This window comes from Lissotriton helveticus, chromosome 12, assembly GCF_964261635.1.
Source record: "Lissotriton helveticus chromosome 12, aLisHel1.1, whole genome shotgun sequence".
Classification (NCBI taxonomy): domain Eukaryota; kingdom Metazoa; phylum Chordata; class Amphibia; order Caudata; family Salamandridae; genus Lissotriton; species Lissotriton helveticus.
In genome coordinates, this window is record NC_136073.1 from 34159224 (window position 1) to 34303402 (window position 144179).

At 46.1% G+C, this 144179-nt stretch overlaps 1 protein-coding gene across 1 annotated transcript; it reads right to left on the reverse strand.

Moving 5' to 3' along the window:
• Positions 1 to 23714: 23714 nt before the first annotated feature.
• On the reverse strand, positions 23715 to 100555 carry LOC144799325 (beta-1,3-galactosyltransferase 5-like). Its single transcript, XM_078670573.1, has 2 exons — positions 99991 to 100555; positions 23715 to 24184 (listed from the first exon to the last, which is right to left on the reverse strand). The coding sequence occupies exons 1-2, from the start codon at positions 100553 to 100555 to the stop codon at positions 23715 to 23717; spliced, it is 1035 nt and encodes a 344-aa protein (XP_078526699.1).
• Between the last annotated feature and the right edge of the window lie 43624 nt (positions 100556 to 144179).

Genomic DNA, 144179 nt, shown 5'->3' on the forward strand with positions numbered 1-144179 from the left:
ACTGTCCCAGCAAGGCCTGCCTGGAATGTCAGAGAAAAGATTGCGGACAAGAAGGAATTTGGGCCTTCTTACAGACAACCAGTACCTGTCCTAGCAATCCACGGATGAAGAACAGTGTTACTGCCGCCCCTTGCTGGAAGAAAGGAGAACAGGTTCGTATCCATCGACCTGGTCAAACCACATCATGTGGCCAATCATAAGTAGTAGGCCAAGTGGACTCCAAAGATGTAGCAGACGCCCGAATCTGGCTACTATCCAAGAGGTTCAAACTGAGAGACTCATCACCTTTGAAGAATCTGCAGTGCAAAAAGAAGGACTATGCAATAAGGCCGTGGAAGTTGTGTTTTTTGTGACCCAAATAACAGTTCGTCAAGAAATGCCTGTCTAAAATGCAATAGCATCTGACTATACTAATATGACAAGTGATCAAGTGGTTCCAGTGATTTCATTGAATCCTGAAGCACTCCCTACAATTGATAGAACTGCCTCTGGCTATTTCATTAAGTTTGATACATTTTCGGAGGATCCCAGCGAACCTAAAACGACGCCAGCTAAAATAACTTTTAAAGAACATGCAACAGAACTTTTTCATCAACTGGAAAAGACATATCTGGTTTCACCATGGATTGAAATATGGATTGTAATGGGTGTACTTTTTCTTCTACTTTGGTTGACTCTGGTATTTATCTTGGGAATGCTGATCAAAGGGAGATATAGTGCAAAGGACACAGTAAGTAAGAACATCAACTCCTCCTCAAGCCACACAAATCATCCCATTGTGAACAAAGAGACTTGTCCTCAGTGAACATCACAGCCGTTCCTATACCGGGGCATAGCTTGGGACAGAATTGATTATGACATCTTTGGTCCTGCAGAGCTGTTGAAGATTCTACACCAATTCAAGGTTTCCTTGAGTGACTTTGTTTCACCCAGCATCTTTTCTGGTGATTGGGACTTTGAGACTGTTAATAATATGATGTCAGACTTAGAAATGTCTGCAAAATTTGCAAATAATAATCATGAATACTTAGAAGGTTCATCAGATTATGAACAAATGTACTGTTATAATCACTATGGTCATCAATTCTTGCATAAATCTGCAAACACTAGAAATGTACTAAAATTTAACCAATAGGAACATTGTCCAACGCCACCGAAAGGTAGATCAAAAACATTTTATGACAAATTTCCATACTTTTCAGGTTTTAATGTTTCAAACCCAAAAACATTTTACATTAAAAATGTTAATAGGACTGGAATGAAATTGACAAATACCAAGCAAATGTATTCTGCGGCCTTTTATGCTCAACTGTCTACTTTAGGCTTTGACTTTTGGAAAAACACCATTGAGACAAAAACGGTCTGGGGTACAAAGGCCTGGCAGGTGCAGGGATTGGAAGCCTTATTTAGAGCCTGCATTATCCCAGAACAAATATTGTTTTTGAATGACACAGTTCAACAGACATCTTGTCTTGGGTTAGCCAAGATAAAAGATTTAAACAAACCATCCATACCTACACCTAAACCGGATAGTGAAAACACTACTGAAGGGGTGGTTGATGTAAATATTATTTTACTTCACAATATAACAGATCAGGATTGGAAAAAATAGTTAATCTAGCCCACAGACACAAACAACTGTCAAGATAGATTCCTAAATAAGACACACGGGTTCACATTCACGAGGCCAGATCCACGATATGTCCAGAGACAACATCCAGGGATAGTAACATCATACAGTATGGAAAAACTGTGCCTTGAGTAGCTACATGAATCTACATTGAACGAAGATAAACAACACTTATCTTTACTTAAAGATGGCATTGATTTGAGGGACTTCTTACAAGGACCTACTAAACTGCATCATAAATGTTCTATATACGCCGGTATCTTTGCCCTATATAATGAAGCATGGAAAACAACGCAAGCCGAGACTGCAGAACGAATACGAGAAGTTGATCGTATTAATTTAGGGAAATCTCTCTCCGTAGTGGACAATAGGTTAACGACTCTGTCATCCAGAATATATTCTTTGGACAGCATAGTATCCTCTGCCATAGACATAATGGAACAGTACTTGTTCATGTTACAAAATGGTCAGTCACAATTGCGTTCTATAATGCTTTTGGGCTGGACATTACAAAACCTTTGTTCAGGCTATGTGCCTTGGCGTCTAATCAACACCAAGTCATTGTTTTCTGAATTTAACCTTACAGATAAACAAATCACATTGGCACTAAGGGGAGCAGACTATACGGTGCTGAGCATTGAAAAACTGGAAAGATTACCATTGACTGTTTCTGAGAAACTAGCAACAGAATGGATAATACATGGTACAATCACTCTGCCTGTTACGATTTTCCATTTTCAGTATTGTTTGAAACATATACCATTAGGCGTATATAGAAGGTTGGGTAAAGAATACATCAAGACATCCTGGGATTTACCTTATGCACACAAATGTTGGAGTGGGGGAAAAGAAGTGTTTCTTAGTGGTACGAATTGTGAAAATGAACTAAGCGGTTCACTCTTAAGTCAGAGTATTTATTTATATGGGGTCTGCGATGGTTCCTCGAACAACTTATCCTGCCACCTGCAAGGTGCTCCAGCTGCAGTGATTAATCCAATTTTTAGACAACTTTCTAATGGAAGTTACATTATGTTGAATGATCACAGCTGCTGTGGCATGTTGCCAGGAACCCCCTATCTCATAACTGTGTCAGCCAGGGTCACTTGCTGTACGCAAGTATTGTTTCCTAAAACTAAGACAGACGGGGAGTCGCCATTATGGCCTTCACTGAACATCTATTCTATACGAATTGATACTTTAAGCAGAATGAAAGCCATTCTTTTACAAAAAACTGTGCCACTGACCTCGACAAAAGAGACGTATGATCTGCAAGTTGCAAGGACTTCTGCAGAGATACATGCACTTTTATCAACAAACTGCCCTATACATTTCTCAGAAATGGTAGGTCGTATTTTAAACATGACTGATACGAGTGGTATTGTACATGTATTTAAGACAGTTTTTTCGGGACTGTTAGCACCCTTTGAAGCAGACCTAGGCATATTTCCAAACTTCGTGCACTCTTTGTTTGGCGGCCTGCCTCTCGTTTTGGGACTCATAGCAGGGATACTATTATTGCTCATTCTGCTCTGATATGGCAAGCCAAGTCACCATCAACACCCAGATCACGTTGGAGAACACTCTCCTGGCAATGAAGTGTCGTGAGTGCATGATACAAATACTGGGTTTGACTCATTTAAGAGATTTGAATACCACGTGGCTTCTATCATTCCGACCAATCTGGCAAGATTGCATCTTACCTGTTCTATGATGCCTGCTATGTGGAGAAGAATGTGTGCTAGACATCTGTCTGACACTCCCATCAGTCATGCCAACGGATGTTGATACTTTGCTTGGAACGGTACCGTCTCATGCACTGTGTTGTCCCCAGCGGCTACCAATCCTGATGACGACATTCGCTGAGATCTCACACACGCAAAATGCAGACGGTGAGATACGTGGAGCAACAGGCACACAGGTACCATCTACTTCGAACATTGCTAATATATCTGACGCTGACGGTGATGCTTCTCATCTATGTGCGGTTGATCTTCTTAATGAGGTAGTCCAACTTTCACATACAATAGTAGACGAATACTTTACAAGCTTGGATGATTTGATGTTTTCTCCAGACAATGACACTGACTTTTGAAGTTAGCACACAGTGTTCTGAGAGACTCTGAATTCGACCTTCACTTTTGAAAACAAGCTTCTAACTTTGGAACTCTATTTTTCTATGATCAGATTTTTTTTTCTCTTTTCCAAATGTGTACTTTTTTTGGGGCACAAAGTAATCTGCTTTAAGTAGAACTATTCCTAGAGAACTAGAACTCTTTGAAAACTTCTAAGAGGCAATATTTTACCTTGTCAGCACGCAAACAGTTTATATATTCTGCCATGGAATGGTCTCGACATTTTCTTCTGTATTTAAGAGCCATTTCATAAATGTATTTTCATGATTCATTCGAATAGTGTTTTTCAAATATCATCTATATGCTTTGAATGGAACATTGCTTTTAAATGCGTGCAGCACAAATGCTCTTTTCATGTACTACCAATTCCAATGTATTTTTATGTGTTTTGGATGGGGTTGTAACACGTCATGTTTGGATATGTTTTATGTGTTTAGAACTTAGTAATGTCGTACATAATAAAGTGGAGTGGGTGTTGGGTCGCGTTTTAGGCTCCAAGTGAATTTTCCCGATTCATGCCCTTATATAGGTACAATTCATATTGCCCCTATTTAGGCATAAAAATCAAGCCCTTATTTAGGCATAGCCCATGCTACCCAAATACAGGCATGGCTACTTCCACCCGTACCAAACGTCACAACGATTTCTTGGGAAAATGGCTTAAGCAGTCAGGGACCTTCCTTTGCTTGAATATTGATTTGTCCAAGAACTCATGTACTTTGCAAAGAATGACTATTCGATAGGGGTTAATTCCTGACGTTATTATGCCCGACTTTATGTCAAACCATGGCATTTCTAGACACCTTCAAGGTATAAATATACCTTCACTTGCTCTAGCAAGACACGGTGGTTCAGAGCAGTTCGATTATCTACTTGCCCAACGCAGCTCGCTACAGCAAGTGCCGAAGCTGACGCACTGATCCAGAGACTGCTTTCTCTCGCTGAGAATCCAGCTCCAGTGTTTCCAAGCTCCCCTTGCAGGGTGTTGGGAAATCGAGTCCCGAGACAGAGATACCAGGCCTTCTTCATTCTAAACTAAGGTATGGAGCTGATTAGAACCTAGAGAAACCTTTGGTAGATTCTTGGCAAAAACAACTAAACCTATGCTACACTATACTTACTTCTTCCCGCGTACTAGACTTAGGTTAGGTACATTGGGGTAGGCGTATTTAGGAGCACCAGTTGAGTATTTTTAGTCATTGTCATTTATGTATGTATTTTTATATGGCTTAGAAACCATACAATGCTTTTACAGTATTATTTTATAATACTATTCTCGCTGTATGCATTATACTTTGCAGTCTGCTTAACAATTGTATCAGTTCACTTCTATTTCATGAGAAAGAAGACTGTTCAATAAACCTTTTATTGAAAACGCCTGTCTCTCTATTTCTCTGCAACTCTGTTGAAACGAAGCATGCATGATTGACTGAGTGAAATACTTATCTATTGTTTCCACGACTCTAGAGATACATTTCTTATTCTTGGGAAACAAAGTTGTCATGTTTATGCGGTTGTGAGAAACTAATCCCTTCTTGAGAATTCGAGAAAGTTTCTAGTGACCTCTGAGCTAGTTGGCACTCACTATTAAGTTTAATATATTCGATAGAGACCTAGTCGACCTCAGTCCTACGTTTAATCTATAGGATATATTATTCGAATGCGCAGAGCCTATTGGGAATATAGGAACTATACTACAGCTGGAATACCGGTAGTAGGTGGTCCTGGAAGGTTAGGAGGAGGGAATGAATGCACAACAGCCGGGCCCCACTGTAGCCGGTCCCCCTCAGCCTCCAGCCTCTCATCCATCCCATCACCGGTGCTGCCGCCAGCCAAGTGCTGCCACCCCCCACTCCACTGACAGCGGGCTATTGCTGCACCGCATCCTGCAGTGGCTGAATATGATCGAGGGATGCTCACCACGATGGTGCAGAGTCTGGGCCAGCTCCGGACCAATATCCAAAATGCCCTCTACTAGCCCTTTTTTAAGTTTTTTGTTTTGGTGGGAGGAACTTGTTGTTTGTCAGTCTGGGTGGAGAGGGTGGGGAGGGTATTGGGACTGGAGAGACAATGTCCTTGCACATTATGAGTTTTGGGGCTTGGGTCACTTTATTGGGGGGAGAGGGCATGTTGTTTGGATAGAGAGGGTGGGTTTCTTTGTAAGTAAATTATGGGGAAAACTATTTTATTTAATTTAAGTTTATGCTTGAAGTTATTTCTTTTAATTTTACTTTTCACTGCTGCCTTCAAGTAGTTTTACACAGCCTGTTTATGTGCTTGTAACTTAAGAGAGAGTGTAGCACTCACTTATAGATAAAAAATCTACTCAAAGTCTGGACTGGACAAGCTTGGGTTAGGCGTTTATGGTTACACAGCACAATGCCTGAATGATGATGTTGACGACTGATATTCTTCATTATATATCTAACATGTGGATTATTTTTAATGTGCGGGTGAGTAATGGGCTGGTATGGGCTATTGCTTATGTGATCCTGCAGTTAATTGGTGTTGCTTTCACCACATCTATATCACTAACTGTGTGATCCATTGATGGTGTAAATTAAGCCACACCTCAGTAAATCACAGGATTTATTGGAACATTTCATGCCGAATGTTCATTGACAAAGTATGCTGGTACTAGCGCGCCTCCTGCCACTAGATACTGATTTTTAAAATGAAACTCGCCGACGGACGCTCACTTATGCTGGGCTCCTAGCGGTTTTTAAATGTTTGTATTATATTTTTGCACTATTCCTTTATGCACAATTTAATTTGACTACGAAATTACCTTGTGTGTTTGCTGGTACAGGCGCGATCCCCGTTCCACCACCGATGATTCGGATTGTTGCGGAGGGATAGACCGCCATAGTGGAAAGTGTTATACTTGACTTCCGGTCACTAGAGGTTGGCAGTCTAGCTGCTCGCCTCCTCAGCTACTTAAATCCCTGACTTAGCCAGCTCCCTGGATTTCTTGGGACATTTCATGCCGAATGTTCATTGACAATGTATGCTGGTACTTGCGCGCCTCCTGCCACTAGATACTGATTTTTAAAACGAAAATCGCCGACGGACGCTCACTTATGCTGTGCTCCTAGCGGTTTTTAATTGTTTGTACTATATTTTTGCACTATTCCTTTATGTACAATTTAATTTGACTACAAAATTACCTTGTGTGTTTGCTGATACAGGCGCGATCCCCGTTCCACCACCGATGCTTCGGATTGTTGTGGAGGGATAGACCGCCATAGTGGGAAGTGTTATACTTATTTTCCGGTCCCTAGAGGTTAGCAGTCTAGCTGCTCGCCTCCTCAGCTATTTAAACCCCTGACTTAGCCAGCTCCCTGGATTTCTTGGGACATTTCATGCCGAATGTTCATTGACAATGTATGCTGGTACTAGCGTGCCTCCTACCACTAGATACTGATTTTTAAAACGAAACTCGCCGACGGACGCTCACTTATGCTGGGCTCCTAGCGTTTTTTAATTGTTTGTATTATATTTTTGTACTATTCCTTTATGCACAATTTAATTTGACTACGAAATTACCTTGTGTGTTTGCTGGTACAGGCGCGATCCCTGTTCCACCACCGATTATTCGGATTCCTGTGGAGGGATAGACCGCCATAGTGGGAAGTGTTATACTTGACTTCCAGTCCCTAGAGGTTAGCAGTCTAGCTGCTCGCCTCCTCAGCTACTTACACCTTATGCCCTCACGGAAACGCAGCGGACGAGCGCAGCGGGCGCACCGAGAGCGCGCCGAAGGCGCGCCTTAGGCAAGCCCGTCTGTGCCTCCGCGCCGGGACCGGGTCCAGGGCATCTCCCCCTGTGCGAAACACTTCTTCACGTCAAGTCCCGCACATCTGTTACACCGCTGACCAGTTAAAGGAGATAAAATTAAGTGTTCCCCCATCTTGTTGTTCCCCTCTGTCCCTTGTGTCGTTTTGCACATCCTCACTCACTCCTTGTTCCACATGCCCTTTCACTCTCCCTGTTCCTCGTCCGCTTATTCAGCCTCCCCTTCCTAAGCTACGGTCCCCTTATCGTGCCGCTCTGATAAATGCACGCTCCCTACCCAAGCATAACTTGGAAATCTTGGAGCTAACCACAAGCCTAGAGCTGGATATTCTGTTTTTTACGGAAACCTGGGGTGATGCGGCTTCAGGACCAGACTTCTGCTCAGCCATCCCTGAGGGTTTCTGTGTGTCCAAACTAGATAGGCCCTCAGGTAAGGGCGGGGGACTCGCTATACTTCATAAAGCTAGATATCCTATAAAAACTGAACCTATTTCTAGTCTGGATTGTGAGGCCCTTAAATTTTCCATCTTACTGAATAATAATCAAGCATTCAAGGGTACTTGCCTTTACCGACCCCCTGGTTCACGTAAACGTTTTCTTTCAAATCTTGGCGAGATAATAGAACCTTTGACAGGATCATCGGATTACACAGTCCTGGGAGATTTTAATTTCTATCTCGAATCCCCCTTGGACAAAGATAGGATCCAACTCACCACTGACCTGGCAGCGATAGGACTATATCAGTTAGTCTCAGTCCCGACTCATCAAGCAGGTCACACCCTTGATGGGTTGTTTACTAATAGCTCGGCTATATCCTTGATTAACGTGCTGCCCCTGACCTGGTCAGACCATGAAGTAGTCATCTTTAGCATAAAAGCGCATAACCCCAATCCAGCACAGTCTAAATCGCAAATTGCGCAAAGTATTTGAGACTGGAAAAATCTAGATCCTTCTCTTCTCACTCAAATACTCACCACCTCCCCTTATGAGGCTTCCCCAAACCCCACTCAGGCCTCCTTCAGGTACCAGGACTGGCTCCTGGATGCCCTTAGCATGGCAGTCCCCACCAAATTAATTTTTCCAAATCGATCCACTCCGTCCGCGAGATGGTTTTCGGAGGTACTCAGACTGCAGAGGCAGCACTGTAGGAACCTTAAGAGGCATTGGCGTAAACATTAAAGCCCTCAGGACAAACAATGCTATAAAGTAGCCATAGCCATATATAAACGTTCCATAATCTCTCATAAAAGTGCCTATTACCTATCTCAAATCGAGCTTGCATAAAATTTGTCCCAAAAATTGTTTCAAATAGTCAACATTCTATCTACTCCTCCATCAGTTTCTGCTATTGAGCCATCCCAAGACCTTTGTAACTCCTTAGCGGATTACTTTGCCACCAAGGTTATCAATATATACTCAGCATTTTCTTCATTAACCCACCCACAAGGTCCGGACTCTCGACCCGTGCCTATATCGGCTGGCCCGACCTTTTCTCTTTTTCACCCCGTTTCGGCTGACACTATTAGCAAATATGCAGCCACCATCACTTCAGGCTCCCCTCTAGACCCCTGCCACCTCCGGTATTTAATCTGCTCTTTGAGACTATTACTCCCCAATTTACGGACATCTGTAATTCCATGTTTCTCGCGGGTAAGTATCCAGAGATATGGAAAAAAGCAGTAATTAAACCCCTGCTAAAAAAACATCCTCAGACCCTTTAGAACTAGCCAATTACAGACCCATAGCCTGCCTCCCTTTCCCAGCAAAGATCTTTGAATCCCTTATGAACCACCAGCTCTCAGATTATATCAATCAACACCATCTGCTGGATGATACCCAGTTTGGGTTTAGGCAAGGCCATGGGACAGAAACTGCATTGATAAAGGCGGCTGACAAGATCAGGACAATCTTAGATCATGGCGGGGCGGCGGCCCTCATAATGTTAGATCTTTCCGCCGCATTTGACACGGTCGATCATTCCACCTTGATCGACCGTGTCTCAACATTGGGGGTTAACCATCTAGCCAGAGATCTTGTAGCCTCGTTCCTGGCTAACCGCACTCAATCGTTGAAATTGGGCACATTCTACTCGCCCACTTCCACCTTGCCGTGCGGAGTGCCCCAGGGATCATCGCTAAGTCCGACACTATTTAATATCTATGTGTCGGACTTGGCGAGGGTCATAAAATCACATGGGCTGAGTTTAACCACCTACGCAGACGACACCCAATTGGTGTTGGCTGTCCACAAGGATGGTGTGGCAGTTGCGTCGAGATTCCAGGAGGGTATGCTAGCCATAGGCTCCTGGATGTCGATGAACTGCTTAAAATTAAACTCAGACAAGACTGAGGTGATGAATTTTAGCAACTTGTCTCCGGTATGGCCGGACAATTGGTGGCCAATTGACCTGGGCCCCCAGCCAGTACCGGTTGCCAAGGTCAGAAATCTTGGGGTCATATTTGACACCAAACTAACATTTCACCATCATGTTAATACAGTGATCTCGTCCTCCTTTTTTATTCTCAGAAAAATCAAAAAAATACTTCCTTACCTACCTCCTGTGGCAGGAAAAACTGTGATAACCACTTTAATATTTTCCAAATTGGATTACTGTAACGCCCTCTTGCTGAATGCTCAGGAGCAGGTTCTGGACAAACTGCAGTCTGTCCAAAATGCGGCGGCAAGAATATTACTTTCCATCCCCAAGCACCACTCTGTCTCTGCGGCCATACGTCAACTGCACTGGCTGCGAGTCAGGAGCCATATAAAATTTAAAGCCCTCTGTGTCGCTTACAAGGCCATCCATAATTCCGGACCACGATTTCTAAAAAAGGCTTTTAAGATCTACACTCCGATCAGGCCTCTTCATTCAGCATCTACTTATCTTCTCCCTGTCCCTCGCACCAGAACAGTTGCTTGAGGAGATAGACGTTTCCTAGTAGCCACTGCGAGGCTTTGGAACACTCTCCCTTTTACCATCAAGACTAGTCCGACGCTTTTAATTTTCCGGAAACAACTGAAAACCTGGCTCTTTGACCAATGACCATCTTCAGCATGGTATCTGTCATCTGACAATCCTCTGCGCCGAGACACCTTCGGGTATTTGTGCGCAATACAAATCCAATAAACATAAACATAAACATAGCCCAGGGGAAGAGGGTTAGGGGTTTGATGAATGGATGAGAAAGGGGATTTGGGGAAGGGTTTGACAAAGAAAAACACTACAACACAAGGACAACATTCATATAGGCAATGAGCAGTAACACATCATTTCCCATCAATCTGTTGTTAGAAGGAAACAAAGGAATGAGTATGACAGAGTGCAGATTAATGCATTGCACACAGTCCTTCAGCCCCTGAGACCCAAGTCATTAGATATTTAAATGTTCTGTCTTCTAGGTTGGAAAGTTAACTCAACAACCCAGTTCTCTTAATGTGAGTGTTAAAAGAAAAATTATACTGTATTGCAAAATGAGGTGGTACATCTGCATTCTCCTTAGGAATGTCCACTCTTTCACAAATGCTCCTCTCTCTTGTCCACATAACTGAGTACTAGTCCTCAGACTCCTGGTTTACCTTTGAACTGAAGTCGTTACTCAACAACTTCTTGCATCTATGTGTTGATGAGGTAGTCCTGCAGTTCCAGCCCTTAGTTCTTCCATGATCCTCCTCCTGACTCCAAGTAACTGTGTCCCAGACCAATCATCATGATGATGACACAAGCATGATAAAAGTGGAGTCCACTGCTATTGAAGAACAAGTAGAAAACCAGAATTGCAGTATTTTGTATAGGTTTTTTTTTCTGTTTACTAAAGTGACTGTTCTGTTCCCCGAAGAAGCAGAAAAAGGAGAGCACCCTGCAATAAAATCTGACTAAGTGTGAACGGGCCGATCACCTCACTGAAGCCCCAAACATTGCAAATCAATATTCTTCTCAAGAAATTCCCTCATTTCAGTTTAAAATGCCCTCCTTCACTGTCAGCCTGCACATCAATCATTACTCACAGTCACTCAATAATCTCATCACTTCTTGTTGCAAGGGTACCCTGTTCCACTCCAAGCACGGTGGTAGGTGTACTATCTCCCCTTTAATGCAAGAAACTGATTGGAATTTGGCAGTCTTATAAATCAAACAATTGTCTGGGGCAGCCATCCTAGTTTATGAAATAAACAGAAGGGTCATAGGAGTGGACCATACAGGTGAATTCATTTTTGCTAAGTACGTTTGTGAAGGCCAATCAAGTCCATGGAAAAGCATTTGTGCCCATCACTCAGGCCCCAAACATTGCAAATCAGGCAAGTTTCCACATTACAGTTGAACACCTTCCCTCACTATCTGCCACCACTTGACTCAGCAATCATTAGCATCACTCATGCAATCAGTCACTCACTGTTGCAATAGTTGAAGTTCCCTTTTCCAATTTATGCATGGGTAGTCTAGGTCTTAAGTATTCAATCATCTTTGATGCAGGCAACAGATTGGAATTTGGTATTGGCAGGCAATCTTGTAGATAATATAAACACGAAATGATCAGGGTATGGGGCACTAATGACTGCACCTATCCATTAATTGGGTTATTATTAATCTTTTTCTCAGGATGCCTGGGACCTGAGGCTCAATACCCCTAAGCCTCCTAGTGAAAACCACCCCACAAATTGTTAACAAAACAAAGTGATCCAGCATTCCACTCAATACCAAAACAGGTCAAAATTAACAACATTTCAAATCCATTCAGCCAGTCTTGTATCAATTTTCTTTATTCCTAATCTTCTTTAAAAAGAAATGACCGTAGCCAGCGCGTTTTGTCCCTAAGGACTTCTTCAGGGCCAGTAAACTGTTAAGGAATCTTTTTTTATTTTCGTCAATATAATATTCGAGATAGGTCACTCCCTCCCAGAACAGCCTCCTCAATTGCTTCAAAAGCTGTTTTAGTCCAAATATCGAAGTCCCTATTTGTCAGAGATCCAATTACATCATCTTTTTCTGCTGGAAGTACAGTGTTTAGCCTGGCGCAATTTATAAACGGCATCAGTTTGCGCCCATCGTGTTGCGTCTGTCGTGTAGTACTTCCGTGGTATTATATTGACAGAAATAAAAAAGATTCCTTCACAGTATACTGGCCCTGTAGAAGTACTTAGGGACGAAGTGTGTCGGTTACCGTCATTATTTTTAAAGATTATGAATAAAAAAATTGATACAGGACCTGCTGAATGGATCTGAAATTTTGTTAATCTTGCAGATAATAGATAATCTTCTGGGGCAGACTTTTTAGTGCTAAGTGATGCAAAAAGGGATAGGCAATAGATATGGGAGAGGGTCAGGCATTGTCCCCAATGTCCTGAAAGAATTGTGGAGGCTTCTTCAATGCACACTGTTCCAACTGCAATCTTGCAATATATGTGACTAATAAAAAAGGTGGGAAGCCTAAATCTGATACAAAAATTATTATGTTCCTCAAGCTATTTTTTTGTATTTGTTTTGCAAAGGAAAAATTAAGTTCAATGAGAGAAATGTAAAAGGTTCTATGGGAGCACTTGCATACTTAGTCCTGGATGTACAATGTGTCCTCAAACTCAGGTGGTTCACCCAGAAGTTGGTTAGCAAACACATTTGATTCAATTTTGAACAAAGCACCCACCTCCATTTCCTGTTATACTGTTTCCAGAACAGTGTAATTCTGTGGTATAAAATGTTGGTTCATTTTGTTCATAGTCAATATCTCCACTTTTTGAGGTGAGAGACTAGTCCTTCTCACTGTAACAACTGCACTAGCTGCACTGAACACACGTTCAGCAGGCACCCTCGTAATTGGACAAACCAGACTTTATTTCCAGCCTGCTGAGCTCTGGCTATTGGTGCATCTTCCCATACTAATACTTCAATGAATTTTGATCCACATAGACCTCTTTTGGATCATCCAGATACTTCTGGAACATCCTGTTGATGGTCATTGGTGCTGCCATTTGCTTAACCTGTTTTGCCATCGTCTCTGCACTGGACTTGAGCCTTGCCAACTGAAACCAATGCAATGCAGAGGTTTGGTCCGGTCCTTCGGATGCTGTTGTTGCCAGTGTTCTGGTTGATAGTGCTGTTGACTGCTGTGAGACCAGACTGCCATCTCTGGAAATTGAAGGTGGCACCCCATAACTGCAGGGTCAGATTTGAAGTACCAGCCGTTCTTCTTCCAAGTTTCCAGCTTGCTCTACAATCTACTTCTTGTATTTTAACACATTCCCTGCATAAAAAAGAATAAAAGTGGGCAGAATTTGTTTGTAATGTGGATCAAGTAGTGTACCACAGATGTACTCTGTGCTCTCAATGATGTTATGCTGCTGCCTTGTATTACAAGGCATGCAAGAGACTAAGATCTCAACCAAGGCATGCTCTTCTGTGTTTTCATTCACTCCTGTGTGGGCGAACCTTTCAGATAACTTCTTTTCCTGGTTCTGTAGGAGATGCTGTACATAAATGACCAGACAGTGGCCCCCCTCACACCAAAGGGACAGGGTGCCAAAATGACAATCAGTCAAAATCAAGGTTTCCCTTTATACCCAAAGGGAAACCTTGAATTTTGCTGTCTGTAGGAGATGTAACAATGGTACTGTCCTCCTTGCTAACTTCCTATGTGAAAATCTTAAAAGGGAGTTGCATCTGTGTCAGGCAGTTGACTAGATTCCATTTGTCTGAATCCATGGTTATAGCCTTCTCTACTGCTTCCCCTCCTCTGTGAATAACCTAGTCATTGACCTTCCTGTTAAATTCCTCCATAATGTTAACAGCTGTATGTAATTTCTCCATGGTGAACATGGCCACTGTTGCATGCTGCCGCACTCTCTTAAAACTTTCTTAAGTGCCAATACCTGAAGATATCTTTTGTTTTACCCCCGCTAAAGAGATCCAGTGTGCAGTGATGCAAATGTAATCAGTCACCTGACAACTGGTCCACATGTCTGTCGTCAGGTGGATAATATAAATAAGAATTTGCTACAAAGCTTGTCCAACCAACTGCAACACATCGTGATGCAGATCTGGAACAGCAACTCTGGCAAAATAGGTCCTACTTGATACCTTCCATTTTGGGCAGATGGCTGCAACAAATTCTAAGAATCCCTCTACTTTCACAAAATAAAAAGGGAGGAGGTCCAGCGCTAACATTTTACCAGCTTCCCAATGTACAAATGTGCGACTGGTGGTTCCGCTTGTAGGACCCCTCCTGCCTAATTATGTCCTTTATGGTAGTCTGGATCTTTTTCTTTTCTTGAGACATTGACACAGGCATATTTTGAGAATTCGATGGTAGTGGTAGATCCAATGTGCGTTGCGGTGGGGCAATCACTCTATGCCATGGTGTCTCCATCTCACTCACAGAGTCTTCTTGTGCCGTTGTGAAGATGCTGAGGTAGATGAATCTGCTGGCACACTGCTGGGGACAGGGCTGCTTTGCTTGAAGTTGTCACCCTCTTCTTCCTTAGCCTAACCTCCTACGATGATTGGACTTGTATCAATCAATCAATCAAAGACATTTATAGAGCGCGCTACTCACCCATAGGGTCTCAAGGCGCTGGGGGGGGGGGGGGGTGCCGTTACTGCTCGAACAGCCAGGTCTTGAGCTTCTTCCTGAATCTGATGGTTCTGGGCTCTCCACACCACCACAATCACATTTAGCAATGTTTTAAGGTGCTCCTTCCACTTGATTGCAGGGTGTTTTTTCATATGGGTCGTCTGGCCTCCAGTACCATAATGTGTACCAGGCTTATCCCGACAAATATTTGTATGGCAAATGGTGCATACTGCAATGTGCTCCCCATTTTTGGTAACCGTAAAAAAGTCCCAAACTAAGAGGAGTACTCTTTTACTGTGCCACTGCCAATGCCTGAAGAAGAACTGGAGATTGATGGGCATGTCATTGGTTGCGTCTCCGCTTCTCCTGAGGCAGGGGTTGGTGCAGAAATCAGCTGGGGCTTTGAAAATATGTGAGCTGGTGGCAGTGCTAACTGTGCCACATCCCTTAGAGCAGGTTGAATAGAAATGTCAGACTCATCTGTGTCACCATCCACCATGACTACCTTGTTGTCGTCATCCTCTTCATCATCCCCTTCCATAGTCTAAGTCTTTTGGGAACTTTTCTTTTCCCTTGCCTCTCCTGCTGTCTCCTGATCTCTGATATTTATTGTGAGGTCACATAGGCTTTACATGTTAGAAATGTATTGATGACGTTTTCTCCCTTTCAATGCTTTTCCGTCAGCTATCATAGGTCCATATAACCAATGGGGAAAATCTTTAATGACATGATTTAAGAGATTATGTTGCAAGGCCCAGGGCTCCAGTGTTGTTGTTGCATGATATCAAAAAGGTCAATCAGTTGAACCAGTCAACTGAACCAGTCCTGCCAAATTCCGCCAGCCAAAAAAAGATGTTATTGCATCCCTGCAGTCTTGAAAGGGAAAGGACGACCATCAGGGAGTTTGATTATTTGGGTTAAGATTTCCCTGTGTTGTAAGATCACATTTCTGAATTCAGATAGCCCAGATATTCTTGGACTATGTATTAAGGGCTCTTCCGGCAAACCTATCGAGATATTTAATTTATATGTGAGAGGAACAAAGCGGGGCAGACTATCAGCTACTCTTGCCCACTTGGGGGAACTATTGGATAAGTGCCCAGTTCAGTCAAGACTAATCATAGCAGGTGACCTTAATATCTCATTCGAACCTTTAGACTTAACCAATACAACAGGGACAAGCGAAGAAGATCAGATGTGGGGTGTCCCCTCGCTAGACCTGCCACCAATTAAGAGATGGTCGCAACTAGCTATTCAAGTAACTGCCCTAAACCTAGAGTATGGGCTGAGGGCAGCGAATGGGAGATCAAAATTTGATTCCTTGGGAGCAAACACCTTCAACAGAGCAAATAGTCCATCCCAAATTGACTATATTTTAATAGATTTGAGGCTATGGAGGAGTGTTGTTGACATGATTGTGGGTCACACAACCGACAGTGCCCATAACCCGCTTTGCCTAAGTATGAAGCCAGCGTGGGGTGGCACACTCAATGAGCGCCCACCTCCAAATATTTCAAAGAAGGTCCTCCCAAGAAACAATGGACATAGATTGAAATGGCAAAAGGCCACTGTCTGTGAAGACAAACTTTGGGGCCTACGGCAGGATCTGTCGGTGGGTATTTTTGAATTACAATCTCTACCCAAGAGCCAAGAATGGTTAGCAAATGTAGGTTCAGTCCACTCTTGTTTCTTTGATCAGATAGGCTCCTATTTTATCGAACCAGGGCATAAACCAAGCGCCAGAAAACCAAAAACGGACCAAGCATCCTGGTATGACAATGATTGTAAGACCCAACGGCCAAATCTTGCCTTGGCTATTAAATCTAAAGATACCATCCAAATCAGAGCCTCTGGAAGAAGCTATAAGGCTGCCATCACTCAAGCAAAGAAGGAGTGGGGCGAATCCCGCTGGCAGACACTTAAGGAAGCTTGTGCCAAAAAAGTCTTAAAACTATTCTGGTCCTTATTTGTTTGGGGGCTCCTCGGTCCCTAACTATATTGAAGCCCAAGTCTGGCATGATCACTTCAAAAAGCTTTACACTAATCCCACAGATACTCTCTGTGTGGAGACTATTTGTGCCCTCCCCTTCATATGGACTTAGACTTCTTCTCTCTGAAGTAGATTGAGGGTGCAATTGGGTGAATATTCCAGGCCAAAGCATCAGGGCCAGCCAGAATTCTGGGGGACCTCTTTTTATCTGACACCCGAATTGGGCCCGCTACATACTTTTTCTTTTTTAACACCATTGCAAGTGGCGCCTCTGTCCCAGGTTCTTGGCTGGGGGCGGAAGTGGTCCCAATTTACAAAAAAGGGGATAGAGCCCAGCCATGTAACTATGGGCCTATTAGCCTAATAGGCTTGTTGCAAAAAGTTTTTAGCAGAGCCCTCCTTCAGAAGATTTTGGCTTGGGCAGATTACAATGCTATTTTAACACACTACCAAGCTGGCTTCAGAGAAGTGACAGGGATCATTGAGCAGGTTTTTCGTCTAATATTGCTTTTTTTGGAAAGTCGTAACTATTGGTCAGGGTAGTCTGTATCTGGCTTTTATTGATTTGATGACAGCTTTTGATTTAATCCCTAGATCTAAGCTATGGAAAGTGTTGAATGACATGGGAATTCCTTCTCCTATCCTGAATCTAGTCATCCGACTCCACGAAAATAATTTTGCTCGGATAAGATGAGCGTATGCAGGGGAAGCTTACTGACCGCATTCCTGTTAGCAGGGGTGTTCACCAAGGCTGCTTCCTGGTGCCCACCTTGTTCTCCCTCTATATGATCGAAGTCATAAGCTTTTTATTACAAGAACCGGCTGATGCTCCGACTCTAGGGGGAGAGAAGGTAGTGACCCTCTTTTTTGCAGATGATACCCTACTGGTGTCTAAAACGCCGGCAGGGCTGCAGTTACTATTAAATAGATTCAACCATTTTTGTACTGCCCCGTGCCTCGAAATCAATAAGCATGAGCGCAAAATCCGCTCCGATCGCGGATTTTGCGGATTTTCGGCAAATCCGCGATCCGCGAACTCTCGCGGATTTGCCGAAAATCCGCAATCCGCGATCGGAGCGGATTTTGCGGTCAAAAGTTCAAGCGCGCCTAATTAACGATGGCGCCGGCAAGCTGCCAGCGCCATCCTGCAATAGTTACTTAATTAGCTTCAACAGGAAGCTCTAACAGATAAGATACAGCAGGGGCTCGAGCGCCTGCTTTATTTTAGCAGTTGGAGCTTCCTGTTGAAGCTAATTAAGTAACTTTTGCAGGATGGCGCTGGCAGCTTGCCGGCGCCATCGTAAATTATTTCAACAGTGGTGTCTTCTTGAATAAATATGAAGGGCAGGGTTCATTCGGGCACGACGGTCCTGGCACAAAAAAATAAACCTCAACAGGAAACACTTGCAAATATCAATAAAGCATGTGCCCTAGTTGAAGCTTAAATTCAGTGACTCATTCATCAGCCCAAAAATTAATCTGCTGCTCTGATCGGTCTCTGACCTTTTATACACACAAGAGGCATGCTCGCATGGACGCCCCGTCCGTTTGGCCCCGCCCACACACTCGAGGTGTGCACCGTCTTCCCGCCATTTACCCACTATGATGGACATTTCACTCAAGGGACCCCTGCGCACTTCGGCGCGATTGCATAGTGACACACACTTGGTCGCTGGAACTAGTTGAAGCGCAAATGCAGTGACTCATTCAGCAGCCCAAAAAAAACGTGAGCGTTGGGAGGCTGGGCATCTTTGACTTTTACGAGCGCAACCCCCGTGCTGTTCCTGTGACCAGGGGCTTCTGTCTCTTAATCTGCTGCTCTGATCGGTCTCTGACCTTTTAGACACACAAGAGGCATGTGCGCTCGCGTGGAAGCCCCGTCCGTTTGGCCCCGCCCACACGCTCGAGGAAGCCCCGCCCCCAAATCCGCAAATCCGCTGAATCCGCGGATTTTGCGGATCCACGATCCGTGAATCCGCTGAATCCGCGAATCGTGGATCCGCAAAATCCGCCCATGCTTAGAAATCAACACTTCCAAGACAAAAGTCATGGGTTTCAACCCTCACAGGTCATACAAGGGTAACCCAACTGTAGGAGGGATACCCTTGGAGAGAGTAAGTACATTCGATTATCTAGGGGTTAAACTTTTGGAGAGAATGTCTTGGAACCCCCACAAAACAAAAATGACATTAAACCACAAATGTGTAACGGGGGAATTAGCGAAAAACATCTTACCTTCCACACCAGACCAGTTGCCCTTGCTCTGCAGATCTATGATCTCAAAGCTGTCAGCTCTGCCCTGTACGGATCTGAACTGTGGGGATTTGAAAAGATATTGGAGCTCACTATATCGAAGCATAAATTCATAAGAAATCTAGTATTGCTGCCGCAAGTACCCCAATCTACCCACTTATGCTAGACATGGACCGAAGTCCCATTAGTGATATTGCTAAGCTTCATCCACTACTATTCTGGGCCAGAGTCAGGAAGACCCTGGAGTTATCATCTTATGCCGAAGCTATGGCAGAGGTCACCCGCTTAGATTTTTTTAACAAGGTGGGGTGATTGCGCAACAAAAAGAAGCCTGTATTTGGCATAGGGCTAAAAGAAGCCTGGGAAAATGATGATTCGCCCCAGCTTCGGAAAGCTATATTAAAAAAGCACTATTGGGAATGGATAGCACAAGCTGACATTGGCAGGGTGAAGCGGGGTAAACTAACTACAGAATTTTCACTCCATAAACAAACCAGACTTCTTGAATCCTATTTTGATCTAATACAAGTAACCCAAGACAGAAAGCTCTATGTCCAATTCAGGCTTGGCACGCTCCCTGAAAACAAGGTAAAAGCCAGATGGCACACTAAAGACCCGTGCCTCAGTAACTGTCTAGGATGCAAGGCTCCTGTAGAATCCATAGCCCATGTGCTGTTTGCTTGCCCTGCTTACGCATGTCTAAGACGGAAACGGATTAAGCCCATCTGCTAGCATCTGGGCACACAGAACTTTCGGGAAGCTCTCCGTATTTTAAAATCAGACACAAGAGATGTGTTTATTTGCGCAGTTGCTAAGTTTCTCGGCCACATGTGGGGTATGAGGTCAAAGAGGCAGGGAACATGTAGCAGTGTGGCTACTGGTATCTAAATGGCCTATCTCTTGATGCAATATATAGGGGATAAACCATCACAAACTGTTGGCCACAACCAAGGAGGCTTTTTACTGTACAATTACTACTAAGGCAATTTTGGGCTGTTTTAACATTGTGTACATACATTTATTTTTCTTCTTTTGCTCTTATCTTCTTAATCTTAATGATGTTCTGATATTTAATATTTTACATTTTTATAATTTTTTTGTACGAATGTGTTCTTACTGTGAATGATTTTATCAAGACACACACACATCCCAGGCAATAGTGGAATGATCGGATCTGCTTACCCCATGGTGGCACACTCCTCTCCTTTCCTTTCCCTTTTCTTCTCCTTTTTCTTCTCTTCTTTTCTTATCTTCATTTCTTCTCTATCCTCTTCTCATGTAGGACTAATCTCTCATCCTTTTTCCTCTTCCTATTGAACCCTGTAACAATGAGGCCTTTTAAATTTGTTGAGATACAAGCAAAATGCCCGGGCACATCTGTATGTAATAACGCCCATCATAGTTATGCTTTCTCCTACTTAGTCAACCCTATTCAGCCAAATACTCTTCTTTCTATTCAGATGTAACTCCAACAGCACATATAATGTTTCTCAATGTATAATTTTGTTGTACTGAAATTTTCAATAAAATTATTGAAATAAAAAAAAAAATGATGTTCTGATGTTTAATATTTGAAATTTTCTATAATTTTTTTGTAAAATTTTTTTCTTACTGTGAATGATTTTATCTAGTCTGGTGTATATGACACTTTTGAAGGCATTTTTTGCCAAAATAAAGAAAAATTATTGGATGGACCTGCTCCTACACAGGGATGCACAGCTGCTGCACCTTCTGCCCACATAGCGAAAACAAATGTACAGCGGTATCGTCCCGCAGCATCTCCTCATCCTCTCGAGTAACCAGACTCTTCCCTGGGTGGGCTGCTTCTATCAGGGAATACCATTTTGGGGCTGGCCCCTCTTTAGCTTTCTTAGCAGTACATGCTGGATGGGTGCAGTTAGTTGCTGGCAGCAGCAGCTCTCAAGCATCAGACCTCAGGAAGTAGAAACAGCACACGCAGGGGGCAGGAACCAGGCATGGGCTAGCAGCAGATCATTTGGGCTCTGTCTATTGCCAACCTTCTCCTATCCAGGTCATCTCACTGGTTTTGGACAAGCTTCAGGTTTTATCTGTAGACATGTGTAGTGTAGTGTTCATGAGCGGGGAGAGAGTCACCAAACACCTTGTAAAGTCTGTGCAGCTGAAGTTTATGACTGTCATATTGTTCTTGAAGTACAGGCTGGCCACAAGGGCAAATCCCACTTTATGTTATTACATTTACATCATGAGGATGTCTTAGGTCATAAGACAATCCTTCATTTCTTCTAATCTGGATCCCATTTCATGTCATGTGATTTTTTTGGGGGAAGTCACTGTAGGTCAAAGGTCATGTGATAATTTCTTTTAATGTCATCAGTATGGTAAGTAGTGGTTTTGAAGCATAAAAAACCCTACCTCTTTTTGGTCTAGGAAGGGCAGTCAAGCAACAGCCTTTTAATCAAGGACTACTAAGTGCATAACAATTCCTAACGTGCAGCTTCAAGCTGACCCACAGGCGCCTGGCGGGAACTTTAAATAAAGCACCTAAAAACTCTGGAAGCAAAGCAAAAATAAACCAAACACAAAGTCTTGAAAGGTTGGGGAGTAGACAAAAATCTGTCACAACTAAAACTCTGAATAAGTACTAAACTACTGAGTCTAATGAATGATTGATTGATTTAAGAATGATGTTTTACCAATGTAGGTTTCACGGACGCTCACAAGGTGCTCCCTGGTGATATTGATTTTCACTCTGAAAGACTAAGAGATTTTATGTGCTTTATTTTTCAATCTATTGGAATTTGTTTGTCTACCATGCTTTTGCTACTAAAAGACTTTATTCTGAACATAAACATTAAAAAATTACATCTTTCCAAAAGCCCCAACTATCTGGTCAAGTGGCTCAGGAGAGGATCAAAGTCTTCACTTCGAATCCCAGCGTCACCGCAGACCACTCGTCTTTATTCAGAGAAGTTGAACTGGAGTTACTTAAAACTTGTCCACTGGTTCATCAAGAGTCTTCGCCAGTACAAGTGCCTGTTGGTTAATTAATGAATAGTATCAGCTGAATACATTGCTCACCCCTCACCCTACCACCTTCCCGCATTAAACACTTCCTGCCCATTTCCTTTTGTCAGCTAGCCGGTGCTTCCAGTGCCAGTGCCAGAGATGTATTTTCCACCCTGGGTTTGGCTGTCAGCAAGCTACCTTTAGCTTCTTTATGTTGGGTATGTTGGCCCAACGAACCATGCACTATTCACTTGGTGCTATGCACCTAAACATATAATACTTTTTTACAGCAAAACATGAACCTGTTGTAATTACAGTATCTTGTCTTTTATTTTTAAACTTCTTTTATGTCTTGTTTATCATATATGCACTTCATCATTCTTTGTTATTCACAATCTTTCGATTAACATAAATGGTTCAAATCAAGTACGAGCAATGATTTCGCTAAATCATTGCTCGTACTAACAACAGCGAGTTCGATCAAGGCGACGTGGAAGATATGCACATTAGAGAAAACGGGAGAGTTGAATTGCAGAGATAGATAAAGTTTTGGAGAACCAGGAAGCTGGTGAAATAACGACATTAGCGGCTAGAGCATTGAATACACCATACTCAGGTCTTCCCCTGATGAAGGCACTTTGGTAGTGCCGAAATGCATTGGGCTCTCTTACAAAATGTACAATATTTTGCAAAGTAAATCATAACATGAATATGAAATGTTAAGAATATATTGATTGTTACTTTGAACCATTTATGTTAATCGAAAGATTGTGAATAACAAAGAATGATGAAGTGCATATATGATAAACAAGACATAAAAGAAGTTTAAAAATAAAAGACAAGATACTGTAATTACAACAGGTTCATGTTTTGCTGTAAAAAAGTATTATATGTTTAGGTGCATAGCACCAAGTGAATAGTGCATGGTTCGTTGGGCCAACATACCCAACATAAACAAGCTATAATTACCAGGGACTGACAAACCCAGTAACCATAGCACCAAAGACAAGTGTAAAACTACAGAGTGAACGGAGTGCTCCCTCATCCAATAAAACACTAGCAAGCTACCTTTAGCATGATCCCTGAGTATGCTCCCTGAGTATGCTCCCTGAGTATGTTCCCTGAGTATGTTCTTACATGTCTCCTGAAGTGGATGCACAAGTTTCACCAAACAATTGTTGCTCCTTCCTTAAGTAGCAGGTGGAGGAGTTAATGACTTCACATAAGACTTCTGAGGGCTTGCACATCAACGTAGTGTCCGGCATGCCATTCTTGCTATCCATCCTGTTGACCAATCAGAATCTACCCCCCCCCCCACACACACACCTGTCTGGACAGCTGTCTGCCAAACCTTTTCCACTATTTTAGGTATTTGTTTTGTTCCACTGGAAAAAAGGTTTGCAGTCTGTCTCTTGCATTTCCTTCCAGATTTGTAAAAGATGGTCCGCTTTAATTCCATGGACAACGAGCGCCGCCTTGTAGGGACAGGTCTCATATTTCAAACCAGCAACGAAGAAGAGACGGCTGTGTCGCAGTTTGATGTTGGCGGCCACTGCGAGCATCCCCAAATAGACGTCGTCCAGTGGGAATACTGGCAGCTTGAGAGAGGCATGGTGGAGAGCTGTCACGGCCACCCCTGGCACCAGGAAGCCGCCACCAGACACAAAAGGTGGATACTTGCAGAAAGGGAATAGGGAATCTGTGACCTCATACTTTCCACTGCGCACCACAGGAGATTGGCGCTGCACCCATCCGTGAAGGCAGCAGGAGGCATTGTCGATGGTCTTCACGTACTTAATCAAAACGTCCGGGTTCACCAACATATCATCATCACCTGTAGACAATAGCAAAAAAAGGCAAATGGTGACTGACCAGCAGTACATGAATATGATGGAAGTGACCAAATGGGATGTGTGTGCGTAGTATAACATTTGGTTTGTACCCCTATATCCTAGCTTTCACAAATCAACAATCCATATAAAAGTTAGACCAATTCGATGAAAACATTACTTAAAATTCAATTGATTAATAAGTCAGTTTAACTAAAATGTATTCATTATTATATTTCTTACTATTTAATATCAGTAAGATACTTCATAATATGATGGAGCATGCATGCAGCCAAACCTTAAAATACTTTGGGGCAGATCTACAAGAAAGTGCCCCAGCGCGGCACCACAAGCCCTTTGGCTGCACCACGCTGCAGCACTTTCAGAGCACAGGAATGCGACATATCTACAATGATATGTCGCTCTCCTGTGCTCTCTCCTGCGCTGGTGCAGAAACAGCTGCCATGCGTCGGTGCAGGCACCCTTGCACCATGATGCAAGGATGCCTGCGCCATGGGGAGATTGCTTTTGGGAAGGAAGGGGCCCCTTCCTGCACAAAAGCAATCACTGCAGGCATTTTCCTCTTTCAATGTGTGCTGTAGAATGCAGCACGCATTGAAAGAGGAAAAAGAGGAGACATGAAAACATTTCTCATCGTTTCGCTTGGCTACGCCACCCCTATGGTGGCACAGCAAACTGACGCATTTCCAGGTTTACTATTTCTCGTAAATCTGGAAATGCCTCATTGGACATGGGTGTTGCGTGTGAACACCCAAAGCCAAGGCTGGACTGACTACCGGGCATTTCGAAATTCTGCCGAGCTGGGGGCTGCTTGCACTGCGGTGGGGGCTGATTTCGTTCATGGAGACTTGCGTGGACATCGAAATAATTAAACGAAAACTAATTTTGTTCAGTACACGCAGGTCCCCATCAACAAAATCAGCCCCCAGCTCCGCAGCATTCTATAACGCCCGGTAGCCAGTCCAGCCCTGCCCACAGCAACAACCATGTCCCGCCCCAACACGGAAATGCTGCGTGAACAGGGGAGATATTTACAAGCACAGGTTAAGTCACTGAGGGTGACCTGACCTTACCTTTGCTTGTAAATATCGCTTAACAGGCTGCACCACCGGTGCGTCACACAACGTCATGCACCGGCAGCGCATGGGGCTTGTTTAACTGCTCCCTTATTGTACATTTGTTTAAACAAAGCACCTGATTAGGCTGAAGCGTATTATATTTATTTTCGAACTATAGCCTCATTGCTTTTAATAATGTTCAAATCTCCTATTCACACAGTCTTAAGAAATCATTTCACCGAGCCCTGGAGTAGAGAATGTATCAACTGAAGGTATTGTAAATGATCAAACTAACCAAAAGTTCAAGTGTATATTCCAGTAGGGAAATTTCGAGCCCAGCCCCTCTTGGGAAGAGGTTATAAGATGGTCCTCAGATAGATTCTAAATGTCACCAATTCAGAACACAGATAAAGATACCCAATTAAAATGTCTGCTGTCAAACCTTTGGTGAACTTGCTTTTTCTGTTTTAGGGGATAAGTAGTGGAATTCCTTGCCCTACCATCTTCTGCAGATTCCTACCTGCTTCTCTAGGATGAAAACAACAGTTTACAAAATACCTAAAATAATCTAAAATTTAAGTAAACAAGACACAAGTCCCCTATGCAATTTACCAACATAGGGTGGTATCTTTGCACTGCCCTTAAATTAGGGGAATTCAAAGACTTTTTTTAATCTCCTTTTAAGTCTGCAGAATACGTGGCAACCTGGCTCACTTTGCACATGTTTTCATTGTGGAACATGCACTTGAAAATATTTCGCTTTTGCTACAACGTATGTGGCATTTATCCTTTTTTGAAAACTAGAAAAACTTCCAGCTGACCTGTTTTTCTTCTATTTAGGCCTGTTAAGGCTCCATAGGCTGACCAATACTGAAATCAATCAAACAGAAACCTGTACATACTGTTGTTTGTCTTTTTTTTTATTGTAAACATGTATTTATATGTTTTTCCAAAGGTAATTTCTTTTTCCATTTGATAATACAAAATTATATAATTAAAAACATATTATGAAACAGCATATACACCAAAGACAATATGTCCATATAATCACACATTAAGTGATAATACATCATAAGAATTTCCGTTGCGGTGTTGTGGATTGAGAATTAATAATAAAGGGTCAACGCACATTTCAGTGGGATTTTTAATTTATATCCACTTTCATCAGGACCACCCCTTTAATTGATTTGAGGTGAGTGGGAGAGGTTATCTGAAAAAGAATAAACATTTTGTTTTCTAAGACTTCTGCCCAACAGATCATACATCTTTTACAGAAAAATGTATAAAGAGTCTCTAAGGTTTATCCAAGAAAGAATGAAACCACCACCAATAATCACACTGTCAAAAAAGTAAAGGATATTAGAGACAATAGACCATAAACCACCACCGTCTGAAGAGTGATTAAAAAATTCCTTCCCTTGCATGCGACACCTTCAATGCCAATATTACAACGAAAAAATTATCTCTCGAACAGAACAGCTGTGATACGTGGTAGCATAAGGAGCCCAATACCACCCTAAGTTATATTACCCAGAAGTACAAGCGACTGACCTATGGGTCCCCACAGCTCACTATAGCCAGCCTTATAGGGTTTAAATGCGTTCACCACACAGTCAATAATTCTACCTCTATGTTTCTATACAAATGTGTCCAGTTGTTGGCACTGATATCCAAGATATACAACCTGGGAAGATGCTAACAAAAATCATACTAAGGAGACTAAGAATCAGAAGAGACAGGCACTAAATATACATATTAACAGAGTATTGAATTGCTTAATTTAATGTGTCTAGGTCTTAACTTCGATTTATAAGCCTTCAAGAATGCACAGATCTCCAAATGCTCCAACTGCGAAGTGTTTGCTAAGGAGTGCTATTGAATCACAGATGCCTGTGGAATGGACGGTAAGGTATCTGAGCTATCACACATCCTATATATGCAAGTGTGATTTCTTAATAAAGTATTTATTGGTCTCTGAAGGCTGATATTGCAACGCAGCCGTAATGCATCCCAGTTTTGAAAAAACATAACACTGTAACTATAAGCACCTAGGCCCTATTATCCCAGTCAATGACTCTGACTCTGACCTCCCGACCAAGGAGGGGCATGTACTGAAAGAATGATTATGTTTAGATCCCTGGGATGATGGTGACTCGCTCTCCTGGCAAATTGCACTCATAAGTTGTATCCTAGCTAACGAAAATTCTATCTCAGTATTCTGAGCAGGAATAATGTTAAATGGGCAATTAGCAAGTTAGCTAGACCTATTCCAACGAATTCTGCATTATTCAGTAAAATTAAGCTCAGAAAATATTTGATGCAACACACCAAGGAAGAACTAGACCATAATTTCTCATGATGTAAATCAAAATCAAAATTTAGCTCTCCAACGTGTCACTAAGTATGTTCCCCCAGTTACACCAACTGTTTGCCCTCAAGAGATTGCAAAGCAATGCTGGTATTACGATCAAAGCCAGCGATAAGGGTGGGGATATAGTTGTTATGGATACACATGAGTATACAACTAAAATAAAAACCATGTTAGCAGTCACATAACAAGCGAGTCAATTCAGGAGTATTTTTTTGCCAAATTTAGTAATCAGATTGAGAAAAGCACAAAAAAGCCATGCAAGAAGGATACATTTGTCAAAAAGAATATGAGTTTTTGAATGAAGCTAATCCTCTGACTCCAGCCCTATATGGAGTGCCTAAAACTCATGAGGATTTCAGAGACCCGCCTTTGTGACCAATTGTTTAATCCAATAATGCCAGCACTGAACCATCATTCAAGTATGTGGATACCTTTTTTGTGAATGTGCCCTTTAATTCAGAGTGGGACGTATTAGTCATCCTTGACATAGAAGATTTCTATACTAATATCCCCCAGCAGGAGGCAATAGAGGCAGTGACAGCTTTTCTTGCTAGAACTCCAGGTGACTGTCCAGATCTTTTCATCTTGAAATGTCTAGAATTAGTGCTTCTGAACAACTTCTTTGAATTCAACTGTAATACCTACCAACATGTCAAAGGCACCAGCATGGGAGCATGATTCGCCCCCAGTAAAGCGAACATCTATATGGGGGAGTACGAATGCAAGCATATCTTCAATGAGTTCTTTGAAAATAATAATAATAAGGGGTGTAGTCGGGGCAAGATGGCCGCTACGAGGTTGTAGAGGGCAGTCACACATCACTCCCTCTCCCGAACATAATGATGGGGGTATAGTCGGGGCAAGATGGCCACTACGAGGTTGTAGAGGGCAGTCGCACATCACTCCCTCTCCCGAACATAATGATGATGGATCTTTAAACTGGATATGCTGTGTTTTTTTGGGCTATTTCAGGGTCAGGAAACAGCAGCCAAAGTCCGGGAGCAGTGGCTACACCGAGCGATAAACATTTCTCTGAGATCGCTTAAAATATTGAAAGACTGCTGGAAGAATTGGCACGGCGAGGCAAGAACCTACAAAGCAGCCTGGACAATGTCGCAGCAGTCAAGGCAGGAAAAAGAAAAAGAGAAGCCACTATCGACCCTTTCTAACACATCAAAGGGGTTAGGTCAAAAAGATAACTTAAACATTTCTGGCAATACGAAGTTGCCCCCAACGAGTAAGCGGTCGGCTGCTCTTAACAGCGCGGCAGTAAAGGCGCTACAGAAAAAGGCTGAGAGGGAAAAGAAAGCGGAGATTAAAACAAAGCAGCCGGTGGAAGAAACTCGAGGAGCGTCGTCGTCAGTAGGCACAAAAGTACATTGGAATAACAGCGCGGTTAATAAAGACACCGCTTACCGGCAACCCACTTTAACGGAGTCCTTCGCTGTCAAACCCCCCGGCCCCATCGGCCTCGGAACTACAGCAACATCAGCAGCCAGGAATACGGGTGATCAACCTATCGGCGGGAACGCTGATTCAAGCAACACCGTCCTCGAGGACGTAGGAATCGTCATCGCTAGGCAACAGGACGGAGGAAAGGGCGCTCCACTCATGGTTGATATCCAGCGCCTCTCGAACAACAAGAGGTGAGCGGGGGCATGCCGGCGTGGGCAGAGGCTGTGCAGACGGGGTCTGAGAGGCCCATCAATGTTCAAATGATGGGTGCACTGCTGCAGGTCGAGGCAGGGCTTGGCAGCGCAAAGATTGCAGGACCTGACTGGGGTAGCTTAGAAAGCCTGGCATCACAGAAAGAGAATGGAGAGTATGTTGGAGAAAAGAAAGGAGATAGAGGGGGGGGCTCAACCGAAGGGGACAGGTTCTACTCGGTTAATGAGGAATCGGATTTATCACCCTCTAGTGAAGGTGAGAGCTTCACAGAGGACAGCTCAGACTCAGAAGTAAGCCCTACGGGCTCGGGTGGCAAAAAAAACATGCAAAAGAGAAGGAAATCTGGCGCCAGACGACTAGGGGGTGACTCCCCAGCAAGCATGAACAGGAAACTAATATGGGACTATTCAGCTACCTCCAATATATATCAAGAAAGTAACCACACAGGAGGGGCAACAGCAGGAGGTAGTAGCGAACCCCCCCACAGCATGCCACATTGGACTTGTTGTTCAGCACAATAAAGCAGATGCAGGGGGAAGCGAGAGCAGAAAGTAGGAGGGCTAGGCATGCAACCAAAAAGATACAAGGTTCGCTCCGGAAAATCAACAAGAAGTACGAAGCAGTGGAAGAAAGAGTGGCTCAGGTGGAAGAAAGATCTGGCAGGTTGGAGGATGATGCAACAGAATGGTAGACATTTAAAGTGGATCACGAGAAGGCAGTGGAGGACCTCCAATGGAAGATGGAGGATTTTGAGAACCGCCAGAGGCGCAACAACGTTAGACTGCTAGGTCTGGCGGAGGGGGTGGAAGGGCAGGATCCAAGAGGCTACGTCTTTAAATTACTGAAGGGTGCTTTCCCCGAGGCGCAGTGGCAATGGGAATAAGAGGTCCAAAGAGCACACAGGTTTCCACTCACACTTAAGAAAGGGAGAGATGGTAATCAGGATAACCAACCAAGGGCAATGCTGATTTTTCTGGGGAACTTTTTTGCAAGGCAAGAAATCATGGATAAGGCCAGGCCAGATAAAAAAAAACACATGAGGGGGTCACGTTTTTCGCAAGGCCGGATTTCTGCCATGTGACAGTAGAAAGAAGGTGGAAGCTCAGGCAAATGATAGCACCCTTCCAAGGTCAAGGCTCAAAAGCGTACCTATTGTTTCCGGCAAGACTAAAAGTCATTACTAGAGGGTATACTAGGATGTTTTACTCAGAAATTAAGGCTATCCAGGTCCTAGAGGAGCTAAAAGATCAGGGAAGGGGGCTGAGTAGAGGGAAAGGCCCTTCCACAGGATCATAGGGAGGACACAGCATTCATTAGGCCAGCAAGGGAGAGGGGGAGAAGCGACACTACAATCTATAGCAGCCACACATAGGTCATGCATGACCTATTTGCCAGTAGTAGGGGGGAGGGGAATCAGAAGGAGGGGGAGCTCCAGGGTGGGTGGGAGGGTGGGGAAGGGGTGGGGGCAATGGTGATGACACGGTAGCTACAGCACAGCACACGAGAATACAGGAACACTTGCATTTAGCACTAGTTGAAGCAGAGAAAATGAGGGGGAAATTGGCATACAGAAAGGAAACACCTAACAAATACAGATGGCATTAAGGATTGCTTCAATAAACATACGCGGTCTTAATGATGGAGGGAAAAGGCAAAAAGTGGCCGCAATGTTGAGAAGATTAAAATTTAATATAGTATGTCTCCAAGACACTCTTATTCCCTTGGTAGGCCGTAAATCTGGAGCCGGTAAGGCCAGCCCCTGGTACGACGACTCACTGCGGGCACTGAAGGTCTCTTGTAGGCGTGCAGAGCGGACCTGGCGTGAAGCCTACAATAGCACGAAGAAAGCCCTTTACCTGTCTACTGTGAAAGTGTATCACCGGGCGGTATGTAGAACTCGTGCCGCATTTTATGCCGCACAATTCAGGATTAGCTCGAACCCGGCTAAGGCTATCTTTAAGGTACTGAAAGACCTTACTGCCAAAAAGGTAACAACGACGTACCAGAGCTCTGTTGAGCACTGTGAAAAATTGGCAGAGTTCTTCCTGGAAAAGGTGAATGCCATTTATCGGGCCTTTCCGTCGGCCACTCCCTCGGCTAATCCATCTCCTAAGCCGTTACCATCTGAGGGATTGCATTCATTGCCTACTTTAACAGCTGATAGTCTAGTCACATTGGCTCGTCAAGTGAAGTCCGGGTCCCCAGAGGATCCACTTTGCCCAGATGTGTTCAAGGACCTGGCGGTACATGATATCTCACCGCTATGCTCTTTGATCAACTCGTCATTAACATCGGGCGAGGTTCCACTGAGGTGGAAGCGAGCCATGGTTCGGCCGATCCTTAAGAAACCCAGTCTGGACGGCAGCAAGCCTGAGAGCTATCGGCCGATTTCACTCTTGCCGTGGCCGGCTAAGGTTACGGAGGCGCATGTAAATGCTGTCCTCTCGGAACATCTCCGCAGCGCAGATTTCCTCGACGCTACGCAGAATGGGTTTAGGGCTGGTCATAGCACGGAGACGGCTCTGCTTTACATGGTGGAGCATCTTCGCTCCGTGCTTGACGCGGGACAAACGGCAGCGCTTGTGCTATTAGATCTGAGCGCTGCCTTTGACACCGTCTCGCACCCTATCCTTCTGCGGCGCCTAGAGGAGGCTGGGGTCACCGGTATCGCTCTCCAGTGGTTCCGGTCGTTTTTAGCCAACCGGGCCTTTAGCGTGACCGTCCCACCGTATCAGTCCAAATTCCATCCGTTGAACCTGGGGGTCCCCCAAGGCTCCTCGCTGAGCCCTACGTTATTTAATCTGTACGTAAGGCCGCTAGCTGAGGTTGTCAGGCAATGGGGTATGACGATGGTGTCATACGCCGATGACACCCAGCTAGCGGTTACGATCAGCGGGGATGCCGAAGTAGATGCTCCCAGGTTTCAACAAGGACTGCGGGCGGTCGCCAGCTGGATGACGTCCAACTGTCTCCAGCTGAATGCTAGTAAGACCGAGGTCATGGTTTTTGGCAGACAGCCGGAGCTATGGGGAGAGAGATGGTGGCCTGGGGATTTGGGTCCTGCCCCCATCCCAGTCGCCGAGCTCAAGAACCTCGGGGTCTGGCTGGACCCTTCCCTTACGTTTGTGTGCCATACCAAACGCACAGCAGCATGCTGTTTTGGCATCCTGCGCGGGCTCCGTCCAGTGCTCAAGTTCTTCGATGCCTCCACCAGACAACTCATGATCCAAGCCACTGTCACCTCCAGGCTGGATTATGCGAGTTCCTTACTGGTTGGTCTGAACCAGGCAGAGATCGGGCGCTTACAAAGGATACAGAACGCCGCAGCTAGAGCGGTGGTAGGCCTCCCCAGATTCTGTCCCACTTCTGGTACCCTGCGGTCATTGGCTCCCGGTGGCTCAGCGGATCCAGTTTAAGGTCCTCTGTGTCGCCTATAAAATTCTGAAAGGGTCCCCAGCAACGATTCTCATGGCCCTCCTCGCCCACTACAACCCAGCTCGACCCTTAAGATCTGCGGACCTAGAACTAGCTGTGGTGCCGCGTTTCAAGCGGAGTAGAGCTGGAGGACGCTCCTTTCGAGTGCGAGCGGCGGTCCTGTGGAACTCCCTGCCCCCGGCGATTCGTGCTATGAGGGATCTGATTTCCTTTCGCCGTGCGGTGAAAACCTTTTTATTCCCTTAGCTGTTTATTTTGTCTTTTTTGTTTAGTTGTGTTGTGCAGCTGCCTTGTCGGGCGCCAGGACGCTCCTTAGCTGGAGCATCTGTGCGCCAAATAAAAAACGCATAACATAACATAACAAGAGACCCATACCGAAGGGAATAATAAATATATGTTGGATCAACTAGGTCTTGAGGTACTCGCTTACACAAAGCAAGGTACTAAGACAAGAGGGGTGGCCATTCTAGCTAAGAAAGGAGTTTTTAAAGTTATAAGGAAAAAGAGGATCAGTGGGGGAGGTGGGTATTGGTGGAGGGTGATTCAGGGGTTGGGAGATGCACAATTGTTTCTATTTATGGATCCACGGACGACGAACCAGACATATTTGAGTTTCTTGACTTGGAGCTACCATTGTGGTCAGAACCGGTGATCTGTTGCGGGGATCTCAATATTAATGGGCTGGATGGGCTAGGCACAATACATGGGAGGGCCTATGGGGGACGAAAGAGGAGGATATATCAGGCTATATGTAATCTAGCACGACACAATGCTTTAGTCGATATGTGGGCCCAGAGTAACCCGACACGGACAGGCAGTACATACTACTCTGCACCACATAGGACTGTGGCTAGGCTAGACTACTTCTTTCTTTCAAGCTCACTGGTAGGCAGTAGTCGGTTGGAGAGGCTCCCAAGGCTATTGTCAGACCACAACCCACTCGTCTTAACGATAACATTTAGTGAGGTAAGGAGGAAAGAATACTCCTGGACTTTTGAGAGGGGGCTTCTAAGGGAAGAAGGATACCTTAACCATATGCAGGATTGGATTACATTTTTCTGGGAGACTAACAGGGGAACAGCCACTCCGGGCACCACTTGGGACGCATTTAAGGCTGGAATCAGGGGGGAAACTTTGAGCTATACTTTACAAAGGGACAGGCAGGAGAAGGCTTGGCTGGACTTGAAAATTAAAGAATTGACATACTTAGAAGATCTCCTTGTCGGCGCTATAACAAATCATGAGACTCTGGAGGACATACTACTAAAAATTGAAATATCCAGAGCAGAGGCTAGCGAAAATATAGCTAGAAAGGCGGCAAGTAATTACCTTTCCAAAAAAGAGAAATGTTATGAATATAACGAGAGGGTAGGCCACTTACTAGCAATTCGAGCGAGACAAAATCTGACAGCAGGGGAAATAAAATAAATTAAGGATGGTTTAGGTGGGGTTTTGAATAAGGTGGAAGACGTTAGGGAGGTGTTTAGAAAATGTTATGAAACTCTGTACGATCAGAGCCTCAACAACTCAGACTCAGAAATTAATGATTATTTGGCAGATATACCACATCCAGTATTGAAAGAAGAGGGGAAGGTGGAATTAGATCTCCCACTTACGCTACAGGAAATACAAACAGCAGTGAGCAACCTACCCCCAGGGAAAGCCACAGGCCCGGACCAAATCCCGGCAGAATTTTATAAAACATTCTGGGACACACTAGGGAAAGATATGTACTAGACCCTTAGGCAGGCACAATTAGGGCACTCAGTCCCGCAGTCTTGGGCAGGCGCAGACATTATAGTCCTACTTAAGAAGTATAAGCCCCTTTAGAGCCGGGGTCCTACAGGCCGATTACCCTGATGAACTCAGATGCCAAAATCTTTTCGAAATCATTGGCACAAAGACTAGGTAGGGTGATAGAGAGCCTGGTTAGTGCCACACAGCATGGCTTCATCCCAGGAAAAGGGACAACCCAACATACAAGACAAATGATCACCCTGTCGGATGCCGCAGGAGTTGCAGGAGACCCTGTCACGGCCATATTCCTGGATGCAGAGAAGGCCTTCGACAGGGTCAACTGGAACTACCTGTGGAAGGTTATGAAATGGTTTGGTATTGGCGGGGGATTTACCACGGCAATAAAGGCTCTGTATGTGGCTCCGTCCGCTAGGGTAAGAATTAATAAAGGATACGCAGAGGAAGTCCAGATAAAACGTGGGACAAGGCAGGGGTGTCCAGCCTCACCTCTTTTATTCGCCCTGTACTTGGATCCTATTTTATGAAGGTTCGCTGGCAACAACAACATCATCCCAGTCATAATGCATAATAGGGAATACAAGGTCTTCGCTTACGCGGACGATGTGGCAATCACTACACCAGATCCAGGGGGAGCTATTGTGGAAATTGAACAGGAGGCTACGAAATTCGGGGCGGTCTCAGGGTACTCGATCAACAAAGGGAAAACGCAGATCGTACAAAATAGCTTTACATCATATCAGGATACTAGGGTAATACCCGCGGCACTTTACCTAGGAGTTAAAGTAATTACTGACTAAGATAGGCTGGTGGAGTTAAATATGGAGCCCTTATTAGCAAAGGTAAAGAAAAATACGGAAAGAATGCACAATCTACATCTAACTTTGATGGGCCGGATAAATGTCATAAAAATTATCACATTCCCCAAATTCTTATATATTTTTAGGGCCATACCATTATATGTTTAGCACGTTTGGTTTAATAGGTTGGAATCGATAATCAATGGGTTTATTTGGGCACAGGGCAAGACTAGGAGAGCATATCGACACATGACACTCCCCAGAGAAAAAGGGGGATGGGGGCCCCCCAATTTTAAGCTTTATTACTGGGCAACGGCCCTGCAGTATTTCCGGGGGATGATAGGGGGGGAGGAACAGGCCAAGGGGTTAATAATTTTGCCTTCACAAATGTATATATTGCACTGCTGGGTGGGGAGGCAGAGAACGCTTTCTTAAATGATATTGATTTTAGTTACTTTATGCACACAAGGTTTAAGACACTAAAAGCAGCGTACACTATTTGAAGGCAGTCGCAAAAAAGCTAGGTTTAGGAAGATATAATAGGTACACTTGACTATATACAAACCATTTACTTCCAGGGGATATCTTTAGGGACACAGTTATGAGGGAATGGGAGAACAAGGGTATTAAGAAAGTTGGGGACCTGTGTGACCAAGGGGGCATTTTCCAGTTTCAAGAGCTACAAACAAAATTTAATCTGTGCGGTAGGAGCTTTTTTAAATATCTGCAGGTGAGAAGCTATTTTGCAAATAAGCAGGGAGGTGCACTAGGATTTGGCCACTGTCGGATAATGGATTATATAGAATGCTGTGGACAATCCGACAGTTATATGCAGAATTATGCTTGCTCAAAAGCGATGATAGGGATAAATTTGCCATAAAGTGGGTAGAGAAAGTAGGCGCCCCTCGTGAGGGCTTACAGGGTTCTTTGGATTTGGGACATACCGTCTTATGCTCAGCAACGTTACAAGCACAGCATTATAAGACGATATACTCACTTTACCACACTCCCGCCAGAATAGCACAGTGGGGCGGCACCTCTGGAATAACTTGCCCGCGCTGTGATGCAAGCAATGCAGATATTGTCCAGATGTTTGCAGAATGCCCACAATTGTATTCACTAAGAGTGTCAATTGAGAAATTTATGGAAGGATCATTGGGGGTTAAAGCGGTAATGTCACCTGTATTAATAATGCTTGGGGTGCCGGGTGAGGAAGAGGGACACCCTAGGGAATTCCTATTTCTGGCCATGGCAATCTATCGAATCTGTATCGCGAAGGCGTGGCTCGATAGAGCTCCACCTACCTTTCTTTCAAATCTGGATTGCTAGGCTACTCTCTAGTTATAACCTAGAAAAAGCAATCTATGACAGGAAAGGACGTAGAGGTAGGGCACTTGGTGGGAAAATATGGCATCCGGTAGAACGATGGAGAGAAGGACTGGTCACAGGTGGGGCATCTGCAGGTGTACTTATACAGACAGTATAGTAGTAGGCACAGTGAAGCTATTAGGGGGCATAGTTATCACCGTACATGTCTGAATTGGATCTGCGTGAATGGTAGGGTAAAACAATTCTGTCAATAATTTTGTTTAATTTACATTTGTATATCTCCTTTCTTTCTTATTTTTAGGACCTTAGGAAATAGTAAATGCATATGTTAAAGTAGGAATATGTAGAATGTACAGTGTTAAAGAATATTATGTTATACATGATTTGACTGTGCTGTAACACTCTTGTTGGAACATGTCTAATTTATAAAAATTTAAATTTTACAAAAAATAAAAATAAAAAAATAATAATTAATAATAATACAGAAGCTTATAAAGCGCAACGGCTACCTCAATCAGAGGTGTCCCGGCACTCAAGCAGCAGGCAGTACACACATAGAGGTAAACACACTAAAATTCGGGCCTATTCAGACCTAAAGAGCCAAGTCTTCAGTGCTTTTCTGAAGTAGGACTCTGAATCAGCCTGGCGGAGATACCCAGGCAGTGAGTTCCACAATTTGGCCGTTCTCACTGAAAACGCTCTGCCCCCCCAAACGGGCTTTCACAAAGCGGGGTGTGCAGAGCAAATTTTGTGAATTTGACCTCAGAGATCGGTTTTGCTTGTAGCTGTATAGCCTATGTTTAAGGTAACCGGGGCACTTTCTTCTCAGGGCCCGGTAGGCCAGAGACATGGCCTTGAATTCAATTCTTTTGGCTACTGGGAGCTAATGTAGCGCAAGTAAATGCGGAGAGACATGATGTCAAAAAGGTATGCGTCTGATCAGTCTCGCAGCTGCATTCTGTACTATCTGAAGGCATCTGATCAGATAGTTAGGAAGGCCAAGATAGAAGCCATTTGCGTAGTCCAGCCTAGATGTCACTGTGGCATGGACTACGGATTTGCGGAAGTGTTCAGGTAGGTAGTGCAAAAATTTAAGGAGGTTTCTCAGTTTGCTAAAGCAAGTAGCAGAGACCTGTTGAATTTGAGCTGACAAGGAGAGATCCACTTCACACCTAAGTTTTTAATATTAGTAGCGGGGTGAGGGATGCGCCCATTTCTGATGGCCACCACAGATCTGGTGCCGTCGCTGAGCCTTTTCCAAAAAACATCACTTCTGTTTTTTCCACGTTAAGTTTTAACTTGTTATTGTTCATTCAAAGTGCTATATCTCTCAAACAGCCCTTAAAGTGCTGTCTGCTCCTGAAAAGAGAAAACCAACTGTGTGTCATCAGCGTAAGCAATCGCCTTCACCTCCCAGTTGGCAATCAGAGAGAAAAGCAGAGCCAGATACAAATTAAAAAGCAGAGGTCCCAGCGCTGAGCCATGCGAAACTCCACACCAAAGGGGTTTGGGCTTTGAATCAAATGGTTGTAGGGCGACCTGAGTGCGGTTGCTCAGATATGATGTCAACCAGGCCAGCACCTTTCCCCCAATTCCCATGTCCCGTAATCTCTGAATCGGCATGGAATGATTGACCGTATCAAGTGCCGCAGATAGATCCAGGAGCAACAGCAGCGCTGATGCCCCTGAATTGGCTTAAAAAAGGACTGAACTACCTTAAAGACCTCTTTACTACTGTGGTCTGCCTTATGAATACTAGTAACTATGTAATTTCTCCTGGCTGCTGTTAGCAGCTTGTGAAGTTCCTTCAGTGCATTTTTATGAATTGCTTTCACTAGTTCGCAATACCTCACTCTCCACTGTTGTTCTAAATGTTTGCACCTACTGCTGACTTATCTAAGCGAATCAGAGAACCAAGGTGCTGAGGGAGATTGTCTAAGAGATAAGTATGGGCGGAAAATTCGTTCCGCTCGCGGAATTTGCAGATTTTCTGCAATTTTGCGATCCGCAAATCTCGCGAAATTGCAGAAAAATCAGCGAAATCGCGAGTGGGACGGATTTTGCAAAACTGAAGTACAAGAAGCACTTACAGGGTTACAGCAGGTGCCCAAGTTGAAGCTAATTTCTTTGTAACCATTTACAAAATGGTTACAAAGAAATTAACTTCAACTTGGGCACCTGCTGTAACCCCTGTAAGTGCTTCCTGAGCGGCGCCTCCAGATTTCGTTGCCTACTTGCAACTATTCTCTGACCCTGCTCTGACCCTCGAAGCAGGGTCAGAGAATAGTTACAAGTATGGCACAATGCTCCTGTTACAAAATTTAAACCGCAACAGGAAGCACTTACAGATAAGGAAGCAGGTGCTGGACTTGAAGCTCAAATTCAGTAACACATTAACCAGCCCCAAATTAATTTGTCTCGGTTGAGGCTGGGCAGGTGGGCTTTCTCCCCATAATCTACTGTGGTGACCCAGAGGGTGCGGTGATGAACCAGAGGGTGGCAGTGGCGAACCAGAGGGTGGCAGTGATGAACCAGAGGGTGGCAGTGGTGAACCAGAGGGTGGCAGTGGTGAACCAGAGGGTGGCAGTGATGAACCAGAGGGTGGCAGTGATGAACCAGAGGGTGGCAGTGGTGAACCAGAGGGTGGCAGTGGTGAACCAGAGGGTGGCAGAGGTGAACCAGAGGGTGGCAGTGGTGAACCAGAGGGTGCTGTGATGAACCAGAGGGTGGCAGTGATGAACCAGAGAGTGGCGGTGGTGAACCAGAGGGTGGCACTGATGAACCAGAGGGTGGCAGTGGTGAACCAGAGGGTAGCAGTGGTGAGCCAGAGGGTGGCAGTGATGAACCAGAGGGTGGCAGTGAAGAACCAGAGGGTGGCAGTGGTGAACCAGAGGATGGCAGTGGTGAACCAGAGGGTGACAGTGGTGAACCAGAGGGTGGCAGTGGTGAACCAGAGGGTGGCAGTGATGAACCGGAGGGTGGCAGTGGTGAAGCAGAGAGTGGCGGTGATGAACCAGAGGGTGGCAGTGGTGAACCAGAGGTTGCTGTGATGAACCAGAGGGTGGCAGTGATGAACCAGAGGGTGCTGTGAAGAACCAGAAGGTGCAGTGGTGAACCAGAGGGTGGCAATGATGAACCAGAGGGTGGCAGTGGTGAACCAGAGGGTGGCAGTGGTGAACCAGAGGGAGGCAGTGGTGAACCAGATGGTGCTGTGATGAACCAGAGGGTGCTGTGATGAACCAGAGGGTGGCAGTGATGAACCAGAGGGAGACAGTGGTGAACCAGTGGGTGGTAGTGGTGACCCAGAGGGTGGCAGTGATGAACCAGAGGGTGGCAGTGGTGAACCAGAGGGTGGCAGTGATGAACCAGAGGGTGGCAGTGGTGAACTAGGGGGTGCTGTGATGAACCAGAGGGTGGCAGTGATGAACCAGAGGGTGCTGTGATGAACCAGAAGGTGCAGTGGTGAACCAGAGGGTGGCAGTGATTAACCAGAGGGTGGCAGTGGTGATCCAGAGGGTGGCAGTGATGAACCAGAGGGTGGCAGTGGTGAACCAGTGGGTGACAGTGGTGAACCAGAAGGTGGCAGTGGTGAACCAGAGGGTGCTGTGATGAACCAGAGGATGCTGTGATGAACCAGAGGGTGGCAGTGATGAACCAGAGGGTGATGTGATGAACCAGAAGGTGCAGTGGTGAACCAGAGGATAGCAGTGATGAACCAGAGGGTAGCAGTGGTGAACCAGAGGGTTGCAGTGATGAACCAGAGGGTGGCAGTGGTGAACCAGAGGGTGGCAGTGGTGAACCAGTGGTTGACAGTGGTGAACTAGAGGGTGGCAGTGGTGAACCAGAGAGTGCTGTGATGAGCCAGAGGGTGCTGTGATGAACCAGAGGGTGGCAGTGATGAACCAGAGGGTAGCAGTGGTGAACCAGAGGGTGACAGTGGTGAACCAGAGGGTGGCACTGGTGAACCAGAGGGTGGCAGTGATGAACCAGAGGGTGGCACTGGTGAACCAGAGGGTGGCAGTGATGAACCAGAGGGTGGCAGTGGTGAACCAGTGGGGGCCAGTGGTGAACCAGAGGGTGGCAGTGGTGAACCAGAGGGTGACAGTGGTGAACCAGAGGGTGGCAGTGGTGAACCAGAGGCTGACAGTAGTGAACCAGAGAGTGGCAGTGGTGAACCAGAGGGTTCTGTGATGAACCGGAGGGTGGCAGTGATGAACCAGAGGGTGGCCGTGGTGAACCAGAGGGTGGCAGTGGTGAACCAGAGGGTGGCAGTGGTGAACCAGAGGGTGTCAGTGATGAACCAGAGGGCGAAAGCGGTGATCCAGAGGGTGACAGTGGTGCACCGGAGGGTGTCAGTGATGAACCAGAGGGTGTCAGTGATGAACCAGAGGGTGGCGCTGCTAAACTGCCTGGGAGCCCTGTGGGTGTGAGCCCCCGTGCTGCTGAACTGCCCAGGGGTTGTGAGCCCCTGCGCTACTGAACTGTCCCGCGGCCCAGTGGGTGTGAGCCCCCGTGCTGCTGAACTGCCCCGGAGCCCTCTCAGTGTGAAAATCGTTCATGTTCAATTGCCTGGGAGCACTCTGGGTGTGAGCACACATTGTGCTAAGTGCCCCAATGCCCCAGTACATATATACCCGTACCGCACAGCCCCATTATGCTCTTGCACCATGAAGTCTGGTGCCTGGATGCTCCTGATCCGTGTAGGTGGTACCACCGTCTAGTGCAGTCAAAATGTAAAGTCATAACTTGCTACACAGCACCAATAAACACGTGTCCCCCCTGGCACCGGTATGCGCATGTACCAGGCGTGCAGCACCCGCATGCCACTGCACCCTACTGCCCAGCGCCAGCATATGCCTGTACGGGGCAGTTTAGTATGAGATGGGACATTGTCCAGCAGCAGCAGCTGCATGCACCTGAACCCACTGAGCAGGATCAGAATGGCTTTGTACCAACATGCGTAGCAGAGCTATCTTGGACATCTGAAGGATTCTGGGGTCCTGTGCCAAACGTATTTTTGCATCCATGAGTTTCTCGAGCGCCATCGCCGTGTAGCTCCTGTGACCAGGAGGCTGCTTTCTCCTCATCTGCTGCTCTGCTCGGTCTCTGACCCTTTATAAACAAGATGCATGTGAACTCGCATAGAAGCCCCGCCCATTTGGCCCCGTCCATCACACACTAGCGGTATGAAACGTCTTCCCGCCCGTCCCCACTATAATGACCAGTTCACTCAAGGGAGCTCGGCGCCTTTTGGCGCGCTGGCAAAGTTACAGGCACACGTGGTCACATATTTGTGCATATGGCAAAAAAATCCGCTAGTTCGCGGGATAATTTGCAAACTCACAGATTTTTTTTTGCCATTTTGCGTGAATTCGCGGATCGCGAATTCGCAAATTTCACCCATACTTACTAATAGACTTCACAAATCTGGCTGGAGCAGTGAACTCGACAGCCGCGGAGATCCAATTATTTACAGGAAGTGCATCTGTATTAGGGTCTGACGATGGGGGTGGATAGTTTTCCTGTCGGATTGGGCACAAGGATGCTGTGGTCAGATTTTTCCAATTGCATTTTATAATGGAACTCTTACCCTTAAACTGACCGGGTGTGGCCAGACTGACGACAAAATGAATGAAATAGTGATCCAACCAAACCAGTGGGCAGGGAGTCTCCACACCTATAGATGCAATATTAGTAAAAACTAAATCTAAGGAATGACATGCTTTGTGCGTAGGGGCGGAAACAAATTGCATAAGGTTAGCCCCTGCTAGGGAAGAAACCAGCTGAGCCGCTTGTGCACAGCTTGGATAATTCACATGTAATTAAAAATCGCCAAGGGCCATAAAATTGACATATATTAGCGATAATTGTGCAATATAATTGCAGCGATCCAGGCATACCTTTGCAGAACAATCAAACGGTCTATAGATAAGAATGCCCGCAAACGAGATTGAGGGGTTGATTTGGAGGCAAAAATTATTAACTTTTATGCCCTCCATATATAGTGGAGCGGAGGAAATTAGCTCCCATGAGTCTTTAAAAATTATAGCCACACTGCCACCTCTTTTTTACCCTCCCTGTTAGCATAGCACATTTTAAAGCCTGGCGGGATGCAGAGGGCTACTGCAGCCACAGAGTCCTCATTTAGCCAAGTTTCTGTGAGAAACATGGCATCCCAGGTATTCTCCGCTAAAACTAGCCATACATCAACCACATATTTGGTCAGGGACCTACAGTTACCTAGGCATGTTCAGAGTAACCAGGGAAGCAGCTCTATTTGAGCTCCTGTTCACCTGCACTTCCGCAGCATTATTAAACTACCACCCACATGTGTAGCAGCTCTCTGGCAGTGCACCTGTATCAGGGTTAATCTGGTGTGCCCCATAACAGACAATACCTTTATGTGACAGCAGCTTGTCTCTGGTCCAGCGCATAGCCGTTTTGCCCACCCAACTGGCAGCATGGCTGGCGCTGGCCACGTTCCGGACGCGGACGGGCGCAGACGGGCTTGCTTTTGTCGTACCTTCGGTACTTTGCGCGGCTGCTCCGCAGCCGGGTCCCCATCTGCCCTAAATACACTACTGATTAGGCAGGAAGTGCTGAAGGCTAGGGGAGGAGTCGCTTCCCACCGTTCAACCGGCTCAAAAAGCCGTGACGGACCGGGGACAGCAAAGAAGGGAGCAGGATCAAGTGTAAAATGCACAGGTAGGAGCATACAACAGTCAGAAGTGCAAAAGTGCAAATGTTAAAACACCCTCTACAAATTAAAACATTTGAAAATACAGCCTGGTAGAGTGTAACCTCACACGCGCTACCTACTGCTGCACGGCCGGGCCCCCATCTGCCCTAAATACACTACTGATTATGAGGTGCGCAAGGTTGGGGGAGGAGTCGCTTCCCTCCGTTCAACCGGCACAAAATGTCAAGCATTGGTTTTGTTTCATTGATGATATCTTTTTTTTTATAAGGGTTTAGGAAGCCTTACAAGATTTTATTTCAGGGATTAATCTAAGCGATAAAAACTTAAAATTCACAGCTAAATAGAGCAAAGAGAAAGTTGAATTCTTTGACATCTGGATCTCTGGAATCAACGAGTACTACACGTCAGTCTACAGCAAAGAACACTATATTGCAACATAATAGTTACCATCCTAATTGTAAAAAAGATTCCATTCCCTTTGTGGAATTTTTAAGAATCAGGCAAAATTGCTCTAACATACAGGAGTATGGCATGCATGGCGAACAATTAAAAAAGAGACTCTGAGAGAGAGGATACCTGAATCACCTAGTTACGCAAGCTTTCAAAAGAACTAAATACTACAACCATGATGGTCTTATTCAGAGTAGAAGTTGGTTTGTGTCATCAATCACTCTAATCTCAATTGTAAGATCAAAAAGATATTTGACAAATATTGGAAGATTTTAAACTTAAATAAAGAGGAGGTAAAACTACAACAACCCATGTGGCATACAGGAGGCTAGCCCATTTAAGAGACAAACTGGGTCATACCAGATTGAAACAAGAGAACAGTTCTTTGCAAAGATCCATCATGGGTCTATCTCCTATTAAAGACAATCACAAGTGTAGCACTTGCCATGCATGTGTATCAGCCCTTACTACGGAGCAATGGGAATACAGAGGTCGCTGAGGTATTTTAAAGGACACAAACAGCTGCAAAAGCAAAAACATAGTGTGTCTTATTCTATGCCAATGTCACATAGGGTATATTAGTGAAACGTAGAGACTTTGGAACTTGTTTCAGTGAGCACAATTCAGCTATTAGGACCAAGAACCTTCGGGCTCTTGTGGTCCAGCATAGTCAAGACAAACAACATACAGAATATGATTTTGAGTGGCTAATCTTGGAAAAAGTAAGACCTAAACAAGGTTGACCCACCTGTGAAATACGCAATAAAAGTAAAACCTATTGGATTTTTTCCCTTATTATGGTAAAATATGGCCGTAATGAAGAAATAACTTGTGACATTTCTTGATTGCTTCATAGGAACTTAGGGCAGTGGGAGCGGACTCTACCTCAGGCAGACTTCCTGACTGTTCCGTTGAAAATTCAGATACTGGGATCACTATTCACTCCAGGCTGTTGTTTTGTATGCTGGTAAGAAGCTCCACCTACGTGTTTTCCAACAAAGCATCCCTAATAGGTTGAGAGTGTCTTCTATTTCCAATTTTATTCGTTTTTTTTTTTTTAAGTTCAATAAAAGTTTATTAATCATAATATAAGGTATGAATAAATAATACAGTAAAAGAATTGTGTGGGAAAACGGAAGAGGGAGGAGGGAAGGGGAAGCATAGGAAGAAAAATCTGAATACATTGTATAATTGAAGGAACAGCAATAAACTTATCATGGGCAATAAAAAGTAAAAAGAAGGGGTACAATAATTATACAATAAAAATGAATGCAAATGAGGTTATGCAAGGAAATATGCTAACACAGAAAGGGGAATGAAAAAGGATATCAAGGGGGTTTGGAAACTTCCTGCTGAGCTGGTCGTGGGCAGAAGGAACGGGTTGTACAATTATCCAAATACAGTGTAACAGGAAGCCATAAATCTGCACGTTTAGATGCCATCTGGGCAGGAAAAACGAAAGCAGTACCAAGCATATGATTGTGGCAGACATTATACCACCATGCTTTGAAAGTAATGGTAGAAGAAGACTTCCAATTAATAGTAATTTGTTGAAACGCAACAGCCAATAGTAAATCAACAATACGAACAGAAACATCAGTCTCGGCCCAACAAGGAGAGAGACTTCCCAAAAAGATATGAGTGGGAGAGAAGGGGAGAAAAGTGTGAAAAATAACATTGATTTGTGCCCAAACCTGCAACCAAAAGGCATGTACATGTTTGCAAAGGAACAACATATGAAACATAGTGGCATTGGGAAAGGAGCAAGACCAACATACATCTGGGTTGGCAGGGAAGCGTTTGTGGAGGGTAGAAGGAGTGTGAAGCAATCGGTTATATATGAAAAATATAGATTGCGTCAAGGACGCTGCTCTAGAGGTTTTACGAACTTTTGTCCAAATCTTGTCCCATAGAGATACTGGCCATGATGTAGAAAGATCAGTTTCCCATTGTTCCTCCACCTTAGACTTGGGTCTGGAAAGTGTATGTGCATGAAGGTGCTTGTAAATAACAGAAGCTTTAGGAAGAACTCGTAAAAGAGAATGAAGTTGGAGAGTAAGGTCGGGTGAAAGAGGAGAAGGAGTCGCCCGCAAGAGTTTCGCATAAACAATTTTATTAGTTCTTAATTTCAATGTTCAGTGTTGTTGGTGTCTTTTTAGTGCTTCATAGCATTTGTGACCTGTGTTACTCTTAACATTGATATGTGATAACAGGTCCATTAGGGATAGATTCACCCCTCTCCTATTCCATCTAGAGGGCGGGGTAATAATATACAAATAAATACAACCATTTGGGGCCTACTAAGTTGACATTGCTTCAATGTCTGTTCCGCTTTGTGTAATATGAATTGGTAGCCATTCACTATAAGATGGTGTCCTTGATACCCCTATAGAGAGAGGTCATGTATTGCGGCAATCATGACTAGTTCAGTAACTTTACAAAGATGAGGAAGGGGAGGGGTTAGTTTTTCTCATGTTAAGAACTTATAGGGGAAGCTAGATATGAATAAATCTCGCTTCCCGCAATAGGTGGCCCCGGATAGACTGGCCAGGTGAGGAGCGTTTCTTCCCAATGCAGATAATAACTTTGTTGTCAAATTACATAATTATCAGGAAAGTTTAATTTAGTGTAGGTATTTCATTTGGTAGCCCCGTATATACTGGCCTGGTGAAGAGTGCCTTATTCTTTCTTCTGTTTTATGTAGACAACTTTGTTGGCAGTTCACATAAGAAACACGCTTATTTAGGTCAAGGTAGGCCTTTTGCTCACCCCTTCTTGCACTTCTTTTAAGAGCAGCAGTAAACTTCAATATGGTGCGCATGATATCACTTGCTATTCCCGATGCCTGAAGTAGGAAGGTATGGTATTGCGAGACCCACGGTGCCCTCTTATATCAGATGCTCGAAGCATGCCACCATATGTGAACAGGTACATAGCGGAGCCATTGATTGTTGATCTATGGGGTCATAGAGTGGGTACTGTTACTAAGGACGGAGTACAGGTATTTGCAGGACGTGTCTGTCTGCTGTAGGTAGCACGTGTGTTTGTACACTGCTGCCCCTGAGGTGTGACTTCGATCCTGCAACAGTTCGTTGGTGTAGGTCTAGTTAAGTTGCTATGTGCCCATTTAGCATTATCCCATCTCACATTACTGAGACAGAATTTTCAGTAGCTAGGATTCACCTTATGACTGTAATTTGCCAGGAGTGCGCGTAGTCATCATGCAAGCAGTCTAAACATAATCATTCTTTCAGTAGACGCCCTTCCTTGATCAGGAGTTCAAAGACAGAGTCTGTGACTAGGATACTAAGTCCAAGGTGCCCATAGTTACGTAAATGAGGTTTTTCTTTTTCATTTTTAGAAACTTGGATACATTACGGCTGTGTTGCATTGTATCAGCGTTTCAGAGGCGAATGAATATTTTATTAAGAAATCACTATTTATTATTATTATTTATTTGTTGGTCTTATAAAGCGCACTGTCACCTAACAGGCATCCTGGCGCTAATAACTCAAGAGAGGGAAGAAGAGTGTCGGAAAAGGTCGGTCAGACTACGTTACTTAGGAAACAACCAGGTTTTAACTTTTCTCCTAAAGGGAAGAAGCTCCGCGGTGTGCCTGATCCCGTGCGGGAGCAGATTCCATAATTTGGCCGCCGCTACCTCAAAGGATCTGCCTCCCGAACGGACCTTCTTAAACCGAGGCACGTTCACCAGTCTAGCCAATGAAGATCGAAGCAGTCTGATCGGAGCGTGCCAGGCAAACTTGGATAGCAGGGACAAAGGGCCCATTCCATGAAGAGCTTTAAAAACCAGACATAAAGCCTTGAACTGTACCATTTGTCTCAAAGGGAGCCAATGAAGTTCTGCCAAGGCTGCCGGCGCATGAGCTCTTCTGGGAAGCCCCAACGCCAACCTCGTGGCCGCTGATTGTATTCTCTGGAGCCTGTCCAGCAAGAAGCCAGGAGATTTCAATAGTAAGGCATTACAATAGTCAAGCCTACTAAGAATCGTACACCTGACCACTTGAGCGCGCGCCTGGAATGGAAGTAGAGGCAATATCTTCCGCAGAGACCGCAAAATAGCAAAGCAACAAGATGTCGTCTTCGCTACCTGAGTCTCCATGCTGAGTTCATGATCAAGCATAACTCCTAAGTTGCGGACTGCCTCCACGGGTCGCACTTTGGTCGCGGTCTCAGGAGGCCAAAAATTCTCAGGAAAGGGACGGGAGATCTTATTCCCAGCGCAAAAAAACACCTCCGTCTTTCCGGCGTTAAACTGAAGGGAATTACCCCTCAGCAAACGCGACGTGTCCCGCAGGCAGTTGTGGAAAACCTCCACCGAAGTCGATTTTTCTCCCTCAAAGGAGAGAATCAACTGCGTGTCATCCGCATAATTTATAACCTTGATGTTATAAGATTTGATGAGCGTAATCAGGGGTCTTAAATAAAGATTGAAAAGGATCGGGCTAATAGCTGAGCCCTGAGGCACCCCATGTGGAACAGGAGAGAACACAGACTGGAAAGGAGGCAACGATACCGCCTGCTGTCTCTCCTGCAGGAATGACCGAAACCACGACAGAGCGATGCCTCTTACCCCAGCTTCACTTAAACGGCCCAACAAGATCTCATGGTTAACCGTATCAAAGGCGGCAGACATATCAAGCAGAATAAGCACCGCTGCCTGTCCCTTGTCTGCACGCCTCTGAAGCTCGTCCATGGCAGTAACCAAGGCTGTTTCAGTCCCGTGAGCCGGCCGGAAGCCAAATTGCTCATCCTCAAGTAGGTGGTGTTGTTCCAGATGTTTAGATAGAGCCAAGCTAACTGAGCGCTCAACAAATTTTGCAGGAAAAGGCAGCAAGGAGATCGGCCTGTAGTTCTTAGAACATTCCGGGTCTAAGGAAGGCTTCTTCAGTAGTGGAGATATCAAAGCCTGCTTCCACTGAACTGGAACCACCCCGTACCCAGAGACTGATTACTTTACTTTACTTTACTTTATTTGCATTTGTATAGCGCTTAAATCACCCGAAGGTCTCAGAGCGCTTGCAGAAGAAAAGATAGAGAGCTCCCGGTTGTATAACCATGTAGCAGAGATACAGGGCTAGAACAGCCACGTCTTTAGTAGTCTTCGAAACCTGAGGTAGTCATGCTCAGTCCTAATCTGAAGGGGAAGGTAATTCCAGGTTTCAGGGGCTGCCTTACTGAAAGCCCTGTCACCATTCCTGACTGTGCGCACCCTCGGAATGGCGAGAAGAGATTTGCCGGAAGATCTTAGCATTCTTGCTGGTTTGTGGGCTTTTAGCTTGTGTTCCAGGTATGCTGGACCGTGTCCATTGATCAGGCGGAGGGTGGGAAATAATTCCTCCTCATACTCCTTCCAGATCTTATGCGGGACAGGGTCCAAAGGTGAACCAGATGAAATGCCCCGTGCCAACCCACTAAAGACTTCTTCCGTAAGCAGCGGAAGCTCGAATAAGGGTTCCCCTGATGGCCAAACAGGACCATCAGCTTTGTCAACCAAAACCAAATGCCCGGTGGCTGAGGGACTGCCACTCTCCGGAGAGTCCAGATCCTTAATAATTAACTCAATTTTCTCCCTGAAGAAATTAGCAAGATTCTCACAGAGATCATGCGACGGAACAATAGCATTCTTGGAGCAGGCAGGACTAGTAAGACTGTTTAGTATATTAAAAATGCTCCTAGAGCTATTAGTCGCATTACAAATCAGGGAAGAAAAATAGTCAGCCTTGGTTTTCTTAATTAACTGCTTATATTCCAGAATTTTACTCTTCCATTGCAACCTCTTAGTTTCCTCATATTCACGCCTCCAACTTCTCTCCGCTTGTTTTCAACCCCGCCTTAGGTTCTTTAATGAATCATTGAACCAAGGAGCAGAGGATTTCCCCTCCTGGCTACGTACTTTCAGGGGGGCGTAAGAGTCTAACGATGCAGTGATTTTAACGCAGAGTGAGACATAGTTCTCTTCTACTTGTTTATCCACAGCAAAATAATCACCAGCTTTAAATACCCGATCAGGCGACTTCACGCGAGCAAGAGCCTTCCAGTCTCTACACTGAAACTCCCTTATAACACGCGGAGCCCTAATCTGGGAGCCATTAATTTTAACATAAAATTTGACAAGGGAATGGTCATTCCACTCCATGGGCAGGATTTCCCCCATGACCAACAGATTGGGAACAGTAAACACAAGGTCGAGAAGGTGCCCCGCTCTGTGAGTAGCATCCACAACCTGCTGAAGGAGGCCAACACCTTCACATGAGTGAAGTAGGTTTAATAATCCTGAGTCAAGGGAGCCATTAGGCCAATGATTGAAATCCCCAAGAATTATCAACTTGTGATGGGTAGCGGCCATATTAGTAAGGGTGGCTAAGAGCAAGTGTTGCTGAGAGACGCTAAACGCACCCAGGGGTCTATAGCAAAGAACTATAGTAAAGGTATCCCCGGAGCCGCTCCTTATCGATAGGCCCAGCAGTTCCATTCCGTCAACCGGATCCATATTAATAGCTCCAATCTTCCAAGATGCTTTATAAATAACCCCGACCCCCCCCTCCCCCCCCCCACCCCTCCCATTACACCTAGGAAGATGCAAGAATTTAAAACCGGGAGGGCATGCCCAACCCTGATCGACCATATACAATTGGGGCGTGTCCAGGTCTCTGTCATACACAAGACATCAAGCTCGTGTGACTCAATCATCAGCATGATTTCCGCACTATGCTTAGGTAAAGACCTCACATTCAAAAGCCCACACCTCAGAAGGTCATCTGCCAGGAACTCTGCCAGTGGATGGGCTGAGTTCAACAGCCTTAGTGTCCCCCTGTTAGCATGCTGCTTATCGATCTGTAAAAGAGTCTCTCTAGGGTATCTAAGACCCAACGGTAAAGAGTACTCCTGATCAAGCCCAAAATGGGCAGCACAACTGGCGCTGGGCGCTACCTTGACGCGGACAGGCGCAGACGGGCTTGCCTAATTTGACTCTGAGGGTGGCTGACGTGTCTGGCAGGGCTCTGCTAGCACGGACGTGCACTTTGAAACTGGCTGATAATTTTTAACGCTGCTATTTTAAAATTACGTTTTGTGTGCTAACTCACCTTTTTCTGCTGCTAAATTGTTAATTTGCACTGCCCTTCCTTCGGTAGACCGGAGTGGTCTCCTCGGGCTCTTGTGTTGCTTCACCTGGTCGGGTCCGTCCGTGCTAGCGGACATATATATAGAATGTATGATAGCTCATATACCCTTTACGTCCATTCAACAGGCTTCTGTCATTCAATAGCACTCCTTAGCAAACACTCCTTGGTTAGAGCATTTGGGGTGCTGGGCCTACATTTCTTGAAGGCATACACATCGAAGGTAATACCTAGACACATTACATTAAGCAATTTAATACTCTATATATGTACATTTAGTGCCTATCTCTTCAGATACTCAGTCTCCTTTGTAGGACATTTTTTATCATATTCCCAGGTTGTACATCTTGGAGATGAGTGCCTCAACTGGATACATTTGTATAGAAACATTGGGGTAGAATTCCTGACCATGTGGTGGACGCATTTAATGGGATGAAAACCAGGATGGGAGGTCACTGAGAAATATTATGCACATAGTAGGCCTCCCGAATGAGCTGAAGGCCTAAACGTGGAACTCTACTTGGAAGACTGGTTCGTTCTTACAATCCCCCAGGGAAAATAGTCTATCTTCTTCTCAGTGTAGAGGGCCTACAGGGTCCCCAGGGTCCACCCCATCCAGGTGCCCTGGTGCATCCATTGGTAGCATTCCTATTTAAGTACGGAAATAGAAATCGCCTATACAGTTAACAAGAGCAAAGGGCCCATGGAGAGTTGAGAACACCCCGGTACATATCTACCCGACTACACTGGAGAGGTTCAGAGACGCAGATCCTCCTTCCTAGAGATGAAGAAAAGCCTATGTGAACATAACATGAAATACACCCTGTAGTTCCCAGCTATGCTCCTTGTGCAGCATGAGGGCACAACCACTTTCTGTGTGACTCCGGAGGAGCCCTGGACCTGGCTGGAGCATAAAGGACTCACACCCTCACATGGAGACAAAACTGGCTCCACCCTTCATTGCAAACATAGAGTCATCACAGGACACGCAACAGGCACTGACTACAGGGCCCCACCAAAGAGCAAGCAGCAAAGGAGAGGTCCCAGGTGGTGAGGGACACAGAGACGCATGTCACAACACCTTCTCCTTCAACCTCGTGATAGGAGGCAGAGAACCTAAACGACTATGCACCAGCAATGACAGACTGTGCTGGGCCAGGGCCCCACTGTCACCTTGCCAACATCTGAAGATTTGATTTGATGTACTTCAAATAGGTTTGGAGGGGCTTCAATGGGTGAATAGGTGTGTTGTAGGGTTTTGACTGCACTACTGCCCTAGTACATAGCCCCAACACATAGATCAGACCACACAAGGTGTTATATATTATATGGGCCTACCACGGTCACTAAACTTGTTTTCACCCATCAACTATATTGCCTCACTGACATAGACACTCTTTTCTTTCTTTCTTGGCTGGGTATTATTGCATAAAAGTGCCATTGGCCAGCTGCCCGTTGGCGTACCACCCTGGGAGTGGTAGTTGGGACTGTTACTACTCAGTTTTATTGTTTACAATGCAAAGGAGGACATTTTAATAATCTATTATGGAGGTCCGTGCATGCTGTGTGAGCGGGTGGATTTGAATGGTGGGTGTGGGGTGAGATGTTATTACTAGTGAAGTTGATATCGTCTGCATTCACATGGTTTTGATGACTTGCGAACGGGGCATACCCACACTTTTATTGACTTGGAATGTCCATGGCCTAGCTGGGTACACCAAAAAACATTGTATAAACCAAAACCTTTAGAGAAATAGGATCTCTATAGCACTCCTACAGGAAACTCACCTCATACCACAGACACTGAACTCCATGCGCAGGACATTGGGGAGGGACGCTGGAGGGGACCACATGTTCTGGCTATGCAAGGGTGATCTTATCTGGGTGGCCCTGGAACACCGCTGGAAGTCTTACACACTTGCGTCAACACTGATATCGCCGGTGTCACTGTATGCACCTAACACTGGCCAGCCCTTCTTCCTGCAGCCCGACTTAGGCACTGCATCAAAACCCATTGGCGCCGGCCTACTGGGATGGGGTTTATAACTGCACCCCTGACTTAGATAGGGACCGCTCACACCCCCCTCCCGGGCACCCACTCAATAATGCTTGCATAGGAAACTAACCTCCAAACACAGGAAGCATGGTGTGGTCTACACCAAGACGTATGGGAATACTACTCCAGATTACACGAGTGGCACACCAGGATAGACTTACTGTACTGTTCACAAGACGTTATTACCAAGATGTCCCAAGCGTAATATCTCAGACGCACCCTATCAGATCTCTGTCCCTTACAGTTGCCGCGGGGAGGAATAAATCCCAAATCCCCTTATGGCGATTGCCGCCAAAGGCGCTCCGCGATTCCCCGCTTCGCTCCTCCCTTTTGGAGACCATTATATCCTACTTTCAAGATAATGAAGGCGCCGCATCTGGGGTTTGGACAGAGTGGGATGCACTCTTGGTCTTGCTCTCTGTGTACATGATTAAGGTAGTGTATGGAGGTCGCATGACTTTTCGCAAGGAACTAGGCACCTTGGAATTTGAGATACGTCGGTATGAAGAAACACTTCACATCACCCCCTTGGCTGTAGCCAGATTGGCCAAAGCTAGATTGAAACATAAAACAGCACTGGAGCAACTGGGTGCTCTTGATCACAGGGTATATCTGGCTAGAAGACACGCAGAAGGGGATAAGGCCAGTCAATGACTGGCATGGCTCCTATTGTCTTACGCACCTAGAACTCTGATCACTGCCATTCATAGTAAGGAGGGACACATCGTTAATACTCAGGATAAAATGAATACCGCCTTCTGCTCGTACTACGCGTCCCTATATAAAGCCCCCCTCCAGAGAGTGACCCAACTGAAGTACAACTCTACAACTCTTGCTTGAGGATATTACTCTCCCTTGAATCCCACACACACAGTTCACAGAGCTGGAATCTCATATAACCAAAGCTGAAATAGTAGATGTCATACAGGAGATGGCGAAGGGTAAGCCTCCCGGGGCTGACAAATGGCCCTTAGAGTTCTACACGGCCTCCCATACGCAGCTGGCTCTTCGCCTGCTTCAGGAATATGTTGACATCTATGAGAAAGGAGTACTCCTGGAGGCTCTACTGGTAGTCGTGCCCAAGTCGGGAAGGGACCCATTACTTCTCAGATCCTACCACTCACTGTCACTTCTGAATTCTGAGTACAAGATTCTGGTCAGAGTTCAGGCTAATAGACTGATAGTGGTAACCCAACTTCTTGTGTGAAGTGATCGAAATGGCTTTATACCCGGTAGGAACACCTTCCTCAATTTGGGCAGACATTTCCTGTTGATGGATTGGGGACGCACAACAGGCGACTCCTCCTGGATCGTTTCCCTAGACTTGGAGAAGGCGTTTAATACCATGAACTGGTGGTATATACATGCTGTACTTACTAGCTTGGGATAGGCCCCCGATTATTAAGATGGATCTCCTTGCTGTATAATTTACCAAGGACAAAAGTTAGAACTGGGTCCATGATATCAGATCCATTTCATATTGAACGAGGCACCCAACAAGGATGCCTCATGTTACCAATTATTTTCACATTGGCAATGGAGCCACTAGCTTGTGCACTATGACAACATGCTGTGGAATCAGGTATCAGGGCATATATGGCATGAAGTCTTGTTATATGCAGATAACACGCTGATCTACCTATGCAGGAATGCAGAAGTCCTGCCTGAGTTCATGGCGCTGTTGGACTGATTTGGACGGATATCTGGGTTTGTTGTAGACAAATCTAGGACTCTAGTTAAATATTCCCGATTCATGCCCTTATGTGGTTATATCAAATCACATGCTTATATAGGCAGAAGAATCATACCCATATTAAGACATAGCCAATGCAGTCCAAATATGGCAAGGCTACTCCCATAGACTCCTAGAAAGCAAACAAACCAAGCCTCCAGCAGCCCGGGAATCCCCCCTGCTTCAGTATTGATTTGTCCTAGAACTCCCGGAGTCCTGAAAGAACTGCGAGTTCTTAGTGATGTCTTATGTCCAACCTTACGTCAAACTCAGCACCTTCCAGGTATAAATATACCAGCATCTGCCCTAGCAAAACACACGGTGGTTTGGAGCAGATCGACTATCTACTTGCCCGACGCCCTGCTGTAGCAAGTGCCGAAGGAAGCCGACCCTCCCGCTGACGCACTGAGAGTGACGCTGTCTTTTCTCCTGCCGAGAAATCCAGCTCCAGTGTTTCCCTGTCACCCTTGCGGGTTGCTGGGAGATCAAGTTCTGAGAGAGAGATACAAGACCTCCTTCATTCTTTAACCAAGGTACGGAGCTGATTAGACCCTTAGAGAATTCTTGATTTACATTCTTGGCAGAAACTATCTTACCTCAAACTACATCTCACTTACTCCTTCCCTGTACTAGGCTTAGGTTAGGCACACTGGGGTAGACGTATCTTAGAAGCACCAGTTGAGTACGTTTAGTCATTATTTTATCATTGTATGTATTTTATCCATTTTAAACACCGTATTGCCTAGAAACCATACTATGCTGTTACAGTATTATTTTATAATACTCCTTTTACTGTACGCACTTTACTTTATGACAAGTATTGCGATTGTAGCAATTCACTTCTCTTGCATGAGAAAGAAGACTGTTCAATAAATAACCTCTTTTAGTGAAAACGCCCGTCTCTCTGTTTCTCTGCACTTCTGGTGAAACTAAGCATGCACGATTGACCGAGTAAAATAGCTATCTATTGTTTCCGCGACTCTGGAGATATACTCCTTGTTCTAGGGGAGCAAAGTTATCATGTTTATGCGGTTGTCAGAAACGAATCCCTTCTTGTGAATTCGAGAAAGTTTCTAGTGACCTCTGAGCTAGCTGGCATTCATAATTAAGTCTAACATATTCAATAGGGACCTAGTCGACCTAAGTCCTACGTCTAAACTATCGTTTATGTTATTCCAATGCGCAGAGCCTATTGGGAATATAGGAACTATACTACAGGTTGAGGGTGAAACAGGACAAATTTCTGCAATTACCTATGACTCCTGACCAAAGAAGAAACCTACCACAAACCCCACTACCCCGGTCCTGTGATACGTTTAAATATCTGTGGGTCCAGGTGTACCACTCGACTAAGATTTTGCTAGATGGAAATTTGGACAAGGGGATAGCTAACACCAACACCCAATCTTTATTATTCTGAATGGAGTTACCGCTCTCACCCATAGGGCGTGTAGCCATTTCTAAAATGTTGCGTCTGCTCAGACTGGTGTACTTTTTCACTGCCCTCCCCTTTCTACGGCCCCAGAATATTCTTCCAAGACCTCCAGTTACTGATAATAATTCTCTTATGGGGTAAAAAGAAGAAACAAAGTTCTCTTGTGAAACTGTGCCCTCTACTGTCGAAAGAATACTTATTATGCGGCTGCACCACTACAGTGGTTAATGCGTTGGCTGGCCGGTCACAACTTTATGGAGTTGGGGGGCTGGGTGAACAGGATACGCCAATATACTGTGCAGGAGTGGCTGTTGCAGTCGGTGGCCACAATTCCGAAGAGATCAGGGAACATCCTAATGAACACGACCCACTCCTGTTGGTCTTGTGATCTGCATAGGAAGCAACTCTTTCCTCCTTATGCCCTCGACTTACCACATTGGGTGATGCCAGGCTGTATACCACTGGGATCTTGCCCAGAGGCTATGGACAGGACTAGGGCAGGTACTAACTCATGGGGTGACCTGTTATGTGACTCAATTCTCTGTACGTATGAAAGCCTCTTTGATGACCATGGGATACCTCCTGGATCCTTTTTACTATATGCTTCTCTCACACATCAACTGTACAAGATATGGGGCAGGAAACATGATGAACCTAAGTTATCCATACTCCTTCAAACACTACTCATACTCTGCTCAGGACGACGGGCTATTACAATGCTGTACAATTCTATGAGACTGGAGGGTGCAACCCCTATCACGGTGCTCCGGGCTCAAATGGGATGCCGCACTCTCGTTAACATTGGCTGACCAACAATGGGAGCAATGTTTGGGGATTCCTCAGATAATGTTGATTAATGCTAAGCTCAAATACTCACAATCTAACTACCTCCATCACACATATCTCACCCCCACAGATTGGCATGAATGTACCTCAGCTCCCCAGATATCTGTCCCTGTTGCCATGATTCTGAAGCCACATTCATGCACATGGTGTGATGGTGCAAACGATTGATAAAGTAGTGGGTGGCAATAGCAGACACAATTACAGAGGCCACGGGCAAGATGATTGCAGCGAACAGCCCACTCTTTTGGTTGCGTATCACCTCAAGAATGACAAAACGTAAAACCCTAATTAAATTCTTAGATCTAGCAATGGTACTAGCTAAATGGGGGCTGGCCATGCTGGAAATTAATCTTAGGTCCTGCCACGCCAACATGGCATGCTGATCTGCATTGAGCCCTAGTAGCCGAGTTCGAGATTTCCCTTAGTAACATACCGGGCTGTCCAATTACATCCAACCTCCCTGATTGAAAAGCCTACCTCACGTTAATTAAGACAACATTATCGGGCACTCCTGCATGACTACCGTACTTATAGTACCTTACCACAGACACAGCAATTAGGGGGAGGACACAAGTCACTTGGACAACCTCCACCCTCTGTCTACCACTATCACCACCTACACAAGTTATAATCCCGATTAAGCATGGGCGGATCTAGCGGATCTCGCGTACGCGAAATTGCGGATTTACGGATTCGCAATCCGCGAAAATACGCGAACTCTAGCGGATTTGCGGATTTTCCCGTTTTTTGTGTTTGCGCGCGTTCGCGCCGATTTTGGGACAAGTTCGCAACTTTTCGGCTCGCAACGGCCGCGACTATGTTGTTTCTACGTCTGGTTTATCATCACAGGTTCACAGCACCCTCTGTTTCACCACTGCCACCCTCTGGGACACCCATGCCACACTCTGGTACATCCTCACTGCCACCCATTAGGTTTATTTATCACTGTAGATTATGGTGGTTGAAAAAAGCAAGCACACCTGCCCTTCTTCAACTGCCATCAATTAATTTGTGTTTCATTAATGTGTCAGTAATTTTGAAAGTTCCAGTCTGGCTGGCACCTGCTTCCTTCCTTATCTGTAATTTGCTTTTTGTTGCAGTGAAATTTTTTTTTCACAGGACCTTTATGGTCTACTTGTAGCTATTCTATGAGCCTGCTGTTTGGGTCATAGCAGGGTCATAGAATAGTTGCAAACTCTGGAGGGGCCCATCAGGAAGCACTACCTTGAATGTTACTAATGTTAAGTTTGAACTTTTGCACCTGCTCATTGCTTTCAGTTTAGCTAAAATCGTTTTTTTCTGCAATTTCGCGCGTTTTTTGGGGCGCGAATCCGTGCGAGATCGATTTCGGAAGCCGCGAATACGTGCGAATACAAAATTGTTTTTTTTGCGACGTGTATGTTCGCGTGATCTTGCGCGTGTTCGCGAGGCGCTTCTAGCTATACGTTTGCCAAGTTACCCTATCGGTCGTACACGGGCGCGGCCATCTTGTTTGCGTGACGTATTCCGTTTCCGGCCGCTATGTGTAATCTCGCAAAGTGTGCTGCTCGCTAGTACAATTTCGCGTGTACTCGCAAGGAAAATCTCGCGCGAACTTACCCACGCGGTCGTGAACGGGCGCGGCCATCTTGTTTCTCATTCATTGCTATGGTTCTGGGCATGCTTTCTCTATCCTCTCTCAATCTCTGCCATCCTTTGCTTGTTTGAAGTTTTTTTGATCTAATTTTACTTATTATCTATCCCTCTATTTTTCTAGCTCTATATTTTTGTGTTTTCTGCAGCTTTTAGTTACTTTTAAACTACTTTTTTAAACTCTTTTCTTTTCTTCTTCACTATTCTATTTCTTGTTTATCATTTAACTCTATTTCTGCCCAGACCATGGTAAAGGGAGCCGGGAAGCACCCTGAGAAGGGGAAGGGTCCCGCACCCCGTGCCCGGCTCCCGTGCGGGCGTTTAAGGGGGGAGCAAGTGGTCCCGCGGGAGATCTTCAGCGCGGAGGAAGTGGCGGCACTGATCTTCCACGTCCAGCGCCGCCTCCCCAAGACGATCCTGGGAGGCGGCAAGATCGCGACTGGCTATGGCATCCGGGAGCGTCGCAAGCGGTGGGAGAAGGTGTGCCGGGCCATGTACAAGATCTCTGGGGTCCGGCGCACATATAACCAGGCCACCCACCGCTGGACCGATGTCATGGACCGGGAGCGGGACTTGCTGGACGCGCTCGGCGTAGAGGTCCCCGGGCTTGGTGAGTAGTAGTAGTAGTACATTTACTACTCTGTTTTATCCTGCTCTGTTATTTGCAAATCTTTGTTCTTTACCAAGAGCAATAATGCTGCCGATTACATTGAGGTAAATTATATTTCAAAATCTTCTATGCATTTCAGGTGCACTGCTCTCCTTCTCAGTAGCCTTGCTTGCTACTATGCTTCTTTGTTTTGTATGTTGTGTTCAGAAGCATTTCATTGGCCTGAGAAATTATGTATGAGTGTAGTGTAAAGATAAGAACTGCGTAATGCTAGACAGTAAGGGTCATATTTTCAATTACCGGCGCATCCCTGCAAAGTAGCAGGGATGCGGCAGTAATTGTGTGCCATGCCACCACCACCCATTGGCCCAAAACGTCACAGAAGCCTTACGCATCTGTGCCGTAAAGGCAGCGCATTGCTGGAGTTGCGTGCCAACGATGGCGCAGCTCCAGCAATGCTCTGGGGTACCCTATCTCCCCAATGCTGCATCAAGCCGTACGTCGGCTTCAAGCGCGCAGGGTTTGAGTCATGCATCATTGTCCTAAAAGTGACTGATTGACATCTTGTAGATTTCCCTCAGCCACTTTTAGGATTCGTTCCTGCGCAGGTACGTCCTCCCTTGCGCCGGAACGCCCCCTGATGGCGCAGGGCTTTACAACGTGATGCATCGCCCATATGCCCATATGTGTTTTTTTTTAATATATACGCCGCACCAACACCATGGCGAGTCTTTTGTTCTGCCGCTGCGTCACAAAAGGCACGCAACAATGGAGGAAAATGAGCCGCAACTTCCGCAAGGGACTTCTAAATCAGCCCCAACAGACTGAAGTCCAGTCCTTCCTTTAGACACATGGCTATAAGAAGAAATAGTGGCGGTGGTGGCGGGTGGATTGATAGTTTGAGTATTCACTGATCTGCAAGCAGGATGGACTTTGTCTGTCACTTCGCGTGCTGCGCACTGCTGCCTGCAGTGCCAGGCCTAGGCAAACCTCTTTAGTAGTCTGTTTATTGAGTTACATAGGAACTTTCTAAGTCAACGTTCCGCAAATCAGGCAATACGAATAACGTAGTATACCACATGAGATAGATCCCGTGGAATAGTTGTCTATCTATTTGCTATTTTTCCAAAATATTTTGTTATTGTTCTTTTGAAATGTTTGATTTGGTTGAAAAATCTCATCCATGTTTTCTGGTTTTTCTTTCTTTCATGTTGTACATCAGCTCCCCCCAAGGGCAAGAGGACACAGGAGGAGGGTGCTGAGGATGCAGGCCAGGATCGGGCAGGCGAGGGCTCCTTTGCTGGCCCCAGTAAGTTTACATTTTAATAAACAGTACCTATTTTTTCCTAGCGTTCCTCATTCGATTTTTTCTAAATCGTCTTTGATCTTCTTGTAGACTGGATATAAATTCTTATCCTGCCTCGAATATGACTCCCTGTGGTATTACTAGACTATTCTTATTAGTCTGTCTGTGTAGCTAACTAAGATTGGACATTTGGCAATTCCATTGGACTCCCATTCTATTCAGCAATACCTCTATGCACTGTCTCCTTACTGACTAGATAGTGTGGCAGAGTCATTCAGCTCCCGAAGTCACCGATTATAGATCCCCAATGATCTCTAGATTATCGTACGCAGGACAAGAGAGTAGTACGGAGTCACAGCACAGTCAAGAAGTGTCAGAGGCACTCATGCTTGCAAAAATTCCAAAACCTTTAGCTCATCCCCTCTAGTCTGGAGGAACAAAAACCACAGAGTCTATTTAAGTTTAAAAGCTTTATTAAAAGTAAACACATTTATTAAAATCTACTTTGTCATAAAACTATTTAACTGAAAACGGAAAAGTGGTTAGTGCTGACGATTAATTGGACACATTTCTTGTGGTCGAGCCGAGCTCTCACCTGGTTTGAACTTGATCCTGGTCGTGTTCTTAGGAGTCAAGCTTCTGTCTGTTAGGAGAAAAAGTGGTGCGTGTTAAAAATCAAAAGCAAGCATTCATCAGTTGTGCATAAAAGTGCAGCAAGACAACAGCCTTCCCTGGAAAATGGGACATTTTTACTATGGAGTAGACAGTCACAAATTATTACATTGTATTCTGTTTTTTTAACATTTCTCCTAGACCAAATATTATATAGTAGTGAGTGGTGTATTCTAACATTCTTAAATGTACTTTGTAGGTGTAACATCTGGTGACGGGGCCAGCGCGGGTGTTGGGCGAGGACTCGGAGCACTCTGGGGAGGAGGCGGTGCAAGAGCCGGCGGACGTTCCTGTGGGGGTTCAAACGGTGGTGGCGGAAACAGGTAAGCTATATATTCCTTACTTATTGAGATTGAAGACTGCATAGTGTGCTTTCTGCACGGGTGTATTACAATTACAAATCAACCAGGTAGTAGCCTCCTCGAAATGTACTTCGACTTAGCTGTGAAGTTTTTGGTGAGAAGAATCCCAATAAGTTCTTAGACGAACGTGATGCATGGGATGAACGAAAAGCGAAAGAAGGGTGTAAGTAAGTGGGACGCGAACTTGTATGATGGCTGGCAAAGAAGAACGATATGTGTTTGCTTGGCCCCCGAGGTGGCTGGGAAGGAAAGAATATGGTATGGTGCATGGCTGGGTCAATGATGAAGCAAGGATGGGTGGAAGGACAGCAGCCTGGGTGGGTGAAACAGAAACTGTATGTGTACGTATACTTTGACTGAATGGATGTCTGGAGCATGGTATTCTCTGACTCTTAGATAGCACATGTGTATCTAGAGAGAGTAGATGGTCGCCAGGTGAAGTAAGTGTTACCTTGAAGAGCATGTACCACCGCACCCGCACGTCCGTTCCAGTGCAGGGAAGGCAAGGAAAAGAAATTGTAAATGTGTCCAATACTACCATGAATAGTAGCAGTACTTTGTATTGCGTTTGCAATCACAGCATATATCTGGTTATTACGGTGGACACTCCGTACTTCTCTTAATAACTTTAGTTTACTTGTAGTACGTCATTCATGTGTGGGTGTATCACTGTTCACTCAATATTAAGCAAAGCACCTAAAGTCATCTCATATGTCATCAAATACGTCCCATGTGGAGTGATAGATAATCAAATTAGTTAGCTTCTTCATTTTCCTTTTCTAGTACTCATTTGCACTGTAGGGTGAAAGGTAAATTAATTAAGCAGTAGCCCTTGTAACAGAGTATTCTCAGTGCCACCTGTAATAGAAAAGTAATAGCTTCACCACCTGCATGTACTGGACCGGTACAGTAACGCAAGTCTGTCTCACTCATCATGGTGTGCAACTTTTTTTCTCGGGTGCAAGTTCACTGTGCTGTCCATGTCATTCTGCCGGCTTGCATAAGATAACGTACCAATTTCCCTAAACAAGAGAGAAGAAGAAGAATAAGACTGGTGTACTGTCATAGTCGACTGTAATGGAAGTCCATAGTGGTCGTAGAATTTGTTCATTAAACTACCACTAATGTTAGTGCAAGGATGCAGAAGTGGGAGGTTACATAGATACTGTCCTCAATAGTTATGTAATGTGCTTTCAATTTGCTACTTGTACTCTGTGACCCAACTTTCGGCTCAATCACTTTGTGTTATTAATAAGGAGCATTGGTTACAGACTATGTCTTTCTTTCTTCATATAGTTGCTCCTTCCAAATCAACAACACGGAGGGAGCAGGCTAGATTGGCCCGGCAACGGAGGCTGGAGGCCACTGTCGCCGAATATCGGCGGCTGGTGGCCCTGGAGGAGGAGGAGGACACGCAGTCGAGCGGGGCAACAACGACATCCTCGACTGTGACCACTGCATCCTCCTCCGTGACTAAGCCAGCGGGACCGAGCCGGGCTAAGAAAGACGACCGCCACCGCCAAGCAACCGAAATACCAGCTGCCCCCCACAGGAGCTGCAAGGAACGCCAACGCCGCCTACGAGTCCGCATGTCCAACCTGGAGCAGGAGGTCCTGAAGTATAAGAACTTGGTTAAGGGCCTCCGCTCCGAGCTTGCCACCCTCCGCAAGGAGTATGATGCCCATGCCGCATCATGCACCAGCACCAGCACCCTCCAGTAGTGGAGTGTCCCTTGCCCTTTTTTTATAGACTTTTGGGGGGTGGGATTTGGGAGTTGGGATCGTTTTGGGACGTTTCAAAGACAATCGTTGGGGTTAGGGTGGGTGAGGGAGATTATTTTGTTAGGGCTAAATAAATATATTTTTAAACTTTATCTGACCATACCTGTTTTTTACTGCTTTTCAGTCTGGTGGGTGGGGGGCGGGGGTGTAACAGTAACTTTGTTTTCCTGAACAGTCGTAGGACTTTAGTAGTACAACCGTCAATCTCTTGTCTACTCCGAAATAATACTCCATTATACTACCTCCCACCAAACGCTTATCTTACCTGTAATTTGTGTTAGAAATTAGTGCTAGGCCCAGGGCTGGCTCCAGGTGAAATGGGGATTAACGTTGTCAATCCTGGGCGGGTGACATTTCCTCATTGCGGTGGTACTAGTGGTGTGACACAGTGGCAGTTGCATGCCTATGGAAAAAAAGAAAACGAAACCTTGTTTGTCCTCCTTACTGTAGCATTACAACGGTTACGGTACGATCGAGAAAATAGCAGGTGACAGTACACTAGAACAGTGCCATAATGTAGCCTAACAAATGGTAAAGTATTTGCTTGCAAGTATAACTAGTACTTGCGTTGAATTTATTTGACATTGGCTACTACTACTAGAAGATATAGTACTGAAGCTGAGTAAGTCTAGAAGATATCCTCGTATTCCTTCACCAGCCTGTTGCTATGACCTTATCCTCCCCAGCAAGTGTGTGGAATTATTGATGTCATTTTAGTCAGACATCAAGCAAAACAACACAGAAGAGGAAGAGGGTTAGGGTTTGTAAAATGGATGGGAATGGGGGTTTCTTTTTGGGTAGGTTTTGTTGAGAGAAGAAAAAAAAAGCAGAGCATGGACAAACAATAATTGAAGATACAGACAATCTTTGGTTACACATGCAGTCACACTCATAGAATAAAAGACAACAATGGATACTGTATCTGTATTGCGTATGTTGTTGGAGTTGTCCTGTTGAATTTGGTAAGTAAGTTGCATGCAGCAAACAATTCCTCTTATTGGCGGCACTCCTCCATTCCAGCTGACGCTTCGTCCATCAATGTGGCTGGTGACCACTGACAGAAGACACCCTGTCCACTGCCTGCCTGGCGGATGTTGACTGAAACCTGGCCTGTAATTATTGAACGGAAAACAGGAAGTGCTATTACAATACCACTGATAAATAAATAAAAGATATGTACGCTGTGTGGTTCAAAAAGTGACACTTTGATTTCCCTAATAGACAGTACAATATTTTTGAAATTGCGTGCTCTGTCTGAGTCACCTTTTTAAGGATCAATAAGTATGGCCAAAATATTATAGCGGATCTTTCCCCTCAAGGTAGGTGTACTGTAAACTGTGTTTTAGAACAAAATTTGACCTTCCCAGCAATGCTCCCACCAAGACCCTTACTAAAGCCAGTCGCAAAAATGTAGAAGAACCCCAATCAGATCTCCAAAAACGATGCCTAGCAGAAAAATGGTTACAAAACGTACTTTGAAAGTAACAGTAGGCCCAAATACAGACCGTGGATTGTATTCAAACCACTTGCAAGCAAGCAAAAGTATCCATAGCCAGCATCGCTCCAACAGTGCTCTACAACAACAGAACTGCGTTGCAATAGAACCCCCCGAAACACATGCAATCCTGCTGCTAGGGCTAACCCTAACGAACCCTAACTTACAAAAAGTGCCAAAACTGGTGTTTCCTTATGGATTTTGTCCAACAAACTTCTAGCCGGTATTAGACCTTCCCAGGAATGCCCCAAGCAAGACCCGCCAACCCACCCGCAAAAAAACACCCGACAACACCCCCAAACAGCGAGAAAGCTAAATCTCATACTTACAATGTCTCTCGGCCTTCGGTCCAAACGCGGCGCTGTGCAGCTAGGTCATCATCATCATCAATCATCATAACTCCTGTTTTCCACCACGGATTTCCTGAAAAGCAAATGCAATCAAGATTAGACTGTCGCAGCAGTGCTTCGACAGAGACCCCGGCTGCAACCCACCCACGAACAGCAGGAAGCCCCCCAAAACGCTACATTGAGCAAGATGTCAGAAGAAATAGCAAAAAAAAAGGCTGTTCCTTATGGATTTTGTCCAAAACACTTCTATCCGGTATTAGACCTTCCCAGGAATGCCCCAGGCAAGACCCGCCAACCCACCCGCAAAAAAACACCCGACAACACCCCCAAACAGCGAAAAAGCTAAATCTCATACTTACAATGTCTCTCGGCCTTCGGTCCAAACGCGGCGCTGTGCAGCTAGGTCATCATCATCATCAATCATCATAACTCCTGTTTTCCACCACGGATTTCCTGAAAAGCAAATGCAATCAAGATTAGACTGTCGCAGCAGTGCTTCGACAGAGACCCCGGCCGCAACCCACCCAGGAACAGCAGGAAGCCCCCCAAAACGCTACATTGAGCAAGATGTCAGAAGAAATAGCAAAAAAAAAGGCTGTTCCTTATGGATTTTGTCCAAAACACTTCTATCCGGTATTAGACCTTCCCAGGAATGCCCCAGGCAAGACCCGGCAACCCACCCGCAAAAAAACACCCGACAACACCCCCAAACAGCGAAAAAGCTAAATCTCATACTTACAATATCTCTCGGCCTTCGGTCCAAATGCGGCGCTGTTCAGCTAGGTCATCATCATCAATCATCATAACTCCTGTTTTCCACCACGGATTTCCTGAAAAGCAAATGCAATCAAGATTAGACTGTCGCAGGCTCGCAGCAGTGCTTCGACAGACACCAAAAATTACCCACAAACACCCGGAACCCCGCCAAAGAGCACCTCAAAGGCAAGCAAGTCAGCAAAAACGGCAAGAAATTTCCACCTCATATTTGGTCCAAAACACTTTTGTCCATTATTAGAGCTTCACAGCAATGGGCCCAAATCCGTCAACTCACCCGCAAAGAAGTACAACACCCCCACAAGTGCTGAGTCTTTCTTCATTGGGCGTAATCCAGCACTCTGCTTGGAGGGAAATCGCAGTCTGGAGGAGGAGGATAGAGGAGCATGTTCTTCAGAACTTGTGAACCTGAGGAATGTAGACTGCGGCACCTTCAAATCAATAAGCAAACAAGTGAAGACAGTTCTGATGATGGTCTTGTTTTTGGGATTAGGTGATTAAAGTTTGAATTAAATTAACTGTGCAAAACAAAGAAAGAGAGACACAAAGCACACAGGAATAAAAGTGAAAAGGACGAAAAAGAAAGTTCTTGATTGATTGTCTCATTTTCAGGGCTCGGTGTCAGGGAATAAGAACAAGATTTCGTCATCATACTCTGCGAATTCAGGCTGGATGAGGTCAGTGCCACCGAACAGAGAACAAATCCCCTCATCTACGTTGCCGTCCTCCTCGTCTTCATGCGGCGTGCTTTCTCGTACTTTGTAATCTGGTGGTATGAGGTGCTGATTCATCTTGATCATTGTCAGCCGCTCCACATTTTTGGGCGAGAGGCGGCTCCGTTTGGGAGTTACAATGCCACCAGCAGCACTGAAAACACGTTCAGAAGACACACTTGCGAGTGGGCAAGACAAATAGTTTATAGCCAGGTTGAAGAGCTGTGGCCACAATTGTTTTTTGCCATGCCAATACTGCAATGGCTCATCATTAAGAAAGACCTCTGTTGAGTCATTCAGATAGTCCTGCACCATCGACTCAAGGTCATCAACGGTTCCTCCACTTTGCTTACTTTTTGCTGTGGCTGTGACATTTTTTCGAGAACCATACCCAAGCAAACTTAGCCAATCCTCTACAACAGCCACTGTTTTTGTTGTGTGTGGTGCAGATGATCCAGTTGCCGGTGTCTTTAACGGCTGAGAGGTCACTTGTGCCCCAGCCACAGGTGCAGAAGTGGATTCTTGTGACTGGGGATGGCCTGCTGATGCTGATGCTGATGTACTGGCTTCTCCTTCAATAACCTGCCGTTCTTTTTCATACCTCTTGGCTGACCAGGCTAACCAATGTTTGTACTTTTGAACATCTGCATCAGCAAAAGGAAAGAATGCTTCGCCTGCCAGCGCCTTTTTGTAGCGTGGATCCAGAATAGTAGCACAAATGTAATGCTGATCTGACTTGATCTTTTCAAGACGTTCATCACCACGTAGGCGCTCTAATAATTTCTCAGACAAAATAAAATGGTCTTTTTTTTTTCATCTTTTTCAAACTCAGAAGACATCGCCATCAGTTGGTGCTCCAGCATGCACAACAATGGGATAGCTTTTCCCAAATTACAGTCCTCCTGGCTGACTGCACGCGTGAAGAACTCAAAAGGACGAAGCATGTCTGTCAGGCTTTTAACTATGTCCCATTGCGCCGCACTCATCCGCAGGTCCTCCTTCTGAGATGTACCCTCTGTGAAGAAATAGTGATCGAGTACCGTATACTGCTCATACAGACGCTCAAGCATGTAGAAGGTTGAGTTCCAACGTGTTGCCACCTCCTGGATGAGTGCTTTCACTGGCATTCCACGTATAAATAGCAGTCTCCGCAGATGCTTCCGGGCCTTAAAAGAATGGCTGAAATGGTTGCACATTTTGCGGCAGGTGGCCATTACCTCGAACGCTGTACTCTGTTTATCCATCAAGAATTTTTGAACTACCAGGTTGATACAGTGCGCCAAACACGGCACTCTAACATGGTCACCCTTCAACATGGCCTTAACTACATTGGCGCCATTATCCGTGGAAACATAACCAATCTTGAGTTTTAGGGGGGATAGCATTTTCAACACCTTTTTGTTAAACTCTTCCAAAAGGTTTTCTGCTGTGTGACTTTTCTCCAAGCCAAACATGGCTAGTGTTGCATGTTTCCGAGCAGCTTTGAAAACTTTGTCCGGGTCAACACCTGCGTTTAGCTTTGCTATAACACCTGAAAAAGAGACCCAGTGTGCAGTGATGCACATGTAATCAGCGCCTGCGCCACTGGTCCACATGTCTGTTGTCAGATGTATTGTGTGAACAGCACTCTTCTGCAAAGCTGCCCCAATCGCCTCCAGCACATCTTCATGTAGTGCTGGAACCGCAACTCTGGCAAAATAGAACCGGCTCGGAACCTTCCATTTAGGGCAGAGCGTTGCCACTAATTCAAGAAAACCTACCGCTTCTACAAAAGAAAAAGGTAGAAGGTCCACAGCTAGCATTTTAGCCAGCTTAGTGTTATACAGACGCGTCAGTGGGTGGTTGCGTTCATATGGCACGTCTGAAGTAAGCATTGTTCTAATGTTGCCCTGGACCAAGCATTTACGGGCTGATAATGACTTCGTTGACCCAATTTTGCTCGCTGGTGAACTTTTGTGCGTTGGTGTCTCACTCGCTCCAACACTCTTAGTGTGCCTCACATTGGGTGTGCTGCTGACAGGGGTACTGGGTGTAAGGGAAGTGTTTGACACGTCTTCTTCCTGCTCGTCATCATCAGATGAAACATCAACGTTTCCTTGAATTTGGCCTTTCTTGATCGCATCTAGGTGCGCAAACCATTTGACAGTGTGCTGTCTCCTAAGATGACCTCTCTGGCCTCCGGTACCATAGTTGGTACCTGGCTTACCACGACTAACTGCTTGCTTACAAATGGTACAAATGGCAAACTTTGGATTTTTTGGACAAACAGTAAAGAAGTCCCAAACTGGGGACTTGAAGTGTCTGTGGGACATGGAGGAGGCGGCGATACTGGTGGTGGTGGTCATGAAGCTAATGCCAGATGAAGTGGAGGATGTGGATTGCCCAACTTTTGTACGTTTTGCACTTTCACCGCCACTAATTAAGGTCGAGGTTGACGGAGGTCTCTTCTTGCCAGAAAGAAATATGGAAGCGGGACGAGTTGATGTACTACTTAACTCCAATGATTGTGGTGTTTCCACTGCCTCCTCATCGACAACATCATCATCATCATCACGCTCAGCAGCTCTTCGGGCTAGGGTCAAAATGTCTGTTTGCTGCATGCCCGCTGGGGCTGCAGTGACCTTTATGATGACTGGGTCGTCGTTGGCAGAGTCTTCATCGGCAGCAGTATCCGCCACTTCTTGTTGAGACTCATCACACTCCATAACTCTGAGACTTTGGACGAGCTTCCTTTTACGCTTAACTACCTTTGTTGGATCATGGTGTGCCTCACTCTCAGACGGCTGTGGTGCTGGTTCCCAAGTTTGATCCGTATCATCAGAAGGAGGTGTGCTTGAAGAGGATGTAGACACCACCCTTGATCTCTTCCTTGCTAGGGGTGTGGAAGACAATGAAGGATCATCAGGAGGAGTGGCTTCCTCAAATGATACCTCGCCTTGATTGTCGATTTCCTGATGTGCCCCTACTTCGGGAGGAACAACTATTGTGGGCACTTGTTGTGACCCTCCATGCACCTCTGCTTGCGCATCTCCTTGCGCTGCCTCTCCTTCCACATGTACTTGGGCTTGTACTTGCACATGTGATTGTTGTTGCGGCTGTGGTTGTTCAACACTCGTCAGATGAGCTACAACAACCTGTGTTGATTGAGGGACATTGCTGCTGCTTTCTTGCGATGAGCCAACATCACTGGTCGATGGTGATTGAAGAACTATACTGGCTGCCTCTGCAGCACTCAAGGGCTTGGACTTAAGTTGGCGTGGTGGTGGTGGTGGCACTGAGCCCAATGGAGTGGGGGTGCTGCTGCCAGCTTGGTCCCCAGCAGATCCCGCTGCTGCTGCTGCAGGCATACTTTTTTTTTTACTCCCAAAAAAAGGGGCGGGCGGCACACCAGTGTCCTTGGTAACTTGCTTCTTCTGCTCCTTACTGGCACCTTTCTTGCTAGAGGAGCTACGGGTTACTTTTTTTGGGGCCATCTTCTTCAGAGCAGGTCAGCAGGCAGCAGTTGCACGAGTTGCAGAGGGTTCTGTGTCCAGACGTGACGTCGCGTGACGTTATGCTGCACACACCGCTGCAGGACTTCTTCCTGGCACTGGTGGTTCTCTTGAGTCTTCTTGTGCACCTAAAAGCAATGGAAGACAGAGGAACATCAGTTCAGTTATACACCCCAAAAAATCGACAAAACACAGAAAAATGAGCACAATCCCATGCCATCCATGATGTTTACATTGAAGACACCCCACAGAAAGACTAGGGACATGCAAGTATGCAACACTCACTACCCCTGGGCATAATGGATGAAAAGTAGGCAAAATAAGTGCAGGCCTCAGACACTGCCTCTCCTCAAAATGGCCCCCTTACACCCCAAGCACATGTTGCCTGTACCAGCCAGCACTCAAGATGGCCACCACCACCACCCACATGGCCAGTCCACATCAACAGTACACCCCCAAAAAACAGAAAAACAGCCAGAAATCACCACAATCCAATGCCATCCATGATGTTTACATCAAAGAGAGTGAGACCACACCACAGGCACACTCAGTCCATGCACCACCACCACCCCTGGGCAAGCAAAAGGCCACACCAGCAGCCCCCCAAAAACGACAAAAAACAATAAAATAAGCACAATCCCAGCCCATCCATGGCCTCAATTATGTTTAAATTCAAGAAGACACCCCACAGAAAGACTAGGCCCATGCAACACTCACCACCCCTGGGCAAAGGGCCACACCAGCAGGCCCAAAAAAACGACAAAAAACAATAAAATCTGCACAATCCCAGCCCATCCATGGCCTCAATGGTGTTTAAATTCAAGAAGACACCCCTCAGAAACACTAGGCCCATGCAACACTCACTACCCCTGGGCATAAGGGATGAAAAGTAGGCAAAATAAGTGCAGGCCTCAGACACTGCCTCTCCTCAAAATGGCCCCCTTACACCCCAAGCACATGTTGCCTGTACCAGCCAGCACTCAAGATGGCCACCACCACCACCCACATGGCCAGTCCACATCAACAGTACACCCCCAAAAAACAGAAAAACAGCCAGAAATCACCACAATCCAATGCCATCCATGATGTTTACATCAAAGAGAGTGAGACCACACCACAGGCACACTCAGTCCATGCACCACCACCACCCCTGGGCAAGCAAAAGGCCACACCAGCAGCCCCCCAAAAACGACAAAAAACAATAAAATAAGCACAATCCCAGCCCATCCATGGCCTCAATTATGTTTAAATTCAAGAAGACACCCCACAGAAAGACTAGGCCCATGCAACACTCACCACCCCTGGGCAAAGGGCCACACCAGCAGGCCCAAAAAAACGACAAAAAACAATAAAATCTGCACAATCCCAGCCCATCCATGGCCTCAATGGTGTTTAAATTCAAGAAGACACCCCTCAGAAACACTAGGCCCATGCAACACTCACTACCCCTGGGCATAAGGGATGAAAAGTAGGCAAAATAAGTGCAGGCCTCAGACACTGCCTCTCCTCAAAATGGCCCCCTTACACCCCAAGCACATGTTGCCTGTACCAGCCAGCACTCAAGATGGCCACCACCACCACCCACATGGCCAGTCCACATCAACAGTACACCCCCAAAAAACAGAAAAACAGCCAGAAATCACCACAATCCAATGCCATCCATGATGTTTACATCAAAGAGAGTGAGACCACACCACAGGCACACTCAGTCCATGCACCACCACCACCCCTGGGCAAGCAAAAGGCCACACCAGCAGCCCCCCAAAAACGACAAAAAACAATAAAATAAGCACAATCCCAGCCCATCCATGGCCTCAATTATGTTTAAATTCAAGAAGACACCCCACAGAAAGACTAGGCCCATGCACACTCACCACCCCTGGGCAAAGGGCCACACCAGCAGGCCCAAAAAAACGACAAAAAACAATAAAATCTGCACAATCCCAGCCCATCCATGGCCTCAATAGAGTTTAAATTCAAGAAGACACCCCTCAGAAACACTAGGCCCATGCAACACTCACTACCCCTGGGCATAAGGGATGAAAAGTAGGCAAAATAAGTGCAGGCCTCAGACACTGCCTCTCCTCAAAATGGCCCCCTTACACCCCAAGCACATGTTGCCTGTACCAGCCAGCACTCAAGATGGCCACCACCACCACCCACATGGCCAGTCCACATCAACAGTACACCCCCAAAAAACAGAAAAACAGCCAGAAATCACCACAATCCAATGCCATCCATGATGTTTACATCAAAGAGAGTGAGACCACACCACAGGCACACTCAGTCCATGCACCACCACCACCCCTGGGCAAGCAAAAGGCCACACCAGCAGCCCCCCAAAAACGTAAAAAAACAATAAAATAAGCACAATCCCAGCCCATCCATGGCCTCAATTATGTTTAAATTCAAGAAGACACCCCACAGAAAGACTAGGCCCATGCAACACTCACCACCCCTGGGCAAAGGGCCCCACCACCAGGCCCAAAAAAACGACAAAAATCAGCACAATCCCAGCCCATCCATGGCCTCAATGGTGTTTAAATTCAACAAAACAGTTGTATCATGCACCCATAACCAACCCTGGTCCTACTGGATACTGTGGCTACCCACAATATAATTTATTTAATTTTCTGAAAAAGTTCCAAAATTGTACTTGCAGCAACTGTAATGCCCCAAACAAACTTACTTGTGAAAGTTGATTTCTAATCCAAAAGTGATCCAAAGACAGTCAAAAAGGCCTCAAATCCAAATATCCAGCAGCACCCACAAAAAGTAATCCTTCCAGCTCCAGATCCAAATGAAAGTGACCAGGAGATGGACAAAGCACTGGGAGGAGCCTGCTGGACAGGAACAGGAAGTTGGAGACTGTGGGGCACTTCCTTCCTCCTCCCCCCCCCAAAATGGACTCCTTGCAAAAAGAAAGGCCATGCAAATGGCAACCTGAGGAGTGATTCTGATAAAAATCATCATTTTCTGAAGGTTTATCCTGTTTGCTGGTGATTTTCTTGTGCGAAATTGCAAAATCTCTACTTCGCAAGTGCGAGATTGTTCCTTTCCGCCGCAACTACGTGTTCGCAATTGCGAACTCTCGCGAGATGTGCTGTGCAAGGTGGCAAGCCGCGATTACGTATTCGCGGGAGCCAAACTCCCGCGGGAACACGCAGCAAGATCCAAAATGGCGCAGCACTCTCAAAATATGATCGAGAAAAACAACTCGGCAAACGCTAAATGACGGAAAGTGAACGCCGTGCACCACGCCGCGCGCCGCAACCAAGCAAAAAATCCGCCGCGAGCGGATTCACGGATTTTCGACAAATTCGCGAGCGTTCGCGGATTGCGAATTTGTCGAAAATCCGAAAAATCCGCGAGCGGAGCGGATTTTACGCCCATGCTTAATCCCGATTTGTCAATGCGCTGGTGCTCATACGTCACACCACCACCCCTCATATGCATAGTGAAGTTCCTTAACTACCCACTTGGAAACAGATGGACACGTAAACAATTGCCTTCCTTTGCCTATTCTTTAGAATATTTCTTGATGTGCATTGTGGTGACTGCTTAAGTGGCTCATGAACAACTATGGTATGGAATGCACGATGTAGCACTGAACACTGCACTTTTACTGTATTCGTTCTTCTGTCAATGAATTTACAGGTTTATATATTGTTTTGATGCCATGTGCCAATGTATGATCCCACTGTGACCAGAGTTCTGTACACTTCTTTGAAAATTAATAAAGAAATATTTTTCTTAAAAACTGTGTTCAGTGAATTTCAGGGACATTTTTAAATACAACTTCCAATTTATATACATTTTAACCAGAACTTCACTTTAACTGTTGCTCTTTCAGTTATTATACATTACATTCTAAATGCATTTTATGATTGCTAAAAAATTTAGCACTGTTTGACAAATCTGCACAAACCTTGCACACCCCTCGCTAAACTGCCTAAGATTTGACATGGCAAATGCTGTGTCGAAGGACAAAAGACTTAATGGGGTGGTAAAAAAAAACATTTTAGCTCCCAAAGGCATTTTTAGGTTTCGCACAGCGTTGCAGTGCAACGCACTGTTCGCTTCGTGAAACATGCAGTATGCAGTATAGTGTGGGGAAAGCTCCACCCACTTTCCGTCTATGTTTTTCATTGGATTTAATCAGAAATGGTGCATTCTGATTTATTTTTGCCTTGTTTGTCTCTCCTCCTCATGGCCATGTCGTAATGTTAATCCTTCCATGGCTATTGGCCCCTTTACTTTACAAACTCTTTTGTTCCTCTGCCCCCTCTTCCCTCCCACAGTCTGTTTTTTTTCTGTCCACCCCGCCCCCACTCCCGATCATGCCTTCTTGGAGGCACACACTTTTGATTATAATGCAATAGGGCTCGCGTAATACAAGTCCTAGTGCATTTAGAAATGTTTTCTCATCGGATTGGCTGGCTGAGTCGCACACTTTATTTTGCCTGACCTGTCCAGTCGGCTATATTGCGCATACCTCGTCCAGCAGCCGCTAAACAGACACTTCTGCGCATGAAGCACTATTTTTCCTGCTCCCCGCCCACCGGCAACAACTTAAAACAAGCTGCGGAGAGAAAGAAGTGATGAACAATCGAGTGAAGGGAGTGCACAAGAGCTCCGGTTTGTGTTTTTAAATGTTTAAAGTTATCTGAAACTTTCCAACAGATGAGCCCCCTAACAGCCACCACATGGAGTCATAGGGTTTCTGCAGGCAGCCCCTCTCGGCGGGACCTCACTGGTGGCATGGAGGCACCCCTGAGGTAGCGAGCTACACAAGATGGAGCATTAAACAAAGCTAGTCAGGTAAGAATCGCCTCGGAAATGTTCGTGCTTCTTGTGCACAGTTGTGGAATTGTCACGCGTGGCCTTTAAAAATCAGTGCTTGGCGCTATGTTTATTTCTGATTGAATTTCCGTGGTGCTACATTTCGATGTTATTACTCAAAAGCAGCAACACTATTTAAAAGCTCAAAAAAGAACCGGTGTATTATGTGATTCGGTGCCCTCTTCCAGTGTACGCGTTCCAGAGGGACTTGCTTACTGCAGTGTTTCTCTCTCCGCATCTCTACCTAGACCTTGTACCATCAACATGCAGATAAACCACTCCAAATGTCTCATTTTACACCCTCACCCATGCCTTCTCTTTTGGGCATGACGGACGACATCTAGCTACCCCAAAATTAACCGGACTAAAAGTAAAACAGCAGGCATCTTTCATAGCACTTGCTGTGCAAGGAATCTCCTCTAGGCAAGTCAAATGGTTATTTAAACGAAAGCAATCTGAGTGACCTACAGCATGTTTACTTTACCATTTACTACCGCTGGCGTTATGAGGGTTTGTTCTAAAAAATAAAAGGCGGTGATGACAGATTATGGTCAAATACAGAGTATTTTGCCAACCGCCTCATTACCCCGTGGCCTGAGGAAAAGTATGTCTTTACCCCGGGGCTTCCTGTGACCACAGACCTCCTGAATTAACAGATACTGCAGACTAGACCTCTGAACGTTCCCAAGTAATGAGCACTTACCAGTGGAATCTGTAATTCCTGGGCCAATATTTCATCATTCTTCCTTCTAATTCCCCCTGGAAATTTCGGCTGCTTTCATCAAGGAGAACTAGACCATGCAGTTTCTGTGCCCCACTGTGCCTAGTAACTTCCAAAGGGGCCACTAACTCTATTAAACCACCAATACAGCAAGACAGTTGTCAATCATTAATACTGTGTCCTAAAAGCTCCATTGTTACACAAATGTTTTAGCAATGCTAAGGGCCTTATGTAAGTTGTGGCACAACAACTACAGAGTGGAATGCTTGAATTAATCTCAGCCACTGGCATTTAATCTGGGCCACATTCCGTCATTATTTTAGGTTTCCTGTATCTATACAGACTGGGAACATTCATATGAAAATCAGTTACAGTGAGTTAGGGACTTGTATATAGACACGCACCTTCTGTTTAGAGAGTTTCGCATAGCACAAAAAGTGGTGAATGGACTCTGCCTTGCAATGGCATGGTGAGCAAAAAAACTATGGATTTAGGCCAAGATCTCTGTACTGGGATGAATGCACGACATTGTTCTGCATTCTGTCCATCAATTGTTCTTTATGCATTTCTCACCCCGAGTGGTAAGAGTATCCCTAGACATGGGTACCGTGCTTTCCATGCCACTGGAGTCAAGCTATCCTATCTGATGAGGGGTGAAACCCCGAAACTTGTGCTAGGATGCTTGTTTCCAGTCCAGGGAGGATCTGGCCTGGCAGTTCGGGCTGGACTGTTTCTATGAAGCACAGGGTCAAGACTGATATGCATATGGCTGGGTTCAAACTGGTTTGGCGAGCAAAAAAACAATGGATTTAGGCCCACATCTCTGTACTGGGGTGAATGTATGACATTGTTCTGCATTCTGTCCATCAATTGTTCTTTTTGCATTTGTCACCCTGAGTGGGACATGTGAGCCCAGACGTGAGTCCCGTGCTCTCCATGCCACTGGAGTCAAGCTATCCTTGCTGATGAGTGGTGAAACGCCGAAACCGGTCCTAGGATGCTTGTTTCTAGTCCAGTGAGGACCTGGCCTGGTAGTTAGGGCTGGACTGTTCCCATGCGGCACAGGGTCAAGACTGATTTACATATGGCTGGGTTCAAACTGGTGAGCAAACATATTATGGATTCAGGCTCAGATCTCAGTACTGGGGTGAATGTATGACATTGTTCTGCAGTCTGTCTCCAGGCTTCAAAAGATTGGCTGAAATGAGTGCAGATTCTTCTGCAGGTGGTCAGTATGTTGTTGACTATATCGATGTTTGTTGAGAAAGTCTTTCACTACCAGGATCTGCACGGATAAATGAAATAAACATCTTTTTATAGAGCAGGTAGATTTGTGCACATAAGGCAGGTAATGTGGTCCAAGGGGAAATGGAATAATAATAAAAAAAAGATGATTCTGATCTTTCTGCAGTGCACCTGCAGCCACGGCTTCCAGGAGGAAATGGAATTATACCTAAAAGAACTGACTGCTGCTGCACGGCTGTGCACATATAGTGGATGGATAGACGGATTGATGGATTGATGGGTGGATGGATGGATGGGTGAATGGATGGATGGATGGATGGATGGATGGATGGATGGATGGTTGGGTGGATGTATGGATTGACCAAGGCGAAATAAAAAAATTTAATAAAAAAATTTAATAAAAATATAAAAACAAAAAAATAAAATAAAACCAATTAAAAAGCTAAAATACAAATTGAAATAAAAAAAAACGATCAATAATTGCCAACGTTTGTATGGGAAGATGAGAAGAAGCCTATATGAGGCACAGAAAAAATGGATGCATTATATAAGCACTGTTCATCAAAATCCTAATCCCAACATACATACTACAATGATTTTCAAGCATATTATTAAACTGATATCTTATCCATCCATGTAAGCCTATGGCAAAGGCACACTGGCTGGATGAACAAAATGGCTACCAGCCAGTGCCACATGGTCAAACAAAGGCAGCATGCAAGGAGGTATGGGAAACAAAGAACACATGCAAGCCTATGGCGAAATTTCACTGGCTGGATGCACAAAATAGCTGCCAGGCCAGCCACTGCCTGTGCCACATGGTCAAACAAAAACAGTGAGGAAGGAGGTATGGGGATACATTGCACACACATACATGTAATATATCAGCACTGTTCACCAACATCATATTATTAATATACATACCACAATGATCCTCAAAAAACATTAAACTGTTATCACATCCATCCATGCAAGCCTATAACAAAGGCACACCGGCTGGATAAATAAAATGGCTGTCAGCCAGTGCCACCTGGTCAAACAACAGCAGTGAGCAAGGAGGCATGAGGAACAAAGAACCCATGTAAGCCTATGGCAAAGGCACACTGGCTAGATGCCCAAAATGTCTGCCAGCTAGTGCCACATGGTCAAACAACAGCTGCAGACAAGGAAGCATGGGGAACAAAGAACACATGCAAACCTATGGCAAAGGCACACTGACCGGATGAACAAAATGGCTGTCAGCTAGTGCCACATAGTCAAACAACAGCAGCAAGCAAGGAGTCATGGAGAACAAAGAACACATGCAAGCCTATGGCAAAGGCACTGTGGCCAGATAAACAAAATGACTACCAGCCAGTGCCACATGGTCCAACAACAGCGGTAAGCAAGGAGTCATGGGGAACAAAGAACACATTCAACCATATGGCAAAGACACACTAGCTGGATGCGCGAAATGGATGCCAGCCAGTACCACATGGTCAAACAACAGCAGCAAGGACGGAGGCAAAAGGAACAAAGGACACATGCAAGCCAAAGGCAAAGAAACACTGGCTGGATGCACAAAATGGCTGCCAGCCACATTGGCAAACAACAGCAAGCAAGGAGACACAGGGAACAAAGTGAACACATCCAGGCCTATGGCAGACTCCACAAAATGGCCCCTGACCACATGGTATGGAGAACAAAGACAAATCAATGGCGACCTATGGCAAATACACACACATACTGGAAAGACAAAGGAGGCATGGCAACACTGAAAAAACACTACCATTAATTCAGCAATGCCAAAAACAACAATTAACTGAGCTGCACACATTTCCACAACAACACACATCCTCCCAATACATCAAATATAGCCCCCACAAACAAAGAAAGTGAAATAAAAAAAATTCAAATAAATATTTAATCCAATCCCATCCAGGTCAAAATGATGTTTTAAAATAATATGGTCCTTAGAAACAGTTGTTTCATGCACCCATGACTAGCACTGGCCTGGGCCTAATGGATGGCCCCTTGGCAGATTAGGCCACATAGTAAAATAAATAAATAGCGCAAATTTAAAAAACATGGAGAAAATGTACTGAACTGTGCAACATTGTTCCTTTTAAAAATATATATATATTAAATGCAAAACTATAACTAGGTCACCCATCACACTCACTTTGAAAAAATAGAAAAAAAAATAATAAAATACTGGTACATGCCCTCTATCAAACAAACAACACCATTATACAAAAGTTTTTTAACTTACTTGTGAATTCTGAATACAAAGTCCTTCAATCTAATGATATATATGTAGCAGATAAGGAGAGTGATCCTTTCAGATTCAAATCCAAATGAAAAGTGAGCAGGAGATTGTCAAAACACTGGTAGTGGCCTGTTGGACAGGAACAGGAAGTTGGAGTGGGGCACCTCCTTCATGCTGGAAAAAAAGTTTTAAAAAATCCCTTCTAGCACAAAAACAACTTCAACGGTCCATTGCAGAGGAAAATCCACTCAAAAAGCCTCTTTAACTGATTCTCGATCCCCAAAGCCTACTATTAACACATTTAATGGATCTGAAAGAGATTTGGCACCCATTTAACATTTTTTATTTCAATTGTGTATCACGTTTCATGTGGATCCAAGAAAAGGGAACAGAAAATGTTTTTTCTGCCAATAATTGTGCACAGTTGAATGAATCTGCATGGTTTTAGGAAGTTAAACCCAGTATATACAACTCAGGTTTAGGGAAGAGGTAAGGAGGTTAAACTGGTTGGGCAAAAACAATGATTTTGCTAATACCTTTGGCACAGTTTCATGGATCTGTAAGAATCTTGATAAACACTGAAAAAAGTTGAGCATACTCTAGATTTTTGGGGTCACAAACATCTGTAGGAGGGTACAGTTAAGGGAAGCTAGGTCGAAAAGGTTTTCATTTGACAGTAAATTGGGTGTTATTTCATGAATCTGGGTGCGTGTAAGCAGGCTGTTAGAAGTTAAGGGCATTGTAAGGCTCTCAGGCTTGAACAAGGTCTGACACCTGGGCCAAAGTTAAAGAGGGCATGGGGGTTTGAATACATCTCCATGCAGTGTAGGGGTGGCCAGAGGGCCTAGAAAATAGCCAGGCCATGTGGACAATCCACTGTGCCCTACCGTGGGCGTAAGACCCCCTAAAGCGCATGGTGCTTGCCAGCTGAGAAAAATAGCTCCCACCTCTTATTACATGTATATCTTTTTTTATTTGGGTTCAAGACGTGACGTTGATCCTGGGCTCAAGGAAAGCTTGTGTACAAGCAGTTCTGATAAGTGTCTTTTTTATCCTTTACAGCCCAATGGATACAATTTTTGTATTAATTTCTTGACAACTACTGCACCGTTCTTCCATTCCATGACATCACACACCGGCTGAGCAGCAGAGAACAGAGAATCTACAGAGTGAACGAATTGCAACCAACAGCAGGTCATAACATTCCCTTCTCCTCATCTCCTCATCTCTGAATAACAACCCATGGACTTGAGCCCCAGCTCCAGGGAAGGAGAGTTGAGTAGGAGTAAATCTATGTAAAAGGGCATTGTATTCAGTACAGAGAAGCAAGAATAGAGATAAACAGTTGTAAGAGAGAAAGGATGGAGAAAGGGATCCTGGAGTAGAAATGAGATTGAAAGCAATAGCTGAGAGGGAGTAGTGTGGTAAATAAGAAATAGAACATGAGGAATGAGACAATAAGAAAGTAAGGGGTTGCAAATTAAGGGATTGGAGGTTATGATTGAAAGGTAGGTGATTTGAGCGGGGAACCAAGTATGTGAGTGTTTAAAGCAAAAGTGAGCTAAAGGGCTAGAAGTCGTAGGATTGAGAGTGAGTGGGAGACAGTGAGTAAACAAACATGGGAGAAAATTGGCAAGAGAAAGCATCAGAAGGAAACAGCAAGATTTTAAGAGTAAAAGTAAGAAACAAAGAAAGAGAATGGGGGAGACTTGTGGTAAGTGGGAGTAAGCGAGAGATGAGAGGATAATTGGAGAGAAAACTAGAGGGGGCAGGAGAAAAGCAGTGGAAGGCAGGGGAAAACAAAGGGAAAAAAGGAGAAGGTGATAGGAAGGAGAGGCAAAGGAAGAGAGAAAGCGTGAGAAAAAGGAACCATAGATTTGCATGGGAGAAAGTGTGTAGGAAAGGATGAAGATGGCCAGACAGAGCAAGAACTTATAAAAGATGACAGTCAAACAGTGAGAAACAGAAACTGAGAGGCAGGCCTAGATGAGCAGTAGGAGGCTGAGAGAATGCAAGTTGGAGTGAGTGTGATGGAAATACATGTAGCAAGGGAGAGGAAGGCAGCATGAGACAAGATAAAAGAGAGTCCATTTGTTTTTTTACTTAACCTTTGCTTGGGGGAAAGAATCCAAATGTCTTCCTTGGAGAAACCATGCAGGCTTACTCTGCAATTCTAGTCACCTGTTTACGCCCCATCAGCGCCAGAAGTCACCAGCCCTTTCCATGTGGGAAGATTTATTTCAAGAAAGACAACATAATCCTATTGGACTTTTTGTGGGGAAAAAACAGGAGTAAGAGAGTCAGTTTAAAAAGGCACCAACTGGATGTAGGAAGAGACATCACTGGGCTGCAAAAGCAAATAAAAGACAATAAAGCCACATCGCTCAGACAGTTACTTGGCTCAGACCTGATACAGATTAGAAAGTTGTGTGGATTTAAATGGAGTGTGCTCCTACCAACCCCATCCTTATTGCTTCAACATTAGTAACAAAGGATGTATGTCGTTACAACGCATGCTTTTTCCACGCATGCCTTTACAACGCCGGTTTTACAACGCAAGTCGTTAAAACGACTTGTGTTGGGGGGCGCTGGATAGTGGAATAGTTTAATTTACTATTCCAAATCCAGTCCCCGTGGATAGTAGGGAAGGTTTTGGGTAGTAAATTAAACTATTCCCTATCCTACAGCGCCCTCCAGCGCAAGTCGTTGTAACGACTTGCGTTGTAATACCTGCATTGTAAAGGTACTGCATGGAAAAAGTTTTGCTGTAAAGGATGTTTCCCGTAACAAACTACCAGGAGGAGTTATTAGTAATCCCGGGCACGGAGTTGCAAACAAACACTGCTCTCCTCCACTCCGCCACGCCACCCACCTCCACCCCCTATTGTAACAAGTAATTAAACATTAATAAAAAAAAGAATTAAACCCACTTACCTGTACTGCGACGTCCCTGGGCTGCCCTCCTCCTCTTCTTTGCCGTCTCGCTAATCCTTGAAAACTATGCATGCACATTTCTTGTGAGAAATGCCCATGCGTGGGCACGCGCGGTTTTCACATGGATTAGTGAGACAGCGAAGAAGAGGAGGAGGGCAGCCCGGGGATGCCACAGTACAGTTACTTGGCTTTAAATAAATGTTTTATTAATGTTTAATTACTTGGTATAATGGGGGGTGGAGGAGGAGGCTGGCCAATTCCGCTTCCCTGCGGAGTGTGCAGAGATTTGCATTACCGAAACTTTTTCGATTCGGTACAGTTTCCGATTCGGAAACTTTATTGAATCTGAAAATTTACGATTCGGTAAATTTACCGATTCGGATGTTTTTGGGTCCCCTACATCCCAAATGCCCAATCCCGGTCTGTAACGGCCGAAAATCAGTAATTTCCGCCGTTTCCGACCGGTATTGGGCCACCTACATTTGGTCCTTAGTTATTAGAGGCACTCACTATTTGTAAGGCTACACAAGGGATGGCAAAAGGCCGAAAAACATGTCTCCATATCACCTTTTACTATAAAAGCCAATATGGAGACATTTTTGGCGCATTTGGGGAAATCACTAAAAACCGGTATGAATGTGGAAACAATTGAGGAATACTCGAAGGGAGAGTTTGGGGATTGTACTAGAGCCAAATATGTTGGCTGAAAGTAGGATGACACCATCTGAGGTTTTGTTTTTTATTGAGTTATCTAACAGATTCATATGCCTGACCAGTGCCCATGGCGGGCATTAGGGTGCTTTACATGGAATTAAAATACAGCAGACATGAGAACTGGAATTACATTATCAGTGGCTGTAGAGATCGATGAGAGAAGAGGTAAGTCTTAGTTCACTTGGAGAGGGAAGAGTTGATATTTTAGATGTTTTTGCTAATGTGAGAAGAGCAGGTTTACTTCTGATTTTGGGGAGTAAACTTTTCCAAAAACTTTACTGTGGTTGAGAGTGACAGTGAGCAGTCTCCATTTGCCAGGACATTTAAAAGTAGGGGGAGAAATGGTTCCTGTGGTTGCATGAGATGAGAAGGAATTCTGTTGTGTGTTGGTTAAGGTTAAAGACGTTTCACGAGTGGAGTTATCAAAATGTAAACAGAGAGTGTGGACGGTTCAGGTAGAATGCATGTTTAACCGCATCGCTGTGGCGGCTATTCCGCCGCAGCGCTAAGGGGCGGGGCGGCCGCATGCTGTTGACGGAACCGCTCCGTCACCAGCCTCGGTTGAGCTGTGCTGATGACGGAGCGGTTCCGTCATGGCCCTGCCTGCTCAATAGAACGCCCAGCGCAGGCGCGGAGTCCTCGCCGCGCAGGCGCACGGCTGGGCCATGAGGGAACCGCTCCGTCATCAGCACAGCGCCACCGCAGCTGATGACGGAGCGGTTCCGTCATCAGCACGGAAAGGGTTAGGTAGACCTCTGTTGCATTTTTGTTTTGGTTGAGTGGAGATACCTGATTCTCCAAAGATCAGAGCCAGCACCTCCATGTACAGAGCAATCGGTGCTTGTGACAGAATCAAGCCTTGAGGAACGCCACAGACCTTTGCAGTTTTTCTGAGATCAATCTATCCATGTTTACCACTTCCCTGCATAGAGAAACAGGAGGATAACAAGCTCATAATGTGGTAATGTTTTACTGAAGTTGTCTGGCATTGGCAATGTTATGTGATTGATGAAGTGGTGTGAGTGAGGTGGTGATGAAGTGGAAGTGGTGTGAGTGAGGTGGTGGTGTAGTGGTGGTAAATTGTGCAATAGTGGGATTGATGTGCAGGACTGTGGTGTTTTGGCACAGTTGTGGTAGTGTGTGATGCTGTGAGGTAGGTGTGCACTGATGGTGTTGAAAGTCATGATGGCATTCATAGTGCAGTGGTGTGAGTGGTTTATGTGGTGATGGGTGGTTGTGAAGTGCTGTTGGTTGTTATTGTGCACTGGCAGAAGAACAGTAGTGGTGGTGGAAGTGCAGTAAAGTAGGGGTGTGGATGCAGTAGTGTACTGTGGTGTAATGTTTTTGGGGTTTTTAATTAAAGGACTAGAGGGCATATTAGCAAGGAGTAGCGATATTTATCGCAAAACGAGCTTAGCGCGTTTATTTTTATCGCTGCCTATCGCTGGATACGTTAGCGGAGAAAACATGCTTTTAGCAACGTTTTTATCCATTGTGCTAAAATATCCAGCGATAGCGGGGGAAATGCGTGAATATCACTGGAAATCCAGCGATATTCACGCATTAACGCCAATGAGGGCTTAACCTGACAATTCACCTCCCAGTGGATAAACAGATAAGTCATGTTTTTAGCAGGTGTTAGATTCTAGCGATAATCGCGCTTAGGGCGACTTTTTATATCAATAAGCCAGCGTTGCTAATAGGCGATAGCTGTGTTAGCGACTGCTTTCAGTCGCTAACAGTTTGGGTACGCCCACTTTGCAGGTCATTAGCGATAAATATCGCTGACATGCAAAGCGTGCCCCAAACCGGTTGCTATCGCCTAAAAGCTGTCGCTAACTGCTGTTATCGACAGCTTGCTGATAGGGCATTAAAAATATTGCCGCTTTAGCGGGAAAAGTGCAGCTAAAGTGGCGATATTGCCCTTGCTAATATGCCCCTAGGTTAGCACGTCAGAGTGGAGTGGTGACACACTTGTGTGCTCTGGTAGTGCAGAGATGTGAGAACTGCTGTGATCCCTTAAAGGGTAGAGTTATGCTGTAAAGGGTGGGTGGTGCTGTCAGGGTTGGGGGCATGATGTCCCAGACCCTGCACTTTCCAGTGTCCCACTCTGCTTCAGCTATAATAAATTATTTTTAGATTCTTAAATGAAAGCAAGCCTACCATCTTCTTTAATTAAAAGACTGTTTACCTGACCACAACGTTAGGTGGCGCCATTTGCCATCTTTTCTCTTTCCCTGGATTACTTTTTTTTATACCTAGAAAGAGGAACTCTGGCACCTGGCAGAAAATGAACCAGTGCCCAGGGGACTCACATTGCCGGGTTGCCCAAGGCCTCGCAAAAACACCTTACAAGCCTGGTGCTTGGGTGCTACCTAGTAAGTGGTAGTAATGTAAAATATCTAATAATCAGTGTCTACAAGTTCCCATAAGAAGCTTCTGTCAAAGGACACAAATGGTGCAGGTTACAGAAATATATATTTTTATTAGATATTGTATGTTACTACCAAACAAGTGAGTCTGCATTTTCCCATAAATTGCTAATGTCCAAGGACACAACGAATTAAACAAACACGCAAGAGTGTGTTCTTAAAACGTACCTCTATTCTGTTAGCCAACAAGGGTACTCTGTTACTTCCACCCAGGAAGTGTCTGCATTTGTTGACTTAATTGACAAAATGAAATCTTCCCAGACTGGGGACCCTGAATCCTTTTTGGCTGCAATATTTAAGTCCAAGCATTTATGGTGGACCAAATTCTTAGTTCTTTCTTCAAATGGGTCACAAGTAAAGGCCTAATATCAGAATCTACGCCTAGCACCATTATAAAACCAATGCAGGAGAAAGGTAATAACTCTAAACCGTCCAAATATTTATGCTAAAACCCTTTTACTATACCTTGAAAATTGGATTTTGAATCAGGTATCAACCATAGAGAGTCGGGAGGTTCTAGGGAAAATTATCACACAGTGGACCACTATCTGGCTCTTTGGAGTGTAAAACCACATATTGGGCCTCATTTATGAAGCCTTGCGTCAGTTTTGCGCTGCTGATGCGTCACTTTTTGTGACGCATCGGAGGCGTAAAACATGCGCCTTGTTGCGCCATATTTAAAAATTGACGTATCTAGGTAGATGCGTCACTTTTTAAACCCCTGCGCCACATTATACCTGCGTCAGGTATAATGTATGCAAAGGGGGCGTTCACACGCAAAAAGCCTCGTAATAGTGACGCAGTGAAATCTATGAGATTTCACTGCGTCACGTTTAGGACGCTGATGCGTCAAAATCTTGCGCCTGCCTCACAGCAGGCGTAAGACTGACGCAAGTCCTTTCACATGAGGCTTTCCCCATGTGAAAGGACGCATTGCTGGAGTTGCGTCACTTTTGTGACACACCCCAGCAATGCGTGACTTTTGCGCTTACAGATACGTCAGAAATACTGACGTATCTGTAACTCCTTGCGACATGATGCGTCATATTATAAATATGACGCATCAATCATGTCGCAGGGAGAGAGCAGTGAAAAGTGATGCATCGCTGTTTTCACGCAGCGATGCGTCACTTTTCATAAATAAGGGCCATTGCATGTTGTTAATGCATATAAATCCTCAACAACTAAGTCTAAGGGCCTGATTTAGATCTTGGCGGACATGTTACTCTGTCACAACGATGTGGATAGCCTGTCTGCCAAAATATAAATGTTATTATATCCCATGAGTTTTATATTTCAGCTGACGGGATATTCGTCACCATTATGGCGGAGTAACCCATCTGCCTGGATCTAAATCATGCCCTAGATAGTGAGTTATCTACTGTGATGGTTAGAAATAATAAAATAGTTATAATTTGTTACGGTGCTGGTGGCTATTGAATTTCTGCTTTTGCTTTTTGGTTTCGCGAAGTGTCCGGGGTATCACGATTACCGATGTCATCCCAATCTCTGGCCTCACCGCAAAAAACGAAAGTAGATTTAGTGAGACACTTGATAAACTCTTTTCGCAAGCTATGTTGCGGCTTTGTCAACTATGGAGGTGCATTCGATCTGGTAGACTTGTTACGCTGTGCATTCAATTAAAAGATCACAAACTTCCTCCTGACCTGTTGCTTTTGATCCCAAAACTCAATTTGCTAAATTGGGTGCAAGTGGAACTGGCATACTGACCAATCAAATTACTATTCAAAATGACCTTTACCAGGGATGTGTGTTACATCTCCCCTTCTTTTTAGTTAATTTATTCCTGGTCTCCCCATTAACCTTGCTGTGACTAAATCTTTCTCCCCTAAAATCAAAGGGCATCACGTTTCTTGTCTTATGTATGCTTTGTCCTCATGGACTATACTGCTATCGGTTTGCAGCATATCCATACTAATATAATAAAGAGAGAGCCCAAACCTTTGAGGCGAGTAATCTCAGGAACCACAGCACCAATCACAACACCCAATACAGCGTTGGAAAGGGCAGTTGCAGCAGAAGGACATAGGCTATGCAGACGCCCACCATATACATTTAAAAGGTAAAAGAACCGTGCCAGCAAAGTAATCCCTTGTGGGCGTCTGCACAACCCAGTGGGTTGTGCTGTGGGCGTGTGCTGGGGGTGTGACAAACGCTGGGGGCGTGTGGTACGTTCCGCCCTTCATGCCATGTCTCATATCGTGTGCTGTGGGCGTGTGCTGGGGGCGTGGGGGGGTGCAGGGCGCGGGATTATGGAAAAAAAAGCGAGCGTTGTGCCCAATATTCCATTGTTTTTTCTTCCCAGGTTCTGTACATTCCAGCTCCGGGTGTCCACCCTGCTCCCTTTAAATACCCCTGCACCCCATAATCATTACCCACCCTCACTCCTTAAAATACCCCAACACCCTTAAACACTAACCCATCTTAACCCTATAAATATACCCTGTACCCCAAAACCCAAACCTAGCCCTGAACCCTAAAAATACCCCTGTACCCCAAACCCCAAACCTAGCCCTGAACCCTAAAAATACCCCTGTACCCCAAAACCCAAACCTACCCCTGAACCCTAAAATACCCCTGTACCCCAAAACCCAAACCTAGCCCTGAACCATAAAAATAACCCTGCACCCCAAAACCCAAACCTACCCCTGAACCCTAAAATACCCCTGTACCCTAAAATCCAAACCTAGCCCTGAACTCTAAAAATACCTCTGTACCCCAAAACCAAACCTAGCCCTGAACCATAAAAATACCCCTGTACCCCAAAACCCAAACCTACCCCTGAACCCTAAAAATACCTCTGTACCCCAAAACCCAAATCTAGCCCTGAACCCTAAAAATACCCCTGTACCCAAAAACCCATACCTATCCCTAAACCCTAAATCTACCCCTGTACCCCATAACCCATTACTATATCTGAACCCTTAAAATACCCAAACACCCCAAAACATATACCTCAGTACCCCAAAACATATACCTGTAAACCCATACTTACCTTATCCAAACATAAAAAAAAATGTATGCATGGTAAAAGCATATAAAATGTAATGCCATGCGTTATAATGGCATTGCGGAGTCATGGTACTTTCGTAATGAAAGTATGCGGATTGATGGTATGCGGAAATAAATTTGCGGAATAATGGGTGTTTACCCTCCCCCCGGTAAGTACATTGGTGGCACGATGGCCCACATCTCCAGTAACATACTCATATTTTTTCACCACCGATTTGAAAAATGCACAGGTCTCTCTCATTGATGGCTAGCACGACATACACTTTTAGACACACCTCCCGCCACAAGTTCTAGAATTGCGAACTTTAGAGCTGGGGAGCTACGTTCGAATCTCTGCATCAGCTCAACATCCTGTGATTCCAGGCAAATCGCTTTGTCTCCCCGTGCCTACCACAAATGAATGTGTTCTTCTGTAATGTAAATTGTGCTCATGCCATGTTGTCGAGTTCGCGCTATATAATATTGCAAGGAAAAATAAAGTAGGGAAACTCGAGTTCACACACTACTGAACACGCACTCTTAAGTGCATCAGCAGTGCACTGTGAATCGGAGCGTTCCACCGGCCTGTCACAGGTAAGAAATGCTATCAAAACGAAATCCTACAAGACAATTTACTACTGGCCGGCAGCAATTCATACCCGGACATCGTCGGGACGGGCTGCTAGTATATATATAAAACATTTTTTACTCTTCTCACTAAGACCAATTAAGTTTGTATTGTTTCATAAAAACTCCTTGGAGACATATAAGTATCTTGGGGTGGACTCCCCATGGCCTTTGAAGCCTTGGGAAGGGGGGGCCAAACAGACCCCCTCCCATTTATGAAATCAGCCCCAGGAGTAGGCTCATCAGGGTATGAGCTATTTATTTGCAGCCCAGCCAACATTATTTTCCGATTCCTCAAGAATCTCAGAATTTGTTTCCGTTTCTTTTTTGTCCCCAGGGGGATCCTTTAAAAGGGTACCTCTACCTGCCCTTTCACATTATTATAATTTTTTCACTTCAGGACAGGGGACTAAGGGGCTCATTATGATGACGGGCGGACATTAGTCCTACTGCCATCATAACGGGAATGGGGCCGACCGCCAGACGTGTGGCGGTCCCACCAGCCCAATTAGGATGTGCCCACCATACTGGTAGGGCGCATCCTGTCCTTTCACCATTGCAGACGGTACTGCTGGCTGCAGCACCATCCGCAATGGTGAAAGTTTATGCACAGCATTTCTGCACCCTGTGGCAGGCACCACACAGTGCCTGCAACTTGAGCAGGGAACTGCACTAAGTGCACCCACGTGGGGGCCCGCAATGTGCCCCAAAGCCAATGCGGTGAGCCTCTCCATGGTGGCATCGCCGCCATGGAAAGGCCTGTCTGCAAGCATAATACGGCTGGTGGTGTTTGCTAGGCACTGCCACCACATTGCTGGCCCAGTTCTGCCCTGCGGGCTATCGTAACAATCGCCGACCTGCGGAAAAGCTGCAGACGGACTTTGTGTCCACCGCGATACCCACCGCCATCATAATATGGCCGGGGTATTTCATGTTACAATGGTGTAATGGTCGCCACCACCGGCTCGGCGGTGGCGATGGTTATGCCATCGTAATGAGCCCCTAAGTCTCAACAGTCCTGTAACGGCTGCCAGCAACATTTTTCTCATGCTTCTGGCAGCTAGTCAGAGCACTTGCTCTCGTAGGAGTATGACTCCTGCGGTAGCGAGATGGCCCAAGGAAATGAAGCTCCTTGGTCCAGTTAGAACACGCTATTTTTAAATTGGCACTCACACAAGAGACTCCTGTGCGAGACTCTTGTAAACCCAATTGACACAAATTACAATTATTTTTTAACCTACATTTTTCATAAACTAATGATGTACACTAAATCACAAAAAAATCAAGTCTATGGACCAAGATTTAGCTTCCTGACAAATTTCGTTTAATTCCATTGAGCAGTTTTTTCTGTAGTTGTCTCTAAAAAAGTCTATGGAAAATGCATGGGAATTTTGCCTTTTGGGACACCCTTTTTGTATCTTCCCCCACTTGATGGATCACCCCAAAACTTTAACTCTCCACTGTGCCATGCAGTGTGCTCAGGCAAATCATTTGAGGTGTCATAAATGTTGTTACAATGCACAAACTTCTGTAACTTCTGTAATATGCAAGAGTGTATGTAGGTAGTGCATGGAAAAGGGTCAAGTTGTAGTTAATATAGTGTGGCGAATGAGGTGAGATGCCTGTGTACGGAGGTGCATGAGTTATTTTAAATTTAAGGTGGTGCATAAATATAAATGGGAGTTATAAGTATGACTTGTACAACTTTATAAGTGGTGCTTACATGAGAATTTTAAGATGTAACTATAACAGTAGAATGTGTAATGTTTGTGTAGTTTAAGTTGGGTTTGTATCCTAAACCTAAATAACGTTTTCCTGACTATAACTTATCATTTACCTTTGTTTTTTGTGCGAATTTAAATAGTTTTTCTAATCGTAGTAACAAATTTGGAATATTCTTCCAGTTTAGTTTTATAGGGTGCAGTGTTACTAAGTGGACTGTGATACACTGTATTGGAGGAGAGCGATACAAAGTCTACGATTGGACAGTATGTTGTGGAATAGTGGAGTGCAGTGGTTTACAGAGGAATGGCATACAGTAGAGTGGCATAGAGTGAATTAGGATACAGTACAATGGCGTGTATTGCAGTGGTATGAAGTGTAGTGGCATACACTACAGTGGTATAAAGTAGGAGAGCATAGAGCGGAGTGTGATAAAGTAGTTGTATTTTGTAAATTTTCTAAAGTGTATTTGTGTCCTTGTTGTACAGTCTAGGAGCATATATTGGAATACTGTTTACTGAAATAGCACACAGTCGAGTGGCATACAGTGGACTCTGCTACAGTGGGGTGGTGTAAAGTAGAATAGAGTACATTGGAGTGAGGTACAGTGGCGGACCATACAGTGGAGGTGTGTATAGTTTGTTGTGTAAAGCAGGCTTAAGTAAAGTTGAGGGTGGTACACTGTACTGTTGTAAATTAAAAATCTACAAAGTGCAGTGACGAATATTGGAGTTCCATACAGTGATGTGGTCCAGAGCAGAATAGCATACACTACCATGGGGTACAGTGCAATAGGCTACAGTGCTGTGGCAAACACTGGAGTACCATAAAGTGTAGTGCCATACAGTGGAGAAACGTAGAATTCAATCAATCAATCAATCAATCAGAGCATTTGTATAGCGCACTACTCACCCGGAGGGTCTCAAGGCGCTGGGGGGGGGGGTCCGCTACTGCTCGAACAGCCAGGTCTTGAGCTGCTTCCTGAAGGCGAGGTGGTCCTGGGTCAGGCGGAGGTGGGTCGGAAGGGAGTTCCAAGTCTTGGCGGCCAGGTAGGAGAAGGCCCTTCCTCCTGTGGTGGCTCTTCGGATGCGGGGGACGGCGGCGAGGGCGTGGCTGGTCGATCGAAGCTGGCGCGTGGGAGCGTAGAAGTTGAGGCGGCTGTTGAGGTATTCAGGTCCTTGGTTGTGTAGGGCTTTGTGTGCGTGGGTGAGGAGCGGGAAGGTGATTCTCTTGTTGACCGGGAGCCAGTGCAGGTCTCTCAGGTGTCCGGAGATGTGGCTGCGGCGGGGGATGTCCAGGATGAGTCGTGCTGAGGTGTTCTGGATCCGCTGGAGTCTCTTCTGGAGTTTGGCGGTGGTTCCGGCGTAGAGGGAGTTGCCGTAGTCCAGACGGCTGGTGACGAGGGCCTGGGTAACCGTCTTCCTGGTCTTGGTGGGGATCCATCGGAAGATCTTGCGTAGCATTCGCAGGATGTTGAAGCACGACGATGAGACGGCGTTGACTTGTCTGGTCATGGAGAGGGAGGAGTCCAGGATGAAGCCCAGGTTGCGTGCGTGGTCAGTTGGTTTGGGTGCGCTGCCCAGGGCGGGGGGCCACCAGGAGTCGTCCCAGGCGGAGGGTGAGGATCCCAGGATGAGGACTTCCGTCTTGTCCGAGTTCTGTTTCAGGCGGCTGTTCGACATCCATTTGGCTACGTCTGTCATCCCTTCGTGCAGGTTGGCTCTGGCGGTGGTGGGGTCGTTGGTGAGGGAGAGGATCAGCTGGGTGTCGTCGGCGTAGGAGATGATGTTCAGGTTGTGCTGGCGTGCGATGGCTGCGAGGGGGCTCATGTAGACGTTGAAGAGAGTTGGGCTGAGCGGGGAGCCTTGAGGAACGCCGCAGATGACTTCGGTGGCCTCCGATCTGAACGGGGGGAGGCGGACTCTCTGTGTCCTTCCGGCGAGGAAGGAGGTGATCCACTCCAGTGCCTTCTCCTGGATTCCGACGTTGCTGAGGCGCCGTACTAGGGTGCGGTGGCAGACAGTGTCGAAGGCCGCGGAGAGGTCCAGGAGGATGAGGGCCGCTGTTTCTCCGTTGTCGAGCAGGGCTCGGATGTCATCTGTAGCTGCGATCAGGGCGGTCCCGGTGCTGTGGTTGGCCCGGAAGCCAGACTGCGAGAGGTCGAGGGAGCCGTTCGTCTCGAGGAAGGCGGCCAGTTGCTTGTACGGTCTTCTCGATGACTTTGGCCGGAAACGGGAGCAGCGAGATGGGGCGGTAGTTCTTGAGGTCGGTAGGGTCTGCTGATGGTTTCTTGAGTAGAGCGCTGAGTTCGGCGTGCTTCCAGCTCTCCGGGAAGGTGGCGATGTCGAAGGAGGTGTTGATGATGTCCCGCAGGTGGGGTGCGATGACAGCGTCGGCCTTGTTGAAGACGTAGTGAGGGCAGGGGTCTGTCGGAGATCCGGAGTGGATGGAGTTCATCGTGCGGATGGTGTCTTCGGTGCTGATCGGGGTCCAGGCGCGGAGGGTGGTGGTGGGGGGCGGTGGTTCGGTCGTGGCGTGCGTTGGTTGAGTGCTGAAGCTGTTGTGTATGTCCGCGATCTTGTTGTGGAAGTAGGAGGCGAGGGAGTTGCAGAGGTCTTGCGAAGGGGTGATGTCGTTCTTACCGGCGTTGGGGTTGGAGAGCTCTTTCACGATGTTGAAGAGTTCCTTGCTGTTGTGTGCGTTGTTGTCCAGTCATTCCTTGAATGCGGTTTTCTTGGTGGCGCGGATCAGCTGGTGGTGTTTTCGGGTGGCGAGCTTGAGGGCAGTCATGTTGTCCGGTGTTGGGTCTCTGCGCCAGGTTTTCTCGAGTGCTCTGCAGTTCTTCTTGGAGCTCTTGAGTTCGTCGTTAAACCATGGGGCTTTCTTGCTGCCGGGTCTGCTCGGCGGGGTCTTCAGCGGGGCGAGGTCGTCTGCGCAGTCGCTGATCCATTTCGTGAGGTTGGTGGCTGCTTAGCTGGGGTTCGTTGTGCTGGTGGGAGGGTTCTTGCTCAGGGAAGTAGTGAGCTGGTCTGCAGTGATCTTGTTCCAGCTTCTGCGGGGAGCCTGTTGCTGGTGATGGTGGAGCGTGGTCCTTCTGTAGCTGAAGTGGACGCAGCTGTGGTCCGTCCATTGGAGTCCCGTGGCGTGGCTGAAGGCGATGTCCTTGCTGGAAGAGAAGATCGGGTCGAGTGTGTGTCCGTCGTAGTGGGTGGGGGTGGTCACCAGTTGCTTGAGTCCGAGGTTGGCGAGGTTGTCCAGCAGGGTGGTGGTGTTGCGGTCGTTGTTGTTCTCCAGGTGGAAGTTGAGGTCTCCGAGGAGGATGTAGTTGGCTGAGGGGAGGGCGAGCGGGCTGACGAAGTCGGCGATGTCCTCGCTGAATTATGTGCGTGGTCCCGGGGGTCTTAGATGAGGGTGCCTCTGAGGGTGGTCTTGGGGTTGACGTGGATCTGGAAGTGCAGGTGTTCGGCGGGTGCGAGGTTGTCGTCGGTGTTGGTCGTGATGCGGATGGTGTTCCTGTGGATGATGGCGATGCTTCCTCCTGTCTGGTTGACGCGGTCCCTCCGGATGATCTTGTAGCCATCCGGGATGGCGATGGCGATGTCGGGCGCTGAGGAGGCGTTCATCCAGGTTTCCGTGAGGAAGGCGACGTCTGGGTCTGTGGTGTCGAGCAGGTTCCAAAGCTCGACGGCGTGTCTGTGGACGGAGCGGGTGTTGAGCAGGATGCACTTCAGGTGGGTGCTGCTGGAGTTCGGCTTGGTGGGTGCTGGTGTAGCGTGGGTCCGGTCGCAGGTGAACTTGCAGGAGTGGCAGCTGAAGGGTCCGTGGGTGCGTCTCGGTGTGGCTCGGTAGCAGCCCGGGGTTCGGCCGGTGTTGAGAGCGTTGAGTTCGGTGGAGTCGTAGGTTCGTCTGGTCGGCTTCCGGCGGTGGGGGCCAGGGGTCCTGGCACTGGGCGCGGTCCAGGCGCGGACGGGCGCAGACGGGCTTACCTTTGGCGCACCTTCGGCGCTCAATCGGTGCTCCCGCTGCGCGCGTCTGCTGCGCGGTCGCTCTGGGGGCGTCATAAGAAGGGGGACGGGACGGCGGGTCTGCTGGGCTGGGCAAGCGTCTGGGCCAATGGGCCGGTGGTGGGTGGGGCCGCAGGGGGCCAGCGGCGGGAAAAGTGGCGAGCGGGCGGCTCAGCTGTGGCTGGGCCGCTCGGGGGTGCTGGGGGGGGCGGCGGTGGCGGCAGGCAGGCGGCAGGCAGGCAGGCAAGGAGGCTGGCTAGCAGGAACAGCAGGCGAGTGAGCAAGGGGGTGACCCGGCCTCGAGAATTGAGTGGTCTTCAGAGTAACAACATTCAGTTTAGTGGTGTGAAATCTTTAAACTTATATTGGAATGGCATATACTGGAAAACTGTACAATAGAGTGTTGTACAATTAATAGGGCTAATTATAAAGCATAGAATCTAGTATTATACGATGAAGTGTTGTTTAGTGAAGTGGCACAGAATGTGGTAATATTAAGTGTAATAATATACAGTGAACTGAATTACAGTACAGTGACATATACAGCATTCAGTACAATGGAGTGCCGCAGAGTGGAGTAGCGTATACTGGAATAGCATACACTCCAGTACTGTACTAATGCATACTCCTATAGAACACATAGGGTTAAAGTGTGTGGAAAAAAAATCAAATTTATATCGACAAAATATATATTATAATATGTGCATTTTCTGGATGTATATGTAAACAATGTAAGTAATGTTAAACGTACACGTTTATAAAACATACTCGACTGTATACACGGTACATGGGGATTACCACTGGGCTTGTGATTGGTTCATGTCTGTGTTTAAAAAAATTTAAGAATCAGCCACATACTTTTCATCACAAATTTCCATTATTGTGCACTAACTGTTTGGTTGACCTATTGCTTAAGGTGTTGCCCATAATTAAGTAGTACATTTGATGTTATTAACAACCTATTACCACTTTATTTCAGTGATATTAGGTTACCTTTTTTGTTTTTAAATGTGTAGATATTATCAACCTACTTAAAAAAAATATTTTCCCCCTAAATAATTTTGGACCCGTTGGCTGAAATTCTGCAAAATTTAGCATACTTGTTCCACCCGTTTCATTGTTGAAGAAGTGAACGTTTTGTGGGGTTTAGTCAAGTGGGTCCAAAGAAAAAGGGAGGGGGGTCACAAAACTTGCTTGATTGCAATGAATTTCGCATATACTTTTGTAATTTCTGTGAAAACCGTGAATCACATTTTGTTACAATGTGTCAGGATTAGAAATTATAGTGCCCAAATGATTATTTTGCATCGTTTAGGTAAGTAGTGTAACCAATTTATACGGTTTAGGGTATTTAAAGTTAATGATATCTGTTATTGTGTTATTTTAGAAAAATATAGGGGTATTTCTCAATAGTGCAACAGTACTTAGAGATTACAACTCATTAGCTGATTGTCTAATCATTGGCTTTAGAAAAATGCAACACAGTTATGTTGTTTTTAGGAAGTTTGCTTGTGTTCTGCGTTACGTCTTCTGAAGTATTAGGTGTGGTTTATTTTCCCTACCTATTACCACTTAGTAAAGTGGTATCAGGTAGTTCAAAATATTTCTACATTTCTATAAAAAAAATTAAATACCGAGAGTAGTAAACTCTGAAATGTATTTTTTTTGTAAAGTAGGGTGGTCATTTTTAGTAATTAGGGCACTACTCTGTACATTTTTTGTATATGTTTAATCATGTACAAACTTTAGAATACAATTTAGCACACCAGGGGCATATTTACAAGCCCCTATCGCCACCACAGCATCACTTTCATTGACGTTGTGATGGCAATAAGGGCCTCGCCTTATTTACAAGGCAGGTTAAGCCACTTAACGTTCTAAATATGGCACCCTTTCATGATGTATTTAGCATGAAAGTGGGGGGCAATGGGTGTTGTGGGAGGTGTTCCACGGCAACACCCATTGATTTTGACTCTGCCCCCTATTTACAAGGGAAGCGCAAATAGGAGGCAGTGCCAGAATTAAAACCAGCGGAAACCTCCCGGCAAAACGAGGAGAAATGCTTCTCATTTTTGCTGTTTCCTTGTGCCTTGTGCAGCACACAGAGAAACAGCCAATTGCCTAGGATTTAAAAAAAGCTGTTTTGGCAACTTCTATGTGAGCTGCATTAAGGAGCATGCATAGAAGTCACAAAATGGCATTTAAAGTGTGTTTATGTGCGGGAAGGGGAACCTTCCTGCACATAAACAATCTTCCCCCCAACGCAGACACCCTTGCACCATGGTGCAAGGGTGCCCGCGTTGGTGCTAAGCAGATTTAACTCAGTGCTAAGGGAAATGCAGGCGTGCACCGCATTCTTGTGAATACGGCACAACCCTGCATTTTCAGAATGGAAAAGCATGGCATTAGCAATGTTTGCTTAACACAATGTTTCTCCATTCTGCTGTAAATATGCCTATATGTTTATAAAATAAAGGGGCACATTTACAATAAGGTGGCGAAGCGTGTCGTTAAACCAAGAAGGCTAACAACACGCTTTGTCACTTTAGAAACGCAGGGCTGCACCATACTTACTAGAATATGGTGCGGCCCTCCAGTTCCCCCTGCTCTGGGGCTAACTTTAGCTGCCTAGCGCCAAGCAGGCATCCTTGTGCCTGTGTTGAGGGGAAGATTATGTATGGGCAGGAAGACCTTCCTGCTCATAAACAATCATTGGTGTTTTGTTATTTCTATGTGTGCTGCACAATGCAGCACACATGGAAACAGCAAAAATAAGGAGAAATTCTCCCTGTTTCACCTCTTTAAGACCAGGTTTTTCCAGGTTTTCATTTTGGAGCTGCCTACTATTCACGTTGCTCTCGTAAATAGGGGCAGAGTCAAAATCAACGCCCACCACAACACCCATTGCCCGCCTCTTCACACTAAGTGTAGCATGAAAGGGGGCCTTATTTACATGGCAGCTTTGAGCCTGCTGCCTTGTAAGTAAGGCAAAGCCACCACAACGTCTCTAAAAGGGACCTTGTGGTGGCGGCTTTAAGCCTGCTGCCTTGTAAGTAAGGCAAAGCTCTTATCGCCACCACTACGTCTCTAAAAGGGACCTTGTGGTGGCGATAGGAGCTAGTAAATATGCCCCACAGTGTTATAGTGTATTTGCTAATTTGTATTATTTTTTTTTATTCGGGATTAGATTCACGGTACTTCTGCTTTACTCATTATTTAAAAAATATATATATAAACTTATAAATATTCTTACCTACCTATTACCACTAAAGTGGTAATAGGTATGGGAAAAATGCCAAATTTTGGGACTCATTACGATGTTGGGTAAAAAGCCTCCACCCAACACCGTCTCAGATTCGGGACCGTTCGACTTGCAGTCGGTAGTTCCGACTGCTGGATTACACTGCGACCGAACACTGTTCGGTTGGATTCCCATTGTTTCCAGTGGGAACTCGTGTTACGCCTGAGAACCGGCCGTAACACAGGCTCTTATGGGGAAATGAGGGACAGGGGCCCCCAAAGTCACTTTTCAACAGCCTTTCCATGTCCGAAAGGCCGTCATGGAAAGGCTGTTGGAATTCAGCATCGTAATCCAAACAGCCAAAACGCCATCCATATGGGGTTAAGGTGCAGTTCTGACTATCAGGAATACTCAGCGGTCGGAAGAACTGGCTGGTTTACATTCTGACCGTGAGCATCGTATCGAGCGGTCGGCCTGTAAACCAACTGAGTCGGTCAGAAGGGCCCCAATGCTGTTGTGAAGATTCCGACTGTTGGGGGGAAGCATTCCACCTGACCTCATAATGATCCCCTTAATACTTACATACATTTAATGATGTGATGCAGGACACAGGGAAACTCAAACTGAAAACAAAATGGCTGTCTTTAACTTTTGTAAAGGCAGTCATTAGCCAATCAGCTAATAGTTTAGCATTCACTATATACCACAGGAGTAGCACGGTACTACACCGCCACACATATATAAATTAAAAACACTTAAAACTTATACAAAACTTACCCTACTTACCGGCAGTACCCCAAGGAATAATTTGCTCACCTTCCAATTTAAAAAAAAAATACAAAACATTGTCTTTGCACCGCTTTGATGAAATGCTGCAAAACATTCAGGACTACAAGAATGAAATGGGGACAGCAGGTCTGCAAAGTTTCACGGACTTTTGAAATGGGTGCAAAGTTATTAAGGGACAGAAATCCTAAAAATCCATATTTCCGGTCACCCTAACTGTAACTACAGAATGGCTGCTGCCACTCTGTAACATATATTTATAGTACCTTTATCAGAATTTTGTGTATCCGCTTTTGGATTTCTACAAATGTATAATATCCTTTGACACATTGAGAATGTGCGACACTCAGTGTTATATATCCATGCAAGATGAACTCCTGTTGCAACCCTGCCTGCTACTTGCACTTGCTTCATCTTTTTGTGCTGTGTATACTGGGGCTGGGGTCAATCAGTTCAGCTGGGCTTCCCTACCAATCACTGTGTGACTGCATATTTGCCTTTGCTCCTGTACAATACTCCACTGCCTTGGAATCTGGTTGTGCTATACAAATATCACATACATATATACATATATTTTCCCTCTTGGTTCACAAGAAAATCAGAAACACTTCTCTCCAATTTCACCTTCAGGTGCTGTCCTGTAAGATGTATGGCAGAGTGCACTAGAGGTCATATTTTCAAGAGGAAATATGAGTGACTATGCAAACATATTCTCTATCTGATATTATAACATTGGAATGCTGGGAGCTCCATTGAAAACAATGGAGTGCTCGTGAAATGTAATGTTCAGTAGAAACCCGGTGCTCCAACATCCCAATGTTTGTTCAGAGCTGCTGCTGTGAACAAAGGCCTCAGGGAGCCCAAGCGGAATGAAATCCCCTCGGGCTCCCTGAAACCTTTCTTTTATTTGGTAGAACATTCTTCCCTCTATTGGCAGAAATGTCTAATAGTCTGATAGCCCTCTGTAGCTGGGCTATACTGGCATTGAAGTTCTCCTCACTTATTAAAAGCTTTGCCTTTGGCATAGGCCTCTAATGCTGGAGCAGGACTTTAATGGTCAGGAAAGACTGCTATGGTGGGCTACAGGGCTATATCAGATGCCCACCTCCCAGTGCTGTGTTAACTATTCTTAGAGATCCTATATGTGACAATAGGTTCTACCCCTAATATCTCTTTTGTGTTGATGGTGGCTTTTTTCTTGTGAAGATCAATTGCATGCTAATTTATTTCTCATTCTCAGACTGTTGTATGGATTTATATTTCAAGAGTAGGGAAGAACAGAAGTATGTGATGTACCTTTAAATATTAACCCTGCCTCCTTGCAATTGTAGTGCAGCCATTCCAGGAAGCAGCGTTCCTTCAGTGATAGATTGTGGTGGCTTTCTGTGAAGTCCCACAGCAGGATGTCTTGGAAGACATTGACCTCTTCTTTTACCAGCGCCATGCGGCCCTGACTCGGGACTGTGGCCATCAGGAACAGAGGCTTGACCTGGTATCCTGACACCTCTCTGTCCACTGCCCAGGTCTGGCGGAGGGCTGCTCTCCTGTCGCTCGATGCCGGGTGGGACTTTATGGCCAGCAGCAGCAGTGGTTTCCTGCCAGGGGAGTGGCAGTACCCAGGTTTGTCGACCAACAGGGTACAGTTGTAGCTCTGAAGGTGTGGGAACTCAACCTCATGCTGGGTGAGGTTGAGGTAGTAGGTGAAAATGTCCTCCTTCAGCATAATGGAGCGTCGTTGAGGTCTGGAACGATGGCCTTTAGGTCGGACATCATGCAGATTGCTTACCATAAGGACCCAGAGGGCAGTCACTGTGATCACAAAGAGCCCAACAAATGGCAATCTCCTGCCCCGTCTCTTCATCTTCTTCAAAATAGTTTTTCCTGTTAACAAGAAAAGACAAAAGAATAGTTTCCAAAAGCCCATCACAATGACATTAATTTTTGATATTGTTACAAAACTTTGGTACTGATGCTTGAGCTATCCTCTTTAAACATTAAGGGGGTGATTATGATGGAGAGCGGATCACCACCCTGGACGAATGTGGCAATCCACCCACCATCACAACCACATATTACCATGGAAGGGGGTACCGCGGTGGACGTAAAGTCCATCCGCCGCTTTCCCACCGGTCGCCAATTGTTTCGACGGCCAGGCGGAACTGGGGCATAATATGGTGACATCCATATTATGATGCCCGGTGGTAAGGGGCTTTCCATGGCGGCGATGCCGCCATGGTAAGGCTGGTGGGGATGTGCATCGGGGGCCCGTTGCAGGCCCCCAGGGGGGTAGGGGTGCACTTGGGGTTACTCCCCTTCATTGCCATGCACAAGGTGGCAGGCACCACACGGTGCCTGTCACGTTGTGCATGGCAATGCACAGCATGCCTCTTTGGCATCGGGGAGGGTGCAGCTTACAGCAGCACCCACCGCAATGTTAAAGATGTGTAATGCGACTGCCAGGGTGGCATCCGAATTGGCGGTGTGGGACTGCCACACTGCTGGCGGCCCGTCCCAGCACCACTAGGGTGGCGGGAGGACTTTAGTCCGCCCGCCATCCTATTAAGCACCTAAATCACTAAGATTAGTTGTTTTCTGGGTTTCTGAACAACTTAAAACAGTGTCAATGTGATTTATACCAATAGCCTCAAACAAGACAGTTGTCACATTAATGAAAAGCATCTTGTCAAGCAAACACATTCAGTCATAAATAAGAATAGGAGCAAATGTTTCAAGAAGTCTTATCCTCCTCTACAATAACTTAAGCCAGACTTTTTGTTTTCTTCAGACATTCTGCCAAATTATGACATCTCTGCAGTACAATCTTAGAATTTCCATCTGCTGCAGGACTGGAGGGCATTATTTCCAGTATTTCTTTTGAAATCAAGGGTGTGTGACATAATTTAATATACAATCACTTATGGTGGGGAGAATAGATGGTCCAATAATAAAATCAGGTGATTTCCTAAATGGCCAGTAGAGCTGGGTCAGCATGCGCCAAGTTATGTTATGTTATGTTAAGTATTTACAACAAGGGGTGGTGATGGACAGAGTCTCTGAATTAAGCAGAATACTCTCACCCAGTCAAGAGATCAGGGCTAGATCCAACACCGTTTTTTAGCTCATTGCACCATCCCAGTTTCAGAACCTGGCTGTATGCAAATTAGTCTGTCCCTGGCCCAGTGCATCATGGGAACAGGGCAGACCAGACTACAAAAGCCAATTCTTACATTGGGAAGGAAACAAGCTTCCGGGGACCGGTTTCTGGCATTCCAACCGTCTTCGGCCCGGCTTGCTTGAATCCTGATGGTTCCAGGTTCTGAACTGGGATGGTGCAGTGAGCTAAAAAACGGTGATGGATTAAGCCCTGATCTGTTGACTGGGTAGGAGTGTTCTGATTAACTCAGATACTCTGTCCATCACCACCCCCTTTTGAAATTATGTTATGTTAAGTGGCACTTTTTGAGCGCACTAACACCCGAAGGTTTCCTGGCGCTTGCTGGAGAGACGTGTAAAAGGAAAAACGAGGAAAGGATTACCCAGAAAGAGTAAACAGGAAAGTTTTAAGGAGTTTCCTGAACTGGAAGAGGGAGGCACTAGATTTAGAGGCCTGGGGGAGGGGATTCCAGAATTTGGGTGCGAGAGAAGCAAAACGGCGACCCCCAAATTTATTGATTTTAAATTTGGGAGTGACAAGCAGGTGATGATGAGCTGAACGGAGGGAGCGTGCGGGTCGATACAAAGTGACCAAGGATTTCAAAAAAGCAGGACAAGGGCAGTGAAGGGATTTAAATACCATGCAGCCCATCTTGAAGGCTGCCCTCTCCTCCACTGGCAGCCAATGGAGCTTGCGGAGCAAGTGCTTCGCAGATTGCCACCTAGGGATCTTAAAGATGAGGCGGGCTGCCTGATTCTGCACGACCTGAAGACAGTGCAGAAGAAATCGTGGGAGTGCATGGTAAAGGGAATTGGAAAAATCAAGGCGCGATAGGACAAGGGACATGACGACCTGACACAGAGCCGCATGTGGGAGTAGGTGCCTGATCTTCCGGATCTTTCGAAGTTGGAACATGCACGAAGAGATCGTGGCACCCACTTGAGCTTTAAGTGACAGCTCCGCGTCAATCGTCACCCCCAAGCTCCTAACTGCCTTGAGGGGTGTAGGAGGGGGACCAAAGTCAAGGGGCCAAAACTGCGGGCCCCAATATGCAGCACTTGAGCCAGGGAGGAGCAGCTCAGTCTTTCCAGGGTTAAGCTTTAACTGGTTTTGATTCATCCATTGTTGGATGTGAGTCATAACGGCGTGAAAGTTGTTAACCGCCTGTGGAGAATCAAGTGAAAAGACGAGCTGCAAGTCATCTGCATAATTGAAGACTGTAACGTCCCAATTATGAAGAGAACAAATTAAAGGGCGGAGGTAAAGATTAAATAATAAAGGGGAAAGTGAAGAGCCTTGGGGGACTCCGCAAGTGGTGGAAGATTTAGACGCGGTGAAGGGACCTAGACGTACAGCTTGTGACCTGCCTGTAAGGAATGACTCGACCCACCTAAGAGCAGAACCCTGAATGCCGGCCTGTCCGACACGGTGGAGAAGGATGTCATGATCCACCGTGTCGAACGCGGCCGACAGGTCCAGAAGAACAAGGGCCTGTGGTCTCTTAGCATCTGCATTCCCTCTCAGAGTATCCATGACTGCCAAAATAACAGCTTCCGTTGAATGGGCCGGCCTAAAGCCGGCCTGATTGAGCTCAAGGAAGCAAGAACTCTCGATGAAGTTTGAAAAACACCGGGTGACATGGGCTTCGAGGAGTTTTGACAGATAAGGCAACAGGGATATTGGTCGATAGTTAGAGGGTTCAACAGGATCCGCCCCTGGTTTTTTCAAGAGCGGCACGAGAATTGCTTCCTTGAAGGAGCTGGGAACTGTGCCAGAAATAAGGGATGCATTCAAGAAAGGTAATATGCATTCTGGCAGCTTAAGGCAGATGTCCCGCAGTACCGAGGGAGGACAGTGGTCATTCGGTGAACCCGATCTAACACGGGTGGCTAAATTCGCTAAGGTAGGGAAATCTAGGATAGGGAGCAAAGTGAGGGATAGAGGGTTATCCAGGCAAGCGTCGGAAAATGATGACGACTGTGAGGCAGGGATAATGGAGTCTTTAATTTTAATAATCTTCTCGATAAAGAAAAGATTAAGGGCCTCACAGGTTTCCTTAGTCGGGGTTTGGGCTGGGAGAGTCCTGTCGTCAGTAGTCAACTCATTCATAATCCTAAACACCTCTCGAGATTTATTAGTGGCTGAGAGAATTCTATCGGAGATATGCTCCGATTTAGCTGAGAGAATAGCTAGTTTATATTCTCTGCCGGCTGTTACATATCTCTGTCTAGATGAGTTGGAGTAATCCCGCCTCCATGTACGTTCCAGTTGGCGAACCTCGAGTTTTAATTGGTTGAGATTGTCAGAGAACCACCGGTTGGCATTAGGATGTCTGGTGCAGGGGAACTTGATTACTGGGGCAAATTGGTCACTGGCCCCTTTTAACCAGCCACCGATGTCCATGTCCATCCTATTAACATCATCATGGGGGGAAGTGATAGGGCAGGTAGAGGCCAGGGTTGCTAAAAATCCCTTAGAGTCGTATTTATTCCATTTGCGTGAGGAACCGCCTGCCATCATGGGGGCCTTAGTCCGCCCACTAAGAGTGATGGTCGTGTCAATTATGTAATGGTCCGACCACACACATGGAAGTGTAAAAGGTTGGGAGAGGGTTAAATTACTGGTCCAAACCTGATCTAATATGTGACCTTTTACGTGAGTGGGTGAAGAGACATGTTGACTCATGTTCAAGCTTGTCAGGGTCTCGGATAGTGCGGTGGCTTGTGCACCTGCATTGGCGTCATTGAACCAGTAATTAAAATCCCCAAAAAGGGCGAAACTAGAAAATGATGGCAGAAGAGCAGTCAATTGTTCGCATAGTTTCTCAGCGAAATCCGGCATGGGTCGAGGAGGGCGATATAAAAGGGCAAAAGAGAAAGCCCCGGCTTCCGTTCCCAGACTAATACACAGATTCTCTACTTGTGATAATACAAGTGAGGACGAGGAAATGAGATGAAATCGTTTTGAAATGATAGCCGCCACCCCGCCACCAGGGTGGTCAGTGATACGGTCAGCATGGAGGAAGAAATAGTCTGAGGAAAGGGCAGCCAAAATGTCGGGAAGAGAATCCTCCGTGAGCCAGGACTCAGTCAACAGGAGTAGGTCAGGTTTTTCTTGTGTCAGCAAGATAAAGATGTCTGCCCGATGTCTCACCATTGATCGGGTGTTTAAATATAATACCCGGATGGAGGTATGGTTCTTTAAGGGGACACTCGGAGGGGTACAAAGGTCGTAAAGAGAAGGGGATTTGCGTAGGATGCCGAGTGCAGTGAGTTTCCCCAAGGTAGCTAAAGAGGGAACATGACAAGGTAAATTAAGGTCCCACAGTTGCCTAGCTGTATATGGAATGATATGGCTAGTATCCCCTGACCCTGAGCCCGTCCGGACACGGACGGGCGCAGACGGGCTGAACTCTGGCGCAACTCCGGCGCGCCTACGACGCGCCCGCTGCGCTGACACATAGTGGGCGTTTAAATAGGAGAATGGCGAGGGGGGTGTGGCGAAGCTCCAATTCGCCGGCCAACCCAACCCAAGATGGCGCCCGCGGCCGCTGGGGAGCCCGTCTAAGCGAACAGCCCGCAGCAGGCAGCTTGGCCTCTAAGAAGGTAAAGTGAAGTTAGTAACCTTTTGATTTTCAGGGCAGAAGGTTAGAAACAAAAACCACAATATTTAAAAACTAAATATCACTACTCGTAGTCAGCAGGACAATAGTTAAAATGATAACAGCAGTGCTCCAGCTATCGCGCACTAGCCCTCTGCCACCAGGCAGCTTTGCGATCACTTGGAGGGGGAAAGGTTCACTCCTAAATAGGAGAATGACGAGGGGGGTGTGGTGAAGCTCCAACTCGCCGGCCAACCCAACCCAAGATGACGCCCGCGGCCGCTGGGGAGCCCGTCTAAGCGTCTGGCTTAACGACACGCTCTGACACTTCTGAAATGCAGGGCTGCATCATATTTACAACAATATGGTGCAGCCTTGCATTTCCCCTTGATCTGGCAGTATATTTAGCTGCCTAGCACCAACGCAGGCACCCTTGTATCATAGTGCAAGGGTGTCTACATTGCAGGGAAAGATTGTTTATGTGCAGGAAAGTGTCTTTCCTGCATATAAGCAATCTTTAAATGGGGTTTTGCAACTTCTATGTTTGCTTCTTAATGCAGCACACATAGAAGTTTCAAAACATAATTATTTTTAAATGATTGTTTATGTGGGGAAGGAACACCTTCCTGCACATCAACAATCAATGGCATTTTGCTGTTTCCATGTGTGCTGCACAACACAGCACACAAGGAAACAGCATAAATGAGAGTAAATAAAGCATTTATCCTCATTGCACCAGGGCAAGACCAGTTTTTCCCTGGTCTTAATTTTAGCACTGCCCCATATTTATGCCACCGATGTAAATATGGGTTAGCGTCAAAATCAATGGGTAGTGCGGTGGAACGCCCACTGCAACACCCTCTGCCCTCCGCTTTCACGCTAAGTATAGCGTGAAAGGGTCCCTTATTTACAAGGCAGCGTTAATGCACTTTAGGTGACGTAACTCTGTCTTGTAAGTAGGGTGAAGCCCCTATCACCACCACAATGTTGTGAAAAGTGATGTTGTGGTGGCGATAGAGACTTGTAAATATGCCCTAGAGTGTTTGTAAAAGGAAAAATGTTGGAAGCATCCATTTTCAAAAGGAGAATACAAGCAGCGATAAGTTGAAACACAAAGTTGATAATTGTGAAGCAACCAGGAGTAGACAGATGTCTACTTGCACTATCTTCTACTGGCATCATCCTGCCAATCATATGATAATGATTGCTTTCTTTATTTGCCACTTAAAAACATTTTCTCCATTGTCTAAAAATCGAGGTTAAAATCACATGACCTAAACAATAATTTCTAGAGGTACAGTATTTTTTAAAGTGCTACAACGTCACTTGGAGGTCACTTTGGAGAACTAGACGACAAGTTTAAATAAATTGAACAGTGCAGTAGAGCTCTGTGATGTGGCTAAGTGATCATGTTTGATAAGCAGAGCCTTATTATACGTGGTGTGAAATTAGGAAAAATCATTGGATAATAGTCCACTAATATTAAATCCTTCTCTACTTAAGGGATATTGCATTTTGACCATTTTTGAATTAGGTTTAGGGTGCATTGATCATACATCTATCAAATGGAAACATATAGTGGGATTTTAAATATTAATCAACAGTTTTGGGGTTTTGAGTGGAATAATTTTCTGCTGTCCTAGGTATACATAGTGTGATGCATGGAGCCACTCTAATGAATGTAGGTAAATTATGCAGTTAAACTGTAGTACCCACCCGGTTACAGCTGAAAACGTCTTCCTTAGAACTTTCATACCATTGTTTAGGGTCACTCCTTTGGTCCCCGCAAGGTTGGAGCTGGCCTACAGGAACTCTGGTCAAGTGAGGGTATGAAACTTCTCCTTTTCCTGTTAAAGTTCCTACTCAGTTGTTTAATGCCTATGTTATTCGGATCTGATCTACTTTCAGGCTTGCATGGTTTTATTGTATTGAGTCAGAACTTAAGACCCTTCACATATGCTGCTTCAGGGTTGCAAAGATGTGCATGTATTAGTGCTACATTTTTAGATCATAAAATCTTTTGCTACTTTTAGAGGACCTGTACACACCTAAATCCCAGGTTTCGTTGAATCACATGCGTGTTTAAGGACACCACTAAACTTTGAAGGTTCGCTCAACCAGTAGTTTCATTAATTTATTCATTCTTTCTTGATGGATCCTCAAATTGCAAATGTCATGCCTTGATCATTGAAACCGTCCTTTTCATGTCTGTGTAACATCTATTTGTGTTGTGTGAAGCTGTTTGCAAAGCACACTTACCACCCTCATGGGACTTCCTGGCACTAGGGAGAAGCAAAACACAAAAACACACCACAGACGGGTTACTCAATTCAGAGGTGCTCTGGTGCTCTATCTAAAAAACACTGTGTTTTACAGATATTTGTGGAACTTCAAGGATTATCCATCTGTCATCAATGCAGAGGCAAGCCATTCTAAGAGTTTCTTGTTACCAATGAGAAGGCAGGGCCACTCTACTGCTACTTAGCCCATTGTGCCATTCTTCAGAACAGAAGAGATGCCTCATGGAGCTTGGGAGGTGTGGGGAGAGTGTGGAATGTGCATCATTAGGACGAAAGAAGTGGAAAGCAAGAGTTGAGGCGTAACGGGGCAGTGAGTGAAGGGTTAAACATATAACTCCATGTGATAAATGCACTAAGCCTGGATCTCAGCAGCCTCTACCAGCTTAGGGTACCAGAGTCAGAGATCTGGTGTAGGCTACCGAGTTATGTCAAGGGAATCTGCGTCTTCCCAAATAACACAGTGCTACTACTTCTAGAGCAACACTATACTGAGTGGCAGCGGAAACCTAGGCAGGCTGTAATCTTTAAAGTCTTATCAGAATCTAGTCTGCATCCCCAAAGTAGCACTGCTATCTTACTTTAGTCTAGATAGCACCAAGGGTTCACTCACAAAATACCGTTCCTCAAAAAATCGACCTACCAAAATATCGATGTCTAAAATATCGTTGTCCAATAGTTATATGGGAAGTACCAAAATAGCCGGAAAAATATCGCTGTCATTAGTAATGTTGTATTAAATATCTTTTTTTTAAATATATATAATAAAATAATAAATAATAAATATATTAAATAGTACCATTAATTTACAAAAGAACAAAGGTTTAATATATATCTTAACAAATATAACAAATAAACGTAATTAAAAAAGTTAAACACACATATATAAAAATTAATATTTACATTTACATATAGCTACTTAAAACATTTATTAAACTAATACATGTAATTTATATTATAATTAAAAAAAGATACAACTATATATATAGATATATATATATAGATATATAAACCAACAACATAAAATCTTTAAAGAAATATTCTAGTTAAATAAAAAAATAAACAACTTAAAATCCTTTACTTTTAGTAAAAAATATTAAACTTGTTCAAAATAATAATATTTAAAAAACATATACATTATTTAAATAAAGAAAAACATTATAATATAAATGTAACAATATAAAAAATTATAAAATATAACATTTTGTTCATATACTATGTTCACTACAATTGATACAAAACTACACAAACTAAAGAAGTAAATATATAAAAAATGTACTGCTCCTACCTAGAAATACAAAAAAATAATAAAAGTAAATAAAATGTACAAATCTCCCTCCAATAAATGGGATGTATGACGATACATCGTGCACATTCCCATCGCGTGCCTTTACCACGCGTCTTTTACCTCGCACAGAACATTACTTCGTCTACCTTTACATCGATGGCTGTTGCAACGCGAATGCGTTGCTTTCTATTTGGCAGAACATCACACCGCAGAACATGACCTCGCACGCCATAACAACGAGTTTTGTTGGTGTCCTACAACAGTGTTTGCTATCTGTTGCGTGAACCCCTGGCCCCCACTGCCCACCCCACCCCCCTACCCCGACGTAAATTCTTCTATTTTTATTACGTGTAATGTTTTTTTTGTGTGTGCAAATTCATTCTGTAAATTTAAGAATCGAAATGTATTTTTCGAACGCTTTCCTTGCCATGTTTTAAACAAACAGAGACAGGTGCACAATATATGATGTGTTAAAACCTGCATGACAGTCACAAATTCACAATTTGTTTTATTGTTTTGAAAGTCAGTTTCAATTTCATGCCCATGGCATATAGCCCTACTTCACCCGTTCAATGAAAGGAAGCTATCGTGTATATTATTTTCTACAATTTATCAAGAATAAATGTGGGGATTTGATGAATGAAAACATTGCAGGCGCAAAGGATGCGAACATGTTCAGTTGGCATAAAAAGAGTACAACGTTTTGGATGCGCTTGGAAATCCATCTTTTAAATCGTGTCCTAAGGTCCAATATTTTATGGTTTGATGCTCATTCAGCCTTAGTGTTACCTATAAGTAAATTCTGTTGCACCACCAGAAGGACGGCATCTCTGCGTCTTCGGTGGAGTTGCTGGTGTGGCATTTCCAAGACGCTGAACTTTGCAAAGAGGGTCCCACCAGGGGCCCAGATGATGTCAATGGCTGGGTCGCATTGCAGTGCATCTATAATGTCAATAGGCACGTCGTTGCAGTGCACTGGATTCATCCAGGACAGTGCAAAGAGGCCATTCTCAAGCACTGACAAAGTGCTGCCTAATTAATATTTATGGGGCGTGATTCCGGACTGGCCAGGCATTTCCTCAGTTGGCTGTAACTACTGGAGGCCAGATTGAAGAGCCCAGGGTGGCGACTGGTAGCTGTCACTCTCCCCAAATAACCCAGATTAATTGCAGCATGTACAGGGGACTTCAAGCAAGAGGGAAAGAGTGGGAGAGGCATGGAGAGGGAGTCAGAGAACAGAGAGGAAGAAGAGAGAGCGAAAGGGAGAGAGAACGGATGGATGAAAAGAGATACACAGAGGAAAGGAGGGAACAGGGCTGGTGTGAGCATTTAGTCAGGGCTGCTTTACCCCCCCCCCCCCCCCCCCAGTCCAGCCGTGAACCGTTTTGTGAAATGATTGTTAATGCAGAGGTGGAGGCCTGCAAGGAAGTGCAAACCTCCGTGCTTGCACTTGTTTTCACAAAGTGTTGGCATTGCTACTGCACTGTTAAAACTGTGCCACAGCATGAAATGTACCTTTGAAAGAGCGTGCAGTGGTCCGTGTGACTGCTGTGGGCTCCTGCCCACAGCTGTCACCCGCACGACGGATGATTTCCTTCTCCGAAAGTTTTCACTTTGCAAACACTAATCAACTGACAAGGGCAGTCACTACATTTTCAATGACTATTGATACATTGCCTTACATATTGAAAAGAAGGGGGAGCGCCCATTTACAGCCCCCTTTAAATTGCAATTTGCACGTACTCGCCATGTGTGCATGCGATGTGGTAACAACTCTTGTAACTAGCATTGTATATAAGTTATTGTTTTTTATTTTCTCTCAAGCTTTGCGAAGGGAATCAAGATTCGATATCTGTCCCTGATAAGCTCCCGATGTTTTATCGTCTTTCCACTCATCCATCATGCATCCATCCGCCCATCAACCCACCCATCCACCCACGCACCCACCCACCCATCCACCCACCCATCCACCCACCCATTCACGCATCCATCCACGCACCCATTCACGCATCCACCCACCCATTCACGCATTCATCCACCCATCCATCCACCCACCCATCCACGCATCCACCCATCCACGCATCCATCCACCCACCCATCCATCCACCAATAACCCATACACCCACGCATCCACCACCCACGCATCCACCCACCCACGCATCCACCCACCCATCCACCCACCCATCCACAGTAAGTGTTACAAAAACACTTAAAATTTAGTAAGTGTATATTTGGGATTCTCGCACGCACTATACCAAAAATTAATATATTGTATGATTGTTTCCCCCAAAAACAAAATATATATGGTGAGCGTCTGTTTTGGGAGACTAGAACCTTAGTTCCCAGCACTAAAGTTGGCAGCGTTGGCCTCAGACCACATCGTTTCCCGTTATGTGCTCGTGAATCATTTGTAGTATTTGGGGGCCTCGCACCCATTGTAGAGTTTGTGATCGTTCGTAGTGTCAACAAAACACATTAAAATGTGTAAGTGTATATATATTTGGAGCCTCGCACGCTGCTCAATTAAGATATTTTGTGAGCGTTTTTGTTTACATTTCATTTTGTTGAATATTATATCGTGCATATTTCCGTGTGGTGAAACATCACTTTTGCACTGGCGATATTACATCACTTTTGCAGTTTCTGGCCCTCGCAGGTTTTAGAGGAAATTTTGTCTACTTTATATTACATCGTTTATCCATCACTTTTGTTTACTTTCCCCATCACTGGCGATATTACATCACTTTTGCAGTTTCTGGCCCTGGCAGGGTGAAGAGGAATTTTTGTTTACTTTATATTACATCGTTGATCGTTTCTGGTCCTCGCAGGGTTGAGAGCAATTTTGGTTTCATTTAAATTTTGGTTTCATTTTACCCATCACGATGCGATGTCATCACTGGTCCCCATCCTGATGCGATGTCGATGTAATGGCCCATGTCATCGCTGGCGATGTAATGACTAGCGATGTAGAAGTCATTGCGACGTCTTAGCATGCGGCGCGGTAGCATGCGGTGTGCAGCCATCTGCGATGTAATAGTCGCGATGCGATAGCAACGCGATGCAGTACTTCCGCTGTAACGGGTGTTTCCCAATAAATGCAACAGTGGTAAAAGTGTTGGATAGCACAGAGGTACAATTTACTATTCCCACTCCAATCACTACAACAGTAGGTAAAGTATTGGATTGCTTAAGGTTGAAATGTATTATTCCTAGCCCAATAATTGTAAAACTAGAGAAAACGTTGGATTGCAAAGGAGTATAATTTACTATTTTCACTCCCGTTAGTACAACAGTAGGGAACATGCTGAATAGTGGAGGGGTAATATTTACTATACCCACTCCGGTCTGTACAACAGCAGGTAAAGTGTTGGATAGCAGACTGGTCAAGTTTACTATTCCCACTCCATTGTGTACAACAGTAGGAAAACTGTGGATAGTGGTGGGATTAAATGTGCTATTCTAACTCCAATAAATGTGCCAAGTGTTGGATAGCGAAGTGTGTATTTAACTATCCCCACTCCTATCAGTATACCAGTAGGAAAAAGGTTGTATAGGAGGGGGGTAAAATGTACTATACCCACTCCAGTCAGTACAACTGTAGAGAAATTGTTAGATAGCAGAGGGGTTCAAGTTATTATTCCCACTTCAGTCAGTGCAACAGTAGGGAAAGTGCCGAATAGCAGAGGGGTAAATTTACTATTCCCTGTCCATTCAGTGCAACAGTAGGGAAAGTGTTGCATACCGGAGGGGTTACATTTACTATTTCCACTCTAATAAATGCAACAGTAGGGAATGGGTTGGATTGGGAAGGGGTAAAATTTACTATTCCCACTCAATTAAGTATAACAGTGTGGAAAATGTTGGATAGCGGAGGGCTAATATTTACTATTGCCACGTCAATCAGTAAAACAGTAGAGAAACTGTTTGACAGCGGAGGGATTAAATGAACTATTCCCACTCCAGTAGGTGCAGCAGTAGGGAACGTTTTGGATAGCAGAGGGATTAAAGTTACTATTCCCACTCCAATAAATGTAACAATAGGGAAAGTGTAGGATTGTGGAGCGGTTAAATTTGCTATTCCCACTCCAGTCAGTGCAAAAGTAGAGAAAGTGTTGGATGGCGGAGAGGTTACATTTTCTATTCCCACTCCAGTCAGTGCAATAGTAGGGAAAGTGTTGGATAACAGAGGGTTAATATTTACTATTAACACTCCAGTCAGTGCAACAGTAGGGAAAGTGTTGGATAGCGGAGGGGTCAAATTTGCTATTCCCACTCCAGTCAGTACAACTATAGGGAAAGCGTTGGCTAACAGAGGGATTACATTTACTGTTCTCACTCCAATAAATGCAACAGTAGGGAAAATGTTGGTTAGTGCAGGGGTAAAATTTACTTTTCCCACTCTAATCAGCGCAACAGTATGGAAAGTGTTGGATGGTGGAGTGATTAACTTTACTATGCCCTCTCCATTAAGTGCAAAAGAAGAGAAAGTATTGCATAGCAGCGGGGTCAAATGTACTATTATCACTCCAGTCGGTACAACAGTAGAGAAAGCGCTGTAATGTGGAGGAGAAAAATGTACTATTCCCACTCCCATCAGTTCAACATTAAAAATAAATAAAATATCTTCAACAAAATAAAATTATTTTAAACACAAATTAAATGAAAAATATATAAATGTGTTGAAAAATCAAACACAAATATATTTAATATAAAAAACTAAAAATAATAAATTATATTATGTTAACTACATATCACTAATACCTACAAATATTATTAGAAATAAAATACAAAATGTTTTTTATAGAAATAAACATTTTTATTTAGAAATTATTTATCACCTAAAAAATTATTTATAGCATAAATTTAGTTTTGTTACTTCCGATCTTTTAAACACCACAAATCTCACAACTTTCACCTAATTTATTTTACACTAATAATATAAATATTCATCAACAAAATAATTGTCATTACTTAAATATTCATTATTAATTTACTATAATGAATGCTCTTCCCACAATAGACCCCTACAAAACACATAACAAGCTCATAACATTTAACAAAAAACAATTTACACAATTAACATAATTAATTATTAAATTGATAATCACTATTAATTAAAAAATATTAATCAATTGCTTAAAGTACATTTACTTCCCACCCCATACACAATGTATCCCAAAGCACACGTAAAATCAAATTGGTATATTCAAATGTGGATCACACATGAATCACAGAAAGAAAGGGATGAATCTGTTCAATTTTCTCCATATTCCCTTCTTTTTCTTTTTTATTTGATCTTCAAGTCCTCATTTAGTGAAAGGTTCCCAAGCCAACACGTGCTTCGTCATATCAGTAAAGTTGTACATACGACTTGTTCACGGCTAGGTAGAAAACAATACCACGTTTCACATTATTCAGTAATTGCATCCATTTGTTAAACATAACAAATGTGCTCCCCGGGGTATACCAAGTGACAATGTGACAACCAAATAACTAAGACGTCAAAATCTGGTGCTCATTCGTGCGTCCGGTGCTTGAAAAATATTTCCATTCAGATTTGTGAAGCATACAGAAGGGCAATATTCACATACATTTGATACTCTGTTATGAAAAAAGCAACCACATAAAAGTGCGCGTGATCGTGAAAGGCTATGTGATGGAAATAGTTTCTATATGCCAAATTGCCTATATTATTATCTGCAAAATCTCATTGTGTCACCCAATGACCAATAGACCAGAAACACCATCTTAAAAAATCTACTGAGTCCTTACCAAGGAACACAGTTGTAACTACTAACAATAATTTAAGACCATCAACCTGAGCAAAATCACTATATTGCAGTCTGTAAAAATATAAAACACACAGAAGAAAACACAAATATGTGTATTAGTCTCTTGACTCTTCTTTGTAAGGTTCCAACTATATAGTGACAGCCATAAATCACAGGTCCCAGATCTACCAGATTAATACATACTTCTAGTGCGGTGATACTTCCATGCCACACTAATCCTGTGGCGTGAGGTAAGTACCTGATAAGGATTGATGGCAGGCTTCCAACATGTATCCAAATATTTAGTCTGATTTCCCAAATCTGAGGAAAACAAACACACCACCTTGGTTCAAAGTACAGAAAACTTAAGCAAAGGCAAACACACCCTTCCTTCTCGAGTGTTAAAACCCCACGAAACTGCGCTCTACCGCGGTGATTTCAGTTAAATTATCCGGCGTCTTTACCTGCAGGACTAGGAAAAATGCAAGAGCCGCCCATCCGCTGACTCGTCCCCTCACGCCGGACTCCAAGTTGCGAGTGCCGGCATAGCTACAAAGTTCTCGCTATATTATCGCTAGAACCATATGATCTCGTCAATGCGCGTGATCACAGTTGTAGCTCTAACTGAGACACCATCTTACAGTGGGCATTCTTGAAATTAAAGTATACTGTGAAAAACTTCACCCAATCACCTCTGTTGTGACCAAATGTATTTTACAGAACGTTATTTTGTAAAGAAATTAAAATTCCGACATAATCACTTTAATCGAGATGGGTTTCCATGCGTAAGTCTAAGTATCCAATTCTCGTTCTGAAAGAGGAAGTGAAATTCTGTAAATCGTAAGGAGGGGTGAAAATGTAAAAATTTATTTTAACTCAGTCTCCACAACCTGTATGCGAGCGGGAAGGATTTTCCAAACTTGTCATATTTGTGTTACTGTGAGCGGCCATCTTGGATTGGGATCGCACTGTATCTCGTGTTTCCATCATTTTAAAATTACATGAAACTCTGTGTCGGAGTAGTAAAATTCCCTCGCAGTTACCCTCTTCTCTAAGTAATTCCATGTATCATTTTTGTTAAAAATCTAGGGGTCGATTACGATGGCGGACGGAAGGACGACTGCCGGCCTGCAGTAGGCGGGAAATGCTTTTTACAGTCCGCAAGCCGCGGATAGTCCGTCCGCCATATTAGGTTGGGAAGCACTGCCGAATTTCAGTACGCCGTGGAAGAACATGATCCGCCGCGTAAATACACCCGACCCCGCGGCGGACGTAACCAATCCAGAGAGACCGCCGTACGGAATGACATCTCGACCGTCCTCAAAATCACAATGGTGGAAATCACACAGCAAATCGCTGCGGAAAAACCACCAGCCCGAACACTGCGGAACCACCACAGCTGATAGGCAAAACATTGCAGAGAGACCCACCACGGCCAGACGACCATCATGGACCCAGCTCTACACGCATTCCCAGTACTCTTTGTGCTCCACCACCAGCAAGTCATGGACCGTCGCCGACGACGACGCAGGTACGCAAACAACCAACACACACACCACGCACGTGTCGAAGCCCCTGCCCACAACAGAACCCCAGGTCTGGACAGGACACACATACATGCACCCCCAGCAAAACCACCTGGGCACAACTGACCCCACGCACCCAGAACACACACACACCGCAAACAAACAGCCACACCATGGACAATGCAACGTAGTGGAGCAGACGACGGAAACCATGCCCACAATCAACTAGGCAGGCAGGCAGGCAGGAATGGCTAGGCCACACAGCTCACAGGCCCAGATACACACACCAACACACAAGGCATACCACACATAAGGAGACATGCTGGCCCACCCTCAGGCCAACCCCACTAACAGACAGGGGCCCATACACCACACACCACATAAAACAACCCTGCTGTACACACATCAACAACCAGCACACACATGATGAGCCCTGACATGTTGACTGACAAAGTTGTGACTAAACAACCTACTGGGTAGCCACAAATCATGAGTGTGACACATGCACCATATGAAAAACATCCACATAACCTGCAGTGCATGGGAAGCCACTGTTGTCCTAAAATAAGCCTCATAGTGCCTCCCCCACCCTTACACAGTCAACAGCCATATTGTAATGACTATCACCCCTGCCAAACAAGAGGAAACAGTGCTGGGCAATGGTTATGTGAAAGTGGCAGACACAGCATGTTCGACAACAGCAATATATCCACAACACAGGATTAACTTCATTGCACAGCACAGAGGTTGACTTTGTGAGTAGCCAGGAGCATGCACACTGGATAGAACAGAGCAGGTACATCTGAGGCAGCACATGAGAGGGAAACAAGTGCATCAACAGTCCATGGTACAGAACAGAGCAGGTCCCTCTGAGGCAGCACATGAGAGGGCACAATGCAGCATCAGAACAGCAACAGGGCAGTGTTCACAACAGAACAGGTCCATCTGAGGCAGCACATGAGAAGGCACAATGCAGCATCAGAACAGCAACAGGGCAGTGTTCACAACAGAGCAGGTCCATCTGAGGCAGCACATGAGAGGGCACAATGCAGCATCAGAACAGCAACAGGGCAGTGTTCACAACAGAGCAGGTCCATCTGAGGCAGCACATGAGAGGGCACAATGCAGCATCAGAACAGCAACAGGGCAGTGTTCACAACAGAGCAGGTCCATCTGAGGCAGCACATGAGAGGGCACAATGCAGCATCAGAACAGCAACAGGGCAGTGCTCACAACAGAGCAGGTCCATCTGAGGCAGCACATGAGCGGGCACAATGCAGCATCAGAACAGCAACAGGGCAGTCTTCACAACAGAGCAGGTACATCTGAGGCAGCACAAGGACGTGTGTCATACGGACAGTCCAATGGACAATAATATTGCAAGGGTGGTTACAATGGACAGTCCAGACATCAAGTACAATGAGATTTGAGTGATGGGAACTGCACCTCACAGCACAGAATCAGGTGGACTGTTGGACCTTGTAGCTTCGGACACAGTGGCAGGACCTGATAGAGGAGAGTGAGAAACAGCCGCAGCTCTAGTGACTGACACATGAGCGATAGACCCAGACACACTGGCAGGACCTGATACAGAAGTGTGAGAAACAGCCACAGTTCTAGTGACTGACGCATGAGCAATAGACCCTGACACACTGGCAGGACCTGATACAGGAGTGTGAGAAACAGCCACAGCTCTAGTGACTGACACATGAGCGATAGACCCAGACACACTGGCAGGACCTGATACAGGAGTGTGAGAAACAGCCACAGCTCTAGTGACTGACAACATGAGCGATAGACCCTGACACACTGGCAGGATCTGTCCCTGGACAGTGACCAACAAATACCATGCCAGCATCTGAGACATGAGAGTGGAGGACACACACAGTGGCAGTACCTGAAACAGGAGAGCGCACAACTGACACAGTGCTACTACATGAGGCATGACAGCGAACAACAGACACAGTGCCACTATCTGACACATGAGAGTGAACTGCAGCTGACCCACTAGGACCACTTAAATGATGTGCCCCATGGCTGTATGGGCCAGGAGGCAGGGTGGCTCTGGGAGCTGGGGACAGCTGTACTGGAGCGACATTGGGGTGGTCAGGTGTTACCGGTGTGTGTTTCCGTTTCTTTGGAATTTGCAAGGGCACCCTGGACATGACTGGAATGGGAAGTGGTGCGGGCTTATCTGAAACATCACCCATCATAGGTGGATCATGTGCTGGTGGGGGTTTGCTCTCTGGGGATGTGCTGGACCCTGCTTGACGCTTGCACTGGCCCTGCCTTCTGCCCTCTGCATCATGTGTAATGGGGGATGCAACAACAGTGTACTCCTTCCTCTGCTTCACCGGGGTGTGGATGGGAGTAGAGGTATGGGGGGACTCCACCTCTGACACATGTGGTTTAAGTTCCTTCACTAACACCAGCTTCAGGGGATGCATGGGTGATGGGTGTCTGTCCTTGGTGGATGTCCTGTCCATGGGAGACGCCTTGGCCCTGGGAGGTGCCTGCTCCCTGGGAGGTGCCTTGGCCTTGGGAGACGCCTTGGCCTTAGGAGGTGTCCTGTCTTTGGAATGTGACTTATCCGTGGGCGGTGCTCTGTCCCTGGGAGGTGCCTTGTACATTGAAGGTGCCCTGTCTTTTGTAGGGGCCCGGTCCTTGGGATTAGCCCTGTCCTTGTGAGGTGCCCTGTCCTTTGTAGGGGCCCGGTCCTTGGGAGGTGCCCTGTCCTTTGTAGGGGCCCGGTCCTTGGGAGTGGCCCTGTCCTTGGGATGTGCCTGCTGCTTGGGAGGAGCAGTGTCCATGAGTGGTGTCCTGTCCTTTGCGGATGCCCTGTCCTTGATCTGTGCATTGTCCATGAGATGTGCCTTGCCCTTGGGAGTACCTTTTGAGGAGGATGCCTGTGTGCCCTGTGAATCCGTGTCCCCGATCAACCCATGAGGGTCCTGTGTGTCATCTCCAGGGTAGCTGATGTTGTGTTCTGTGAAAGATTTCCCTTTCCTAGGGGATGGTGTCTGTGGCCTCCGTTGCCTGCCTTGCTGCCTGTGCCTGCTTCTAGTGCAATACATTGAAAATGAAGCATGTTCAGAAATGTCACTCTCCCCTGAGACAGTAAGTGGTGTGGATGGGGGAACTGAAGTAGAACCTTGTCCATGTGACTGTTAAATGGCTGCAGACACTGTGTTGGATAAGGACTGTACTGTTCTGTGGAGACCAGCAACATCACCATGCATCCCTCTCCATGAATGCTACCACCTGCCCCAACTTCCTATCGTGGTCCAGGAATGCATTTATCATGTTTGTCTGCCCTACACACAGCTGTCGCAGCAGATCAACCGCCTCAGCACTAAGGGCAGTTTGTGTCACAAGGGCAGGGGCAGCAGTGCCTGCACCAAAGGCCACTCTGCTCCCCCTACTCTGGCGAGCACGAGCAGTACTTGTTGCAGTTGGTGGCAGTGTAGGACCAGTGTGCTGTGTACCGATTGAAGGAGTAGATTGTCCACTCCTGTGTCTACCAACAGTGATAACTCACCACCGCTGTCTGAAGATGAGGACGATGGTGTCTCCACATGTGAGTCCTCAGGGATAGTTCTGTCCCCCTCTCCGGGGCTGCTCTCTTCCGTCTCAGTCTGCGTTTGTGTGATCTCTGATCTGGCTACATTGCCACCACTTACCTCTGTCATTTGTCTGTCAGTGCCCTCGTCCAAAGCTGAAAGAGAGAGATAAGAGGTATACCTAAGTGCCACACTCACATACTGCAAATTACAAAATCCAAACTTCCTTGACTGCTGAACAACATGTCGCACCCATCCTACACATGAACCACTCCTACCAGACATCCTCATGTCAAAGAATTAGTGGACCCTGTGACACATGTACATGAAACAAACAGGGCAAGTGCATGCAGACCACCACACTTGTGATGGCATGGGACCACAGACCTGAATGGCATGTCCTGGGCCCCTGCACTACAATGCAACTGGTATGTCCATCTGGCTGACATGGATGCAAACTCTCACTCCACTGTGCCACCAATATGCAATAGCAGCACACCATATACACCACGATGTCACTACTGTGTCTGACCAGCAATACATGCATGCACTCCCAAGTCATAAACCCATTCAGTGTGCTTACCGCTAGTTTGCTGCTGCTCCCCTCTCAACCGTGCGGACAGGTCAGGATGTGTCACAGCTATGATACATAGCATTAGAGGGGTCATGATACGCCGTGCAAGCCGGCCTGATCAGTGAATCAGCCCCAGTGTCATCTCCGCCACATTCTTGCTGAGTCTGGAGATGTCGTCCCACCGCTTGTGGCAGTGTGTGTGTCGCCTGTTGCACACCCCCACTGCCCGTACATCACGTGCTATGGCCCTCCACATGGCCTTGCGATGGTGCAGCTTGACCTACCATAATGGGAGACAAGAGGGGGCAAGTCAGTGAACAGTTGGCCGTTCACACAGATAGAAGGTACAGGTATCTGTCAGCAGCCATGCACAGTACAACATATGTGACTGACAGGTCAATATGGCATTAGTCCATCATGGAAAGCAGGTGAGGTACAAACCCACAAGATAGCTGTGATCTGTCATGACCCAGCACAGCCACAAGACTACACATGTCATGTTTGTGACCCCTCAAAGATAACACCCTACGCAGCATAGAGGTCAATCAGTCAGTGACAGAACCAGGAATACATCACAGCGTGCCTGGCCTGCTGGGGTATACCCACACTGCCTCCCAGAGAACACCACCCAGATTGCAGAGGCCAAGAGTCAGGGACCACCTCATGCCCACCAACATATCCCCCACTGCACTTACCACCTGTCCTGGGGCACCGTAGAACCGTTCATAGTGGTGGAGCACATCGCCCACACGGACCTCCAGCTCCTCTGCACTGAAGGGAAGGGACCGGACCTGTCCAACTCTCGCCATGGCAAGGTCCAGGACACTGGCACAACAGCAGCAGTTGGTGGAGTGGGCAGCAGCAGCAGGTAGAGGTGAATCGTGCAGGCAGCAGTGGCTGGAAGCAGTGGATGTGTGGTGCTCAAACTCACACATTTATAGGGCCCTGAGCTGATATCAGTGGCACACGTCTGCAGCAATTGGTGTTCCCGGGCTGCCTCATTCAAAATGAGCCAATGACTGGCCCCGCTGTGGCGGTGCACGTTTTCCGCTTTTTTGGAATTCGCTTACGCGTCCTGCGGTACCTGTTTCCATTGGCTGTATGTGCAAGGACCATCACGGTCACACACCGCCAACCGCATGTGCGCGCTACCGCGATGGTGCATCATTTGAAAATCGTCACTCGATGGCATCGCAATGGCGGAGCACGCATTCCACGGGGTGGGGCAGGCTAACAGATACATTTGAATGTGCAAGTGGAAATGGCAGTTGGTATCCCCCCATCCAGTTACATAGCGGCACCCACCGCCCGGACCCGGCAGTGGGTGCCGCTATGTGACTGAATGGGGGGATACCAACTGCCATTTCCACTTGCACATTTAAATGTATCTGTTAGCCTGCCCCGCCCCCGCGGAATGCGTGCTCCGCCATTGCGATGCCAGCGAGTGATGATTTTCAAATGATGGACCATCGCGGTAGCGCGCACATGTGGTTGGCGGTGTGTGACCGTGATAGTCCTTGCACATGCAGCCAATGGTACTCACAATTGAAGTAGCAAGGATCATTTTCTGTGATGGCGGACGGCATGCCCTGATGCGTTGTGTAGACACACTGCATGTTTTCGCACACATCTAATAATAATAGGTGTACATGTGTGTCAGGGCATGTCCAGAATGCCTCAAAACTCATCATGTTCTGTCAATGGCCCGTGTCCACCTGTCAACAATGTCCATTTGTTGCATGTGTGAGCATACTATTGACATTGCCAGTGGTTGTCAAAGGACAGTGATGTGAGTTCAAGTTGCGTCAGATGTGCAATGTGGTGACATCTTGGTTTTAAGGTCACAAGTTTCAAAGTGTACACATCTATACAGTCCATTAAGGCTGTGTACCCACAGTATGATCCAGTCGTGAGTGTGTGTTTTGTGTGTGCAAGAAGCAATGATGGGGGGATACATGCATTCTGTGTATGCGTCTGTGTGTCGTCTGTTGTATATCAATGCCTGTCATGTGAGCATGCACAGCATTGTTGGTGGTGTCATGGGTGCATGAAGACAAGGAGGGTGTGTTCCAGGTTCGTGTTGTGAGTGCACATCCATGTGTGTCTGTGGGGATTCTTGTCCACACATGGGCCCTCCGTCATGTGATGTTGGCTGTTCTTGCAACTTGTGTGCACGTACCATTGTACATATTTGCACACAGGATGTTGTTTGTGGGTGAATATTGTGTGTATAGTTGGCTGTAGTGCCTTATATTTCTGTCACGTCACACATACAATCAGTGTCTGCAACATGGATTATTTGTGGTGTGTTGGTCAAGATGTGATAGTATGGTTCAGCTGTGCCGTGTTGTCCAATTGACATCTGCTCCCATCGACTCCCACACTGTGCTGGAGGACATGGTTAGAGAGGAGGTGATCCGCAAATTCCGGCTTAACCGACCGACATTGCAGGACCTTGTAGCACAATTGGCACCGCACCTGCAGCCACGCAGACCACATCCTGGAGCAATTACACCCACAGCTAAGGTGATGGCGGCACTTCACTTCTTTGCTACGGGCACATTCCAGTACACAGTTGGTCATGCCGGGGGGATGTCCCAATCCATGTTTAACATGGTACTGCGGGATGTGCTGGAAGCAATGATGCGTTACAAGGATGATAACATCCATTTCCCACGTCCGGCAGAGTTGGCAGTAGTGAAAGGGGACTTCTATGCCCTGGCCCAGATTCCACATGTAGTGGGTGCCATTGATGGCACACATATTGGTCTAGTTCCACCCCAGGCATGTGAACCCATCTATCGCAATCGGAAGCACTACCATTCAATCAATGTGCAAGTGGTGTGCCTGGCTGACAACATCATCTCCCAGGTGTGTGCCAGATTTCCGGGATCCGCACATGACTCCCACATCCTGCGGAGCAGCATTGTCTCCCAACTGATGGCTAATCTGCATCAAGATCGTGCGTGGCTTGTAGGTGAGTGTGCTGTGATGACTACTGTGTTGTATGTGTGCCATGCTGTTCCCACCAGTACTGGTACTGATGTATGTGTCTGTCATCCCCCCACCTAGGTGACTCTGCGTACCCAAACCGCCCGTGGCTGCTGAGCCCCCTACGGAATCCAACTACCCCAGGTGAAATGCGCTATAATGAGGCCCATGGGAAGACACGTCAGGTGGTGGAACGAACATTTGGACTGCTGAAGTCTAGGTTTCGCTGCCTGGATAAAACCGGAGGGGCCCTGCCATACTCACCCGGCAAAGTATGCAGAATAGTGATTGCCTGCTGCATGCTCTACAACCTGGCCTTACGCAACAATATTGAACTGATCATGGACCCTGCAGACCAACAGGTTGCTCCGCCTCCCATCGCACAAATGTCCAGTGATGAGGATAGTGGGGAGGAAGAAGGTGTGGACCAGAGGCGTGAGCTCATTGCTTGCTACTTTCCTTGAATGTGAGTAACTACCTCTTGTGCTGCTGTTCAATGCGTGACGTATGTCTGCTGTAGATGGTTGGATGTGGTGTGTGAATGCTGCCTGTTATGTTATGTTTGCACATGGGTGTGGGTCACGGTGTACGAGCAATGCTCCCTGATGTGTGTCCTGTGATCCGCTGACTTTGTGATGATTGTGGTTTGTGGGATGTTGCAGTACGTTCTTTTGTGATGGTTGTGAGTCAGTTTCTTGACCTGTGCTTGTTGTTCTCTGTTTGTCCCTAGATCACTCACACCGAGCCAGGATTCAAAACAACATTGATCCCTGCACCTGCTGATGACAACAACTGAGACATACCTGTATATAAACATGGAGATCACCGAGCATTGAGCGTTACAGTGATTTTTATTTACAGGGTGTGGAAAAGTGTTTGTGCATATTTACAAAAAGGAGGTGGTGGGGAAGAGTGAGTTGAAAGTCATGTCAGATGAAGACACCGATGGGGACACCACTTTGTGTGATGTACACCTAGTCCAACAGACGTGTGACAATGCTTGGCAATGTGGGACAAGATAGTTATCTGGGTCAATGCCAGGCTCAAGGAAGGGTGAAGTCATTTTCGGCCCCTCTTCGGGCGGGTGGATGGGGTATTGCCACTGCTCTGTGCTGGGTCCAGCCTCGGACGGCCCCTCCGTCTTGGAGTCGGAGCAGACCCAGCTGTGGGGGCAGGTTGTTCTGGGTCCACCTCCCTGTCAGTGGCCTCAGGTGATGGTGGCAGTGGTGTTGGTGACCTGTCCCGCTGGGCACTTGGGGGAGGGGGAGGTGGTGTGGCGCGGGATAACCATTCCCTCCAAAGTGCCGTTTGCTACCCCATGAGGTCCACAATTTGGCCCATACGTGTGTCCATGGACCTCAACAGCTGGCAGGTCTGTTGAGAATCTTGATGTGCACGATCAGCCTGTGCCTGCGACCGCTGGTAGGAGGCATTCCCTCTGGCAATGGCTTCCAGGGTCTCGTTCCCATGATGGTCTGGGTCTTACCCCCGACCTCCCCTTACACCTCCACTCCTGTTGGTGAGCTGTGGCCTCACCTGTGTCCTCCCACGTCCACTCTCCCTGCCTGCCTGAGACGTTGATGGCCCATCATCGTCCGATGGGTCAGGCAGGGTGGCACTGACAGGGGTGGTGGTGGTGGTGCTGGTGGTGCTGGTGGTGGTAGCTGCACAGCTCACAGAGGCAGTTGTTTGTGTAGTACCACTGGCCAAGGTAGTGGAGGCAGGGATATCCTGGGAGCCTGATGGCCCTGGAAGTGTGTTTGGCACAGCATCGTCCTCTACACCCGAGGTGTCCTGGGAATCCTCTCCGGAGAGACCTGGCTGTGAGGGGGCGACTGGTGCTGGCGGTTGGTGTTTTGGCGTGTCAAGTCCTGATCACCTGAGGGACAAGAATGTAAGAATCAATGCTGTGGACATGACAGGTTTCTTGTAGTTACATTTCAAATCTCTATGGAATCAGGACATGGTTGTTGGTGTCATCATATTGGTGTTGCACACATGAGTGGACAATTTGGTGGTGTGGAGGTGGGGAGACAATACTTGGCTATGTATGGTCCTGTCCTGCTATTGGATGGTGCCCCTGTGCAGATGGCTACCTACATGTAAGTTTGAAGGGGGAGATGCACTGATCACCAAATGGTGGGCGGACCACATCTTGCTCTGGGATGGGACATGTGGGCCTGTTGGGAGTTGCAGTGCAGGAGCCCCCCACAGCCCCAACCCTACCCTCCCAGGGGACATGTGGGCCTGTCGGGAGTTGTAGTGCAGGAGCACCCCCACATACCCCCACCCTCCCAGGGGACATGTGGGCCTGTTGGGAGTTGTAGTGCAGGAGCCCCCACCCCCACCCCCACCCTCCCAGAAGACATGTGGGCCTGTTGGGAGTTGTAGTGCTGGACCCCGACCCCCACCCCCACCCTCCCAGGAGACATGTGGGCCTGTTAGGGGTTATAGTGCAGGAGCCCCCCACACACCCCCACCCTCCCAGAGGACATGTGGGCCTGTTGGGAGTTGTAGTGCAGGAGCACCCCCACACACCCCCACCCTCCCCGGGGACATGTGGGCCTGTTGGGAGTTGTAGTACAGGAGCCCCCACCCCCACCCCCACCCTCCCAGGAGACATGTGGGCCTGTTGGGAGCTGTAGTGCATGAGCCCCCCACACACCCCCACCCTCCCAGGGGACATGTGGGCCTGTTGGGAGTTATAGTGCAGGAGCACCCCCACCCTCCCAGGGGACATGTGGGCCTGTTGGGAGTTGTAGTGCTGGAACCCCACCCCCACCCTCCCAGGAGACATGTGGGCCTGTTGGGAGTTATAGTGCAGGAGCCCCCCACACACCCCCACCCTCCCAGGGGACATGTGGGCCTGTTGGGAGCTGTAGTGCAGGAGCCCCCCACACACCCCCACCCTCCCAGGGGACATGTGGGCCTGTTGGGAGTCGTAGTGCTGGACCCCCACCCTCCCAAGAGACATGTGGGCCTGTTGGGAGTTGTAGTGCAGGAGCCCCCATCCCCACCCTCCCAGGAGAAATGTGGGCTTGTTGAGAGTTGTAGTGCTGGACCCCCACCCCCACCCTCCCAGGAGACGTGTGGGCCTGTTGGGAGTTATAGTGCAGGAGCCCCCCCACACACCCCCACCCTCCCAGGGGACATGTGGGCCTGTTGGGAGTGTAGTGCAGGAGCACCCCCACACACCCCCACCCTCCTAGGAGACATGTGGGCCTGTTGGGAGTTGTAGTGCAGGAGCCCCCCCACACACCCCCACCCTCCCAGGGTACATGTGGGCCTGTTGGGAGCTGTAGTGCTGGACCCCCACCCTCCAAGGAGATATGTGGGCCTGTTGGGAGTTGTAGTACAGAAGCCCCCCACACACCCCCACCCTCCCAGGAGACATGTGGGCCTGTTTGGAGCTGTAGTCCAGGAGCCCCCCACCCACCCCCCCCACCCTCCCAGGGGGACATGTGGGCCTGTTGGGAGTTGTAGTGCTGAACCCCCACCCCCACCCTCCCAGGAGACATGTGGGCCTGTTGGGGGTTGTAGTGCCGGCGCCCCCACCCTCCCAGGGGACATGTGGGCCTGTTGGGAGTTGTAGTGCAGCAGCACCTCCACACACCCCCACCCTCCCAGGAGACATGTGGGCCTGTTGGGAGTTGTAGTGCAGGAGCCCCCCACACACCCCCACCCTCCCAGGGGACATGTAGGCCTGTTGGGAGTTGTAGTGCAGGAGCACCCCCACACATCCCCACCCTCCCAGGGGACATGTGGGCCTGTTGGGAGTTGTAGTGCAGGAGCACCCCCACCCTCCCAGGGGACATGTGGGCCTGTTGGGAGTTGTAGTGCAGGACCCCCACCCCACCCCCACCCCCACCCTCCCAGGAGACGTGTGGGCCTGTTGGGAGTTGTAGTGCAGGAGCCCCCCCACACACCCCCACTCTCCCAGGGGACATGTGGGCCTGTTGGGAGTTGTAGTGCAGGACCCCCACCCCCACCCTCCCAGGAGACATGTGGGCCTGTTGGGAGTTGTAGTGCAGGATCCCCCCCACACACCCCCACCCTCCCAGGGGACATGTGGGCCTGTTGGGAGCTGTAGTGCAGGAGCCCCCCCCCACACCCCCACACTCCCAGGGGACATGTGGGCCTGTTGGGAGTTGTAGTGCTGGACCCCCACCCTCCCAGGAGACATGTGGGCCTGTTGGGAGTTGTAGTGCAGGAGCCCCCACCCCCACCCCCACCCTCCCAGGAGACATGTGGGCTTGTTGAGAGTTGTAGTGCTGGACCCCCACCCTCCCAGGAGACATGTGGGCCTGTTGGGAGTTGTAGTGCAGGAGCCCCCCCACACAACCTCACCCTCCCAGGGGACATGTGGGCCTGTTGGGAGTTGTAGTGCAGGAGCACCCCCACACACCCCCACCCTCCCAGGGGACATGTGGGCCTGTTGGGAGTAGTAGTGCAGGAGCACCCCCAAACCCCCACTCTCCCAGGGGACATGTGGGCCTGTTGGGAGTTATAGTACAGGAGCCCCCATCCATACCCCCACCCTCCCAGGAGACATGTGGGCCTGTTTGGAGCTGTAGTCCAGGAGCCCCCCCACCCCCCACCCTCCCAGGGGACATGTAAGCCTGTTGGGAGTTGTAGTGCTGGACCCCCACCCCCACCCTCCCAGGAGACATGTGGGCCTGTTGGGGGATGTAGTGCAGGAGCCCCCACCCTCCCAGGAGACATGTGGGCCTGTTGGGAGTTGTAGTGCAGGAGCCCCCCACACACCCCCACCCTCCCAGGGGACATGTGGGCCTGTTGGGAGTTGTAGTGCAGGAGCACCCCCACACATCCCCACCCTCCCAGGGGACATGTGGGCCTGTTGGGAGTTGTAGTGCAGGAGCCCCAACCCCCACCCACACCCTCCCAGGAGACATGTGGGCCTGTTGGGAGTTGTAGTGCAGGAGCCCCCCCCACACACCCCCACCCTCCCTGGGGACATGTGGGCCTGTTGGGAGTTGTAGTGCAGGAGCACCCCCACACACCCCCACCCTCCCAGGGGACATTTGGGCCTGTTGGGAGTTGTAGTGCAGGACCCCCACCCCCACCCTCCCAGGAGACATGTGGGCCTGTTGGGAGTTGTAGTGCAGGAGCCCCCCCCCCACACACCCCCACCCTCCCAGGGGACATGTGGGCCTATTGGGAGTTGTAGTGCAGGAGCCCCCCCCCCCCCCCACACCCCACACCCTCCCAGGGGACATGTGGGCCTGTTGGGAGTTGTAGTGCTGGACCCCCACCCCCACCCTCCCAGGAGACATGTGGGCCTGTTGGGAGTTGTAGTGCAGGACCCCCCAGCCCCAACCCCACCCTCCCAGGAGACTTGTGGGCCTGTTGGGAGTTGTAGTGCAGGAACCCCCCCACACACACCCACCCTCCATGGGGACATGTGGGCCTGTTTGGAGTTGTAGTGCAGGAGCACCCCCACACACCCCCACCCTCCCAGGGGACATGTGGGCCTGTTGGGAGTTGTAGTGCCGGACCCCACCCCCACCCTCCCAGGAGACATGTGGGCCTGTTTGTTGGGAGTTGTAGTGCAGGAGCCCCCCCCCACACACCCCCACCCTCCTAGGGGACATGTGGGCCTGTTGGGAGTTGTAGTGCAAGACCCACAGCCCCAACCCCACCCTCCCAGGAGACTTGTAGGCCTGTTGGGAGTTGTAGTGCTGGACCCCCACCCCCACTTCCACCCTCCCAGGAGACATGTGAGCCTGTTGGGAGTTGTAGTGTTCACTGCTTGACCACATGCGAGCATGGGAAGGTAGGAGGCAACATTTGTGGTTGATCATGGTGGGTGCATTTGAGCCCTGGCCTTCACATTTGGGTGACTGTGTGATTCACATGCATGGTTTGGAGCCTGGGAGATGTGTCTTAGCAATTGTGCAAGGCAGAACATGACAGTGTGATAATGGTCATTGGTATGTACTTACCAGCCTCAAGTCCCTCTTCTATTCCTTCCAGGCTCTCAGGGGGCAGTATTCCAAGGACCTTCTCCTCCCATTCGGTAAATGGTATGGGATCCGGGGGAGTGCCGCCGCCAGTGTGGTGTGCCCGCAGGTGGTTCTTGGCCTGGATGCCCTTCACCCTTGTCTTGAGGTCGTGCCACCGCCTCTGGATGTCATGTTTGGTGCGTGGCACGGTCCCTGAGGCATTGACTCTGGTCACTATCCTGTCCCACATGGTGGTTTTAGTTGCCAAGGTGGTCTGCTGGACTAGGGTACCAAACAAATGTGGTTCCACACGGATGATTTCATCCACCATGACCTTCAACTCACTCTCTGTGAACTTGGGGTTTTTCTTGGGTGCCATGGTGTGTGATGTGCAAGGTGCTGGTGGTGTGGGATGTGCAGGTGTGTGGTATGTAGGGATGGTGCTGTGAGGGTTGGTGTGGTGGGTATGTTGGTGTGCAGGTTGTATGTGTGTTGGTGTGTCTCTGTTGTTTCTGATGTTGTGCCTCTTTGTTCCAGCTGTGCTGTGATGCAAAGGATTGTGGTAATGGGAGGGATTCCTTTTATACTCTGTGTGGTGGTTGTGTCCCAATGGTTTATGGCGGTCAGGTGTTTTGTGGGTGTGTTGACTTGGGTGCTCTTATTTGTGCTGGGGGGTGTCATTGGAGCGTGTAGTTGTCGGAGGTGGGTGTTCCAGGTGGGTGTGTCTTCTGTTATTTTTTGTTTGCTATTTACTACCGTCCGCCATTTTTGCTTCGGTTTGACTCCAAGGGTGATATTCCTTATGTCCTTCCGCAGCCAAGCTCCGTTTGTCAATGCTTTTTTTCCGCGGCGGTCGTGAAAGTTGGTGAGTTCCGTTGGGATGGCGGGGTTATCCTAATCATGCGTCCGGAACCTCCGAAGGTGTGGCGGCGGTTGAGCCTGTTTCCGCGGCCTTTGCGTCCACGGAGGATGGTGTTTCAGTGGTTCCGGCCGCTTGCGGCGGTCTTTGGTGTGATCCGTCCGCCGCGGTCGGTGAGTGTTGCCAAAAATATCCTAATCGCACCGGCGGTTTATCCGCGGAGCGGTCTGGAGTATTTTTGCCGCGACCATGGCGGACGGAACCCGTTTCCGTCCGCCATCCTAATAGGCCTCTAAATTTGCAAAGACCTAGTTTTATTGATAAAACTATATAACACAAAAATTAAAAATGTGAATATTTATCATTTGTGTAACACCAAGTAAAGTGTCTTGATTTTCTTTGATCCTAATATTTTTTTGTTTTCAACACACTTGAGAATTACAGAAAGAAATGTGCATCTTTTTTGCTCTTCTAGCTTCTGAATTGGAGTCTGCAGGGCAGGTGACCAGTGGGAATGGTACCCCTGGGCTTTTGAGCTGAGTGGTTCAGTCTGAGTTAGGCTGTTCCTTGGTAGGCATGGGCAGTTGCAAGAGGGTAAATCGATTAGGATTGGACTACAAGCCACCATTTTGCGTTGCAACATGGTGGCTAGTAGCGTAGTGGGTGAGGCAGGGTAGAAACATGTATTCAGGTAAGGTTAGTTAGGATAACGAGTGCACCTTTCTTTCTTTGCAGGGTCCTTAATTCTGGAATTTAGGACAAAGTAGAGTTGGCCCTCCGCCTGCTGCGGGAGGCGGAGTATGAGGACCTGCTGGTGGAAAGCTGCCGGAGTCACAGCCAGGATCGGCCCATGAGTAGGGCCTCAGATGGTGTAGTGCCATTTTTTTTGCCTGCTTGTCACTTTGGGGCAAAGTCTTTAGGACAGGTGAGGCGTGGGAGGTCAACAATCTAAAGAAGGCCTCCGTTCAGCGAGGTTTGCGCAGGCAGCTGCTATGTGCGGAGAGGTGGGAGCAGGTGGGGAAAGGCTTGGGCGCAGGTTGGAAGAGCTCTGCTGTGGGAAGGTCAGCACGTACGAAGGGGGAGGAGGGAGGGACAGAGTTGGCTGAGGGCTATGAGCAGATTGCAATTGGCATGGGAGCAGTTTTAGATGGACAGACACAGGTGCAGCCAAAGGCGGGGAGTGGTGAGGCAGGGAGTCCAGATAGAGCAGTACAAAGCACAGGCCTACAGTGAAGCAGGTCGATAAATTGTGAGGCCAGAAGTGGGGGGTGATCTGCTGACTATTCCTGCAGGAGCAGCGGGTGATTTGGAAGATAGGCACAAGAAGGTCGAGGAGAGGTCTCGGTAGGAAATAAAGCAACTGTAATAACGGCAGCAATTCTTGAGTGACACTTCCCTCTACTTTACAATACTCCACTCTACTACACAACACTCCATTTCACTCCATGACAATCCACTCTACTGTACTTTACTCCACTGTACAACACTGCACTCTACTCTACAATACTGCACTATACTCCACAACACTCCATTCTACTCCACGACAATACATTCTACTCCATTCAACTCTACTTTACTCCACTGGATGACCCTTAACTCTACTCCTAAATTCTTCACTTTGACCTCACTCTACTCCACGACAATCCACTCTACTGCACAACACTCTACGATAATCCACCCTACAACACTCCTTGCCACTTCACACTATGCCACCCCATCATCCTCCACTCTATGTCACTTCTCGACAGTCTACAACACTCTGCTCCACCCTACACCACTCCACTCGAAACAACTCCACTCGAAACCACTCCACTCCACTCTCCTCTAATCCACTAACTTTTTGCCACACTGAAGAGCAGCCAAATGGGGTGTACAGTGTGGCTAAAACACATTATCAAAGCTACTACCTCTAGAATAGGTGTGATCTGTTGGCTTTGCCAGTGCTTGTTAACCATGTTAGTATGGGCTGACAAAATCCCAACATGGAAAGCGATCTTGGCTAAAGGGCCAGGGCCAGCTCACTGTGCCGGAGATGACCCCTGGACACTTAGCAGCTTTGAGGGGGAGGAGCTACAAGTGTTGGTGGCTGCTTGGAAGGCTAAGAGGTCTTAATCCCTGGGAGAAATTTAGTTGAACAGTTACACATGGTTTCTGCTAAAAACAGTTGCTCTGTAGGGTTTTTTCTTTTTTTTTTACATTGCACTATCAGGGTATGTCTACAGTATAAAAACAAGTGAAATTCTATTGGATGAAACAAATCTGGTAAATGAACTCAAATGCCAGCTCTGCACTTATTTATTTATTTATTTATTCAAAGTTTTATATAGCGCAAACAGGATCCTTACAGATATCAGAGCGCTTCACAAAGACAGGGTAGGGGCAGTAGGAGTCAACAGAGATAATGGGAACAGTATAATAGTCAATAACATGGTAATAAACAGGGATAATAATAACATACATAAAACAAATCAATATACAATCAGGTAAAGAAGTAGTATAGGACAGCACAAGTCATTGATCCCACTACAGATGTCTTCAGGTACCCCTTGGGTGTGTGGGTGGCTTATACCAATGTTTTAGTATAGAGAGAATAATGAGTGGGGCATCGGGAAAGTGGATCAGTAAACCAACGTGTATCATATCTTGGTCGGTAGTAAGAGAGTGGCGTAGTAGTGCCCCCATCAAGTAGAAGTATAGTGCCAAAGGACAGGGTGAGCAGTGATACAAGGCAATGCATAGTCTCTGATCCAACACCTATAAGGTTCAGGAGATCTTGGCCAGAAGGATGGTTTTCACCTCTTTCTTGAAGAGTGCAGTGGGGCAGATAAGCCTGGTTTCAGGAGGGAGCGCATTCCAGATCCTGGGTGCCATTCCTGAGAAGGAGCGCTTGTATGTTTTCACTTTCCTGAATCTACGAGGTTTCAGGAGTAGATTTTTTGTACTCCTATTGGATCTCGAACCTCCTGATATAGACAGCTTTTGAGCGAGGTAGTTGGGTGCCTTGTGGTGCACGGCCGCGTGTGTCATAACTGCAATTTTTAGCTGTATTCTGGCTTCAAAAGGCAGCCATTTTAGAGACTTTAAGTCTGGGGATATGTGCGAATGCTTTCTTGAGCCAGTAATGAGTCTCGCGGCAGCGTTCAGGGAGGCTCTTAAGGGTGCTGTTGTGGATAGCGGGAGTCCGCTGAGGGCTGCAATTCCGTAGTCTATTCGAGGGATGACTAACGCTTGTACAGCAGTTTGGAAGTCTTTGGCAGGGAGTAAGGGTTTAATTTTCCTCAGTGTGTTAATTTGGAAATTAGCTGCTTTTGTGGCTTTGCTAACGTGCTGCTGCATGTTGAGCTTGGCGTCGAGTGTGATGCCTAGGGATTTCGCCGAGTCCACGATGGTAGGTTGGACATTGAGTGCTGTTAGGTTGTTGAGCCAGGTTTGGGTGGAGGAAATTTTCGCCGGGGGTGAGATGAGTAGGAACTCAGTTTTCAGAGCATTTAGTTTGAGGTGATTATCGGCCAGCCAAGATTGGGTGTTAATAAGCGTGGAATTCAGATGTTTGATATCTTCCGGGGATTGTAACTTTAGGTAAAGTTGTGTGTCATCGGCGTACATATGGAATTGAACATTGGATGCTTGGAGCAAGGTGGCGAGCGGTTCCATGACGAGGTTGAATAGTGTTGGGGAGAGGGAGGATCCTTGTGGAACACCTAGATCTGCAGGCACAGGAGTAGATAGCACATTGTCGATCTTGAACCGCTGAGACCGGTTGTGAAGGAAGGACGAAAACCAATTGAGAACAGTTCCCGATAGCCCCATTCTAGTGCTTAGCAGCTCCAGCAAGTTCTCATGTTTGACCGTGTCAAATGCTGACGAGAGGTCAAGAAGGATGAGGAGGCAGGACTCATTGCGATCAAGAATTTGGAGGGCGTCATCAATGATGTGTGTCATAGCTGTTTCCGTGCTATGTTTCGCTCGGAAGCCTGATTGATGAGGGTTGAGGAGGTCAAATTGGTCAATGTGTTTTGTTAGTTGGAGTTGGACACATTTCTCCAGCAGTTTGGCCAGGGTGGGGATATTGGTGATGGGCCGATAATTGTTTAGATCAGACGGATCAGCTGTAGGTTTCTTGAGTATAGGCGTGACTTGCCCCACCTTAAGGGAGTCTGGAATGTGGCCTTGTTGCAAAGAGCTGTTGATTATTTTGGTCCAGAGAGGGAGGAGCAAGGGGATGAAGTCTTTTACAGCATTAGCAGGTAGAGGGTCTGTGAGGTGATTAGAGGGCTTCAAGGTGCAGAGCAGTTTGTGAATTGCTTCTTCCGAATAGGTATCGAAGTACATCCAAGATGCCTTGTTTTTAGGTTGATTGTCAGCCATTCTGGTGTGGTTGGGGTATCGGCTTACATCCTTGATGAGGTCAGTTCTTATGTTGTCAGTCTTTAGCTTAAAGAAAGCAGAGAAGGCTTCGCAGTGTGGGATGTCATTTGTTGTTCCCAAGTGAAACCTGGGATGAAGTAAAGATTGCTCAGCAGCAGTTTGGCATAAGTAAAACCCATACGTTCCCGAGAAGGTCCAGTAGAAACCATTGGTCAACTGGAAATGCCCAATATAATTAAGATCACAAAACTTGTGCAAGTTGTCATGAGTTGCAAGAGCGCGTCTCCTGACAGACATCTCAGCGGAAACTGAACGAACATTGTTACATTTTAAGTCTTTATAACTGTGATTTAGCTAAAAAAAGCCAGCCTGCCCTTCAGCCTGCCCGCGATCAGCACTGCGACTGACTGTGCATCCGTGGCCTCGACCGAAAACACATTAGTAAAATTCGAAATATTATTACACACCTTATTCTGTAGTACCTGTGTGCATAGCTCATAAAGTTTCAACTGGATATACAATTCTTCCAATAACGATACCGAATATTACAAAATATTTGCTCTTTTAAAGAACTTACATAACAAGTCTTTCCAGGCCTTTAAGTGGGATGAAAAAACTGGGGGGTCTCTCAAAGGGGCGTGGCCAGTGTAATTAGGGCGTGGCTTTACAACACTTAGGCAAACAATCTGTTTTTAGCATAGTGTGCAGCCCTACTTGCATCCATATAAGTGATATAACAAGTAACATCATACCTACAAGAAGTCAGGACTATTGGCCTTGTCAATGGTTATTAGTTGCATAAGATAAACTGCAACTATGACTTGTTACATACAATATTGAAAAAGCTTCCAATTAAAGCCCTGGTGACACCACGACAATGTTGCTGCTCTTGCGTTTCAGAAAGAGAAGGGAAATCCAGACAGAATGACTCTCTTTAAAGGATTTCCCTTCCGCACAAGGCCCACCTGGCATGACGTCATACCGTAACTTCTTCACTAGTGAGAAGTGAGCAGTGTGGGCAGCGTACACAGATGTGCCTACTGTCTCGAAACGGGTCTCTATCAGGCTGTTTTGCTCCCTGGCACTTTTTTCTGCAGCCGCTTTAACCCTCCGAGCTGTCTTCCCATCTTCGATCGGTTACAAATCCTACCCATGTGTGTCATCACCCCCCTAAATGTTGCCTCCTCTGAGACTGACATTCTTTGCTGATTAAAAGGTGCGCGCCTTTAAATCACGAAACTGCGAACAACTTCAGAGATATACACATGAATACAAACAAGACAGGTTATGCTGGGATGTTATTCTGAGTTTCATGTTAGAATACATTGTATTTTATGTTATGAAGTATCAGAGGTATTTGCATATAGAGTTCAGGAGGGGTCTACTCACAGCTCGCGCCTCTGCAGGATCCGGGGTTCAGGAGCCTGAAAACCGGAAGTGAGAGAGGAGAGACCCCGCTAGCACTGGGCACCCTCAGATAACAACTTAGAGTTTATGAGGCGTAACAACATGGACCAAAAAAACATAAAGGTGTGTTAGAGGAGTCGTCATGGCAACCGGCTATGTTCTGATGCTCAAAGCCAAGCAACCCCTATCGGATGACAGCTGGCTTAAGCAGGTAGGGGGACTGACTGACAGAAAGGATGAGGGCTGCTGTAGCGCTTGAGGACTCGGGTTTCCAAGCACCGTCTGGGCGGTGGAGATAGCGTCCCGCGAACGGACAAACTGAAGTTATGATGAGAGGACAAACTGCTGAGAAATGCAGCTATTGTCTATGCGTGGGGGATAAATGCCCGTCAGGGGGACAAAAGCAGCGTTCATTCAATGTACAGCAGTGACGCAAAATGGAGTGGTACCGGGCCACTGGAGTACAGCGCCTCCCATTGGAAGTACGGGTACTGTCCCACTGAAGTAATACTAACTCTGTGGAGAATTGTCGATACTATCCCCTTTACTCCCTGAAGTATGAGGCCCCATCACACTAGAAGTACCCTGGGCCTCACAACATTGCACATTGGATTGTGGTGTCAATACATTTAAAGCAGCCCAGCTGAAGAGTGCCATCACTGTCCTAATAATCATAGAGCAGCCCTGCTGAAGAGTGTCAGCACTGTCCTAATAAAGATAGAGCAGCCCTGCTGAAGAGTGCCAGTACTGTCCTAATAATGATAGAGCAGCCCTGCTGAAGATTGATAATACTGTCCTAATAAAGATAGAGCAGCCCTTCTGAAGAGTGCCAGTACTGTCCTAACAAAAGTATAGCAGCCCTGCTGTAGAGTGCCAGAACTGTCCTAATAATGATAGAGCAGCCCTGCTGAAGATTGATAATACTGTCCTAATTAAGATAGAGCAGCCCTTCTGAAGAGTGCCAGCACTGTCCTAATAAAGATAGAGCAGCCCTGCTGAAGAGAGCCAGTACAGGGGACATTGCTCAACACTGCTGAGGGCAAGGCAGGAGCCACTTACCGCCACAAAGACCGCTGCAGGGCGCTGGGCTGCTGACGCCCTTGTTTCCTCCCGCCGCCGGCGCCAACCTCCATCCCGGCCGCCGAGGGGAGGAACTACGGTTCCCAGCGTCCCTTGCGGTAACAGACGACCACTTCCTGTCCCGTGCGCCCGGAGGCGCATAAAATCACGGAGCTCCCTCGAAGGAGCGGGGACATTGCTCAACACTGCTGAGGGCAAGGCAGGAGCCACTTACCGCCACAAAGACCGCTGCAGGGCGCTGGGCTGCTGACGCCGTTGTTTCCTCCCGCCGCCGGCGCCAACCTCCATCCTGGCCGCCGAGGGGAGGAACTACGGTTCCCAGCGTCCCTTGCGGTAACAGACGACCACTTCCTGTCCCGTGCGCCCGGAGGCGCATAAAATCACGGAGCTCCCTCGAAGGAGCGGGGACATTGCTCAACACTGCTGAGGGCAAGGCAGGAGCCACTTACCGCCACAAAGACCGCTGCAGGGCGCTGGGCTGCTGACGCCGTTGTTTCCTCCCGCCGCCGGTGCCAACCTCCATCCCGGCCGCCAAGGGGAGGAACTACGGTTCCCAGCGTCCCTTGCGGTAACAGATGACCACTTCCTGTCCCGTGCGCCCGGAGGCGCATAAAATCACGGAGCTCCCTCGAAGGAGCGGGGACATTGCTCAACACTGCTGAGGGCAAGGCAGGAGCCACTTACCACCACAAAGACCGCTGCAGGGCGCTGGGCTGCTGACGCCTTTGTTTCCTCCCGCCGCCGGCGCCAACCTCCATCCCGGCCGCCGAGGGGAAGAACTACGGTTCCCAGCGTCCCTTGCGGTAACAGACGACCACTTCCTGTCCGGTGCGCCCGGAGGCGCATAAAATCACGGCGCTCCCTCGAAGGAGCGGGGACATTGCTCAACACTGCTGAGGGCAAGGCAGGAGCCACTTACCGCCACAAAGACCTCTGCAGGGCGCTGGGCTGCTGACGCCGTTGTTTCCTCCCGCCGCCGGCGCCAACCTCCATCCCGGCCGCCGAGGGGAGGAACTACGGTTCCCAGCGTCCCTTGCGGTAACAGACGACCACTTCCTGTCCCGTGCGCCCGGAGGCGCATAAAATCACGGAGCTCCCTCGAAGGAGCGGGGACATTGCTCAACACTGCTGAGGGCAAGGCAGGAGCCACTTACCGCCACAAAGACCGCTGCAGGGCGCTGGGCTGCTGACGCCGTTGTTTCCTCCTGCCACCGGCGCCAACCTCCATCCCGGCCGCCGAGGGGAGGAACTACGGTTCCCAGCGTCCCTTGCGGTAACAGATGACCACTTCCTGTCCCGTGCGCCCGGAGGCGCATAAAATCACGGAGCTCCCTCGAAGGAGCGGGGACATTGCTCAACACTGCTGAGGGCAAGGCAGGAGCCACTTACCGCCACAAAGACCGCTGCAGGGCGCTGGGCTGCTGACGCCGTTGTTTCCTCCTGCCACCGGCGCCAACCTCCATCCCGGCCGCCGAGGGGAGGAACTACGGTTCCCAGCGTCCCTTGCGGTAACAGACGACCACTTCCTGTCCCGTGCGCCCGGAGGCGCATAAAATCACGGAGCTACCTCCGCGTCGCGGACGCGCACGGACGGCGCCGGGCGGAGCCCGGGCAGAGGGCAGGCCGTCTGTGGCCGTCAGAGGCCGAAAGAGGCTGTGCTGGGCCATCCCCCTTGGTTGTTCCTTGTCATCATCCTTGGAACGCATGTCAGGTCAGTGACAAAACACTGTATATCGTTTCTATAACAGCTTTCGAACTATGGGGAAAAAGACACTGGCTGTAACAAGGCCAAAAGACTCCCTTAAAATGGCCCACCCATCAGCTACCACCACTCCGCGGCCAACACTGACCGCCATTGATAAAATGCTCCAGAAAACAATTGATGTTGTTGCAACTGCCATTCAGAATACAGAAAGACGTCTTTCACTCCCATCTAGTTTGCCCCCCACTGTGCTGAATCACGACATTTCAATGGACTCTTTACTTGCTGCTTCTTATGCAGGACTTCCAGGTACAGATTTAATTGAGTGGAAAAAAGGGGGCCCCTACAATGTACTCAGTTAGCTACTCGTAGGGAAGGTAAACTATGTAGAGAAAAAAAGTGTAGCAAACTCCAAGGGCATCGATAATCCCTAGATCAGAATCTGAACATAGTGATAGACCCTCCACAACATTCAAATAAACGTGTGCTGAAACAGTGAGTTTATACAAAAATTCTTCAATCTTTTTATTTTGATTATTGTATGTTTTCTTGTTATTTTTGTCTTTTGTTTACATTTCATTTACTTGTTCATTTCATTTTTCACATTTAAAAAACATTTATATATAATACACAATGTTCAAACTAAGGCAAAGAATGAATTATTTACAACTAAAGACATACAAAGACAATAAGTGAAAACAGAAAAATTACATATCCACAATTTCAAAAAACAGATAAACCCAGTGATATACGAGATATTCAGTCGTTGGAATAATTGATGAAGGCAATGCGGTTGAATAGAACTAACTTTTTTTTGATATCGGTGATTATTGTAGAGTTTTTGATCTTGTCCTCAAGCTCTGAAATTTCTTTCGCTAATTCATCTAGGACCTCTCTGACCGTTTCCACTATAAGCATCATGTGGTCCCTCGAGCATCTGTTAGAAATGAGGGACCAACGTTCAAGAAAGTGCTTTAAGTGGATAAATAAACCAGGGATGTTTTTTATCTGGAGACCCTGTGGGATAACTCCTGCTTTTAAATAGTCTAGAATAAATTTTCCATGTAACTCAGTTCTTTTACTTTTCTTTTTAAGGGCCAATAGTTTTAGTAGATCTTCACATTGCTCATTATTTGATGTGTTTCTGGTATCAAAACTTACCGAAGAACCTACCATGGAGGCAAATTCTTCGTCACTAAAGCCATGAGATTTAAGTGTGGCCATAATAGATACGATAACTAGATTTAGTATCAATGAAACGATGAAATAACAAAGGGTGAAAAAACTAACAACAAAAAGATGGAAAGAAAGATACAGGTATATAAAAGACGGAACTGCTGGCTAGAATACCCCAGACCACCATCAAAGTATTAAGGATGAGTGAATTATATAACTAGATCTGGCAAAAAGAGACTGTGGTAAACACTATTCGGTGTCCTATTGTTACACACGAAACAATTACTTATATACTGTGACAAAACAAAGGAATGATATGAAGGACAAGACCCCTCATGGACTGGCCATGAGTATAAATTCAATGGAAAAAAGGGGGCCCCTACAATGTACTCAGTTAGCTACTCGTAGGGAAGGTAAACTATGTAGAGAAAAAAAGTGTAGCAAACTCCAAGGGCATCGATAATCCCTAGATCAGAATCTGAACATAGTGATAGACCCTCCACAACATTCAAATAAACGTGTGCTGAAACAGTGAGTTTATACAAAAATTCTTCAATCTTTTTATTTTGATTATTGTATGTTTTCTTGTTATTTTTGTCTTTTGTTTACATTTCATTTACTTGTTCATTTCATTTTTCACATTTAAAAAACATTTATATATAATACACAATGTTCAAACTAAGGCAAAGAATGAATTATTTACAACTAAAGACATACAAAGACAATAAGTGAAAACAGAAAAATTACATATCCACAATTTCAAAAAACAGATAAACCCAGTGATATACGAGATATTCAGTCGTTGGAATAATTGATGAAGGCAATGCGGTTGAATAGAACTAACTTTTTTTTGATATCGGTGATTATTGTAGAGTTTTTGATCTTGTCCTCAAGCTCTGAAATTTCTTTCGCTAATTCATCTAGGTCCTCTCTGACCGTTTCCACTATAAGCATCATGTGGTCCCTCGAGCATCTGTTAGAAATGAGGGACCAACGTTCAAGAAAGTGCTTTAAGTGGATAAATAAACCAGGGATGTTTTTTATCTGGAGACCCTGTGGGATAACTCCTGCTTTTAAATAGTCTAGAATAAATTTTCCATGTAACTCAGTTCTTTTACTTTTCTTTTTAAGGGCCAATAGTTTTAGTAGATCTTCACATTGCTCATTATTTGATGTGTTTCTGGTATCAAAACTTACCGAAGAACCTACCATGGAGGCAAATTCTTCGTCACTAAAGCCATGAGATTTAAGTGTGGCCATAATAGATACGATAACTAGATTTAGTATCAATGAAACGATGAAATAACAAAGGGTGAAAAAACTAACAACAAAAAGATGGAAAGAAAGATACAGGTATATAAAAGACGGAACTGCTGGCTAGAATACCCCAGACCACCATCAAAGTATTAAGGATGAGTGAATTATATAACTAGATCTGGCAAAAAGAGACTGTGGTAAACACTATTCGGTGTCCTATTGTTACACACGAAACAATTACTTATATACTGTGACAAAACAAAGGAATGATATGAAGGACAAGACCCCTCATGGACTGGCCATGAGTATAAATTCAATGGAAAAAAGGGGGCCCCTACAATGTACTCAGTTAGCTACTCGTAGGGAAGGTAAACTATGTAGAGAAAAAAAGTGTAGCAAACTCCAAGGGCATCGATAATCCCTAGATCAGAATCTGAACATAGTGATAGACCCTCCACAACATTCAAATAAACGTGTGCTGAAACAGTGAGTTTATACAAAAATTCTTCAATCTTTTTATTTTGATTATTGTATGTTTTCTTGTTATTTTTGTCTTTTGTTTACATTTCATTTACTTGTTCATTTCATTTTTCACATTTAAAAAACATTTATATATAATACACAATGTTCAAACTAAGGCAAAGAATGAATTATTTACAACTAAAGACATACAAAGACAATAAGTGAAAACAGAAAAATTACATATCCACAATTTCAAAAAACAGATAAACCCAGTGATATACGAGATATTCAGTCGTTGGAATAATTGATGAAGGCAATGCGGTTGAATAGAACTAACTTTTTTTTGATATCGGTGATTATTGTAGAGTTTTTGATCTTGTCCTCAAGCTCTGAAATTTCTTTCGCTAATTCATCTAGGACCTCTCTGACCGTTTCCACTATAAGCATCATGTGGTCCCTCGAGCATCTGTTAGAAATGAGGGACCAACGTTCAAGAAAGTGCTTTAAGTGGATAAATAAACCAGGGATGTTTTTTATCTGGAGACCCTGTGGGATAACTCCTGCTTTTAAATAGTCTAGAATAAATTTTCCATGTAACTCAGTTCTTTTACTTTTCTTTTTAAGGGCCAATAGTTTTAGTAGATCTTCACATTGCTCATTATTTGATGTGTTTCTGGTATCAAAACTTACCGAAGAACCTACCATGGAGGCAAATTCTTCGTCACTAAAGCCATGAGATTTAAGTGTGGCCATAATAGATACGATAACTAGATTTAGTATCAATGAAACGATGAAATAACAAAGGGTGAAAAAACTAACAACAAAAAGATGGAAAGAAAGATACAGGTATATAAAAGACGGAACTGCTGGCTAGAATACCCCAGACCACCATCAAAGTATTAAGGATGAGTGAATTATATAACTAGATCTGGCAAAAAGAGACTGTGGTAAACACTATTCGGTGTCCTATTGTTACACACGAAACAATTACTTATATACTGTGACAAAACAAAGGAATGATATGAAGGACAAGACCCCTCATGGACTGGCCATGAGTATAAATTCAATGGAAAAAAGGGGGCCCCTACAATGTACTCAGTTAGCTACTCGTAGGGAAGGTAAACTATGTAGAGAAAAAAAGTGTAGCAAACTCCAAGGGCACCGATAATCCCTAGATCAGAATCTGAACATAGTGATAGACCCTCCACAACATTCAAATAAACGTGTGCTGAAACAGTGAGTTTATACAAAAATTCTTCAATCTTTTTATTTTGATTATTGTATGTTTTCTTGTTATTTTTGTCTTTTGTTTACATTTCATTTACTTGTTCATTTCATTTTTCACATTTAAAAAACATTTATATATAATACACAATGTTCAAACTAAGGCAAAGAATGAATTATTTACAACTAAAGACATACAAAGACAATAAGTGAAAACAGAAAAATTACATATCCACAATTTCAAAAAACAGATAAACCCAGTGATATACGAGATATTCAGTCGTTGGAATAATTGATGAAGGCAATGCGGTTGAATAGAACTAACTTTTTTTTGATATCGGTGATTATTGTAGAGTTTTTGATCTTGTCCTCAAGCTCTGAAATTTCTTTCGCTAATTCATCTAGGACCTCTCTGACCGTTTCCACTATAAGCATCATGTGGTCCCTCGAGCATCTGTTAGAAATGAGGGACCAACGTTCAAGAAAGTGCTTTAAGTGGATAAATAAACCAGGGATGTTTTTTATCTGGAGACCCTGTGGGATAACTCCTGCTTTTAAATAGTCTAGAATAAATTTTCCATGTAACTCAGTTCTTTTACTTTTCTTTTTAAGGGCCAATAGTTTTAGTAGATCTTCACATTGCTCATTATTTGATGTGTTTCTGGTATCAAAACTTACTGAAGAACCTACCATGGAGGCAAATTCTTCGTCACTAAAGCCATGAGATTTAAGTGTGGCCATAATAGATACGATAACTAGATTTAGTATCAATGAAACGATGAAATAACAAAGGGTGAAAAAACTAACAACAAAAAGATGGAAAGAAAGATACAGGTATATAAAAGACGGAACTGCTGGCTAGAATACCCCAGACCACCATCAAAGTATTAAGGATGAGTGAATTATATAACTAGATCTGGCAAAAAGAGACTGTGGTAAACACTATTCGGTGTCCTATTGTTACACACGAAACAATTACTTATATACTGTGACAAAACAAAGGAATGATATGAAGGACAAGACCCCTCATGGACTGGCCATGAGTATAAATTCAATGGAAAAAAGGGGGCCCCTACAATGTACTCAGTTAGCTACTCGTAGGGAAGGTAAACTATGTAGAGAAAAAAAGTGTAGCAAACTCCAAGGGCATCGATAATCCCTAGATCAGAATCTGAACATAGTGATAGACCCTCCACAACATTCAAATAAACGTGTGCTGAAACAG

Coding starts and splice junctions, on each gene's coding strand:
- LOC144799325 (XM_078670573.1), bottom strand. CDS start 100,555: ATGAAGAGACGGGGCAGGAGATTGCCATTTGTTGGGCTCTTTGTGATC. Junction 24,185..99,990: donor GGCAGGGTTAATATTTAAAG/GTACATCACATA, acceptor TATTGTCTACAG/GTGATGATGATATGTTGGTG.